At 42.9% G+C, this 136,024-nt stretch overlaps 2 protein-coding genes and 1 long non-coding RNA gene across 38 annotated transcripts in view; 2 read left to right on the top strand and 1 right to left on the bottom strand.

Annotated features, from left to right (window-relative positions):
• The first annotated feature begins 27,451 nt into the window (after positions 1-27,451).
• LRRFIP1 (LRR binding FLII interacting protein 1) lies at positions 27,452-132,936 on the top strand. 33 transcript variants are annotated; one of them, XM_083626750.1, is made up of 24 exons: positions 27,452-27,933; positions 63,856-63,942; positions 70,214-70,231; positions 74,809-74,856; positions 76,034-76,078; positions 77,733-77,783; positions 79,340-79,384; positions 82,373-82,429; positions 85,012-85,092; positions 93,595-93,660; positions 98,307-98,384; positions 104,218-104,250; positions 105,978-106,103; positions 106,329-106,400; positions 109,479-109,649; positions 110,542-110,634; positions 112,296-112,388; positions 113,481-113,573; positions 115,325-115,466; positions 125,237-125,286; positions 126,931-127,045; positions 127,959-128,038; positions 130,648-130,752; positions 131,999-132,936. In XM_083626750.1, the coding sequence occupies exons 1-24, from the start codon at positions 27,808-27,810 to the stop codon at positions 132,107-132,109; spliced, it is 1,986 nt and encodes a 661-aa protein (XP_083482876.1). In that variant the 5' UTR covers positions 27,452-27,807; the 3' UTR covers positions 132,110-132,936. The 33 variants fall into 33 exon arrangements, with proteins under 33 accessions (XP_083482876.1, XP_083482880.1, XP_083482855.1 ...); XM_083626752.1 differs by lacking the exon at positions 77,733-77,783 and having other exon boundaries at positions 27,667-27,933; XM_083626754.1 differs by lacking the exons at positions 112,296-112,388; positions 113,481-113,573.
• On the bottom strand, positions 128,761-130,641 carry LOC310743501. The gene is made up of 2 exons (XR_014539054.1): positions 129,376-130,641; positions 128,761-128,878 (listed from the first exon to the last, which is right to left on the bottom strand). It is a non-coding gene; the product is annotated as an uncharacterized lncRNA (long non-coding RNA).
• Positions 132,937-135,719: 2,783 nt separating the features above from the next.
• The window catches only part of RBM44 (RNA binding motif protein 44), a 23,580-nt gene continuing 23,275 nt past the window's right edge, over positions 135,720-136,024 (top strand). Inside the window, exon 1 of one of the 4 annotated variants that reach the window (XM_083627590.1) lies at positions 135,720-135,917. The gene's annotated coding sequence lies outside the window, so the exon portion shown is untranslated. The remainder of the gene's footprint in view (positions 135,918-136,024) is intronic. The other 3 variants (XM_083627589.1, XM_083627587.1, XM_083627588.1) reach the window with 3 other exon arrangements.

Genomic DNA, 136,024 nt, shown 5'->3' with positions numbered 1-136,024 from the left:
TGGAGAGTGGACCAGCTTTGGAAACAATTAAATTAATATTAAAACATTCTTAGCATGGCAGAACATTGCAACACAGGAAAGGCTGTGACTTTCAGTTTAGAAGAAAGGCAGACATGAATGAGGTTTATAACATAATTGGTTTGGAGAGAAAGAGTTTCACCCTTTCCTAAGACTAGAACTTTGGCCACCTCACGAGAAGAGAAGACTCCCTGGAAAAGACCCTGATGTTGGGAAAGATGGAGGGCACAAGGAGAAGGGGACGACAGAGGACGAGATGGTGGGACGGTGTTCTCGAAGCTACCAGCATGAGGGAGGCAGTGGAAGACAGAAGTGCCTGGCGTGCTCTGGTCCAGGGGGTCACGAAGAGTCGGACACGACTAAACAACAACAAGAAGACTAGAACTTAGGTTCACAATGAAGCTGATGGGCTGTAGCTTCAGGACTTACAAGCAGAATATGAAATAAACGTAGAACTCAATAGCCCAAGAGGTACAGCTACGAGGTGTTTGTTGTTGTTTGTTGTGTTGAATTAGACAACTTTAGGGAACATTCTGTGCTTAATCATCGAAGAGAAAGAACAGGTGTCTGAATAGAATCATAGGAAGCAGAAGATGCTGCCCTATACCAAGTCAGAGCAGTGGCCCATTTAGCTCCCTACGGTCCGCACTGGGAGTAGCCAACATGGCGCCCTCCATTGACTGGTGGGGCTACACTGTGTTGGAAGTGTTTAGAAATGGAAGGCTTTTTAATACATATGTGGTGGCTATGTAAACAAAAACAAAAAAAAGGAAGATGGTATATGAGGAATTTAAAATTTTTTTCCTCACATTCAAAAAAAAAACCCAGAAGGCTTTCTTCTAGCTATAATAGGAAAGGAGAAAAGAAAGGACACAATTTATTTTTACAATGCAACAGCAGCCACAATAGCAGTTTATGCAAGAAACTGGAAAGAAAAGGTTATCCTGACAAAAGACCAATGGTTGCATAAATTAATAGAATTTGCAGACGGCTAAAATAAGGAACTGGCTAGAGAGGAAGATAAGGAGCGAGTGGTGATGTCTTGGAGAATACTTAAAACGATATGGCATTACTGTAAATATAATCTTCAAGTAGGGACGAACCTTTGAAGAGCAGTTGACAAAACAAGGGAAGTGAAGGGACGAAATGGAGTGAAGAAACTGACAGAGATGCAGCCAGCTCAGGATGTCACTGAAGGATAGGATGGGAAGTCTGCTTGGGAAGATGGTAAGATTATAAATGTATGTAAAATAAAAACTGGAAATGCATAGATATAAATAAATAAGAATGTTTTTTGAGGGGCTACAACTCCCACCTTTCCTGTCCATTGGCCATGCTAGATCAATATTGTCTACAATGACTCACGGGAGTCTTTCCCAGTACATACCTGGAGATGCTGGAGATGGAGTATGAGACCTTACACATACAAATCAGTTGCTCTAAAAGCCTTCCCTTGTGCTGGAGTAGTACAAGAGTAACAAGAAACCCCAGTGAAAGATTCTGCCACTGAACATACCAGACTAGTAACAACGCACACCAATGAAAATTACCAAATAGATTTCCTATGGTATCTGCAAAGATCCTGATCATGCTCTATACTGTTTCCTGCCGCTGATTTATAGGTGAAGTGGGAATTGTAATCTGCATGGTTCGTTTAAATATGAAACCCAAAGAGTATGTTTAACATACAGTATGACTTGATCTTTTAATGTGGTTTACAGAAAATGTAGTGAGACAGTATCCCTGTTTTAACTACTGCTTTTGGAGGATAAGCAGCTAGAATGTTCAGGGAAATAGCAGACTCACTAGACTTGAATCAAAGTTGCTAAATGGTTGACTACAACAAAGGGAAAGGCATTTTCTAGCTTGGAACTAGAATGTCACTAAATAATATATGTATCAGACACAAATGCCAATTCATCCCCGCAACTGTGGGTGCCTGGGGCTGTGGGTGCCATGCATGGCCCTGGCACCAAAATTTGTGGGTGCCCAGCCCCTTCATGGGGAATGTTGGGCTTCCCGGGCCATAGGGAGTTGGCACCCATGGTGTCAGAACATTAGGATATAAAGTCAGCACAGGGAAATAATTTCTCTTTCAGAAATTAGAAGTTTCAAAGATGGAGCATTTGAGATCAGGTTCTATCCAGCAAGCAGGAAATAGCTGAGAATTATATAGTGGCAGAAGAAAGCTTAAATTAATGATCATGAACTGATTGAGATCAGCAAAGTGAAGTTAGCTGAACAGGGACAATGAACTTCAAAAGACTTAAACAAACTGAAAAAATGAAGTCTGTGACCATGACCAGAATTACAAAAGCATGGCCTTGACCAGAAAAATGTGTTAAAATCCTTGAGAACCTCTTGTTTCCTTTGTGACTCGCATTACGTTTGGTTTACCATTTGTTCTTAATTTGCGTTTGAAAGTCATCGTGATGAAGTCCAGTTTTAAGCATGGCTTTTTGAAAAAACTGAAACCAGTTGACATACAAAGAGAAAAACTTCAGAGTTAGAAAAACTGCCAAACAACTAGTAGCGTATGAAGGTTTGAGTTTGGGTTTGTAGAAGGTAGGACCACCCCCAATTTAGAGAAGAGTCAAGCATGTAAGACAAGGAATACCAGGCAGTAATTTCATAGAGATTAGCTGGCATCTTGCCATTTCCCCTTGGATTATTTATTTTATTCTTCTTTTGTACACCACCGTTTTACAGCTAACAGTGAGCATAGCTAACAAATAATAAAGCACAATAAAAATAATAAAAATAGCAAAATTCCAGCAACCAGACTAAAACATGTCACAGTATAAAAACAAAGCAATTAAAGCAGTAGTTCGGTCACACATACACAAATAGACAATCTAATTTTGCTCCAAAAACCTGGAGAAACAAGGAAGATTTTGCCCAGCACCAAAGAGTAAAAAAGAAGAAGACATTAAGTGATTAAGTAGATCTCCTTTAAGGTGGTTTTCCACACTCATGTTGCAACTACAGAAGAAGGCCTCCCTGATAGCTACAGGTGGGATATCCTCCAGAGAAGGGCTTTCGCAGAAGGTATAGAAGGTATAGTGGAATATAGCTCGGCTACATTCTGCTCAGAATGGTCACCCCCTGCTGACAACCCAGTAGCAACTGAGCAACTGTGTTATGAACCAGCTGACTGTTCCAAGCATGTGTAGCCCCAAGGATAGCAGGAGCTAATTTCCTGGACTCACTGAGCGGGCGGCTTGGTTCATGGGTGGCTCGTGGGCCGGTTAAACAACCCCCGTGGGCTGCTTGTGGCCCATGGGCCTTAGGCTGCCGACCTCTGTGTTATCAGAATCACAAAGCCCCAGGCAGGAAAAGCCATCTCCAGAGTGGAATGCAACCCAGCCTGAATAAGTACACTGTGCCAGCCATGTTTTAACGACAAAGGGGTATGTAAACACTTTCTTTAGCCTGTGTGAGACAGGTGTGGGGATGTGCGATTGACAAGGGTGTGTCTGGATTTTCCTCCTGACACCACTCCTCTTCTGTGACATATCTGTGAGGTTTTGATGACACCGTTGGAAATGTATTATGGGAAATTATGGGAACTTTTAAAACTTCATGTAACCTTTGTTCTGGGCTGCTGCTTCTTTGCTTGCCTTAGAGGTTGGGACCTTTGGTGCAACAAATAAAGATCAGGCCTATTGGCCACGGATTTGCTTCTTCATTACTTGGCTGAAGCCTCTTGTTTTCTGACTGATCGAAAATCCTCAGGGCTAGACTATAGCGAAGTTGGGAAACACTTTAAGTAGTGTACCCCAAGTTTTTTGTCCTTTTCACACTTTAACACTGAAATTAAGCAGGAAAGCTTTTCCTGGGCTATACCATTCCAATCTACAGATGGGATGGGGGGCGGCATCTTGGGATGCTTCTCTCAACCCTTCTGATACACAGAGTACTAGAATGTCAGGCTAGCCTCCCGTAGTTGGGGGGGAATCCCCCCAAGAGGAAGCAATCCTGCATTTCACATCTGAAGTGGATACAGTTAAGTGAAAGCCATGTCACTTGATTCTTCTGATGAACTGGATAAAGCATCCTGCCTGCTAGCTGGGGGTTGGAGTGGGACAGTAGCATTAATACAGTTATATACCAACAAATGCATTCAAAGGGGTCACAGACACTGTGAGAGAAATGAGACATTGCAAGCTGAGGAAGGAGGCAAAACATGAATACAAATTCTAGTCCAGAAAGAGGCTTCTCCTAAAAGTCAATTAGCCTCAGCAGCTTTATTAAAATAGCAATAAATATAAAATGCTAATAATATGGACAAGCCAAATCAAAGCCCCAGTGTGACAACCTTCCTAAATGCATTTAATTCCTTCCTTTTTTTAATCACCTTGAATCACCTTCTGAATGCGTGCAAGAGAAATGCATGACTTTACATTAAGTTAAAACTTTCCCTCGGGACATCTGAGTAATGAATGGGAAAGCTCTCTTCATTCGGCTCCTTTCCCCATAAATCAGCTGAGAGATTATTTCTCTCTCTTTTTCTTTACTCTGTCTCGCTGGCCAGAGGCACCTCTGTGATTGATAGCACTGACTGGCACTTGTGCTTTTTCTAGTTACAATGTGCAGCTCCTGTGACTCTGCACAATGTTCACTCTTGTCTATTTGACAGCAAGCGCTTAATGGGGAGAAAACAGGTAGCCTGCACTCACATTTTCATAATTGCAAATGGGTGGAAGTTAACTAAGTCTTACTCAGATTAGACCCACTGATTTTTATGAACATGACTAAGTTAGTGTAATGATCTCTGGCAGGCAAGCAAGCCCCGTTAAGAAGTAATGACTCTCCAGCTGTTTTGTGTACGTTTATTTTCAACAAAACACATCTGGAGCACAGCTTCTCACCTCCTCGCATTGATGATAGTTGGTCAGTCTGAATCTTCACCCCTCCCACAGCAGGAAGGACGCCAAACTCCCACCTTTCCCCTTTTGCCCTTCTGTTGCCCTCTGATCTTATCCAGTCTCCTAGAACGGGGACTGAGAGGCTGGCCTTCACCCTCCTCACTTTCACTTGACACATTCTCAGTCCTCTGCTTATCTGCTGATTGCCTAGCAACTCTCTGGTTGCCTTCTAACTCTCCTGCTTCTTGAGAGCTAACAGTGTCTTCTTTGGGAAGGGGGGTCAAACTGCCCTTTCTCAGCTCTGTCAGCCAGCTCTCATTTACAGAGTCAGTCCCTCTTTCACTTAGCTCAGTTTCTAAGTCTGACTCTTCCCCTGCGCTCTGGTGAGCCACATTCCTAACAGTTAGGGCCTTTAATTTCACTGTGTCTACTCTGAGTAAAATGTAGTTTCATACCACACAATGATTTGAAGGCTGCACTCCTATACTCACTTACCTGGAAAGTGTGTGTGTGTGTGTGTGTGTGTGTGTGTGTGTGTGTGTGACACATACTTTCCAGGTAAGTGGGTATACACACACACACACACACACACACACACACAAACACACAATTGTTCTGTTAGGCTCTATGTTAACTAACTTATTATCTATCCTGTCGCAGCTCAGGGCAATAAAGTATTTTAAAGCTTACAAACACAACCAAAAACTTTAATTGAATAGCTATTGTGACTCAGTAGTTTAGTTGTGTCAGTCCTTCGCTCTCAGATTACATCCAAGCAGACCAAGGGTTCAAATTCCACCATTCCTCTAATGTTGGAGGCCAGCAGAGGCATCTGCATCTCACAAAATGTTTAGTGGAGTCAGTAGTAGGCATCATGCATTCACTTTCTGCAGCCATTTGTGTTATGTACTGAAGTTCTCACCCTCGGCCAGCAGGGGGATACTGTAGATAGTTATGCAAATAAGGGATCGAAAGTGACGTTCAGTGATTGGATAGTTTTAGAAAGTTGTTACAGTTATGTAGTACTGGAGCTCTATATAAGCAGGCTGACTGAACCCTTCAGTTCAGTTCTGTCCTGGCCTGTGAATAAACAAGAGCTGTTTGAAGAATCGCTGTGTCGTCTGATATGTTCACCCACAACTTAACAGGCCCAACTTGGCACAATGGCCAGAACCCTCCCCCCCCCCAAGTTAACTAGGCTGGTGTACCACATTTTAAATTTCATTCTGAAAACTCAGTATGCTAAAGAATTTTATTTCATTTTTAAAGGGGATGAGGAAGGGATGTATGTAGGAAGACACTCTTGGGAAATTTCCCAATGCTCCAGATATTTTGGATGTGTTAGACTAGGACCTGCAAAAGCAGGGTTCAAATCCCAACTCAGCCATGAAGTCCACTGGGTGATCTTGGGCCAGTTCCTCTCTTTCTCTCAGCCCAACACAGAGTAGCACATGAAACCGGTCCATTCAGTTCCGTATTGTCTACACCACGGGTCTTCAGCTGGTGGGTTGGCACCCACTAACATGCTGCAGCCCCATCCAAGGTGGGTTGCAACAAGAGAGCTACCACCCTGCCAATATATGGGGAAAGATTAAGAAATGGGTCCCCAAATGCATGTATGATTCAAAGTAGGTCCTGGGTCTTCAAAGGCTGAAGGTACTTGGTTTGCGCTGATTGGCAGCAGCCCTCCAAGATTTCAGGCAGGATCTCTCCCAGTCCCACCAGGAGATGCTGGGGACTGAACCTGATGCCTTCTGCATGCTAAGCAGTTGTTCTACCACTGAGCTATGGCCCTAGCTCACAATACTGCTGTCAGGATAAAATGGAGAAAGTGGAGGCTGAAATGTGTATGCTCTGTGGAGGAAAGGTGGGATAGAAGTGTACGAAGGAAGAAAGTATGTCAACTAGCCTAGAAGTGAATAAACTACAGTATATTTTTAACTTACTCTCCTAATAATTTGTATATAAATTATAAAAGTGGTATATAAATTTTGTTAAATAAAAAAGGGGAAATGTTCAGACTTTCAAACAGTGTTATGCCTGAGCCTTCATCGCTGAAACTCCCAACAGCATTTTCATGCTCACAAACACCTGATGAAGGAACCATTGTGACATAACCCATTCAAGTAGATATAAGGGGCAACAGGCTGTCAACAGTGGCAGTAGTTGGGAGCTCCCAGCTATTAAAAAGCCACAGAAAGTCTTTTTGTACTGCCTGAGGAATTAATCCTTTATTTAACGTTCATAATTGCTGGATCAATTTAACAGGACTGGAGCTAACATTCCTTGGATTTGGCACCATTGATAGGGAACTGCCTGCTGCGTCCTCCGCTTTGAAGTCTCCCTGGTCTTTGGGCCTCCAGCACCTTCTTCAGAATGTCCAACCCATCTAAGAGGCGTATGATAATGGTGTTCTACTGGGTTACGAAGACGCCCCAGACAGAGAAGCCGTGCTCCAGCACCTCGGCCAGACCTTCTGCCTCTACACTGGCTTGCAACACTCCTCACATTTCACCCTACTTCACGAGGAGCAAGACACAACCCGCTCCGCTCAGGAGGTCCAGCAGGCGCAAGGTGCCGCGATTGCCAAATCTCACCGACCCCAAGTATTTAAGATCTGTCATTGGCAGCGTTGGCCGTAAGAGAGCCCGCAGGCGTGGCAAGCCAAAGAAGGCTCCAGCAGGAACAGGAAAAGGGGTGAGGGCTAGGCTAGAGGCAAGAAGGCTCCACTGACAACATCTGACAACAAATGCAGCTAAAGTATATAATGTGGGATTTCATTCCTGGTAATTCTGCCATGGTGAGAGATTGCTCTTTTCTGTATAGATTTCCAGTTGTCTCATGCAGTTTATCAGTCTTGTTCTGAAGCCTGTTCTGAAGCCTCACCCACACGGCACTCCAAGCTCACTGGTGGAGATGGATACACCAGCTCCTCAAACTGTGCATCAAAATATCCACAAAGCTAATTGTCATTTTACAAGGAAGGTGATGGTCTCTGTCTGCTTCCTTAATATTTCTAATTCTCTAAAAAAAAATATCAGCTGCATTTCATGAAGCAGATGAATATATTGTTTGTGGGAAAGGATATCCAATGGACTTTGCTCTGAGTTTTATCAAGATAATGAAGTCAATTTGTACAGAGGAAAAGAGGAAAAGAGGTGTGGAGGAAGAACAGATAGGGCCAAATATCTTTAAGATCAGCAAAATGGCATGTGTGCATTATACTGGGGCAGAAAGGGGGCGAAATCTGCCAATTCTGCATAAGGGGGCATTCAAATAGTAAAGAAAATAAAGGATATTTGTTAACCAAGCTGCTCTGATACTACATTCTGTTTTATAAAGCACCGCAGGGTGTCTGCTGAGGAAAAGGAATAAGAAAAAGGAGGAGGTAATTACTGGCTTCACAATATTGGAAGATTTGAAAGAGCCTTAGCAGGGTTGGGATTGCCAAGGAAACCTGTTCCTGGTTGCACAGACAGAGCTCCTGCAAAACTAAGCAGAGAGTAGCTGCATGTTTATTTCACTTGGAACAAAACCAGTAAAACACCAAGTATGTTTTATATCATGTGTGTTAAAAACACAAAGGCCCTGAAACACTTGCTAAGGCACCCTTGTAACTGTGACTCTTATTGTCCTAAGAGCAGTCGTTTACATATCTTAACTAGACAGTCTATAAAAGTCTGGTTCCATTTTATGGAAAGCTTGAATAAGTCAGAACCAGGTCCCAATAAGGCCAGGGAATGTTTGATATTCAACCCCATTTTTTACATGAACAACTGACTTCCCTGCTGTCTCAGAAATATACCTCAAGTTAACACAAAATGGATTCATAAACTGCAGTAATTTCTGACTCTCTTGCTCCAGTTAAAGCTTTATGATGAATAGTCACTGCATACATATTTTTAAATCTTCAGGTTAAGAGAAGAGTTAAGCTACTTACAAGTTCACTTACATTCTGCGGGGCATGGAAATTGAAATTTAAGGCAAATTACAAACATAATTTGGCCTTAGTACCTTAGCACCTTAACCATCTATCTTTAAAGCAACTTATGTGGGAGGAAATTTCATTTTCTCTACGACTGAAAACAAGTTGGCTATGACTTTATCATAGGAGAATTAGCTGTGAAGTCCTAGTTCAAATTTCTTCTCAGACATAAAATTCTCATTTCATATTTCCCCAATTATGGCTGCTACGTTGGTTACTGTGGGTTACATTTAACATTACATTAATTGTCACAGGCTGTATGATTGCATTTCAAGGCCATTTGGCTCCACTGTTTCCAATTCTTCCCCCCCATACCTGCCAGCTAAGAAAAGACATTTTATTTATCTGATAGAGTCTAGTCAGTATAACAAAAGTTGTGGTAAACCTGTTAGCCTTAAAGTGCCTCAAGACTCCTGCTTGTTGTTCTTCATAAACAGACAAATGAGATTACCACTCTGGAAGCTGAGTCAGTGTGGGCTGATAACTAGCGTGGCAAAAAAGGGAGAACATGGAGCCTGCGTTTCACTTAATTCTGTCCATGAAGCTGCAGTGCAAATATGGATAAATGTGTCACAGTACTTTCAATGTGGCCATTTTTTATTGCAACTGAAGTGGGTATTAATACTTAATACATTATATTAAGATCACACTATAAATACATGAATACAGGTCATAAACAAAAAGAAGGCAACTGTTTCCTTCATATGTGATGCTTTGGGGTAAACAAAAGCAGCCAACCCCCACCCCCAAACCTAAAAAAAGTATTTATTGTGTTCTCTTTTTATTGCACTCTAAGCCAAAAAGTTCAATTAATTAATTAATTAATTATTAATTCATAATGTGTGAATGTCAGGAGCGACCCAGCAGTAAATCACACTGTGCAAGTTGGAGTTAACTCTTAGCAAAGGGGTGGTGGACATGGGAATGTCAGGCCTAATGAGCACAACAATTCATCCCCAGTAGGTCTTGCCTCCATGAAGCAGTTGCTGAGAATGAAGGTCCCTGACGCCCCACAGCTGCCCAAGTCCCCTCCTCTCCAGGGTTTCCCCCCAAGCAATTGGAGACTGTGTCTGCTCATCATCAACCTCTCCTCTGCCCTTTTCACGCTTCTTCTGGTTCTAGGAGCCAAGCAGGGAGGGAAGCAGGCTGCAGCAGGAGAGGGAGACACCCGTGACTTCACCAGCCTGAATCATCTCGGCCTCTTGGTGTCCCCTGCTTCAGCTTCTGCCTCTGATTTTCAACTTCTCTCGGCCACGGACTCTCGCAGCTCACTAAGCTCTGTTTCCTCCTCAGCTTCTGAACCTTCCTCTTCCCAGTCTTCTCCCTTTGACCACTCATTGCTGTCCCATCACTATTCCCTGGGCTCTGAGCCTTCTTCCCTTGGAGGTTCCCCAGCTGGTTCCTCCCACCATTCTCTGTGTGCAACTGAAGCATTTTTTTTTCCAAATGGGGGAGGGGAGTTACTCCAAAGAGACAGGAAAGTGCTGCCTTCACTGCATCACTGAAACCTGGTGGGATGAGACTCATGACTGAAGGAAGAGTAAACCTGAGTAGCCAACAGTTCCCAGAAAAAGGTCAGGCCGGCCAAACCTCAGAACGAACTCAGAATTGCAAGGCTTAAAAATAATAATAAAGGTTTATTCAGCTATGTTCAAAGCAAGAAGAACAAGCAAATAGTAGGTCCTCTGCATGGAAAAGATAGAGAAATGCTACTGGGTGACATAGAGAAAGCAGAACTGCTCAACACCCACTTTGTCTCTGTCTGAATCATAGAATCATAGAATCATAGAATCATAGAGTTGGAAGAGACCACAAGGGCCATCGAGTCCAACCCCCTGCCAAGCAGGAAACACCATCAGAGCACTCCTGACATATGGTTGTCAAGCCTCTGCTTAAAGACCTCCAAAGAAGGAGACTCCACCACACTCCTTGGCAGCAAATTCCACTGTCAAACAGCTCTTACTGTCAGGAAGTTCTTCCTAATGTTTAGGTGGAATCTTCTTTCTTGTAGTTTGGATCCATTGCTCCGTGTCCGCTTCTCTGGAGCAGCAGAAAACAACCTTTCTCCCTCCTCTATGTGACATCCTTTTATATATTTGAACATGGCTATCATATCACCCCTTAACCTCCTCTTCTCCAGGCTAAACATGCCCACCTCCCTTAGCCGTTCCTCATAAGGCATCGTTTCCAGGCCTTTGACCATTTTGGTTGCCCTCCTCTGGACATGTTCCAGTTTGTCAGTGTCCGTCTTGAACTGTGGTGCCCAGAACTGGACACAGTACTCCAGGTGAGGTCTGACCAGAGCAGAATACAGTGGCACTATTACTTCCCTTGATCTAGATGCTATACTCCTATTGATGCAGCCCAGAATTGCATTGGCTTTTTTAGCTGCCGCGTCACACTGTTGGCTCATGTCAAGTTTGTGGTCAACCAAGACTCCTAGATCCTTTTCACATGTACTGCTCTCAAGCCAGTTGTCACCCATCTTGTATTTGTGCCTCTCATTTTTTTTGCCCAAGTGCAATACTTTACATTTCTCCCTGTTAAAATTCATCTTGTTTGTTTTGGCCCAGTTCTCTAATCTGTCAAGGTCATTTTGAAGTGTGATCCTGTCCTCTGGGGTGTTAGCCACCCCTCCCAGTTTGGTGTCATCTGCAAATTTGATCAGGATGCCCTTGAGTCCATCATCCAAGTCGTTGATAAAGATGTTGAATAAGACCGGGCCCAAGACAGAACCCTTTGGCACCCCACTAGTCACTCTTCTCCAGGATGAAGAGGAACCATTGATGAGCACCCTTTGGGTTCGGTCAGTCAGCCAGTTACAAATCCACTGAGTGGTAGTATAGTCAAGACCGCATTTTACCAGCTTCTTTACAAGAATATCATGGGGCACCTTGTCAAATGCCTTGCTGAGATCAAGGTAGGCTACATCCACTGCGTTCCCTTCATCTACCAGGCTTGTAATCCTGTCAAAAAACGAGATCAGGTTAGTCTGACATGACTTATTTTTCAGAAATCCATGCTGACTATTGGTGATCACAGCATTCCTTTCTAGGTGCTCACAGACTGTTTGCTTAATGATCTGCTCCAGAATCTTCCCTGGTATTGATGTCAGACTGACTGGGCGGTAATTATTTGGGTCCTCTCTTTTCCCCTTTTTGAAAATAGGGACAACATTTGCCCTCCTACAGTCTGCCGGGACTTCGCCTGTTCTCCAGGAATTCTCAAAGATGACTGCCAGTCATCTTTAACTGGCAGTTAAAAGACAAAACATAGTGCTATGGGTAAGATGAGGGAATATGGGCATTTTTTAGTGCAGCTATTTGGCTAAACCATGACAAATTAACTTTAGACCATTGCCACAATTCCTGCTTGAGCCATCTACCTAGTGGTTTGTAATTTAATCTTCTAACACAGTTTACGTTATTGGGGATAAGTACTCCAAGGTGTTTTATGGAGCCGGGGTGTATGGGAACTCCCGGGAGGCCCTTTAAATGATGTCAAGCTTCTGAACTCACACTGAGCTGCAACACTTCAAATTTTGCATAACTGTTTAATAGGCCCTACTCTGTTCTTATAGACATCACTCTGCATATGTACACATATGCACTCCGTGTTGCTAGAATTGCACATTCTGCTAGTACTTATTTCTCAAATGAGTTCTTACTTGAATGTAGGCAGAAATGAGCTAGGGAGCATCGGGCAGGAAAGCAGAAACTCCCAGTATATAGGAAGTAGAAGTAGTCACTCTGGAGCCCGGAGCAGACCCCTTCACAGGATGCAAATGCCACAAAGGGGGTGAAATGCCTTCCGTGGCATTTAGAGTGTATGGAGTTTGAAAGTGACATTTCCTGGACCAAAGTGGAGCAATGCTGCCATCAAGCGACACTGCAAAGGGAACTGTGTAGAATTAAAATTCGAAGTGGCCTCAGTGGAGTACTGCTCTGAAAAGAATTAGCAAAAAGAAATGAACCATTACATATTTTTGCAAATGCGGTGGAATGAGGCAGTAGAATACTGAGTTGGTACAGTACAGTGAACTACTCCACTTCAAACTACAAAGATAGAATTCTGAAATGCTTTTTCATTTTTACTCAATTACTTTTTAAAAAAAGTCAGCATACTGAGGAAAAAGGTTACAGCTGAGTCCATTCCCTGCTGCACTAGTTTTTTTAGTTCATGGGAGTTTTGTATTCAGGGGAGCATCCAGCCATGCAGTTTCCCCCCATCTGCGCCCCCTCACTGCAACACCTTAAATCTCCTACACAGGCAGTGGGAAGATGTGATCAGTCAGGAGGAGGACATGCAGTTCATCAAAGGTCAAGAACCCTAATGAAGATTTCTCCCGTGCCATAATCCCACAGAAAGAAAGCAGGCTGCAATATTTCAGTTGTGCAGTTCAGCTTCCTGTCAACACTTTGGGGTATCTTAGGGTTAGATTCAAGACTTACTTCTTAGGAACAGTGAGGCCACCCAGGTACCTTTATAGCCAAGCAAGGATTAGAACCTAGATGGATCTCCAAATAAAAGCCAAGCACTGTATATCCACAGTAGTGCAATGGGTTAGTTAAACTTTAGCCTCTAAAAGGGGTAGTCCTGGCATCCCAGAGGAGTGCATTTATTACATGCCCCACGCACCACCATCCTTCCCTTCTAGTTAGGGGCTGGCACAAATGGGATAAATAGAACCATGCAGGGACAGAGCTCTAGTTACAGAGAAGTGGAGCTAGAACCACCCTTACAACTACTAGTAAATATTAGAACAGTCTCAAATCCAGTTATGTCATTCCAGGGAGCAAAAGGTAAAAGGGAACATGAACTTTTAACAACTTTTGGAGCAATATGAAAGAATATCATAAGTTTAAATGATGCAGAACATCATCATTTGCTTTGGGTACAATATTTTCAGCAGGAGACCATTTTCTCCAAATGGTACAGGTTGGTTTGTTGTTTTCTGGAACTCCTGCATAGTATTATCAGCATGCCTAAAGTGCTGGGGAAATATCTCCCAAAAATTCTACTTCAATCTGTCCATTGTTTGAATGGTCCACTGCAGATTTGTTCAATCCACAACCCAAATGAAGTGCATTGCTTACCTTTGGATAGGAGCCATCAGCTTTACAGTATTTTATTCCATCACACTATGAAATACCATCTTCGTTTGCATCTAAGCTACAGTAACTGAGTATGTATAGCCACTGAGAGAGAGAAAAGAAATCTTAACAAACAAGGAGAATGGGCAGATGCTGGCACATTTAGAAAAATGCATTGGATGTGGACTAGATAAGTTTGCTCCTTCCAACTCTATGATTCTATGATGCTTTGCCATTATAATTATATTGCTACATTTCCATTTTATGCCATGGGGAGGAGCACTCTCTCAAGACATAGGCAGTTACCTTCTTGCTATGTCTGTGAAGCTGCAATGCTATAGCCTATGAAGAGAGCAATCGTTTTCACTGGCCACCATCCTCTACTTCCTGAAATCCAGCCATAACATTCCAGACTCTCTACTGTGGGCTGGAAGAGCATCAACTCAACCTAACTGATGCATCTGCCAAAGTCTGAGTGACCACCATGTGTCAGATCCTGAGTTGTACTTAACAGCAATGGCTGGGGAAGTGGGAGGAAGAGGAGAACCTTCAAAATGCTTTTGGCTAGTTAAGTGCACTGTCTTGACATGAAACATCATTTCTTCAAGGAGGAATAAGAAGGATTTTCCCCAAAAAATCATTTCTTCCACCTCAAGGAGGAATAAGCTACTTTGGTTTAATGAGCATTCTATTAGAAGATATGCACCTTTCCACATGTAGTTCTGACGGCAGTAGGGACTCAGGAAGTTTGTATCTTCAGACGCTAGAGCAGATGCCACTCTCTTCTAATGGTTGTTTTTGGCATCCATCTGTCCTGAGAGACCATGGAGTGGGCCTTCAGGAGTGAAGTCAGACTGCTGCATTAGCAACACTCGCGACCTCCCTGGGGGGTGAGCCTGGGCAGTTTATATGGAGGTCCTGGGCTGCCCAGCTGACAAGATCCACCTCTCACCCTTGCTGCTGTGTATGAGGTGTTAGGGGGTGGGTAGTACCTCTGGTGGGGGGCACGTTGAACTCCTTTTGGGGTAGTTTCTTCACCTTTGGTCCCCACCCTGCACTCAGCTCTCACCTGTGACTCCTAGAAGCTGTAAGCATGCAACAGTGGCCACACCCCAGGAAACGGCTTTGACTGGCCAGCAAGTGCACCAACTGGGGTTTGGTGCACTTGCTGGCACCAAATTTTCAAGAAGGGGGCCAGGCGTCCTCAAAATTCCCTGGTGTCTGTGCCCCCCCACTGCAGTGCATGCTCACATCACATTTACAAGCCACTGGGCATGCACATGACATGTCAGCACACCCTGTGATGTGCACGCATGGCGCAAGCATGCCATGGGACATGCTTATGTCATGCATGCACACTGTGAGATGTGCTGGCATTCTGTGGCTCAGCCCCCTCAATCACAGGGGCAAGGCAGAGTGCTTGGGGGCCAGCTAAAGCAGGTGAGGATAGCCAATGGGTCTCAAACCCTCAGTGACCTTTGGACTTCCCCTGCTTGCTAAGACAGGCCCCAGCGGGTGGAGTGGACAATGCCAGCAGTGAGTCCAACTTTCAAGAAAGCAGTTTCCACATGTGCTACAGAGGGAAGTGATGGGCAGGTGTGGCTCATCAACCTGGGAAGGTAACCTTGCAATATATCTTTAGGAGAATAAAGGGCTAAGGAGTAAACCCTGCACAAATCTGCAGTGGAGTCCCCAAGACAGGAAGATGGCTGCTTCTCCTCCTCCTCCTTCTGGCAACTCACCTTCTGCTGCCCCCACAGGCACATTATGCCTCATAGCTAGGCAAGATGTGATGCACCCCAGCTTGCTGTTACTGAGCCACATGACAGCACAATGACTATTTTAGCTGGGCAGATTACCCTCTGAATGTATGCCTAGCATATGTTTTCATGGGGTAGATTCTACTTCAGATGCATGGCATTTTATTTATATAATTTATATAATACACTATATATATATAAAATGTATATATAATATATACACTATGTATAATACACACACCGCCATTTTACGAATACTGTAAGTAGTGAGAGCAGAAGAAAATAACATACAAAAATACTGTGACAATTGCATGAAATAAAGCAGGGATCATTCAGACATTTCTCTAATATAAAACATCAGCAAGAGGCCACATAAAGGCACAAACCCAGATGGCAACCCAGAGACATATTGACTTAGGCAACACTACTACAGGACCTAATAATGCCAGCATCAAGAATTCATTTGTTTGTTCATCCTCCCAAATGGCACATGCTTTCATTTGCCAGTAATGCCTTTCTGCATTCTCTGTAGAACAAACAGATCAGTCTGGTCATAAAAGAGTAAATAGATACAAATGTGGCATCAGAAAGTGCAAGATTCAGAAACCAGTGGCAGTACATTTTGTTAGTAGCCATGAAAAAATAGGTAAAAAATGAGAATTCCCTGAATGCCAAGATCCAGATTTGGGGCATGGTTGCCGCATCCCCACACTGCCCTCTCCAAGCAGCCTTACAAGGGGAGGGCATTGCTGGCGCAAGAAGCACCCAGCAACCATGCAGCCAGCTGACGTGGTGCATGGCGGGTGAAAAGCAGGCCCCCCCATGCCGGCACCCCCAACGCAGCTTGGCCCGGTGCCCCTCTTCACGATCACACACCTAATCTTTACGGAAGGGTCATAGTGTGCAATGATGTCATTCACATGCTTGAGTGTACCAAAGAGTTCAGAAAAGCTCTCCAGGGTCCAGGTGGGTTGGTCATTCTGTTCCTCCTCTTTCCCACTTTTAGAGCTGGAGCTCAATCTCACCATTTTCTGCAGCGATTCCAGACTCAAGGCCTGTTGCCCCTAAATCATTTCTTCCACCTCCTCCAGGATGAGGTCACAAAGCCACTGCCACATAGGCACCAACTTCCGGCCAACATTGGGGCATCCCGTCATGCATGTATGACATCATATGCACAACATGCAATGTGTGCGCCCCCCCAACCCACCCAGGCTGACTCAGCACATCACACCCCACCCACCAACCGTCCACCGTCTTACCTTTTGTTCACCACCTCAGTGATGCATCCCCCCCCCCATGAGGCCCACTGAGACGCTTTGGTGTGTTTCTTTGAGATCGCCAGAGCACCTTTCCAGAAGCTGCCCTGCTGATCATCAAAGGGACGTGCCAGTGCAAGGGCTCCCTTAACACTGAGGGGGCCAGGCCCCCTGCCAACAGATATGGAGGGGGCCAAAGACACTCTGGTGTTGGTGCACCTGCATTGCCACCAACTTGCCTCACAATCTGGACAATGTTTTCCATCTCAGTGGCAATGCCTGGGAATCCACTGAAATCGTCAATGCATTCCTTTCATAGGTTGCACCAGCAGGAGCTCATGGTTTCAGCTTGATGGCATCCACTGTCTGCTTTAAGCGATGCAGTTGGCGATGCTAAAGAACTTCCAGAATGCCACGAGATCGAGATCTGGATCAGCATCCAGGACATCAAGTCAGCAAGGCAAGGGTGAGGCTGGTATAATGAGCCTTGAAGTAATAATAATAATAATAATAATAATAATAATAATAATAATAATAATTTATTTATACCCCGCCCTCCCCAGCCAAGGCTGGGCTCAGGGCGGCTAACAAGCAATAACAAAAACAAGTTGAATGAATACAACTTAAAAACAAGATTAAAATACATCATTAAAATATTGAAACATTAAAATATTAAAATGCAGCCTCATCACAGGAGGAGAAAGGTAAAAGAAAAAAGAAAGAGGGGGAGGGAATCAAATTGGCTCCAAGCCAAAGGCCAGGCGGAACAACTCTATCTTATAGGCCCTGCGGAAAGAAATCAGATCCTGCAGAGCCCTGGTCTCATGAGGCAGAGCGTTCCACCAGGCCGGAGCCAGAGTTGAAAAGGCCCTGGCTCTGGTTGAGGCCAATCTAACTCCCTTAGGGCCTGGGACCACTAGAGTGTTGTTATTTATGGACCTTGAGGCTCTCCGTTGGGCATACCAGGAGAGGCGGTCCCGTAGGTACGAGGGTCCTAGGCCGTGAAGGGCTTTAAAGGTCAAAAGCAGCACCTTAAATCTGACCCTGTACTCCACCGGGAGCCAGTGCAGCTTGAAAAGCACTGGGTGAATATGCTCCCATGGCAGAGACCCCGTGAGGAGCCTCGCCGCAGCATTCTGTACCCGCTGGAGTTTCTGGGACAGCTTCAAGGGCAGCCCCACGTAGAGCGAATTACAGTAGTCAAGCCTGGAGATGACCGTCGCATGGATCACTGTGGCCAGGTCGGGGCGGGAAAGGTAAGGGACCAACTGCTTGATGCGGCGAAGGTGGAAAAATGTCGCCTTGGCTGTTGCTGTAACTTGCGCCTCCATGGAAAGGGAGGCGTCAAGGATTACACCCAAACTCTTAATGGAAGGCAATGGCACTAATTGGGCCCCCGCAAGAGAAGGGAGTTGGTCCCTCATCCCCATGCCATCCCGACCTAGCCATAGGACCTCTGTCTTCGAAGGATTTAGTTTCAATCGGCTCCCACAAAACCATCCAGCCACAGCTTCCAAGCATCTGGTCAGTGTGTAAGGGGCCGAGTCGGTGTGGCCATCCATCAGCAGATAGAGCTGAGTGTCATCAGCATATTGGTGACAGCCCAGCCCAAAGCTCCGGATAATCTGGGCAAGGGGGCGCATAAAGATGTTAAAAAGCATCGGGGAGAGAATTGCGCCCTGCAGCACTCCACACACCAAGGAGTGGCGCGACTACATTTCCCTCCCTAGTGCCACCCTCTGTCCCCGACCAGAGATAAAAGAGCACAGCCAGTTACGGGCTATGCCCTGTATCCCCATGTCTGCGAGGCGGTGGTCCAGAAGATCATGATCGACCATGTCAAAGGCTGCTGACAAATCTAAAAGGATCAGCAGTCCTGACCCGCCTCGATCCAGTTGTCTACGGAGATCATCTGTTAGGGCAACCAGAGCTGTCTCCGTCCCAAAACCAGGACGAAAACCGGACTGAAATGGATTGAATGCCGATGTTTCTTCCAGAAACCTACCAAGCTGTTCAGCAACCGCTCTCTCAATTACCTTACCCAGGTATGGAAGATTTGAAACTGGGCGGTAATTGGATAGGTCTAAGGGATCTAATTAAGTTTTCTTTAAGAGTGGACACACCACTGCTTCCTTCAGTTTCCCTGGGAATGTCCCCGTGTCAAGGGACAAATTGATAATTTCAACCAGGGGGGTCCGCGCAACATCTGGACACTCCCTAATCAGCCAAGACGGGCACGGATCAAGGAGGCAGGTGGTGGGCCTACTAACTTGGAGGAATCTATCCACATCAGTAGGGAGTATCCAATCGAAATGGTTCAACACTGGACCTGAAGTCAGTCGAGGGGCCTCCAGTTCAGTCACTGTATCTAAATTGGCAGGGAGGTCACGGCGGAGCAACAGGGCTTTCTCCGCAAAAAAGCTCGCAAATGCCTCACAGCTGTGGGTCGAATTTGTGCTTAAATTTGGTTGTCCTCCTAAGGGCATTATTGACCTAATTATTCTAAAAAGTTGTGCCGGGCGAGAGCTAGCGGATGCAATGGAAGCTGCAAAGTAAAATTTATTAGCAGCTTTCATAGCCATCTCATAGGCTTTCATAAGCGTCCTATAAGATGTTCTTGAGGCTCCGTCACAAGTCCGTCGCCATACTCGCTCTAGCCGTCTGAGATCCCGCTTCATTTCCCAGAGCTCCTCAGTAAACCAAGGGGCCCGGTTTCGACGGGGTCGCAGATTGCGCTTAGGCGCGATCTCATCAATGGCTGCCAAGAGCCGGTTATTCCAGTCCTCAACAAGGTCATCTAATGAGTCGCCAGGAGGAGCAGGGTTCCGCAAGGCTTGTCGGAATCTATCAGGATCCATCAGTTTTCGCGGACGAGCCCAAATAGGTTCGCCACCCGAGCCGGGGAGGAGCGGGAAGTCAATCTTGGCTTTCAGAGCATAGTGATCAGACCATGGCACTTCCACAGCGGGGAGCATGATCACATCTATGCCAGCCCCAAAGATCAGATCCAGCGTGTGGCCTGCTTGATGAGTGGGGCCCAAAACAAACTGGGAGAGCCCTAGTGTTGCCATGGAAGTCACTAGGTCCAGAGCCTGTGAGGAGGGAGCGGCATCGGCATGGACGTTGAAGTCTCCCAAAACCAGTAGGTTTGGGAACTCCAAGGCCCAGCCCGCCACCACCTCCAGCAGGTCTGACAGGGTGGCTGCAGGTGTGCTGGGTGGTCGGTACACCAGCCAGACAGCCAAGCTCTCCTTGGTGCCCCACACGAGACCAACACATTCAATGCCGGAGATCGCCGGTGATGGCAGAGCTCTGAAAGAGCAATCCTCTCGGAATAACAACGCTACTCCTCCCCACCGACCCACAGTCCGCGATTGATGGAGGACAGAGAAACCTGTAGGGAGACTACTTCGCCTTCCCGTACCCAGGTCTCCGTCATGCAAGCCAGGTCAATCCCCTGCGAGACAAAAAAGTCACGCATGGTGGCGGTTTTGTTGCCTATGGAGCACAGCACCAATGACGGAGGTGTGTAATCCTTGCTCTCCCTACCCTCATCCCTTGGGATGGGGCGTAGATTGGAAGGGGTTCGAGGATCACTGCATCTCGAAACCCTTCACTGATAGAGATATCTAGCCCCACCGCCATTCCTCCCTAGCCCTTCAATTGTGGAAATCCCAGATCCCATACTAGCCTCCCCAATAGATGGGTAACATCCCCTCAATAACAAGTCATCCTTGGGCCAGGACTCCTGGGTCAAAATGGTATGGGAAAGAGGTGGAGGTCTGATAGGGTAAGTATCCCTAGAAGATAAAACCCAACCAACCGCACCCCAAGCGGGGGGGACAGTCCCATGGTGTTTCATTAACTGTCAATCCCCCTCTCCCTCCTGGGTTAATTGGAGGATTGTTGGTTCTATCTGTGGCTTTGGAAGTATTAATGAGGTATGTGTTATAAAATGTGGATCACTGGCCAACAAAGAGCCAGATTCAAATTCGAAAGATCTGTCCATCCTGTCTCGCCAGGAGTACAGTAGAGAAGGCTGATCATTCTGATAAGTTTTTGGAACATTAGGCAAAGGTCCAGATGTAGATTTGTTGCTGTATATCTCCAGATTGTCAGCAACATAGAGTTCTTTAGGTGTTGTTGCCAAAGAAATGTCGGAGGCGCCAAATTCCTCATCTAATTTGGTGTCGTTTGAAAAGGGAACAGGGAGTTGCACTGATGTCTTTCTATGGGTGAACTACCCCTTGATCCAAAGGCTGGATGAGTGAGGTCGTACAGCGAGTGGGGGGAGAAAAGCAACTCTGACATGCTCTTGTTCAAATTGCAGTCCCTCCGGGTGACCAGAAGCATTGTTCACTAGCAGAAGCACTTTGAGCTCCAGCCCCTTCTCCAGCAGGTGACGCCTCATCTCTAGAACAAAGCATTTGTGGAACCAGTCTAGAAAGTTTTCAGCAGTCACCCAAGCCTTCTTGTTGGACTGCCAGCAGACAGGCAACAGGTTCTTGTTCTTGCCTTGGAGGGCACAACAATGCCCAGCCGCATTGCCAAAGAGCAGCACAGTCAACCGATCCTTCACAGCTTTAAACTCAAGGGCACCTTTTCTGCTTTGGCAATGTAGGTCCGGCGGAAGTTGGATGTGACATAAGATGTGGAGGAAGGTACAGCAGATAAATGCATAAATCGACATGTGGGCTTGAGAAGTCAAAACCCATCTACAGCAAATCTGACATAATATATGTCTATCTCTGAAAGTAATTTTTATAAATTCAGGGTAAGGTGTAAAGAATTAAATGTTCCATGTGAGAAGGTAAGAGAAGCATTCAGTTCTGCTTTAAACATTTTAAATGTTGTGCCAGTTCAAGAACAGCAGCACAAAAGAACACTTATCTGCAGGTGGCCACTTGCAAAAGGCGTTTTTGTAAGCGTTATTTAGGTATTGGAGCCTGTTTCGTCATAGGAAGATTTCTGGCTGCTACTGTGTTTATAAATATGCAAAAAAAGGAGGGTGGGAGGAATAGCAATGTGGCAAAAACCCTCCAGTGATGGGTGCTGTATCTGATACAGTTTTATCCTTCATGTAATGGCCTTCAAGCCAATAACATGTCTACTCAGGAGTAAGCCCCATTCAATAAAATATAATTTACTCCCAAGTGGGTGTGCACAGAACTGCAAGCTTAGTCAAGAAACAAGTGGACTCTGGACCCTTGTCCCATCTCCACATGCCAGCCCCCTAGAGACTAATAAGCTTCTGAGCCCCTGGAATTTAGTCAGGAAAACAGAGTTTGGGATTAAAGTATCCGTTAAGCAGTCAAAACAATACATCCATAGTTAGTGTTTATGAATACCGAGAGAGAGAGTGGGGGAATTCAGTTTCTCTGACCAATCTCCAGCAGGCCCAATCCCAGCACCCACCTCCTGCGCCTGTTGATGGTGCAGCAGAACCCAGCAGAGCCCATTAAAGATGCCTGCCCCACCCACTTTTAGTTTAGCCTCCATTAAAATTTCCCAGGGTGCCCCTGACATAGCATTGTGAGAGAGCAACATGGCAGCTAGACACTGTTATCCTTCATAACCAGGTAAGCCCTCCCTGCCGTGATGGAGAAGGGCCTTCCCCCAGAGGCTATTTTACTGAGGGGCCCTTCCAATTTGGAGCCAGTCCTACTTCAGATCTCCAAATATTTGAACTTATTTACATCATCATCATTTACTGATAATGTTTTATTGAAGACTGGGCACTGAACTGCTTTCCCCACTGGACCACGCTGGTTTGTGCTTGTTTCAGCCTCCTCTGCAATTCTGTAAATGGTTTCAAAAGACTCTGATTTTATCATTATATGAAGAATAACTGTTAAATACTCTCTACTTCCTGAGAGGGGATATTTGAGGGGCTATGATAAGACATTTATGGGGTAGCACTGTTTGGGGTTGGGTTTCCTTTGGACAGTGGCGTAGCGTGGGGGGTGCAGGGGGGGCCGGCCGCACCGGGCGCAATATCTGGGGGTTAGGGTTAGGGGGCGCAAATCCACGGGTTAGGGGGTGCAAATCCACGGGTTAGGGGGTGCAAATTACTTGCCTTGCCCCGGGTGCTGACAACCCACGCTACGCCACTGCCTTTGGATGAGAGAGCACTGAGAACTTGTGGCTTTCTTGTAATGTTTGCTTTATTTACAAATATAGAAGCAGAACATGGGTGGGGGGGGGGACAGCTCTTACAAGGCAACAAATTTGCTACTTCCTTATCAGACCAGGGAGATCATGCCCTCTCCCATGTCTCCGACCAATTCACACACAAAAGTATCTCCCTCTGCTTTGCCTTTTCCAAAGTAAAAGGTGCTGTTTTGCCCACTTATGGCCCCACAAATCTGTTGTCTTGACTTAGCTGCCTTTCCCCAGAATTGAGGAATATACCATTCAAACAGAGACCTCAATTATTTCCTTTTCCCCATCTCCCATCTGCCAGCCATTCTGGGCCATGGACTGCCAGGCTGTCTAACAGATGAATGTTTGGCTAGCAGCTTTTAACAATACTTGGGCTTGCTGCCAACTCTAGGGCAGCTTTCCCTGTTTTCCCAGTTAAACTAGTGACTAGTTGGGCTTCCATGTTGCCTTCTGGGCCAGGCTGCCTACTAGAAAGCTGTCTAAAATACCAGCTGACCAGCTGCAGGGTGCTCATCACAGATGCAGCTCTGGTTTGGCCCTTGGAGAAGAGTGGAACGAAGAGGACAACACTGGTCCTTACAACTCCAGAACATTCCCCCTGTTGCTATTTGTACTGTATTTGTTAGAAAATGTCTTTTACAAAGAATAAATTGTACTGGGGAAAAGAAAACATATGTAATGTAGCGGCTGCAAAGCAGGTGAGTCCAATCAAGGTCACAGAAACTCTGAATCATTGCCCTTTTAACTTGTTAACTGCCTTTAAAAGTAAAAGAGAGAGTCTGTCTGTCTTAGAAGCGAGGGTGCAAGTTGGAGGTTGGCTGGTTGCATCGCCGTTATTTTGTTGACTGGGAACATGGGAGTGTGAAGAATTCAAGCGGACTCTTTCCGGAAGAGCTTATAAAGACAGGCAAGCTATGGACTAATGATTTACACATTGCTGTCATGGGCATAACTGGGGGGAGGGCAAAGGGGGCAGAGAGGGGTAGCTGCCCCCCATCAATAAAAATCAATAAAAATACATAGCTAAGTGAGGTTCTGCCCCGCCAATAAAAGGCCTGCACCTCTAACAAAAATCCTGGCTACGCCCATAATTGCTGTGAAAGAATGTGTTTTTAGAGACCCTCTCTTGGTCTCAAGGAAGAGAAATAAATTGTATTGAACTTGATATAAAAATAATACAGCTTGCTAAATTGTTGCCATCCTGGCAAGTAAAGATTCACCTTCAAGTCTTGTGTAAGGAGTCTTACTTTATCAGTAAGGTTTGAGGGTGAAACCCCTACGTCACTCTGAAATAGACAACAGTCCCTAATCCTGTTACAGACATGAGGCTCTCTAAACATGGACTGGAAATTGCTTGGGTTCTGATTTTCTATAAGAGGAAAGTGGAAATATTTCAAGTGTTCCTCTGCTGCACACCCTGTTGACTCATGCCACATAGCTGCTTCTGAAAAAAGCTTACCTTGACCTAATAGGGCAATAAAGGAGAACAAATAGTTCACATGCTGAATTATCCAGAGAGACTCAACAGAGCCAATTAAAAGCTCACAAGATATTGTGTTAATTTGTTTTTTTAATTAATAAAGCACAGGTTAAGTTTAAAATAGATTCTATAAAGGCTTATTTGAAGTCTCTCAATTCATTTATTATTAATATATTATTATGCATTAAGGGCAGCTAATCACCATTTCTTTTTATTTAATGCCTTTCTTTTTATTTAAAGTCATCACACTAACTTTTACAGAGGATTCTGATGTCAAAGCAGTGCTTAAAACCGCCAGAGACCTGCAGGTATAGGGCGGTATATAAATTCAATAAATAATAAAAATAATAAAAGTTATCCGAGATGTTCACATTTTTCAAAAATATGAAGATTTTACAGGCTGCTACTTTATAAATGGCATGTGCAGTACAATCCTATGTATGTTCATTCAAAAGGCCTCTCTTATTGAACAAGGCGTACCCCCATATAAATATAGATTAGATATAAACCCTAATATTTATATAATCACAATTATAGACAAAAGTTGTATGTTAGTGAGTAAGGATATGAGATCTTGTAAAGCTAGTGAACAGGGATTGGTTCTTGGAGTCTGCTGGTAGTAAACCTCTACCTGTAATCTGAACTAGGCCTTTCAGCATTACATCTTTAGTGCTTAGTTGATGTGCAAATTATGTAATTTTATTAAGGTAATATTTGAAACCATAAGCAGAGGCCAGGCTAGTGTGGAGGTGGGTGCTTTACACTAGTGTTCAGGTCTAGAATGAGGGTCTCCAGTAGATTACTCAGGATTTGAAGATTATTAGGATTTGAAGTAAAGGAGGGCAGACTCAGCCAGTATCAGCATCACTGTCAGACAGTCTATGTCAGTTGTTAGGAACAAGGCCCCTCCAGAACGCAGCGAAAGAGTCAGCCTCAGAAATTGAGCTGAGTGAGCAAGGGGCTGCTCTGCAGATAGGAGCTGTCTGTCTGAGTTTAGAGAGGACAGCCCGGATCCCTCCTTCCCAGGGAAGAAGCTGTTTGCTCTCAAGGAGAGGAAGAGTTGGAAGTTGGCCAAAGCATTGCCAGGCAACCATCAGATAAGCCAGAGTCTGAGGCTGTGTCTTCTGGGGAAGAGACGGGCCAGCCGTTCAGTCCCTGTATGAGGAGACAGGAAAAGCTCAGAGAGCAACGGAAGGGAAGGAGAAGAAAGGCGGGATTTTGGCGTTCTTCCTGTTGGGGGAGGGACAATGAATCAGACTGAGCAACTAATGTTAATTGGGGGGGGGGCAGATAGCTTATGACTAACTTTGATTCTGTTTGTTCAGACCTCAAACTATGCAATGGTTTCTTCTCCCTTTAAACATAGTAAGCAAGGTTAGGGCGATTGTATTATCACCACTTATTGTTGTTATGAACGGTTATTTGCATACACCTGAGTTTTGCAGAGAAATATCACAGTTTTTTTCTTTTTCTTGCTTTCATGGCCTTTTGGCCCCCCTGTTTACATTGTCCCCTCCATGTATTTTATATATTTCACACAGAGAGAATCATATAATCTTAGAGTTGGAAGCTACCCCGAGGGTTATCTAGTCCAACGTCCTGCAATGCAGGAATCTCGGCCAAAGCATTCATGACAGATGGCCATCCAACCTCTGTTTAAAAACCTCCAAGGAAGGAGAGTCCACCACCTCCCAAGGGAGACCATTCCACTGTTGATCAGCAATTACTGTCAGAAAGTTCTCTCTGGTGTTTAGTTGAAATCTTCTTTCTTGTAACTTGAATCCACTTGTTTGAGTCCTTTCCTGCAGAGCAGGAGAAAACAAGCTTGCTCCATCTTCCATGTGACAGCCCTTGAGATATTTGGAAGATGACTTGTTTACTAGCTGGGGATAATGCTCCATGAATCTGCTGAAGTGAGATTTATGTTTATTCAGTAGAGTCTACATTAAATCTGGGTCTTGTAGGTGCCGCAAAATATATGGTTGTTATTTTTTGGTATGTCTTCTTTTTGGATCACTCACAGTTAACAGAAATGGAACAACAGACAGCTGTTTTTGCAAGTACATACAAATAGTGTGATGAAACATGTTTATGTAAATGTAAGTTCCACTGAAATTAATCTGGCTTCCAAATAAATGGGTTTAAAACTGGACTGAGAAACAATTAATGGATGCAGCCAAGTGCATACAGCAATTGCCATAAATAGGCTTCTGGGCAAAGAAGTGTTGAGCTCAACTGTCAAGGGATATTGTGATTTCCGTGCATGTTGCCTTGGGGCTGAAAAAAGGCCAGAAGCATTCATTACTCTTATAATCTATTGTACACTATATTATTTATGAATGTAGGTTTCCAGCAGTAAAGTTTCCTGATCTTCTTTGTGGCTTCCCTTTCTAAAATGAATTGATTGATTTAACACCCCACTTGGGTCAACAAACTTTGTTCATGACCTGGCATGACTCTAGTATTCGGATCCTGGGCTGACTGTGCCAAACTATTTAGTGGTTCTGTGATAGAGGCAAGTATTTTCTTAGAACAAGGTTAAACATTTTGTCTGTGATCAGAGATATTTTTGGATTTCAGCTTCCAAACCTTTTATGGAGGCAAAACTAAGAAGTGTGTGTGTGTGTGTGGGGGGGATATTTTGAAGTATTCAATGGCCTGAAATAAATGTCTAAGAAGCATATTCTAAAGATTTCAGCATACTAGGCACTCTATCTGTTCATACTTCTAGTAATTTATTAGGAATTTTCGACAGCAGCCACTGTCGAGGGAGCTCTTTTTATTCTCTGTTTTACAGAGGGGAAGCGGCTGAGGCGGCGGCGGCGGCGGCCGAGGGGTCTTCCTTTCTGTTCTCTTGCCATTCCCGGGCGGGGCTTCCCTGGGCGCGGGGCTTTAGTGGGGGTCGGGGGGGGCACCCCCTGGGCGGAAGGCCCGCTGCCCCAAGGCGCGCCCTTTCTGAGGGGCCTTTGGGGCCGGGCTCCTCCCTCCCTCCCTCCCTCCCTCCCTCCCCGCAAGGTGAGCGCCGCTCTCGCGCTCTCGGCCCCGCCCCCTGCGGAGAGCCGTCGGCCCGGCCCCGCCCGCCTCCCGTGCGCGCATGCGCGGGCTGCCCCGGCCGCCTTCTTCTCCTCCTCACGCCGGAGGCGCCTGCGAGGAGCGGCGTCGAGAGGGAGGGAGGCAGCGCCATGGAGCTGGTTGGGGCGCAGCAGCAGCCGCAGCAGGCGGCGGGCCTGGCCGGGAGGAAGAGGCAGCCCAACCGCGAGAGGCCCGCCGCGGCCGAGGACGACGCCCTCAACCAGATCGCCCGCGAGGTGAGCGGCGGGGGGGGGGCGGGGGCGCCTCTGGCCTCTTTCCGCTCTCCTTCCTCCTCCCGGGGGGGCGGGGGCTGTCACCTCGGCCCCTCCCCCTTCACGTGGGAGCTGTCAGGTGTCGCCGCCCCCCCCATTTCTCTCCTCCCTCCCATCAACTTCCGGGAGGCCGTTGGGGGCGGGGCGGGGCGGGGGGGGTCCAGCCCATTTGCGACCACGGCAGAAGAAGGGTTAATAAGCTCATTCATATCCCCTTAATGTGTCCCCCCCCCCTAAAATGTTCAGTAAACTTTGCAAACACAGAGTATTGTCTTCCAAGACAAAACCGTTTATCTTAATGGCAGGGTTTAAATGAAAGGCAGCAGTCTCCCTTGTCTGGATCCATGACTGGTGTACACACAAACATTTGTATATTTTGTTTTCTTTTGAGTGCTGCATTTATACTGCACCTTTTCCCTTTCACGCAGCTCAAGAGGTCATGCCTGGCTCTTTGCTCCCCTCTGCTCAAGCAGTCCCCACAACAGCCCCGTGAGGCAGGTTGGGCCTGAGAGGCAGTGCCTTGCCCCACAGTCACCCAGGGAGCTCCAAGACCAAGGCGGGATTTGAACCCTGGTCTTTCTCCTGCACTCCAGCCACTACGGCACCCTGGCTCTTTGATTTGATTAGGATAGTCACCAACCATTGTTCTTGTAGTTTGTTTATCTATTTATTGCAATTATATCTCACATTTCTCCAAAAAGATGAAGCAAGGCTTAACTTTTTATGCACATGGGTTCTGTGTGTTGCTTCTAATGTTCCATGGCCTCTGGACCCTGCTACTTATTTACCTTTCCCTCTTTCTCTCTCTACCTTTTGGTATTATAATATATGATCTGCCAACTGGTTATAAGGCTTCATAGTTCTCATAAAGGAAGGTGTAGCCCAGAAACACCACAGCAAACACGTTGGTCTTTAAAACATGTTTCATATACCTATAAATTCTTTCTCTCATTGGTTCCTCTAACTTAAGGTGTTAAAGATCAGGAAAGAGGTGAGAGCTTCTGAAGTATAGTTTTGGCTGTTACTTCTTTAACAGAAGTTAGATCTTTAGGAGGTGTTCTTGTTCTGCACTGTGAGCTTTGCTCACTCTTTTCTATACTCTTCTGCGGCAACAACTTTTTTGGTGAGTTAAGTAACCTCAGGAGGGAAGTGGAAGATGAGGAAGTTGATATCTGTACTGACTCTGGTGAGATGCTTGTCCTTTTTAAACTCAAAAAATCGCAAGTACCAAGCCCTCCAGATGGTTTAGGTCAGGGGCTGGCAAAGTTTTTGTGGCTTGGGCCAGCTCACAGTCCTGTAGATGCCACGGTGGGCTGGAGTGCGCGCACACACACACGCATGTGCAAATGCTATTTCCGGCGCGGAGGAGGCGTGCACAGCTTTCCATTGGCTGCAGGAGCTTCCTGCAGCCAATGAGAAGCTGGCCAGTGTCGTGGAAGGCGGTCCCCGCTCTGCCCTTGCGCGCAGGAGCCGACCAAGTGGGCGTCAGGGGTCCATGGGCCGGTTAAACGACCCCCCTGGGCCGCTTGTGGCCCATGGGCCTTAGGTTGCTGATCCCTGGTGGTTTCCCTCCTCCCCAGCCCTTTGTACCTACTGTTGCTGTGTGAAAGAGAAAAGGAGAGAGAACTTCCTTTTCTGACATGTTCCCAAAGATGGTTAAACCCATATCCTCCTGACAGACTGCCCTACGGTACTGACTGGCCAGCTTGATTTTTGTGTGTCTCCATCTTTTGAGCAACATTGTAACATTACAAAATGCATTGTTACAACATGTAACAATACAGGCAGGAAAGCGATCCTTTGTAACTCTTCTCTGTTGCGTGCCATTGCCTGTAACTTTTATGTTCTTGTGAAACTCTTTAGACTTGAGTTTATGTTCAGACTGTAGTTTTAGGATATAGGAATTTTGTTAAGGAAGGGCAAGATATTTTCCATTTACAATGGATTTTGTTAGTAAGATGTGTTGAGGGTATGTTGGTGAAAACTATGGAAACAAAGCAGCTTTTGTGTATCTAGATAGTTTATTCATTATTTAATCTGACTTGTATATTTGAGAGTTTAAAGGTAAGGCATATGGCTATGTTACAGATTTAACCTTTGTATGCTCCTATTTTTATATTGTTGAATTGTGTGCTTTAGTTTGCCTGCAAATCTGGATCAAACATTGATTTTGCATATTGGTTTGTAGAAAATCTATATTTCATTCAATGCATAGCTTTCTAGATTTGGACAAAATAGCAGTCTATTGTTTGATAGAAGGCACAAATGAAAGCTCCATATATGTGGAGAAAAAGGGAGGGTAAAGGCTGCTTGTAATATAAAATAAACAACAATGGCTTCTCTAACTCCACCCAGTGAAGCCTTATTTCTATGATACAGAGCAGGTTTGGATAATGTACAAATGCTCCATAAAGGTGAAAATACGTGCTTTAAAAACCCTGGCATGTCATGTAACAGGTGATTGATTCAGGGCACACAGTTAGATCTCTCCCCACCACCACTTGTGGCTGTACTCCCTTGAGAGAGTTTCCAGTTTCCATCTATCTTGAGCAAGTGTAATAGTAGCTGTAGCAAAGCAGGGATGAGCTGAATGCATTGTTCCCAAGCTTAGTTGCTGTCTGTCGGAAAGTGAAAGTTCAGATAGTACTAACGCAGTGTAACATGTAGACATGATCTCAAATAATTAAAAATTCTCACCATTCAAAATGACCAAAATATTTATAACTCATCTTTTAACAAATAGTATCCAGAACAGCTAACAAAAAAGCTCAAAACAATAAAATGCAGTGGTACAGTACTTTTACTAAAATACAAAATATAACAACAATGAAATAGTAATCTAAATGATTTTCTATATTGCCTCCCTCTTGAAATGCTCATCCAAAAAAGCCTGATTTAACTTGCTACTGAAAGGAACTATTTCCTAGTAAGCATACCATATGAATCTTATCCTGAAAAACCTAAGTTAGGAACAGAGGATGCTGCCTTATGCTGAGTTAGACAACTGTCCCATCTGGCTCAGTATTGCCTACACAAACTGGCAGTAGTTTCCCAGGGTTTCTGGCAGGGTTCCAAAAGGGGCCATGAGTTGAATCTGACCTTGTGCATGCAAAGCAGCTGTTCTACCACTTCTACCACTGAGCGATGGCCCTTCCTCAAACTCGTAAGCTGTCTGTACAGTTCTCATAATGCTAAATCTTCCCCAACTTTCTGCTCATGAGATGTTTTAGAATACACCTCCCATCAGCCTCAGCTAGCATGGCCATTGGTTAAGGATGATGGGAATTGTAGTCCACAACATCTGGAGGGTACCGTGGGGGCTTAGTGCTATGTGAAATGGCCTTGCATTTGTGCATTGCCCCTGCTCTCATCTCTCCTCTGGCACAGCTGTGAGAAGGAAAGTGGAAACATGCATTTTCAAGTACCTATAGAGTTTGTTAAATCAAAACTGGAAAGAAATGAAGTTAGTTTTAACAATTGTTTGTCTGAACAAGCAGAGTTCAAACCATGTTCTATGATCCCGGCTTGTTAGGATAAACTATAATTAAAATTAATCAAATTGATTAAAAGTTAAAACAATGCTCTGCAGCTGGTTGGAAACAGAAGTAGATGCTTTCTGTACTCTTCTTTGTGGCTGGAGGGAGGGGGCAGGATTGTGGCTTGGTACTGCATCTGAACCAGGCCACAGCTGAGCTGTAGAGCAGCCAGTTTGTATAGACTGCAGACAAACGACTGCATTCGGATATAAAGCTAAACCATGGTATGTTTAGATCAACTCTTGTTTTGTTCATGTGCATGAACTGAATTATGGTTTGTTTTGTCAAGAAACCATAATCTAAAACCATTGTTTGAACTTGGCTTGTGAATCTGCTTGAGCTAGCTGTAGTTTATTTTTTACGGTTTGGCATCCTGACTTAATCTAGTGTGCTCCGTTGCTCAATTCTTACTTCCTGCCTGACTGCAGAGACAGGAGGGGAAATTACCTCAAAAGCAAAACAGCTCAACATGGCAAGGACTAGTCATGCTTCCACAGACCTCAAGCCTGCCCCACTTTGCCTTGCAAAAGACTCCTATCCCCACTCAGCTCCTCAGTGAGAAGGTTTCCTTACCCATCTTGGTTGGCATTTGGGAAAAGATTAAAGGGAGTGTCTGCCCTCTTATCCATATCTCACAATGGGTATATGTTAAATAACTACTTGCTCAGTCCTCACTGGGCTGTTTTTGGTGAATTTTTCTTTTACTCCTTCAGGGTTTTTGTGTGTGTTTCTTTGTATTTCTGCAAATCTTGAGGTTTTTCCAAGCCTTCTCTCTGGCTCTGTAAGGATAGGCAGCCATTAAATCAATCAGTTCACGTTAGGATATGTGATGCCAACAGATGCAGTTGCACAGTATGATCCAAAAATGTCTCCCAAACACAGCCCCTCTAGCCTGTGTCCCTACACCCCCCATTCAATTCTATACCCTAAATATGCAAGTTATTGCTTAACACCTATTCTTCTGGTTGGCCAGGACTGACAATTTAGTAGTGTACAGGGTGCCCCAAAAGTAGGTATACAATACATACATACCTATTCTTATTTACTGATATTGTGACTTCCTAATGAAACATGGAAGGTCATGAGCCTATTGATAGTATTTTCTTTGCTTTATAGAAATGCTTGATACCCCACGGCTCATACTTAAAGGCCAGAGTAGAAGCATAAGAAACCAAGGTTTTGTATGAATATGAAGAATAATTTCTAATAGACCTTGGTTAACCAAGATCTTTTGTGCATACATAATATACAGGGCCATAAGTATGATTACTGGAAGATCTTGATCCAGTGTCCTAGTTTTAATCTAATTTACTATTGTGTGATGTTTGTAGCAGTACATACTTTACCTTTATACTGAAATGTGCAATTGACTGTTTTCTTTAACTAAAGTGATATGGCTCCTGGGGTTGCAGAAGGGCCTTCCCCCTTTCTAGGTTTGTCTCCAGAACTAACTGCTTTGTAACATCTGAAGTGTTTATGTGAACAATTTCCCATTCTTCCAGTTGTTTATATACCACTTTTTAAATGCTTGACGGAGGCCAATAAATGTCAGGTAGTTTATTTGTTTCTGAGCTTGGTATGTCTTGCCTCTACAGGATGTGAGAGCAGTTTTTAAAAGGAAATCAGCGTGAACAAATAAAAGGAAACTGTACAAATTACTCATGTTGCATAAAGTCAAGTTCCTACACAATACTAAGAAATTGCACTTAGTGCGGGAATTATACTTTTAAAAAATATATTTTATTAAAGATTTATTGGTTTACAAAAGTATACGCAATGTTTCTTTTTTTGAGTTACATTTTCTACAGATCAGTTTCATTTGTTGAGACATTAGTGTTACATTAGGAAGAAAAGGGGGAAAGAGGTGGAGGGGGAATGGTGAGTGGGGTGGGGGGTCAGTGTGTGGGGTTTTGTGTCAGCATCACTTGTGTGGATTTTCTTTACTATTCGCTCGTATTCCTTTGGTGGTGAGAGAAGTTGGGGTTGGCCTAGGGTGTGGTTGGTTGACTTTGATTGGCTGTAGTGAAACTTGTTTTCGTGTGTGAGTGGGGAGTGTGTGTGTGCTTGGATCAGGTTAGCCAGATTGATTCAAATGCTATTGTTAATCAGGCTGCTGATAACAGGAAAAAATACCTCTCAACCTTTTGGCTAAGATCAAGTGTGGAAAAGAAGTATTAAAAAACCTACCAGCTGTTGTTTGGAACTAACAGCCAGTGAGTGTGTGAATGACTTGTGGGCAATAGTAATAAATAAGTTTCTTTTTCTTTTGGGCAGGGCTATTGTCTCTTCCTCCAAGGCTTTTATTAGTAATATACACAGTTATGCATTTATATTGTTGCCTAATCTCTTCATCCCCACCCTTGCCACAATATCATGCGCCATCACGGAAGGGATATGTTACACGTTTTGAGGCTTGGTTCATTCTCTTACTATGCACAAAACACATCTGTGCTGCATGGAAGTGTGGGTGCAGTGCAGTTAAGTAATATCATTTTCAGCATTCTCTTCTTTGCTTACTTAAGACCACATTCTGCCTATTGAATGGATACAACAAGCCGTAGGTGCTGGAGAAGTGAAAGTTGTTGTCTTCGTCTTCAAATATCGTTTCCTCCTGGGATGCTGGTAATGATGGTGGTGCTGCTGTTGCTGTTTATAAAATGCTCTTCCTCCTGAAGAAGCTCAGGGCAGCAAACACATCCAGAATAATAGGATTTAGGGCTGAATTATAGACCTGCTGGTATAGGGCTGTATGTAAATTTATAAAATAATAAAATAATAATGTTTCCAAAGCTCTCAGATAGGCCTGGTTTACCCAAGCATGAGTTGGTAGAATGGATTGCACAACCTCTGAGACTGCAGGTGGTGCTGAGCCTCTTGGGCTTGCCAGTCAGAAGGTCGGCAGTTCGAGTCTGTGCGGTGGGGTGAGCTCCCATTGCTTTGTCCCAGCTTCTGCCAACCTAGCAGTTCAAAAGCACAACAGTGCAAGTAGATAAATAGGTACTGCTGTGGCGGGAAGGTAAACAGCATATCTGTGCGCTCTGGCTTCTATCACAGTGTCCTGTTGCGCCAGAAGCGGTTTAGTCATGCTGGCCACATGACCCAGAAAGCTGTCTGTGGACAAATGCCAGCTCCCTCAGTCTGAAAGTGGAGATGAGCCCCATAGTCGCCTTTGACTGGACTCCATCCGGGGTCCTTCACCTTTTTACCTTCAGGTGGTGGGTCATATTTTGAATGCTTCCTCTAGTTAAATATTCTTTGCAAATTTTCTAGCTACAATGTAGGCAGAAACCCAGTTCTAGAAACTTTCTTCATGATGTGATTTTTCTTCCTTGGTGGTTCATATATTTTCACCTGTGGTATTCTACCTGTAGGCTGAAGTGGCATTGTCCATTCTGCCATCTCATCCCACTGCTGATAATAATAATAATAATAATAATAATTTATTACTTATACCCCACCTATCTGGCCGGGTCTCCCCAGCCACTCTGGGCGGCTCCCAACAGAATATTAGTAAAGGTAAAGGGACCCCTGACCATTAGGTCCAGTCCGACCTAGGTGGCCAACTCTGGGGTTGCAGCGCTCATCTCGCTTTATTGGCCGAGGGAGCCGGCGTACAGCTTCCGGGTCATGTGGCCAGCATGACTAAGTCGCTTCTGGTAAACCAGAGCAGCGCACGGAAATGCCGTTTACCTTCCCGCCGGAGCGGTACATATTTATCTACTTGCACTTAAACCACAGAGCCTAGGACTTGCTAATCAGAAGGTCGGTGGTTTGAATCCCCGCGACGGGGTGAGCTGCCGTTGCTCGGTCCCAGCTCCTGCCAACAGAATATTAAAAACACGATAAAACATGAAACATTCCCTAAATAGGGCTGCTTTCAGATGTCTTCTAAAAGTCAGATAGTTGTTTTATTTCCTTGACATTTGATTGGAGGGCATTCCACAGGGCGGGCGCTACTACCGAGAAGGCCCTCTGCTTGGTTCCCTGTAACCTCATTTCTTGTAGTGAGGGAACCGCCAGAAGGCCCTCGGAGCTGGACCTCAGTGTCTGGGCCGAACAATGGGGGTGGAGATGCTCCTTCAGGTATACTGGGCCGAGGACATTTAGGGCTTTAAAGGTCAGCACCAACACTTTGAATTATGCTTGGAAACGTACTGGGAGCCAATGTAGGTCTTTCAGGACCGGTGTTATGTGGTCTTGGTGGCCACTCCCCGTCACCAGTCTAGCTGCCGCATTCTGGATTAGTTGTAGTTTCCTGGTCACCTTCAAAGGTAGCCCCACGTAGAGCGCATTGCAGTAGTTCAAGCGGGAGATAACTAGAGCATGCACCACTCTGGCGAGACAGTCTGTGGGCAGGGAGGGTCTCAGCCTGCGTACCAGATGGAGCTGGTAGACAACTGCCCTGAGCACAGAATTGACCTGTGCCTCCATGGACAATTGTGAGTCCAAAATGACTCCCAGGCTATGCACCTGGTCCTTCAGAGGCACAGTTACCCCATTCAGGACCAGGGAGTCCTCCACACCTACCTGTCCCATCCCCCCAAAACAGTACTTCTGTCTTGTCAGGATTCAACCTCAATCTGTTAGCTACCATCCAATCTGTTAGCTGCGATATGTAGACTTGACCTTACTGTTTAAGCATTCTGTACTTAAAAGCTTGGGCTTTGCATCTTTCTGCAGTAAGGATTATGAGTCTCTTGTTCAACCACTCTGTGCCAGAGTGTGCCACTCTGAAAATGTATTCTTAGCTACTGTCCTCAGGTCCTGTCTGAACATCTTTGTTATACACAATTAACCTTGTCTTTCATGCTCTCTATGCTTTATGCAGACATCTGGCCATGTCTGGGGGCATGCAACAGCTCTTTTTTTATATGACTTGTATGATCTCCAATGTTATACTAAAGTGGCAGTTTTTTGTATTATACTTGGCTGATTAAAGCTGTGCTATACCCCAAGCGGCATGCAACAAATACATTACATTATAGGTGAATGCCATGTTTAGCAAGATTAGTTTTGGAGTGTAAGATGATGCATTCAACACCTGTCCAGAGGTTCAGTTTCAACAGGAACTGTTTTTGCTCCACAAATTTCATCTGTTTCGTAATGTGAATTGTCTAACTTAAACTTTTTGCCCTCAATTCCACAAAACTATTCCTAGAGTGTCAGAAAGAAAGAAAGACAGAAAGAAAGAAAGAAAGAAAGAAAGAGTGCTTGTCTCTGCCAGAGGTAGAGCAGCAGTCTGACAAGCACAGTATATAATCTGTGCTAGATGGACATGGTAACAGAACCTTAAAATAGCTCTCTGAAATAGCAGCTGCTGTCTGTTTTCTCTTAAAGTCTTAAACTTCTTTTATGAGAATGGTGGCTACCGGCAACAGGACATTAAAGAGAATTTACCTAAAAGATAATGCTTAAGTCTTCAGTCCTTTTTATCACAAATGCTAAAAACTGGGTCAGAGAGAGAATGAATACCGTTGGCATTCTAACTTGGGCCATTCATAGTTGTTGCTTCATGTGAAACCGAAATGGACTAAAGAAGTCCCTCTGGCATGAATATCTGGCTTTGGTAATGGCATAATCGGACATAGACAGCTACACACAGATTTGTTTCTGGGCCACTTGATTATTATGCTTTCATTCCTTCATTAATTTTCCTAAAACATATTGTGTGTGCAAAAGTAACCCTAATTCGGATACATTTCCCACTCAAATGTTCTCGCTTAGGATGCTAATTGAGATATTTTGACAGGCTAGCTCTCAATAACCTTTCTTGCTTCTCCTACTGAAATTCCGGCAACAGTTTCAATAAAGATACTGCTGTTGTACACTATAGCTATTGGGATGTAAACCAGAAAAGGATGTATTGGGTTTCTTCCTCTTGCTAAAGAGGAATTTAAGTGCTTTGTATACATATAAGGATAATTTTATTTTAAAACTTTTCTATTTTAAGTTCCCCACCATTTGAAGAGGACTTTCAAACATTGGGGGGAATAATAATAATAATAATTTTATTATTTATACCCCTCCCATCTGCTGGGTTTCCCCAGCCACTGTGGGCAGCTCCCAACCAAATATTAAAAACACAATACAGCATTAAACAGACTTTAGCACAGCTAGAAATATCAGACTCTGAAATTCCTGGGTACTTTAAAAATGTAGTTTCCTTATGATACCCTGACATAATGTTTGGAGTTCCAAATTAATTTTTGCATTCTTAGTATTTCATGTGGTTTACTGATAATCCAATGTTTGTGTGCATTGGGCCATAGTATAGCCTTTGAACCTTGCTGAGGTGAGGCATTCATTCACAGAAATACTGAACAAGTTACCAGAAGCTATTAGAAGTTACTGGAAGTTACCAGAAGCTGCTGAAGTACTGGTTTGTTTACTGCAGATACAAGGTCAACACTAGGGCTGGGCGATATCTGGCTTTCAACATCATGATATTATCACCAGCTAAACATCGCAATATACCAATATATCACAGTGTCTGAAAAACTGAACTATATATGGTGGGCATGAAGATTCTGCATGCGGGTGGTAAAAGGAGCAGCCATGAGCACCTGGGAGAAGGAGCAGGCAGTCCTGGATGGGTGGGGGGTGGAGGCAGGGGCTTGCGTCCCCAACTACTGCCCAGGGTGGGGCAGGTGCATGCCAGGCAACTGCAGCATCTCAGAGGGGTAGCGCCACCACCTCTCTGAAGGGGCGATCCAGCGGGGGGGGGGGTGCTCAGTGTGTCTTTGCATGCAGGGAAGTGTGCTCGCAAGTTCTTCTGCCGCTTGCCCTCCCCCCCACCCCCCAAAAAGGTGGGGGTTGCCGAGATAGAGACGCTGTCCTGACATCTTCTCACAGTCACACAGAGGCTCCAGTCACGCGGGACTCGCCTGTTCGCTTCTCACCTGCCTGCCCGTTAGGTGCCAGGTGCTTCCAGTGCCGCCACCAGCCATGAATGTGAGGAGAGTGGCCAGCATCTCTGCCCAGCTGGAGGAAGCCACGGGCACGAGGGCTGCCAGTGCAGCATGGGGGCTTTCCAGTCTGGTTTGGAGGCAGGTGAGGGTGGGGCACAGAGAGTGCTGTTCAACCTCTGCACTCGCCCAGCCCTTGCCGCAGGAGCCAGGCAGGGATCTCTGCAGGGGGGGGGGGGCTGGTTCACCCCCCCCATTGTGCGCCATGGGCAACAGCCCCTCTAGGGCATACGGGAGAAGGAGCAAGCAGTCTTGGATGTTTCTTGGGCTGAGATAAATCTCAGCTAAGCAGCCAGAGCAGGGAGAGGAACTGCACACAGGGACTGGACTTCTCAAATTGCTGGCAGTTATACTGCCCCCTGGTGTTTTGAACGATATATTGCAAGGTCAAATTTAATGAACCCATTATCGTGATGTAGACTTCATGCTGGGAATGAATGATATAGCGATAAATCCCACAGGCCTAGTCAACACTGTGAGAACTGTTCCCACACATGCACAGCTTCTAGACTGGACTGAGAGATTGTTTAGTCTGAACTCAACTCTTGAACTGTAAGGATGTGATCAGGAGAGCGGAGGCCTTGCAGCTATCTAGGGCAAGGCCTGCAACCTTTTAAGTGTACATCAGTCAGGGCACTGATAGAAGCTTGTTTTCCTGTATAGTTCTGTAACTGTTATGCTTAAACCAACAGTAAATGAATTTCTGTATGTACTGGATTGTTTCCTGTGATTGATTACTCCGTGCCTGACTTGGAACTCCTACACACTGATGACTGTGTGTGTTTACTCTGCTAATTAGGTGTCTGGTAGCTGGAAATGTGCTGGGCCCAAAGAAAGGAGTTTTTGGTTGAAAAAAGCTCTTAACAGGTGGTTTGGCTGCAAGCACAAACCCCAAGAAGCCTGGAGGTGATGTATAGCTGTATCTTCTAGTAACTTAAAAAACAGGCATTTAAAGTAAGTTTTTTGAGTGTATGGTTAGATTTAAATGATTTTATCTTAAGTGTATATTTTTAACCTTACTACATACCACTTAGAGTCTATGACATCAAGTGGGGCTGGATGATACTTCTATTTATTGTCCCAGTAAATAAACTGGTATGGCGTTCACATCAGACTACCGGTTTCAGACTTTTTGAGCTGCTGATAGAGTGCAGCTCCCAAGCCAACACAACGTATTGGCAACTCAAATTGCCTTTGCCCAAGTGGGTGGGCTGCACTTTCCTCTTGGGACAGTTGGTCGCTCCAGGAGGTAAGATGGAGCTGGCCCGTTCAGGCAAAGGCAGACAGATGCCCAGAGCTTTAGAACATGCTTCTCACACTCCATGTACTTGGCTGCCACCAGCCTGCCTTCACCGGGGGGGGGGGGCTGCGTCTTTCCTCCCAGAGTGACCAACCACCGCAAGAGCAAAAAGAGGCAGCCCATTTGTTTGGGCGAAGACAGGCAGACACCTGTGAGGGAGCCCTGATGCCTCTTCAGCTCACATGCGTCCAGGCCAGTGCATGTGTAAGCCCGAGGGACATCACAGGCTCCGCCCTCAGCTGAGCGGTTCAAGAAAGCCCTGATGCCCCTCTCATGGCTCAGTCACCATGTAAGGCTGAGCAATCAGCTGCTGCTTCTTCTCCTAAGATGTGGAGGAAGAAACAGCTGAAATACATACCAGACATCAGCATATATCAGCATATTGTGGTATTTAGCTGCTGATATACCATGATGTTGAAAACTAGATATTGCCCAGCCCTAGTGTAAAGCAGCATATAAATGGTTTAAATAAACAAATGAACATGTCTGGGCCCACCTTTAAAACTATTTGGATCAAGCATGTAATCATTGGACCTCATCCAGTCCATTATACTGTATTATTTATAAAACTATATCTGCACCACTTTTTCTTCTCAAAACTTCCACGACTTTTGTTTAGACTTTGTCATCTCAACTGCTTCATTGCCCGCTGCTCCCTAGTAAACCAAGAGGCTAGAAGGACTTTTTTCCATGGGAAAGGGAGCTTAGGTCTGATTGTGTTTACCACACAATACACCTGTGCATCCCACAGAGTGACCAGGACTTCACCAAGAGAGTCCGCATGCCAGCGGGAAATTTCCCAAGGGCTCTTGATTTGATATATACAAGGTGTGACGGGAAAGTAGAGTGAATCACCCCTATATGTGATAATGGGAACTGCTGGATTTGCGGAGATACGTGGGAGGCGTTCATCCATATATCAGCTAACATATGCGCATGTGTCTTGGCATTTGTTGACAGGCCTACATTCATGCGGTAGCGTTTAGTAGCTGTTAATAGTGCAGTGTGTTGTGATTGAAAATGGGGCAGAGAGTCAGTATGAAATTCTGTTTCAAATTGGGTAAATTGGCATCGGAAACCCACGAAATGCTCACAATTGTGTACGGAGATGAAGCTGTAACTCGAAAGACAGCGTATGAGTGGTTTAAGTGTTTCCGTGAAGGGCGGCAAACCATTGAAGATGACCCTCGGTCTGGCAAACCGCCGATGGCGGCAAATACCGAAAGAGTTCACGAGCTATTGATATGGGATCGGCGTTTGTCCGTCCGAATGATGGCGGAGGAAATGCATATTCTGTGTGAAATCGTTACTGAGTTGATCCACCCTCCATATTCTCCCAATCAGGCCCCACCGGATTTCTTTCTTTTTCCGAAACTGAAATCTGCACTGAAAAGGCACAGTTTTCCCAACATTTCACTCATCCAAGCTGCTGTGATGAGGGAACTTAAAGCAGTATGAAAAGAGGACTTATCCAGAAGTTTCCAACAGTTTTACAAATGTTGTCAATGGTGCATTAAATCAGAGGGGGGGCCTCCTTTGAAGGCCTGTAAGGTTGTATGTTCAAATATTTCTCGCTGTCCATTTTCTGTGACCATTCACTGAACTTTCTGGTCATACCTTGTATATTTGTTTCCCATCTCTCCAATAGTGTTGAGCTCAAAATGGCTTGCATGAACATTAAAAATTAGCAGCAACAACAACAACAACAACAACAACAACAACAACAACAACAACAATAATAATTTTTTATTTATGCCCCGCCCATCTGGCTGAGTTTCCCCAGCCACCCTGGGCGGCTCCCAATCAAATGTTAAAAACAGTACAGCATTAAATATTAAAAACTTCCCTAAACAGGGCTGCCTTCAGATGTTTTCTAAAAGTCAGATAGTTGTTTATTTCCTTGACATTTGATGGGAGGGCATTCCACAGGGCAGGCGCCACTACTGAGAAGGCCCTCTGTCTGGTTCCCTGTAACCTCACTTCTCGTAATGAGGGAACTACCAGAAGGCCCTCGGCTGAACGCTGGGGGTGGAGATGCTCCTTCAGGTATACTGGAGCGAGGCTGTTTAGGGCTTTAAAGGTCAGCACCAACACTTTGAATTGTGCTCGGAAACGTACTGGGAGCAAGCATTAGAATCACTATACAGTAATCATATCATAAACACAAGAGTATAGAAATTAGGCAAAAAACAAACACATATTCATCAAAACAATTACTGCAATTCAGTGCAAACTCCCAATGATTCAAAATATCAGAATTCCTGAGCACCAACCTTATGCCTCTATGGGATGAGCTTCTTTACCCAGTGCAGCAGTATACTGCTAGCAGCAATATATTTTATTGTGTTTAGTCTCAACTTCTTTTTCATCTTCAGAGAAGTCGATCACTTCTGTGTGCAGCCGGTTCTAGAGGATTGTCTATGATGAGTTTTCTCCATGTGGGCTATTTAAGGTAACTTCATTGCACGTGGGTTTATTCTTTCCTTGCAGGGACATGAGTCCCAGATAAAGAGCCACAATACAAGAGCCATTGAGCTCTTGCCCTTTGGCTCACACCAAAAGGCTCACGTAGCATTTAAAGTTGCCCGGAGGGAAGAAGAACCCACAGCTCCCTGACTAGGGACTTATTGGGAAACCATCTGAACCCATCTGCTTCTTGGAGCAGATCATTCCAACAAGTCTACAACTCCTGCAACCTCTTTAACTAGTTAAAATTAAAAAGAAACATTAAATGTCGCTGTGCTGATTGTCCCATATCATGAGCCGTGTTTGGGCATTCTGCTTGTGTGTAAGCCCTACATGCAAGCAGGGAGAGCAGTGATAAATGCATCAAGCTACACGCAGACCCATCAGCCTCCCAAGGCAAAGGTCTAAAATGGGGAGCCCCAGTTGTGTAGGCTTTTAAAACATATGGGAAGCCTCTGTGCATAGAAGGCTCCTCCGCTTCAAGCCATTTTTCACCCATGAGTTGGGTGGGTGATATAGGAGGTGGAGCACAACACATTCCCGTGCCCCCCCCGGCCCCGGCCCTGCTTGCATGTTGGGCTTGCACATAAGCAGAATACTGATCTAGTTTAAACGTCTAGTGAAGAAAGATACTGATGCTGTAGGACGTGTTGTCAAATGAAGAGCAGTTCTGCAGGGGATGTATTTCTTTACTCTTCTCTTACCTGCACTGCACAGTTGTTGCCGAGTTTGATTAAGGGAAGATGCCACTTTCAGCAATGTAGGGAATATCTCTTTCAATTCCCTCTCCTCTGGCTCTACTTACTGCATAGCTGAAGGTAGGCTTTTGGCTTGGCTGAAAGATTGCCTGAGATGGATCCATGAGTGAGTGCACATTCAGCTCTTGGGAGGCCGCTGCTTCGTACAGACATTCTTCCATGCTTGCCTCAGCCTGCATGCCGTGACTCTCAGGTGACCAACTGGAGAGGCCTTTTAGCTGCCAAGTGCAGAGCAGAAATGAGGTGTAGGAAAATATCTGAAGCTGGATTCTCTTAAAACACGCACACACTCTATATATAAATTGATCAAGAATCATGAGTGATCTAATATTGGAAGTAAAAGGGCTTTTTAAAAGGCTTCTTCTGCTGGTAGTCCACGAATGATAACCCAGCAGCTGGGTGAACAGCTGTTGATCCACAAGAAAATTCTGTCGGGGGCAGAGCTGAAGGTGAATGGGACCAGAGCCACCCCTCCTTTCTCTCTTTCTGAATGAGTGGAGGAAGGATAAAGAAATGAAAACTAGGGTCAACCAAGGGACGCGGGTGGCACTGTGGGTTAAACCACAGAGCTGGGCTTGCCGATCAGAAGGTCGGCGGTTCGAATCCCCGGGACGGGGTGAGTTCCCGTTGCTTGGTCCCTGCTCCTGCCAACCTAGCAGTTCGAAAGCACGTCAAAGTGCAAGTAGATAAATAGGTACTGCTCCGGCGGGAAGGTAGACGGCGTTTCCGTGCGCTGCTCTGGTTCGCCAGAAGCGGCTTAGTCATGCTGGCCACATGACCCGGAAGCTGCACGTTGGCTCCCTCGGCCGATAAAGCGAGATGAGCGCTGCAACCCCAGAGTTGGCCATGACTGGACCTAATGGTCAGGGGTCCCTTTACCTTTTACCAAAAAAACAAAAAAACTAGGGTCAGCCTTTGAGAAGGCAAGGATATGGTAGCAGAGGGTTGGTAGGAGCACAGCTGGGGAGGTACCCAAAACAGAGGGGGATGAATCAGTTTCCAGCCAGCCACAGGACTTTTGCCACTCAAGGGCATTGCTTCTGATGGGGATGGGGGGCAACAAGCACTCCTTCCACCCTCTTGGGTCCCTCCTGTTCTTCTTCACTCTCTCCTGCCCCATGGCTCAGCAAGGTTTGCCATCTTGATTTGCTTCTCTGTTTGCACCACTCCAGGCTCACCAAATAGCCTTATTTGGCCACAGCCCCCTGTGTCAATGCACAAACAGTAAGCGTGAGCCCACAGGATCCAGACAGATGAAATTAGATCAGAGCTTTTCAACCTTTTTGAGTCCTTGGCTCCCTTGACCAACTACATTCTTTCTGCGGCACCCCTGTGGGGCTCAGGAGCCCAGTTATGTCACCTCTTGCCTGCAGAGCTGGCAGCCCCTCACCCTTTTTCAAACACCCTCCCTTGTGGAGTGTTCCCTCAGCCTCCTCCTCTCCCCTCTCCTTGGGAGTCCTCCAGGCAGCTGCTGCAGCCACCCATGGAATCTGAGCCACCTCAGCTCCTGGCAAGCAGCACTCCCTGGCCAGCCCCAGAAGCACCATTCACCTGCGGAGCTTGTAGCCAGGGCTGGGGCAGCAAACAGCTGTGCAAGCCTTTGGGGAGCAGAGACACGAGAGCACTTCAGAGGAGGGAGGGAAGGCACCCTGGTTGAAACCACTAAATTAGATAGATGAAGAGTACTCCTGGCACATTCTCAACTGGCTACTCAAAAAGATGCTGCAGGAATACCGTGTAAAGTGGTTGCTTTGCCACGATGTATCTTGGTTCCATATGCCTAACAGCAAACTCAGTAGTTAAACAGCCTGTCTGCCTTCACCCTTGTATTATTGCCATACAGTCTTTTGCGGAGCAAACTTTAATGGGGTCAGTCTGCGTGGGGAATCAAATTGAGACAGGAGAATAAGAGATAATTTACTTCTATTTCTCAAGTGTAAAACAGGAGGCTGGGCATGAAGTTTCCCACTATTGCTGAGTTCTCTTTTGCATTGCTTATTAGGTGCCCATCTTATTTTCTGATTTAGGATATTTAATAGGGCTGTCCAAAATGAGATTATTATTTTTTAAGTGTAAAATCCTGCCAGGACTTTGATGAATGGGCTTTATGAACAGGCATACAAATAGGACTGTCTCCCTGAAGTAAAAAATAAATTAATTAAATTTATCATGGGATTCATTTTTAATGAGCTTTCTGGTGCATGGACCTCTGAATAACATAGTTAAAGAACATAAAGTCTTAAAAGAAATTACACCTATTAATCCATGGAAGCTCCTGCTCAGTTAGATGTTGTAATCCCATCCCACACGCACAAGCTGTCTAGTCTCTTCTGTTTCTTGAATTTGGCAACCTGATTGGCTGGATCATTCAGTATAGCTTGTGAGAGAGTTGCAATTTCTTGAATTTTGACTTCACTATAGTTTTCATGGATCTGGCTGCTGGGTGACAGAACAACAGAAGACTTCATTTAAATAAAATGCCAGGGAAGCAATAAGAGTGGGTTGTGGAGTTCTGCCCATCTCAGGTGGTGGTTAGGTGAAGCAGGTAGGCTTTTTCTTATCAGTAAATAGCTAAGAATATAGAGCTATAAGGGTCAGGCATTAAGCAATAGCTCTTCTATGTTGATTAAGCTGTAATTTAGAGGTTTTAGGAAGAAAAAGAGTCATGCCTGAAATTTTTAATGGGTAGCATTATTTATCTATAAATGTTCTGCACTATGTGTTAACATTTGGAATGAGGGGTTGGTTGATATTATGAAAACCATTTATTTCTTTTAGCTCTGTGGAAGACTGCACCATGATTATAACAAGATAGGCTGAGCTGAAATTGTACACAACTTCTGAAGGAGCTAGAAGATAGTGCTGGTTAACATAAGAGTCGAAAGCCAGCACAGCTAGTACTTCTAGTTGTGTTAGGTATAGTATGGTGCTTTGTAAGCTTCCTAGGGAATCTGGTTTGGGCATAAAGGCAAAGTTTAACATGATTAAATGGTAGACATTGGATGTGGCAATTGTGTTGGTATCTGTATAGATCCCAACTTGGTTTGGGGTCTGGTTGTCCCATTTTCCAAAAATAGTTACATTTGTCCCATTTTTCTAAAGCAGCCACATTTCTTTGTGTCTTTTCTTGTGTTGATAAACCGCAACCAGTATAAATCAGTACCTCTAAATTGCAGGCACTGTAAGTGCATACAGTGGTACCTTGGTTCTCGAACATCTCCGTTGATGAACATTTCGGAACCTGAACACCGAAAACCCGGAAGTAAATGCTTCAGTTTTCAAATGCTCCTCAGAAGTTGAGCGGCTTCCGCTGCATGTTTTTCAAATTTCTCAATTGAATTTGCAGACAGTCCTTTGCGCCTCGGTTTTTGAATGTTTTGGAACTCGAACGATCATCTGGAACGGATTACGTTCGAGAACCAAGGTACCTCTGTAGTTCCAATGATGGAATTCTCTTGATTTTTAACTAAAAGCTGAGGAAATTGGGCAAGGAATGAAATGTTTGCATTCCTGCTGTAACAAAAAAAATATTGACTGCTTTAATTAACCTAAGATCTTAATGTTTTTGTTATACATCTCAATTTCCCAGTGTTGGTTTACATGCTGTAGGGTTAATTGTGTTTTAAAACTAATGTTTCTTCAAGGACTCTAGGAAAATAAAACTAAAATTATTGATAGTTTTGCAACCCCCAGAGACAATGGGATGAATTGTCTTCTGTTGTAATGTAATGCCTGGTTTTCTAGGGGTTATGAATTGGGGGTATTCCATTTCTTATTGTTTATGTATTTATTTATTTATTTACTTATCTTGACTTTTTGGACTTTTTGCCCATCACCTTCTTGGGGAACCTGTGGCCCGCCACATGTTGTTGAACTAGAACTCCTCTCAGCCTCAGCCAGAACGACCAATGATGGGAGTTGTAGTCTAGCAACACCAGGAGGGCTACAGGTTTCCCATACCTGGATTAAATAATTATCTATCCCACTGACCTATTGGACTTTATATATTGCTTGGTTGTAGACACTTCTTCCGAAGTTGTTTGTATTGCCTAGTGCATGGGGAGCCAACATTGTGCCCTCCATATGTTGATCGGCTCAAAGTCCCATCAGCCATGGCCAGCAGGGATAGTCATCAGGGATAATAGAAGTTATAGCCTCCAAAGATCTGTAGGACACTGCATTGGTTACCCCTTTCAAAGAAAGAGTACATCTTTCAAAGAAAAAAGAAGAAGAAACTAGTTGCATCTAGATCTCTGTGTGCAGATTGAGTTACATTACTGGATTTATACTAAGTCAACTTAATTGCTACATTTCTCATAAGACTGGAAGACGAGCCCTGCTAGTTCAGACCAAAGACTTGTGCCGCACTCACAGTGACTAACCAAATGCAACAGCAATTTCCTCCCTTGTATTCCCAGAAGCTGGTATTTCAAGGCATAGTTCCTCCAAAAGTGAACAAAATGGCTTGCCTTTCTTCTTCATCTTTGGCAGTCACTTGTAGCTGAGTAAGATTGTCTTCCATGAATATGGTCTTAACAGTGAGTCCATAAGTGGCTGTGGAAGAAGAGTTTGGATTTGATATCCCGCCTTTCACTCCCCTTCAGGAGTCTCAAAGCGGCTAACAATCTCCTTTCCCTTCCTCCCCCACAACAAACACTCTGTGAGGTGAGTGGGGCTGAGAGACTTCAAAGAAGTGTGACTGGCCCAAGGTCACCCAGCACTGCATGTGGAGGAGTGGAGACGCGAACCCGGTTCCCCAGATTACGTGACTACCGCTCTTAACCACTACACCACACATGCCCTTCTACATGCCCTTCCACAGTGGGGACATAGTTTTCCAGGTGGGAGTTGATCATGGTGAGGGTTTGCCAAACATTTCTCCCTTTCGTCCTGAGTTTGTGCTTTTTCAAAGTCGAATATGCTTTTGGTAGAGGCTATTATCCAGTTGGAGCACTTGCAGGCCAGTGTTCCCCAATTATCCGTGCTTATACTGCATTTTTTAAAAATTGCCTTGAAGAGAGTCTTTAAACCTCTTTTGTTGATCACCAGCATTAGGCTTTCCATTTTTAAGTTCGGAATAGTTTTAAGTTGCTTTGGAAGACGATCATCAGGCATCTGTACAACATGACCAGTTCAACGAAGTTGATGTTGAAGAATCATTGGTTTGACACTGGTGATCTTTTTTCCTTCCAGTACACTGGCATTAGTTCACCTGTTTTCCCAAGTGATATGTAGAGCTTTTCGGAGATGCCGTTGATGGAATCTTTCGAGGAGTTGGAGGTGACATTTATAAATGTTCCATGTTTCACAAGCCTACAGTAAGGTTGGTAGTACAATAGCTTTGTAAGCAAGCATTTTGGTTTCTTTATGAATGTCCTCAAACACCCTGCTCTTCAATTGGGAGAAAGCTTCACTTGCTGAGCTCAGGCGATGCTGGATTTTGGCATCAATGTCGGCCCTTGTGGAAATATAACTGCCCAGGTAGGAAAAGTGATTGACACTTTCCAACTTTACACCATTGAGTTGGATTTGTGGTGCTGCAGAGGGATTGTTTTGTGCTTGTTGGTGCAGCACTTTGGTTTTATGAATGCTGAACGATAGACCAAGCTTTTCACAGGCTTCTGCGAAGATATTTAGGATGGTTTGGAGGTCATCCTCTGAGTGTGTACACACTACGTTGTCATCAGCATATTGTAGCTCTATAATGGAAGTTATGGTAACCTTATTCTTTGTTTTCAGCCTACTCAAGTTAAAGAGCTTTCCATCTGTTCGATATATAATTTCTACCCTGGTGGGGAGTTTCCCTTCAGCACTGTTGAAGGGAAAATGAAAATAATAAATTAAAACAATGAATGGCAATAAAATGGTAATAAATGGCAATGAAATGGTAATAAATGGCAATGAAAATAACAGAGTTGGGGCAATAACACAATCTTGTTTAACACTGATCCCACTGAATGGTTCACTTTGAGAGCCATTGTTATCTGCGATTGTTGCTGTCATATTATCATGGAGGAGCTAAAGGATATTCACAAATTTATCTGGGCAGACGATTTTCAGAAGGACAGTCCACGGGGCATTATGCGTCACAGTGTCGAAGACTGTAGTCAGGTCGATAAACGTCATATACAGGGGTTGGTTTTGTTGTCTGCACTTTTGTTGAAACTCTTGAGCAGTGAAAATCATGTCCACTGTACCCCTAGAAGGTTGAAAACCATTTTGTGATTCAGGAATGGTAGCCTCAGATAGTGAGGGGCCGTTTTCTAAAGATCCTTGCAATAATTTTGCTAGTAAAGAGATGCCCCGATAGAACAGATTGTGGAAACTATAACCTTTTTAAAAAAGGTTGATAATTTTGGCATCCCTAAAGTCTGCAGGGATCTCCTCTCTCTCTCCCAGATTTTTTTGATGAGCTTGTGAAGTTGTTGTGTAAGTTCAATTCTGCCCACTTTGAAGACTTCGGCAGGTATCACATCAGGTCCGCTGGCTTTGCTGTTTTTCATTTGGTTAATAGCTGTACACAACTCTCCCAGAGTTGGAGATATTGCAAGCTCATCTCTAACTTGTTTTTGCGGAACTTGTGAGAGGACCTCGGCAGCTACAGGGGAGATGCAGTTAAGGAGATGCTGGTAATGATCTTCCAGCGCAATGCAATAGCTTCTTTATATTTTAGAAGTGTGGTACCATCTGTTGAGGGTAGGGGGCATATGCCATGATTTATTGGCTCATAGATGGTCTTTGTGGCTTTAAAGAAACTCTGTGCATCATGAGTGTCAGCTAAGTGCCTTTTTCACAGATGCCTAGCACTACAGCAACATTTTAATTGAGAGCCACACTGACATCAATATACTTTTCTGATCAGTCACTGCCAGTCCAGACTCCATTAGTGTATATCTGAAGTTAAGATTTTTTTTTGTCCCAATGTGCATCACTTTAGTTTATATTGAAGCACGTTTGCCCATTCACCAACTTTATAAATTATAGCTGAATGAGTTGTACTTAAGGTTGGTCTGAAACATTTCATTTATCATTAGGTCAATAACAATTGGCAGGTGTGGTATGGACTTAGTGAGCCATTAACTTTAGCCCTAGTTGGTGCATGTTGCATGAGACATTCCTTCCTGTGGTACTTAAAAAGTTTTTAGAAGGAATGTTACATTTTACTATTGTACTTTTAATTTAGTAGTATATTATGTCCAGTTGTACTTAAGGAAACAGGCTTTGGACCTGTTCCAATGTTGTTAGTAAGGGTGAAACCTTGCTTGAGCACCACTTTCCCATCCCAAAACATGAGATGAAAGTAACGCCTGATCTGGGCTCCACTACATCTTATCTGAACCCTTTTATCTCAGTTATCTCAGAGAGAGTATACATGTGAGATTGCCTTGCCCTATATATGTGCACTCAACCTCTTTGATCTGTGGGGCTGGCACTGTTACAGGTGCCACTCAATATCCATTCTGCAAGTGTAAGAAATGGGTCTTTTAGTGTGGCTTTGGAGCTCCCTGCCTGTCTGGCAGGTGCCTTCACTGTACTCTTTTATGGACCTGCTTAAAGCACCATTTAGGCAAGCATACTCAGATATGTAGGATGTTGATTTGTGTCTTAATCTGTTTTCATAATCTGTTTTAAAATTTAATTACTCTCTGAATGTTTTAAATCATTGATTTAAATTGTTTTTACTGGTAATTTTATTGGTTTTTTTATAAACCACTTTGAGGTTTTTCTTACAATTAGTGGTATGTAAGCGAGATGAGCACCGCAACCCCAGAGTCATCCGCGACTGGACCTAATGGTCAGGGGTCCCTTTACCTTTATCTAAACATTATAAAATAAATAAATAGGATCTGTGGGCAACTTAGTGGGTATATTGGGACCTATAACTAGCTTTACAGGCTATTGTTAATTATGTGCAAAAATGTTGGAGGGGTTGCTGTAAATACCAGCTCTCTTTTGTATTGAATTCCCTGCACCTGATCTGAATGATGCTTCTGTATACATAAGATTGTTCCATGCTGTTCTGTACTCAAGTTCTTTGATCACCACTGTGCTTATAATCACTATTGCCTATTGAAATTGTCACCTCAGCAGGCTTTGAGAGAGTGGGATTAACCTTCTGCTTGCCATCCTAACTATAAATACAGAAGGGCATTTTAAAGGGCCTTAATCAAGTTTGATTTTTGTGTGTGTGTTGTTCAAATCACTTAATTTAAATTGCCATATAGCACAATGAGAAACTCCCATTCTGTTCTTGTTGATAACCTCCTCTAGGATAACAATGGCAACAGGACAAAATACATGAGAACTGCACACTTGTAGATGTGTTGGGAGTGTTTTGAAAAATGTCCACTGTTCAGAAGAAGAAGCCTCCAATTTTGCTGATTTTTATGCCCATTTAAAAAATGCTTTTTGTGCACTTGTGGAACAGCAACAGTAAACATTAACATCAGTGTTATTCTAAAAGCATTGCATTATACTGTGTCACGTGCGTGGGAAATCTTAATACGCGTTTCCTGACTGGCACAGCTTAGACTGAGAGCTCTGTGGTTGTCATATGAAAAAGTATGCATAAAGAGCTTAGACTGTATGGCTTATGCTTTGCAATGTTGAACTGCTTTCCTTCAAAGTTACTGACGCTTATCTGCTCCTAAAGTAGGTGCTGGTGACTGACTCCATTTAACACGTTGACATATTTTATATAGCTTGTAAATAAGTTTATCTCCCTCTCCTCCCATAACAGCCCAGGCATACATACCCTGACAAGTTTTAAATATTCTCTTATTCTCCTTGGTGAGCATGAGACAATAAGAACTATGTGCATCTGTGGCATGTGAGGAGGAAGGAGGCATTTTAAAACTGGGTTAAGCATATGCTGTCCTCCTGGGAAGGCCAGGCTGGAAAGGAATGAAAGGGGTTGAGAAGTTCACAGTACCAGCATTTCTGGTTTGTGGATTAGCAGAGGTGGCTAATCTCTTATTTGCTTCAGTATGAGCACACGAAATTCACCCCAAATTAAATAAAGCCAACACATTGAATTAATTTTGAATAGTTCCCTGGCAACAGCATTTCAGTGCATTTTACAGAATGTATACTGCTCTGTTTGGCATCCTTTTTATAGCTGAAAATTTTTATGATTAAATTTTAAGTAGGCATGATATCTAAAATAGCTAGAGGCCTGCAACCGATGAATTGGTTCCAATGAACGATTGATTCAGTATCCCACCCCAGTGCTGCAAGGCTGGTAGAAATTGTTAAGTTGTGGGTGAACATATCAGACGACACAGCGATTCTTCAAAGCAGCTCTTTATTTGTAAGCTGGGACACAACTGAACTGAACAGCAAACAGCTCAGCCGGCCTGTTTTTATAGGCAGCCGGCACAGCCAGATGCGGCCACCCTCTGAGCTGAGCTGAATCACGGAGCTGAAACACTGAGTGAAATCACAAAGCAAAACCAATTCAGAGCTGACCGTTCTGGCTAGAGCACTGTGTTCCATCCATCGCCCTCCATGTCAGCATCGGAACCATGGCTTCACTCGTGCCTCTACCGCCATTTGCCCCAGCCTCTGAATCATGGGACTCCCCCTCTGCCTGGTTCCGGTGGTAGAACGCATGGCGGGCAGCAATCTTGGACGGCTTTGGCACGTAGTGGTTGCGGAGCTTCTCTTGAATCGTGTCCCACGGCTCTGCCTGGACTGCTAGAGGTGCAACCAATGCTTGGGCCATCGTGAACACTTCGGGGCCACAAAGGCTGAGGAAGAGGCCCTGCTTCTGCTCAACAGACCCTCTTGTCAGCTCATTTGCTTGGAGGTAGCAGTCGAACCGAGCAAGGTAGGAGTCCCATGATTCAGAGGCTGGGGCAAACTGCGGTAGAGGCATGAGTGAAGCCATGATTCCGATGCCGACGTGGAGGGCGATGGATGGAACACAGTGCTCTAGCCAGAATGGTCAGCTCTGAATTGGTTCTGCTCTGTGATTTCGCTCAGTGTTTCAGCTCCGTGATTCAGCTCAGCTCAGAGGGTGGCCGCATCTGGCTATGCTCTGATGTCCATCGATCCCATCCTCGTCGTCAGTGTTAAATAGTGGTTAGACATAGCAGACGACACAGCAATTTCTCCAAAGCAGCTCTTTATTTGTAAGCTGGAACAGAACTGAACAGCAAACAGCTCAGCCGGCCTGCTTTTATAGGCAGTAGGCTGTCAACATTGTAGCAACAACAACCCAGGGTTTCCCGCCTAAATTAACTGACGTGGACCTGAGTGAAAACTATCTACACGATACTCCTGGTGGCCAGGGTGCGAACTTCAATACATAACAGAAATGATGGCTAGAAAATGTTCCCTTCTCTGCAGCTCTACATAAGGTTGCCAGCTCTGGACTCTGAAAGTGCTGCTCTGCGCCTCTGACTCGCTAGTCCATGTTCCCCTCAACCATTTTTTTTCAAATTCTGATCTCTCTAGCTGACTTTCCTTCACACTCCTGTATATCATTCCAGTCCTTGCTCTAGCTTTTTCCTTCAGCCACCCTTCAGCTTTTGCTTTAGCTGCCCCAGACAAACCAAGAGTCATAAACCATAGGAAAAACCTTCGTTACAGCTCATAGTTTGGAGAGAGCTAAATCCTAGGTACAGATGAAGCCTTAAGCAAAACCACAAGCCTGGGTTCAGACAATATGAGAAGCCCTGCAGTGTGCTTCTCCATAAATCTGTTCTAGAGGGTCCTTCTGTCCCCCAGACCAGATTTTTGGGACAGGTGAAGGGAAGAAGTGTGCATGCACACGAAAGCTTATACCCAGAACATACTTAGTTGGTCTCTAAGGTGCTACTGTATTTTAATAAATAAATTAAAATGACAGCTCTGTCACTGATTGGCTTTTTAGAATACAATCTGATTGAAGAAAGGGTTTGTCTCTCACTTAAATATGAAGCTTGCTATTTGCTGTAAGTGGACCTTAGCTCATTGTTCAGTAAGTGTGTGTACAAAAATCTCAGAGTAACTAACTAACTGAGTGAGAGTAGCTCCTAATGTCCTAGTGAAATGTTGTGGTTCGAGGACCCGACCCCCGCAATGTGGAATGAATACACAAGGACACGTGATATAAGGTTAATGGGCAAGAAAAGGCCACAACTTTATTGATTACAGCAGTGAAAAGGTATTGGCTTAGGCATTGGATGTCTAAAGCAAGGGGGTTTATTCACCAGTAGGTGGAGCCTGTTGATGCTAATCCAGCTATAGGGTCTCCCCTGATGTCACCGAGGGTCGTGCCATGGCCTCCCGCCAAGCAGGCATCGGACAGAATACATGACCGCCAGATTCCTTTAACGGAATACCCAAAAATTGAAGGCATAGGCGATGGCCACACCTAGCCCTTTGACACACCACAACACATTATTCCAATGCCTAACCTACCCACCAATACCATGAAAGTTGTGACGATTGCTACGAGGTAGGCGAAAAAACCAAAAAGCCTAATGCCAAATGGAAAAATTCCTACCAGGCCCCCCGGACAACCAGGGCAACCAACCTAAGGTCCATAGCAAGGCCCAGGAAAAACTAAGACCCTGAGCTCAAAGGGAGTGGAGGGTGGGTGACTCGCGATGGGATGACGGAGAGTGAGGCCGAGGAGGGGCTGGCGCCGCAGCATTTAGGCTGCTGTAAACGCCCCCGCGGAGGCACCTGGTTGGGTGCCTGCCGGTGGGCGTGGGCACCAGCCAGGTGAGTGGGGGAGGCAGGGGGCTAATGCCCCCTGCTAGGGGCGGAGCTCAGGCTCCCGCCCACAACCACTCCCCTCTCTTCCAGGGAGGAGAGTCTTTATTCAGCTGAGGTGAGGCTTCACATTAGTGTTGCCATATTTCAAACAGTGAAAATCCAGAACAGTTGTAGTTGTTGAGCTTTTTTTTTTGCTGAAAGTTGTTGAGCTGGTTGGCACATTAGCAGAGATTTTTTCAGACATTTCAGTGATTTTCTCAAGGACACTGCTTCCAACTGCAGATATGTCCGGGAAATTCCAGACGTATGGCAGCTTTACTTCACATGTTTAAAAGAATGTACTCCTGAGACTATGCACATGTCAGCTATTTTATTTATATATACCCGATTGTGAGAGCAATTAAAGTGCCTGGATTTTTCAGCACTCTAGAGTCTAAAAATACTATCAAGTTTATTTTTCCCATCTCTCATATTTAGCACAGAGATTCTATATTATTATTGTTGTTATTATATACTATTATATTATTATTTATTAAATTTCTATACCACCCTTCATCCAAGGATCACAAGGTGGTTTCCCAAATTAAAAAAAAATGCATAACAAAGGCAAAGGTTCTAATTTTTTAAAGGCTAAATTTCAGAAAAATATGATTTTTAAGATTTATTGAGTTATAGTAGTTTACAATATTTGCATCTAACAACTTCTATGCCTACCAAAAAAATAATAATCAAGGATATTCTTGTGGTTCCAGTTTGCTAGTGGGATGAAAATCTGTTGTGTATCCCCTGGATGTGGTTTTAGAAGTCCCATTTCAAATAGAAAGAAATCCAAGGTCTAGCTTTTAATATAGTTTGGCGGGGGGGGGGGGAGGTGCTTGAGAAGGTGGTAGCTGGATAGCTCCAGGCATTTTCAGATTAAAGTTTAAATTCAGATGCATACTTTTGCACCAAGGCATGGTTTTGCGTTCAGATGCTTGTAGGCATCTCTTTCAATATGAAGAACATACACTTGATGCATTTTGGTTTGCCTACAATATAGTAAAGCTTCTAAGTGGTCCTTGCTGTTCTGGGACATCTGCATTAAATACTTCTGCTTTCAGTGAGTAAAATCCAGCGGTGTCTGCCCAGCAGTGGAATGAGCAGCATTGGCACAACAGGTTCCCTTCACCTGTCCCAAAAATCTGGTCTGGGGGATGGAAGGACCCTCTAGAACAGATTTATGGAGAAGCACAGTGGCTATGGGGAGCAGCAGCAGCAGAAATACCATCTACTCTGAAAGTGGGTTATCACCCAGTTAGCTTAACATCTGCATTTGCATAACTTTGCACTTGGCATAGATTTTATTTCAGGATTAAATGGTGTTTATTTTGCTAAATGAAGATTACTGCTCCAGCAGCTTTCCTTTAACTAATTATAGGTAACCCCTATATTGAGATCCATCTATGTTTCTGTATATGAATTTTTGGAATACATCTTTTTTAGTAATCCAAATAGTTAAGTATTTGGCAGGCGTTGCTTTAAGTAGTTTAGTAATTGCGCAAACAGTCTCCTTAAAAGGGTGTGTTTGTGTGCAGGCTATAATTCATGTTGTGAAATCAGTGTCGGACTGAATGTTCAATATTAACTCTTTGTTTGAATTGTGAAATGAAGTTAACATCATGGTTTTGTTTCTTTTTATCCCTTCATTACCCAAGTAATTGCAAGTTATGGGAAACAATGCACACAACTCCTTAATAACTAATACATTTAATTTTTAAAATATTGATTCTCTTGAATAATAATGCTTCGCATTTGTTTAACACTTGCATTTGGAGCCCTTGGAATACTTGCATTATCTAGTTGCAATCACAACATAAACTCTGTATGGTAAGACAATGTTATTATCTCCCATAGCACAAATGGTGTGGCAGGGGCTGAGGTTGAGAGAGAACGCTTTCCATAAGACCACTACAGTAGTATGTTTATAGCAGAGATGAGATTTGAACAGGGGGCTTGCTTGTTTGTAGCTCAATCTCTTACTCACTGCGCTAATTATCGCTGTTTTGTTGGCTTTCTAGACAATATACCTGTGGAGCAATGTAAACTGAATTTTTAAGTCCACTTTTAGAAATAATTGGATAGGAAATGTGAGATTGATATAGATTTATCTATACTTTTCAGAATGGAATGTCACTGGGATGGGAGAGATGGGATCATCTACTATCATGGGGCTTTAAATGGAGGGGCTGACTGCCTTTCTCAATTTAAGTGGCCAGGCTACAAGTAGACTAGTCCTGTTTTGCCAGTGATTTGCCCAGTGAATCAGATGAGCACAGTGAGCAACTAAACTCCAAATGCCTAATGACTCATAGGCTGTTGTGGAGAACATTTGGGCACTATACGAAGTCTGTTTGCATTAGGTTCAAGTTGTTAAATATTTGGCCAATGTTTGTTGCAATTTTAGCACCCTGAGCATGTGACTGATGAGTTGAATAAGTCAGAGATTGTGTTAGATCATCATTTAAATATTTTACTTTGTTCTTAACACGGTTTTGATACTGTACTCTCCCCTGAGAGCCATTTTTTTTCTGGCTAAAATGCAACCAATCAGTAAATAAATCAACACTGACTTGCTGTGAGTTGGTATTTATCATTATGAAGTCTTACCATATTAAGTAATCCATAACTTGTTTTGTTTTTCTCCTAATCTGCTGAAGTCAATGAACTATTTTCATAGAGATACATAATGTGTATCTCGAGCAAAATCCAAAGCTGCTTAGAAATCCTAATGATTTCTTGCGCAGCCAGAAGGAGCAGGCCATGTCCCCCTTCTCTGTTAAATTTCTCATGACCAGAAGCACTTGGAAGAAAGTGCGTGAGATTTTATCGTTGCTGTTGTTGTTGTTAGCATTTATACCATGCTCTTCATCCATAAAGGCTTCCAGAGTGGCTTACATACAATCAGTTTAAAAAAGCAAACTCAGGCACAAATTCTTAAGTAGGAGCTCTTTTAATGACTCAACTAGGATAGAAACAGCTCAGGGGCACAAGGCATCTGATGGAGCTGGTATTTCAATAAAACTAGTGGAATGACCCTGCTTCTCAACTTTCCTACTGAGGCAGCTGATGGCATGGCTACTGCCATTACATTTTTGGTGGTAGTGTGCTGTGTGAAATCATTGTAACACTACAGAAACGGTGGGTGAAGAGGGAAGGCAGGAGATGGGGCAGCCAGTCTCTCCCTATCTGTCTGCAAAGGGGTGCTTATTGAATTACAGTGAGGAAATATAAATATTGCTATGAGCGTTAAGGGTGTGTGGCTTTTAAATATAAATTGTATGAAGTTAATTAAATCTGTTGGCAGTTCGTTTGAATGTGATTTTTAAAAAAGGTAAGAATGCACTGAATATTTCTGAAATCAACAGCAATTTGTGTGATTGTTTTCATTTTAGCTGGGACGCAGGTGGCGCTGTGGGTTGAACCTCAGAGCCTAGGGCTTGCCGATCAGAAGGTCGGTGGTTCGAATCCCCGCAACGGGGTGAGCTCCCGTTGCTCGGTCCCTGTTCCTGCCAACCTAGCAGTTCGAAAGCCGTCAAAGTGCAAGTAAATAAATAGGTACCGCTCCGGCGGGAAGGTAAACAGCGTTTCCGTGCGCTGCTCTGGTTCGCCAGAAGTGGCTTAGTCATGCTGGCCACATGACTCGGAAGCTGTACGCCAGCTCCCTCGGCCAATAAAACAGGATGAGCGCTGCAACCCAAGAGTCGGTCACGACTGGACCTAATGGTCAGGGGTCCCTTTACCTTTTATTTTAGCTAATAGAATAAGGACCCCCTTCTTCATGCCATCAACAAGCAAGTAGATCAAGTTAGGTTGTTTTGTTTGGATGTGTGCCGGAAAAGTGAATCAACCAGATGACAACGCACAATGAAGAATGGCTTGTGTAGTTTGCATGGAGTCACTTGAGAACCTAATCATAAGAGGCTGGTTTGATTTTGAGCCAAGCCTGTCACTAGCAACCCTTTCTCCATAAATTCCCACAGAGAGTTGCCAGGGCAGACATAGGGAAGAGCTCTTCTTCTCCTTAGGCTTTCACTTTTGTAGGGTCCCCTATATTCCAACTTCTGAACAATACTTAACTGAAATGGGAAGCTTGCTTGATTTTGGTGAAGCTGAGAAGTACTGCATGGCTTTCAGCAATCCTCTTGTTCTTGCCATCTGTCATACAATACATGAACAGTCAATACTAGCAATGATGACAATAGGATGTTTGTTTCCCATGCCATAATTAGGCCCGTGTATCTTAAGAGAGCACATTTTGTTTGTTTAAAAGCTCACAAGGAGCCATTGTAATTGCTGGCAGCATATCAGTATGGGCACCGAACTGGCCAGGCTAGAAAGTGAAGAGGAAGCAGAAACAAAGTAGGAATCTGCCAAATCTCTAAATGTGCGGGCTTTCTTAGGCGAGATAGATATTTTTGTTAGTGCTATAAGGCCTGAGCAAGGTTCTAATCTTTAGATGGGCTCAGTTGCTCAAGCAATAGGTGAGTTGCTGCAGGAACAAACTGCATTTACTGCTGATGATACCAATAGCTAAAGAAGAAACCATCAGGTTGAAAATGTACAGAACCTCCAAATCGTAGTTCAATATCTGTACATAAAAAGCCATTTTCCTGGGTTTCCACAGTTTTCATATGGTCAACCCAACGATGCTGGTATGTGTACATGAATAATATGAACATGTTTCCATTGTTTGGATCTCTGTAAGGTATTTGACATACTGTACTGTTGTTGGAAATGAAAGTGAGAAATACACTTGACACAGGCCCTACTCGGGTGGTTGTATTATTCACAAATGCATCCTTACAGAATGGGATTGCATCATATTTTGAGACTGTCAGGAGACCCTGCAGCTTGGTAGAATTAGATTGGAATAATCACTTACCATTTCAAAGGCTTTATTCATGTAAGAACTACTTACAGGATGAGTGGAGATGAGAGAGAAAAACAGCAAGCATCTGGTCTCAACAGGTTGGAGGAGAACAAAGAAAATGGCTCAGCTTTTAGATGTGGTGTTAACTTAGACATAAAAGGTAAAGGGTAAAGGGACCCCTGACCATTAGGTCCAGTCGTCGCTGACTCTGGGGTTGTGGTGCTCATTTCGCTTTATTGGGCGAGGGAGCCGGTGTACAGCTTCCGGGTCATGTGGCCAGCATGACTAAGCCGCTTCTGGCGAACCAGAGCAGCGCACGGAAACGCTGTTTACCTTCCCGCCGAAGCCGTACCTATTTATCTACTTGCACTTTGATGTGCTTTTGAACTGCTAGGTCGGCAGGAGCAGGGACCGAGCGACAGGAGCTCTCCCCATCGCAGGGATTCGAACCGCTGACCTTGTGATCGGCAAGTCCTAGGCTCTGTGGTTTAACCCACAGCGCCACCCACGTCCCACTAACTTAGACATAGAGGCTTACAAACAAGTGCTGGCTAGATTGCTAGATAAAACAGTGCTCCTTCAAACTCTAGATAAGGAAATACAATTGCTTTCTTCCAACAGGGAAAGCACAGGACAACACGTGAAAGGGGAATCAGATGTGGATTCTAGCATCTGGAATCCCTCATTGTAATCTAAAATTCTGCAATATGCTTAAAAATAAGTGCAGATCGTCAGTTATGGAAGATATGATGGTAACATAACAGTTTGTTTGCCAGGCTGTATTACTGTGTTGAAGCTGGCAGAAGTTTGGAAAATTCATGGGAAAGCTGAATACTGTTGCTAGGTGTTGTCATCCCAAAGCTCCTCAGGTTTTCGTTGTTTTTTCCGCTTCCCTACCAATTAAGAACTCCAGGCAGTTGGTTGCTTGGCAACATGTTGCTTGTCTGGGCAGCATAAGTCATAGTGCCAGGAAAGAATTTATTAATGCAAGCAAAATTTCAGTAACTAAAAAATTACCTATTTTGGTTTTCAGATTCAGGGACTACAAGTTACTGGTTTTGTTTCTACTCCTATCTGTATCACCGTGGTTCACATAAGTAGCCTATAGTATTATCTCTTAAAGGTGTGAAATCTTTATTAAGTGGCCATCTTGCTTCTCTGGACCTGAATTAGAATGGCACATATCAACCTGATTAACTAATTTGGTATATTGGATGTCTGAAATGCAAATGCCTCTCCCACATAGCTGGGAGGACTTGGTTCATGGTATGAAGTTTGAAGGCTTCACAGAGGCTTATGGATCCATAGTCCATTCAGGGCATCCTATTATGCCCATTGGGGGTTGGAGCAGGGAGGGTTTGATTTGTGGAAGATGCAAAAATGTCTGGTGACTCCAGATCATGCCATGTGTTGGTGGAGAGGTTGCAAGGAGAGTCTACTGCTGCCAGGATTCTTTCTCAACCGATCATGGTCTCATTTTGAACGTTGGTGACTTGCTTGCTTGGGTTCAATCCTCTCCGCTAAAATCTGAATGAATAGTTTGTTAATGGGATCCAGGAGCCTCCCTTCTTGTCACTAATTGGGAGGGAAATATGTTTGTTTGTTAGTTTGCTTGCTTGCTTGTTTATTAAATCTGTATACCGCCCTTCATCTGTAGATCTCAGGGTGGTTCACAAAATACATAATAAAAACAATTACAAAAACAATACGAAAACCTCTTCATCCCCTCCTGCAAACACATTTAAAAGAACATAGGATGTTAGTCAGCCCAGTTCCTGGTTGAAAAGGAATGTTTTCACCTAGTGCCTAAAGGTGTATAATGAAGGGGCCAGGCGAACCTCCCTATGGGAAGACATTTCACAGATGGGGAGCCACTTCAGAAAAGACCTGTTCTCATGTTGCCACCCTCCAGAGCTCTTGTGGAGGAGGCACATGAAGAAGGGCCTCAGAGGACGATCACAAGGTCCAGATCAGTTCATATGGGAATCGGAGGCCCTTGATGTATTGCGGTCCTGAGCCATTTAGGCCTTACAGGTCAAAACCAGCAACTGTAACTTGAGCATCTTGGTCATGCTCAAGTTACAGTTTTCTCCAGTACTGGCCAGGTTTTTGAGATAAATCACATATTGGAGTTGATTTGGACATCCTGTTTCAAGACAACGCAGGGGAAATACTGATGTGCAGCTTACCATAGGATAGTTTTCTACCATTCTGTTTCTTGGTAATCTGTAATTACTACATATGTTGTATAATCTCTCTCCCCCCACACAATGTTCTTATTTGATGTCTTCTCCAAGTAGAAGGCCTTTCCTATATGTCTCACATGGTTGGATTGCATTGTGTATGCATCCATGACTGTAATCCATCAGAATGTATTACCCTGAGCTGCATGGCAAGCGAGGGATTCGTGGCAAGCACAGTCTCTTTAGGAACAGCTTACTTTCCCTGCCTTTTTGCCATGGATTTCAGACGTCATTAATTCTAAGAGTTATTTATGTTCTGTAACAATTTAAAATACTTTGGATTTTTGAGGCATTTTCAGAACAACTTTTAAAAACCTAGATGCTTTTTCAAAGCTATATTTTAAGAAGACCCCACCCCTTCCCTGAACAGGAACATGTTTCACTAAAAACATTGTACATGTATTTGGAAACCAATGCAAACAACTATATAATCAGAATGATGGCATAGCAAGAACATAATAAGCCATCTATTCAATAAACCCAGAACTAGAAAATAGTGGCAAAGTGTAGCAATAGGTGGAACATTTTCCATGCCACAGTAATGGCAAACCTTGGGGAGGATGGGGGAAAACCTTTCTAAGGAAGTGGGACATAATCTGTCATAGTTGGATTTTTCCATAGCACTTTTAGCAGCATTTAAGAAATGAGTCAGCTTATCCTGGGTGTAGTCGTTGGCTATCAGTATTTGCCCTTAGAAACAAGGGCTTCTAATTTTCCAGAGCTGCTTCCCCTCACTTCAGCCTCTGATTAATCTCCTTTTTGTGCTAGGGATTGGTGCAAGTTAGTTTGACAATCAACCACCCTAATACAGCTCCCCCCATTGCTTGTACTACCTGAATTGTCAATGTATTTGCCACTTAATGTGACATTGAAGTTAACTTTTTAAATTAAAAGTTAAACTTTTAATATATTGAAGTTTAATTTTATCAAGCTGCTTGGGGGAAAGAGGTAGAAATAACTTCTGTGAATGATCAAGACTGGCTTAGCGTTCAAAACAAAATATCTGTTTTATGAACGCTTGATTTTGCATGTAAGCAGATAGTGCCCATTAAAATTGAAGCAGGCATTCCAAATAGTTAATAATTACAATGGTGTGCTAAAAGGCTTTCAGTGGAAACATGTAGCATATTTATATGTGGTCTATTTTTGACACATGGATGCTGAGTGAGTTGAATCAGTGCATTTATTTATAGATGTAGTTGCTGAAGGAAACCTGTTTTTCAAGTCAGCCTTTTCTTGCATATTACTTAGGCACTTTATGTAAGGGAAAGGTGAAACTAGCTTTGTAGTTGTGAATTCCCCAGTTATGTACAAAGGAATAATATCTTGTCAAATGCCTCATAGACAAAACTCATATATAACCATAATGTTTCATCAGAAAGAAAAACCCAACAGCAACAGTATTGTTTTATTAGGACCAACTAAATTGTCTCTACATGATAAGCAAGATTTTGAGTTCACAAAACAAAACATCTTTTGGCTATTTTTACAAGATGAAGGTAGGGGGTGGTTACTATTCTCATATCTGTAATTAAAGTGCAAAACCTATACCGGCTAGCTAGAGCATGTATTTGAGTTTCCAAATGGTTCTCCTTTGCTTTCTATTTTGTATTTGCATTTACAAGTGACTCGTGTCAGGCTAAAGGCCAATCATTGCATCTTTTAGAAATGCCCTTGCGTTACTGATGATATGGAGTACTTTTATGCAAACCTCGGAGCTGTAATAGTCAATGTGTGGTGTCCTCCAGATGATGCTGGACTCCAGCTCCCGTCATGCCTGATCTGGAGAGCACCACCTTGGCTATCCCTGCCTTGGAGCAGGCTAAAGGTATTCTGTTGGATGACAGAACAAGCAGGTATTGAATACTACCAGTGACTAATGGTGAGCATTTTGCGTGAAAGCTTGTTGTCTGCCTACATGTACTTCCCCTCCAGCTAAGGCATGTTCTGCAAGTTTAAACTATGTGGAAATATAGCTTTATTCTTTTTTTTCTTTATGGTAGGCTGAAGCGAGGCTTGCAGCAAAGCGTGCAGCTCGAGCTGAAGCACGAGAAATCCGAATGAAGGAACTGGAGAGGCAGCAAAAGGAGGTATGTTAAAGAGATTGAGTTGTTTTTCTCTGCAGCCCAAAAATTACTTCTTAATCTTTTGAATGAAATGCAGAAACGGTCCTTTGGGAGCCACAGTTGGTGGTGATTGTAATAAATTTGTTTAATGAATGGAAAATAGATTAAATGTGTGTTAATGGTTCTTCTTGAATATTATTTACTTATTTTGTGTAGCCAAAGCCCTTACACAAAAGATAAAATACATTACTCAGTTCTTCTTGTAATAATGTAAAATAGAAGAGCCACAATTTTTTCTTTTGAACTATACAGAATTCCCTGTTCCTTAAGATGTGGGGGAGGGACCTAGGAAAGTACCTTCTTTGGTCTGAGTATTGTTTCCTTCTCACACATCACTCAACTGAAATGAAATAAAAGTAGCATTTGCAACCTCAAAGTAGTATGGTTCTAGCTCTTTCTGCTTGACAGCTGGAGAGCTATTATTACTTTTGTGTGTTTGATGAATTCAGAATCAATTTGTGCATGCTTGCTTGGGAAATAAAAGCAAAAGGAGCATCTGTTGGGCTCGTGCACAGAATTGGCACACCCTTCTAGGTCAATGCTGGCAGTGGCCGCAATAGTCCTGTCCATAGTTTGTATTTAGTCAATGGGTAATATTTTGAAAGCATGCTCTTTTAAGACTACCGTCTCAGATAGTAATAGTAACTGGCCTAAATAGCCTTTCCTCTACAACAGTTGCTTCTATCTGAGTGGAATTCTCCTTTGTAAACTCCACCAGAAGGTTTACACATCTGTCAAGGGTATTTATAGCCACCTGCTGTGCTAGTCCTGAGTAACAGGATTTCCTAAACAGCAGTAGAACAAACTCATAGTCCCTGGCAGCAGTATTCATCCTACTTGTGCTTTCTAAGTGATCTGTGTCCTCCTTCCTAAGGGACCTAAGTGAGCAGTTACTGAAAGTGCGGCTGTCTCTAGGTCCATCTAGATTCCACACACCCTTTGGAGTCCTGTCCTGAAATCTGGTGTTTGCTTTTGTCAATTCCTAACTGCATCCTGACCAGTAAATGGGACTACTCTTGCCTCTCTATGGGTGTTGGTAAAACATCCAGTCATGTGTTGAGAACTTAGATGGATTAACACTAAAACTATATCTTCTTCCAAGTGGATGTAGTTCTTGCAACGAGTAACAATGTTCAGTTTCACATACAACAGTAAACGGTAGTTTAAAAAACATGTGCCGGTTCACATGTAATACTAAGCCAGGACTCTGGTTTGTTTCTTCCTTGTGCAGCATGAGTCTGCGCACCAGCATTATGCTTGTTCGTGTTAAATTATAATTTATTGATTTAGCATTGTGTATGAACCAGACCAACCTCTGAGCAGACAATTATCCAAGTGGCTATCTCACAACTGGCCCATTTAATCTTACATTTTTGGGTGAAACCAAGTATAGCAATTCTTAAGTTTCTGCCAGAGGCAACAATCAATCCGCAGTGCATGGTAGAAAGATATTCAAGGAAATATAGTTACTTGTGACTAAAACTGTGCATTCTGGAAATGCCTCTAAGCAGAGTTCGCAGTATTGCTTTTAATTAATGCCTGGTTAAAACGTGGCCTGGATAAAGAGTATTTGTCTATAAATCACCAAGTAGTTTCTAGCGTGTGTATGTTATATTAACTGCAAAAAGCAAAAATGCATCTCTGACTCTTGATACAAGGCGTACAGCTCTCATCTGATGTGACACAGAAAGGTGCCCAGGCCTTGCACAGCCCTGGTATCACATGGGGATGTTGGCCTTGGCCCCCTCCCTGTGGATTTTCAGTACATAACTGTCAGGGAACTGCCATCGGCAGAACTGGAGAGGAAGGGGCTCACAGAGGTTGGGAGAGACTTGCCAGCTGAGGAGGGAACCAGCAGGGGGAGAGAAGGAGCTCCAAGGGATAGTGAGTCGGAGGGATGGCTCAGAGACACCTCCAGCGATAACAGTGGGGAGGTTTCAGGACCTCCTATAGGGACGCCCACTCCTCGCCGGAAACTGTCGCGTCGAGAGTCCAGAAGGCGCGTTTCCGTTAAGGAGCTTTTATGCTGGAAGAAGTTCCGCAAACGCCCACTGTCGGATTCTGCCAGCGACTGACGGAGCCATGCTTATGGAGCTCCGTTACAGACAGTGGTTTGTGGACTTAGCCAAACACTGAGGGACTAGGAACTTCACGCACAAGCAGCTCATCATCCCATCACAGCAATCCGACAGTCTCTGAAAGCAGCTTGTGCAGAGAGGCATCATGAGCAACCCAGCCGGAACCGGAGAAGCAGGAGGAGCTGGAGCGGGTCCAAGCCTGGAAGAAAGGTACCGGGTGTTGGAGGTCCAGCTAGCGCTGCAAACGGCGAGGCTCGATGAGAGGAGGGCGCAGGATGCAGAAAAGGCAAAAGCCCCCCCACTAGCAAGAAAGATGCCAGGATTGGTGCAGAAGTTTGGGGGGGATCCCAGGAACTATCAAGCCTTTAGGACAGAGATGCAGTATGCTCTCAATCTGCAGTTTGATGACTTTCCCGACGAGGAATCGCGAGTGGCGTTTGTGGTTGGCCATCTCGAAGGGGGGGGCGAGAGACTGGGTTAGACCCCGATGGCAGGGAATAATGAAGTCTTGAAGGACGCACAGAAGTTTTTTTGCGCCATGGACCTGATGTTTTCCAGCGACATTGAGCAGGGAGTGGTGCGCAGACAGTTGATGGCTTGTAAACAGGGGAGCCGATTTGTCCGTGAGTACTGGACTGAGTTTACCATGTTGATACACAAATTGGGGTGGGATCTATCAGCGGAACCCATTCAAATGCTTTTCGAAGAGGGACTTTCTTCGGCTATGAAAGACGAACTTTCCCGGGCGCCCAGGGCGGAGTCTATGGACCAGCTGACTAAATCGGCGCTGACCATTGGAGCACGCCAGGAGGCGAGAGCCTTGGAGAAGCGGGAAGGGAAAGGGGAGCGTTGGAGGGATTTCCGCATTCCAGAGATTCCGGAGCCAACTTTCCCGCCGGGAGAACCGATGGAAGTTGGAACAGCGCGCGCGCGCGCAGTTTCAAATCCCAGTGAAGGGCGGAAGAAGGAGGGGAAGAGCCCCAAGAAATGTTATCTCTGCCAGCAGCCAGGTCACTTTGCCAGAGTCTGTCCACAAAGAAAGGAATGGCAAGGGATGGCGGGAGCTGTTGGGGGAAAGGAGGAGGAAGGGCAGGAGCAAGTAAAAGCCAACGCCTGGCTGCCACCATCAGGGCACAGCAGCCAGGCCAAGGAGCAGTAAAAGTGCCCACGCCGGAACCTCCAAGACCAGCCCTAGTGATAGAGGTGTTGCTAGAGCTGCCAAACGGACATCCCTTAAAGATAAAGGCGCTATTGGACTCAGGCAGCTCCTGTAATTTTATGAGTAAGGAGTTTGCAGCTGAACACCAGATACAGACAATCCCTTTAAGCAACCCCTTGCAGGTGACCACGATCGATGGGAGAGAGCTGTTGGGACGAGAAGTCAGCCTACAGACCGTCCCAATGGTAATGAGGGTGGCCAGGCACACCGAAAGAATAGCGTTCAATGTGGCCACCTTGGGAGGGGCTCCCATTATTTTGGGAATGAGCTGGCTAGCGTTGCATGATCCGCTAGTGGGCTGGCATCAGAGAGTGGTCTCCTTTGGGTCAGCACATTGCCTAGAACATTGCAAAGAGGGCAAGGCTCCGGAAGGGGCAAAGGCCTTTCTAGCAGGAACGGAAGTAACGGACAAAGGAAAGGTGCCCAAACAATACGCTGACCTGAGCAATGTCTTCAGCGAAAGGGAAGCAGACAAACTACCACCGCATAGACCCTTTGACTGCCAGATCAATCTAGTCCCTGGGGCCCAGCTCCCAGTGGGCAAGCTGTATGCCATGTCAGACAGGGAAATGCAGGAGTTAAGGGAGTTTATCGATAAAAACCTGAAGCCTGACACTTTCCCAACTTCAATATATATGACCATCAGTAGTTCGGGGGGCCGTTCTCAATGTCAGTTTTTGTGAAAGTCTGCACAGGTCCTAACACGGCATGCAGATACGATTGTTGATGGCAAAAATGGGCAGGAGTACAATTTTCTTTCTTCTGAGCATCTGGAAGCTCTTCCCTATAACATGCTGACTTGGCTATGGAAGTGTACAGAACAGTCATCTACAGTACAAGATTGGGGAGACATTGAAGAACATCCATCTAATTGGCTAGAGTTGCCAATTACCTTTGTGAAAAACCTTGGAGGATCTTTTTGTTCCCGCCCCTCCACCTGTGATAAGATTGCACAGCAGTTGAAGAAACAACAGCAACAAATATCCAATAGCTGGTTAGAACTGAAAAAGCTTTTCTGTGCTCATCAAGGAGCAGGGCTGGCCATTTCAGTTGAAACATTGCTGTCTCAGAGAACTCTGCCATTTTGCATGATGTGTTCATGCTGCTTTGGTCCTGACAGTTGCCACACAAAGAGTGACTTCCACTTTGTGAGGGCAGCAGCACTAGGCAGGACAAAAAGTAGCATTTGCGTGCAGAGCATGCTTCTGGCCCAGCTGGCTGCTAGGGCTGGACGATATCTGGTTTTCAACACTGTGATATATCACCAGATAAACATCACAATATGTTGTTATATCACAGTGTTTGAAATAGGGATGGAGCTATGTAGAGTCACTGGCTGGCTTCATGGTTTTTCCTGCCTCGTGATTTTTGCACAGCATGCGCCCATGTGCACACACATCATGATACACAATATATTGTCAGGTCAAAAATTATGATAATGATATCATGATATGGACTTCAAACTGGTTTTGGATGATATATCGCCCAGCCCTAACACACATCCTGGTTTGTGATAGATTGCCAGGTCAAAAATTATGAAAGCAATCTCTCAATTTGGAGCCTACTGGCTGCTGCACAGAATATGAGAATCCAGCCTTTACTCCTTGGCAATGGCACTGAGCACTTGGCTGGGCTCCCCCCAAATTCCCACTCCACCACCTATTGAGGAGGGAAGAACTGAGCAGCGATGGTCACTGGAGAGACCTGGGGGTGGGCATGTGGGCAACTGTCCAGATCATGCACAGCTTCTTTTGATTGAGGGTTACGGAGAATAGCGCTGTGTGCCATCAGCTCCTGCAGGACAGGACTGCCACCAAAAGTCCAAACTTCACTGCTGTAATTAATCTAGAGAGGACTTTTTAGAGAGGACTGAGTGATTATTGTATTCTGTTTTGAATGCTATGGAATAGCTTGCAAGCTCTGGGCTACAACACTTTGCTTAAAATGTTTGCTTGTAATTTTCCATAAAGATACTCTTGAAATGTCAGGATCCATTGTTTGCTATTTAAAGTAGAAAGGTCAGGCTGCTTAAAGTGTGATTATGCAACATATGTATGACATGGTATATAGTCAACAGTATGATTTACACAGAGGTAAGGTTGGTATGCTTTTGATATACTTTATGCTGAAACTAGGGGAGCTTGCTTGGACTGGCAAAATTCCTTTTGTGTAATTCTAATTGGATAAGCAGGAAGTGTGGGGTCCCCCCTTGTGCTAGAAACTTCTGCAGAAGTAAAACTTCTATTGTGTGTGTTAAAGAAAAATGCCCTATTATTGTCTAAAAGTCTTGATTATTATTTGTGTTGGGGATCAACAATGTGTATTCATTGTGAAGAACTTTTTACAGTATAAATATGTGGTTTATCTTCTGTTATGGGAGCTTATGCTGTGCCTCTGCTCCCCAGCACTGTATGTAAGGCTTTAAAAATCAACATTTTTGATTGCCTTTTCTGGTGAACTTGAAGTCTGAGTATAATGTGAAGCCAAGTAATAATACTTCTCATGATATGGCTACATTAATAAGTTGCAGTGGAAGTTGGGTAGGAAACTATGTGTTCATGTTATTACCGAAGCTTCTACTTGGTCTACCAGAACTGCACAGCCATGCAACTCTGGAGTCCTGTGCCTACCTAAATTACAAGGCCAGCGTCTAAAGAACTGGAAGAGTTATCACACTGCTGGGTTTTAACAATCCAAGAGTCATTATTTGTGTTTTATATGGATCTCTGTCCACAATATTGGATCCAGTGAAATTTTCCTCCACCGCTGAAGCACATTTTGCATTCTTGATAAATAAAAAAAGTTGGCCTTGAACTGTGGTTTATTTCTGCATTCTCATATATGGGTGTATGTGGAAGAAGAGTTCTTTGTGAACTGTACCTACTGAAAGCTATTGCCCTTATTTTTCTCCTTTCTTTCCTTTCCTTTGCCAATGTAGATCTATCAAATTCAAAAGGTAGGGTTTGCTTAGCCTCTTGTGTGATTGCATGCACTTTTCCTTTTGCATCAGGAAACCTGATGGCACTTGAGAATTAAACCCACTTAAATATGTCAGGTATGCAGCAGGATTTACTTGGAAATTTATCTTTAAGACTCTCTTGCTTCTACATGTAAAATTCTGCTACTATATTAACATCAACTAAAAGTAAACTTGATCTCGTTGTGAGTTGCTCAAATAACAGCTTCTCCCACAGCTAATTTACTGATATAGTACTAATCAGGTGAAATATCACAGGATTTGTTCACAATAATTTCTCTTTTTAACTGTGATTTTTTACTAGGCTCTAAAATGACGGCATGGCTGTGACTTCAAATGCTGAAATAGCACCTACCACACAACACCAGCACACCGGTCCATGTGGATTTGTTTTTAGAGCCATAATTACTTTGCATTCCCAAACAAGGCATGCTTTCAGCCAGTAATTGCGTATGGGAAGATGCCTCGTATAGTGGGTAATTCAAAGGTACCACATTGGAGTGGGTGTTTAACTATGGTGTATGGCTGGAGTTATAACTTAATCTTGGACTAGAGCAGCAGAATGTTAAACTGGAATAGCTGTTGCAGGCAACAAACAGCTTTCAGATTTTGATATACAGTAAAATTAAAATACTCTTTGTGGATCCTAACAGTTTTAGTAGTGTATATTTGTGTGACAGCCCATGTTGAAGTTTTCAGTAAAACTTCTAGATATGCATATGCAATTATTATCATAGAAGACTAAATCACAAACTGTCTTCATTGGTAAACCTGCTGCTATTTACTAATGAGTCTCCCAGGATTCTGACAATCAGGCTCCTTTTGCTTGGGCAACATTCTGTTCTTTCTTTGCATGTTTTCACTTCAGTGACTGTACGTACTAATGCTTCTTGAATGGCAGTGCAAATTAGGCAGCTTCTGAAAATGCTGAAGTTGCTTGACTGCTTGGACTAAAGGAGATTCCTCTTCAGAGGCTTGGAGCTGTTATTTCCTGCATTGTGTGTGCTAATTGCTCTGTCTCTTATCAAACCAGGTTTGTAGACTTCTCTAAGACTTCCGTCAGTTCCTGGGGCTGGGAGGACACTGAAGTCCCTTCCAGCAATATACAGTAGTGAGCACTGCTGCAAAAGAGGTGTCCATAGTTGTCATTGGGGCATATTGATGGTGCTCATGCCATGGTCACCAATCATATCCTTCCCCACTAACAACTCCCCTCTGTGCAGAGTTACTTTGAAAGTGTTTCCTTTAAAACTGATTGGGTTGTTGAAATATGTGTGGCACATTCTCTTATGAGTTCATGTAAATGTTTTAAAAAGAAGAAAACTAGTGCAAAACCACTTGCTCTGACATCACAGAAACACTTGCTTTTTAAATAAATTTGTTTCATTCACTGTTAGAAACTGAGATATGAAAGCTAGGAGCTAAATGGCACCTTAAACCTAGGTTATGGGCGCAATAACAAGAATACAAAGCTGAAAATGAATGAACTGCAGCTAAAATATTATGTCCATTTTTCACATGGTCTAGCCTTCATCTGAAGACTGCAAAAAATGAAGCCTTTCTTCCCCAGCCCACCCCCTTAAACTTCTTAGGGTTTTGAGGGTTGCTCAAAACACTGCTATTCTGTAAGGCCAGCTGAGAGGCAGAACCCATCAGCTTGCCTTACCCTGAAGTGATTTCTTGGAAGACGAACAGGCAGGAATTTCTCCTCCCACTCCACCAGTGGCAGTTTTAATCTGAAATCTTAGATGCAGTACTGTGCCCAGAGCTCAGAAATTGCTTGCACTAATGAAATTCGCAGTCGCAAAATGCGCCTAGAACAATGGGAGTCTCGAACATTGGTTTCATTGAACTCATATACCTCACATTCAAGAGAAACGTATGGCTTATTGCCTTCTGGGCTAACCAGATTCACTACGCTCTTGATGTGGATGGAACTATAGGAAATGTTTGCAATTGGGATTTAGCATATTGGCCCGAATATAAGCTGTACTTTCCCCCCAAATTCTGACTGAAAAGTTAAAGTGCGGCTTCTATTTGGAACCGAGTGCTGCACGCCCGCCTCCTGGCACTACCGCCCTGAATGGGGGACGGGGTGGCTGGCGCTATAAAAGGAATAGGATAAAAAGTTTTGCACATTGTTAGTATGGGTTGTTCAGTATTGGCTGCATTCTGTCGGCCCTGCTTACTGATTTTGTGCAACAGGCATACTGCTAGTGGGACCCATTTTGTGTAGTGTAACAGCCAAATCCAGTGGGTGTCTTCTATTTGTGAAAGTTGTTGCATAGCTCCTAGTGCAACTGCTATTCTTATACACTGTGACAGTTAAGCTTTGTGTACTACTGCCCCAAGTGCAACTGCTTGTGAAATAACGCTAAATCTCAATCTTCTTGTGCTAATGTTACATTGGCCCTCACTCAGTATTTTTACATAATTTGAACTTCAATTAATGGGTAAAATTTCACCCTTGTAAGAAGCATAAAATTAGTAACTGGGGTCAGTTGCTGAAAAAAACAAATACATTTTAAGGGTGTCTGCAACACTCTAATAGCTAAATAGAAAGCATATAATAACACATTTCAGTAAGCCGAGCTTCTTGTTAAATAGTGTGTCAGGAAGAAATAGGAGTGACTTATCCACTTAAGAGATAAGTAACTGTTTTAATATCTCTACTGGAGTTGGTGTGTCAGGAAGTGTCTCTTCTTTGCAGCTGTCTATTAAATATTAGAGCACCATTGTCGCTCTGCCTAGCATTGCTTGTCTTCCTCTTAACAATACAGGACAGTTGTTATTCATGGCACCCATCAACCTTCAAGAGAGAGGACTTTTTAGCAGAGGGTTCCCTCAATTTGTAAAAATCCCAATAGAATAAATTTACCTTTCATTCCTGCCCCTGAAACTTAAGTCAAACAAAGTGTGAAACCACTGTTTTTGCTCAAATGTTCCTTTATAATAAATCTTGACTGAACTGGGTCAGAAATTCAGGCCTGTTGCATCATTCTCCACTTCTTTCTCTATGGAATAATATGCCCTTCTAACAGTGCTCAGCAACCTATTATTGCTGGACTGACTTTAAACAGTGCTGCCATTCTGAACAGAGAAGCTGCCTTGTGGAAAGCAATTTATGCTTCAGTGCCTTCAGAAGAGACGCTCTGGCTTGCAGTCTTGCATGAGCACGTTTGCTTGATCCTTTGTCTGTGTGGTGCTGCAGAGATCCCTTGTCATGCAGGGGTGGGCAACGTGTTGTTTGCAGGGGAGGGGACATGCAACTTCTGAGCTCTCTTGTGCTGGGAGGGGTATCAAGGAGATTGGGCAGTCGCCTTCCCTTCATTTGCTTTCTCTCTTTCTTGAAATCGTCTTCCTCTGGACTGAGGTGATTCAGATGTGCAGAAAAAGAATGATGCATTATGTTTCTGACTTGTGCCTCTCCAGACTGCCATAATTTCCTTTTAAAGCCCCCCTTTAATGTGGAAAGCAAAGTACTCACAATACATGTTGTGACTTCACTGTTCCCATCCTCCTCCTGTAATCCTCCCCCTCCTCTCTTGCTTTACAGGTTCTGACCCAAACCCTGTTGTCTTCATTTTTTTCCTCATGCATCCATTTTTTAAACTGCACCACTCCACTGTTATCATTTTGCCCTCTTAGATATTTGGAATGTTCTTTTTGCCTCTCAAACTGCTCAAAACGTTTCCATCTCCCTCATCTGACTTTTTCTTCCTCCTTTCTTTAATTCCTCTGACTCCATTTTCTATTATCCTTGTATCTTACCTTATTTAGATTGTCAGTCTGTGGGTGTGGATTTTTCTGTATTGCAATTATATTTCTACAGTGCCTATTCTTTTATGTGCTTGATAAACTTACCGCACAGATATCGTTCTCACTTTATGGTATACTTTTTCTTGAATCAGAGAAGTAAATGAATACTTTGAGCTGATCCTACCTTGGTGGAAGAAACAGGTTCACTGCATGTTTCTCAGTTTCTGGGTCCCTGAAGCATTTTCATACTTTTAAAGGCTCTGGCTAAGATTGAGTACCACAGTGGCCTATGGGGGTGGAGAATGCAGTGTGCATATTAACTGTGGACCTTCTGCTCATGCTGCATTTCCTTTGAGACTCTTGATGCTGAATAAGTTGCTCACCCCTGTACAGATGTGTTTTAAAGGGCATGCCTATGCTACAGAGGAGGCTGTGGCTATTTGACCTCTAGGTTAGTTGCTAGATTTGTGTGATCGATGTTACTCTGAACTTCACTGATTATGTTTGAGGTTTTTTGATCCTTGAAATATGTCACCCTCTTGCCTTAATTGGAAGGCAGTGAGTATTAATGTCAGTGGCTATTTGCAGATTAAGCCCAATTTTCGAGACTTTCATAGTCTTGGTATAGCTACACTGTAGCCATGTCAAGCAAAGTTGAGCTCCAAGTCTATAGTAATGGTTTGGTCAAACCAAATCAATGTATTTTATTGACTAAAGCAAAATCTTTGGTGTAGGCATGCCTATAAACTTGTGTAGTTTACTTTTTCATCTAAGTTTCCACCTTCTTTCTTTCATAGAAATATTATGGTCTGGATACAAAGTTTGGCGACATCGAGCAGTGGATGGTAGGCTTTGTCTAAGAATCCAGATTTGTCTAAAACTGGCCATCATGTTGAATAAACTATGTAGCATAACTGTTTTCTCTATCTGAAGATGTGTTTTCATTCCTGAACTCTAGTTGTTAAAACATTTTTCAGAATTGGAAGACTGATATGGTGTACTAAGTCTCAGAAACCACCCTGCCATTTTTAAAATCCAAAGCATTTCTTTGGGATGTCATGTCATATTGCTGAAGAATGTTGCTGACACCTGTCAATTAGCCTCTAGTTTCCATGTACAGACTTATATGTGCTAACCATTTATCTGAAGTGGAATCACTGTTAGAGATGTGAGAAAGGGGAGAGGCATGAGGCATCCTTCAGGCGCACAGGAGCAGGAGGTGCTTTAATTTCAAGCACTTTAATCAGTCTCCCACACTGTTTCCCACTACTCTCCATTGACTAATGGGTACAATTGCATGGTGGTAGTTTGAGGAAACATCTTAATGAACATAAACATTAATAAGAGAGGTGTATGAGAAATGTTAACATATTGTTGATACTTTGCCCAAGCATCCTTGTACATTTCTTCCTGGGACATCTATGTGCTTAATGTGAGGAGGCTATATAGAAGCTCCCTTTGGTCCACGCTGCTCAGCGTTATTTGCACTGACTGGCAGCAAGTCTCCTGGGAATCTTTCTTTGTCCCACTTGGCGACTGAACCAGGACCAGGGATGCTCTGCCACTGAGCTTTAGCCCGGCCCCTAAACACTGCTGATCACTGCTGGCCATGTAGATAACTATAGCTCAGCACAGGGTAAAGTGTGCCCCACATGTGTAGACTATTGGAAACAGAAGTACCAAAACGAGCTTCTCAGTCTGTGAACTCAGAACAATTAGAATGTGTGCTTGTAGAATTCTTTAGCTCACAGTTGCATATTAAGGAATAGAAGTGGGTTTGCAAAAGGAATAATTATATCATGAAATTTCATATACACAATAGATTTCTAAGTCTGGAACAACAATGGATTTCAGATATGGTGAAATACCTATTGCTATTTTCTCTGAATTATCTTTGAGTACCATTTTTCATCATCAGGTGCAATCTTGCTGAGTTCTTGACCCTAACATTTTTCTTTCAAAGTTCTGTATGCATGCTTCTCCCTTACATTTTATCTTCTGTCTTTCCTTCTGCCTTGGTAGGAAGATAGTGAGCGTTACACCCGTAAATCCAGAAGAAATGCCTCGGTCAGTATTGTTTGCACTTTGTGCTAGAACTTTCATTTTAAAAGTAATGAATAAAAGTTAATGACTAAAATTAATCTTCTTTGTGGAGATTTATGGAGCACCTCTGCAAATTTAGCTGAAACAAAACCCCACATTGATTATTTTTTAATTGAATGAATTGGGAGCAGGATGGGATCATCCACAGGGATCATGGGATCACCATTTCTCTTTCATATACATGTTCCCTCTGTTCTTCATTTTAACCACTGTTATGTCTGCATGGATCTTAAATGTGCTTAATAATACCAGTAGCTTGGAGGTACTCCTGAATCCTTTGCTGTTGCTTGAGGATCAGGTGCAGGCACACTGGGTTCCACCCCACATTGTGGGTGCCCAGTGTGCACATGCACACACCATCACACACGTCACACGCATGACGTCGCATGGTGCAACAGGCCCCATTGGACCCTCCAGCAGCTGCAATGAGCTTTTGGAGGGTGCAACAGGCCACGTTGGGCCTCAGCACGCTGTGTGAGGTCATGCATGCGCACCACATTGGGTTGACCGGCTGGGCACTCACAGTAACAATTTTGTGGGTGCCCCAGAACCCAGGTCCCCTCAGAGTTGGCGCCTATGCTCAGGTGGCCTCAGTGGCGCAGAGTGCATTCCATCGGCTTCGGCTGGTGGTCTAGCTGCACCAGGGATAGCCTAACTTCTGTTGTCTGTTCTGGTAACCTCTAGGTTAGATTACTGCAACATGTTATACATAGGTCTGCCTCTGAAGATTCTTCAGTGAATATGGTTTAGAAACTTCACCTGATGCAGAATTCAGCAGCCAGGTTGCTCATCAGGGCAAGATGGTTTGAGCATATTACACTGATCCTGGCCAGACTGCACTGGCTGCCAATTAGTTTCTGGGTCCAATTAAAAGTGCTGGTTTTGAACTATAAAGCATTAAATGGCTTAGTACATTAAAGTACCGTCGCTCTTCATATGAACTGACCCAGATCCTAAAATCCTCATTTGAGGCCCTTCTTCATGTGCCTCCTCCATGAGAGGTCCGGAGGGGGGCAACATGAGAACAGGCCTTTTCTGCAGTGGCTCCCTAATTGTGGAATGCTCTCCCCAGGGAGGTTTGTCTGTGCCTTCATTATACATCTTTAGCTGGCAGGCAAAAACATTTCTCTATAACCAGCCTCTGGCTGATTAATATTCTATGGCATTTTAAATGTGTGGGTTTTTTGGGGGAGCGGTTGTTTTGTTTTGATTGGTTTTTGTTCTAACTTTATTTTCTTCTTTTATCCTGTATTTTTATCAAGCAAACTGCCCTGAGATCTTCAGATGAAGGGCAGTATATAAATTTAATGAATAAATAAATAAAGAAATAGATTAACTTCTATGTATCTCCTGCACATAAACGGAAATGTTTTCAGATAGCTACAAGGAACGTAGAAAGCTAATAATGCTTTAGACATTTCTCCTTTTTTGGATTTCATTTTGCTGGGGGTTTTTCCCTCCCTGCTAAATGTTTCATATATACGTTAGGCTGTGTAGTGTTTTGGTACCTTTTCTTGTATTTCATCATTAAAACTTCTCCCTGGATTTTTGACTCAGTGTTGCATTTCCATCTTTTTTAAATGGTTGTCTGGTATCCTCTTTACTTGCTTCCCTGTAGGCTTCAGATGAAGATGAGCGCATGTCTGTGGGCAGCCGCGGAAGCCTAAGGGTTAGTACTAAGTGACTAAACATTGCCAGAATTGTCTCCTGCATTTGCTTAAGATGGGTGGTTCTGTTCTTCCATTCCTAGATGTTTGATAATTGCCTTTTTCCCACTGTCTCCCAGCTTTCCTTATTCTAAGCTGTGAATTTTTTGTCTGCTTGAGCCTGTATTAAAGTAAGCATCAGTGAGAGTCACACAGGCCTGCTGGGCTCTCTTAAGTATGGCGGGGAATTATATTTCAATGTGATCTTATGCATGTGTAACAGCCTATATTTTGCACCATTTATATAGCAACTCTTATTGTACAATCAGCTTTTTCCCTGGTTGATTACAGTGGTACCTCGGGTTACTTCCGGGTTTCACCGCTTGCGCATGCGCAGAAGTGCTAAATCGCGTCACGCGCATGCACAAAGGCTGTGCTGAAGGTTACGAACACTGTGGGTTGCGGACGTGCCTCCATCATGGATTACGTCCGCAACCCAAGGTTCCACTGTATAACGTTATTAGGAAACCTGACACCTTTTCTATTATTATTTGTATCTGCCTGATGTTACAGTGAATAAAAAATGCATAGCTTTTAATTTAAATTTCAAACGTTTGTGTTTATAGGGGGTGATTCCCCACCCGTATTTTAGCCTGGAACTTTTACATAGCAAGAGAGACTGTCAGCATTAAGTTGTTGGACTTTTTCATTTTCCTTACAAAATTATCCAAATAGCATGGCTTGTAATTAAATTAGATGAATGATGTTTCAACTCCCAAGTCTTCTCTGAAATTATTAATCTCAAACAGATGTTTGAATTTGAATCAAAACCTGATTTTGAGAGTCATCAGATGTGATGAGATTCTAATGGCTGGGATAATGACAGATTTCAAATTTTGCATTCAGCTGAGATTGAAGTAGCACAGATCTTTGGAGCTTAAAGTTGCAATCATGCTGAAGTAGCGATTAGTAACTTGCAGTCAACTTGGCCACATACGTCACTCAGGGGTTCCTTTCCCCGTAACTCCTGTTGTCAACCCAGACTTGATTCATTGTGCTGCTGCAGCCAGTGGTGGAGCTTCATCCTCCAGCATTGGGGGGCGGGGGGCACGGAGAGTAGGCGGGGGCAGGGCTGGCGCGCGTCCCAGGGGTATGGTGTGCCATCCGCAGGGGCGTGGTACCCAGCGTGGGCGGGGGGGGGCAGCCACGATGGCACCCCACCAGGATCGTGCTGCTGGGGCCAGTGCGCTCCCTCTGCTCTCCTCTTCCTCTGCCAGTGGTTGCAGCGTGAGAACTGTGACATTGTGCTTACTTCCTAGCTGCAGTGGTTTGGTCAGATAGTTTGATTAACCTTGTAGGCAAGTATAATAGAACTCTTATCAGCTGGTTTTTAAGAGCATTCCTGTGTTTTGCAAAAGGGCAGATCTTCTCAGTGACATTGTTCCTGAATCCTTTGAGCATGTACATGCATTCATAAATGCTAAGATTTCACTAAGAGCCAAATTTCTATTTCATTTGTGGATATGAGAGAAGTGGGAATTGAAAGCCTTTTCATTCTGCATTCTTCCTCTTGCTTCAGACTGGATTAGAGACAGAGAGGACCAAAAGGATGAACTTCAAAACAGTATGTATTCAAAGGTTCTATCTTCCCCTGAGAACATATGGAAGGTGAAAAGAGAGATTGAAAAACGACTGCATTTTACAAGTGATATTAGCAGTATGTTTGTGCTATAGATATGTGAATAACATTGTGTTTCTGGGGAAATGCGTTATTTTCAAAACATGTATTTCCATAATAATCTGAGAGGAAAAATGTGGCGCCATATTGTTAGACGATGGGGAGAGAGAAGAGCAACTCACGTTATAATATATTATTGTCAGCTTGGAGGAAGAATAGGCTGTTGTCATACACCTGGGGGTAAGACCCCTTGAATTTAATAGGATGTATACCTGAGTAGAAGTGGTCATCTATTGGCATTTTGCTTTGAAAGGTCCCCATGTTTCGCAGAATGGTAACACGAGTAACATGGGTGACTACTTACCCCTTAGTGCAACTGCTAAGGAATGGAGAAGTGAGCATAGCTTTTCACCCACTCCGCTGAGTAGTTTCTTCCCTTCTTGCAGCACAGCAGGGCCCTAGCTAGGTAATGATTATACGATTAGAAGTACTGTCACTTACATTCTTCTCTGATTAGCCACTGCAATTGCTACTTCATTGGGTGGGGGAGGGCTTGTGTGTTGGTGGTGATGCTCATTTCATCTTCTGATAGAAGGAGCAAGATTTGTAAGGCATTGCTCAAATGCTGGGTTTCCTTTGTGACACAGAGAAGAGTTGATGTGACACATTTTTCCTCTTTGTTCCAGGCCTCTGTAGGTTTTCTGAGTACAGTACTCTGGGTGCAAAGGCAGGCTGCTGTGCAAGGGCAGAGAAATCATTTACAATATTTTAACCAGTGCAGGCTAACTGCAGAAAGTATTTTTCCATCTCTGTTCTAGTTCTGTTCCACCTCCCCCCCCCCCCACCCAGGAGCTCTGGGCAGTATACATAGATTTCCTCCCCACTGTATTTTATCATCACGACAGCACTGAGAAGAAGGCAAGGCGGACAGACTAACTGGCTCAAGGTCACCCCATGAATCTAATAGCTCTGTGGGGATTTGCATGTGGCCTTTCCTACTCCAGGAATGACACTTAATGCTTAACCACCCCGCCATGTTGGCTTTAGTTCTGCAAATAAAGCCTGGTCAATTCTCCATTTCATACACCAATTAAACTTATTTCTGTTTTATGCTTATAGCAGATTATCACTGTCTACTTAAAAGTGAATACATTTGCCAGAGTTCTGACATGGATAATCTCAGAAAATGGTCACGACTCTATATGAAGCTAGTGAAAATAAAACTATACTAATAATCTTTTTTTTAAAAAAAAATGTCATTGAATTCTGCTCAATATTGATCCAGAGCAGATTCCAACGTATAGTTAGCAGAGTAAAAACTTTAACACGTTGCAGGATTCCCAAAGAATAGACCAGAGGCAATTGAATTTCATCCACAGAGCTTTACTGCTGCTGAATGCAAATTAACATAATGGTCACAAATCCAATACATTCAGGACTGGCACTGTCCATAAGAAATCCAGTTGCAGCAGACTTAACTGAAACTTACAATAACTTATAATAAGTCTAAACCTTAACACTAAGCATACTGTGTACAGAACACCAGAAGGGAGATAGATAGCTAGAGAAAGTGAAGCCCAGGCTCCTTCTGGCCTTACTTTTATAGTCAGCATGACCTTGGCAGAAAGAGATAAGAGACCCAATTTAAACCAGCTGTACTCAGCTTCTCTGAAGGAAGAACCCAAACACCAGGAAGCTTCTGCTTGTTTCTGTTACGCAGAGAAGCTTCCAGAACCCTCTTGAATTAATGAGAATAGGAAAGATCTCTACATATCAGATCAATACTTTCTGTACTAAGAAATGCAAACTGACATTTTATACTGAAAATGGTGTAGCAGTATATCTGATCGAATCATTATTTAATATATATTAATATATTCCAAATGAATGATAAATGTACTTCCTTCAAAAACATCACTTTCTGTTAGAACAATATATATCTTGGGCCTCCATTGTAGTTTAAATTTGAAAAAGTCCCCTTCCAAAGACCTCATGCAGTCAGTGCTTGTCCTAAGATTAGGAAGACCTGTGTTCAAATGTCGACTCAGCTATAATGCTTACCAGGTGACTTTTTGTTACAGGTAGGTAGCCATGTTGTTCTCCCGTAGTCGAAGCAAAATAAAAAAAAATCCTTCCGGTAGCACCTTAGAGACCAACTAAATTTGTTATTGGTATGAGCTTTCGTGTATCTGAAGAAGTGTGCATGCACACGAAAGCTCATACCATTAACAATAACAAACTTAGTTGGTCTCTAAGGTGCTACTGGAAGGATTTTTTTGTGTGTGTGACTTTTATTCAGTCACTATCTCTTTGTATAATACCCTGAACTCCTTGGAGGAAGGGCAAGATAAAATGTAATTAGTGTATATGACCAAATCATTTTGTGCAATGTTCATAGTTTGTAACAAACTCATAGTTCATATAGAGGTTTATTACCAATGGTAATAACTATGATCAAATAAGAAGGGTTTACTACAATTGTGGTGGGCACATTGAATTATGGTCACACAATTGGTTTATTAGAGGGATACTGAATAGATGATGTCAAAGTCTGTAACAGTGAATAAAGATGCATGTGTTCTGCTTGCTTCACTCTTTCCAGGCAATCTATTCTCCCTAGTAAGCAACAACATGAAATTAATAATTTTCTGTATTCTTTTATATTATATTGCCTTTGTTAAAATAGATGCATAACTAAAGAATTATCCGATTTACAGGAATTATGAGAAACTGTTGTTGTTTTTAGCGTCTTCCTATGAGGTGTGACTCTGAATTTCTGGTAGCCTAGGCTGGATCTGTCTTCCTTCTCAAGTTTGGTTTAGTGTTCTTATAGACAAATTCTATCATGCTACTTCAAAATGAATTTCATATGGCTGTTTTAGTTCTTTTCACTCCTTTCTCTCTGTCTCTCCCTCCCCTTCCCTCTTATGACAGACAAATGGTTACGAAGAAGATATGTATGGTTCATCCCAGAGTAGAAAATCTAGTAGGGTTAGTAGATTTTTTAATTCTTACAATTTGTTTGTTATGAAAGCAATAATTAGGCAGGCTTCTTAATGTACCCAGCCTTATTCTTTGGTGATAACTTGTGCTAAGAATATGCAAAAACAATGAAGTCTTGTTAGCTTGTACAACAGATGTATGGTGGCAAAAGCTTCCATTTCTCAAACCCCACTTTGTCAGTTGCATGAAGCAGTCAACCAAGTTGGGTAGGTCTATATACCCCGAGGACAAAAAAGAATGAAAAAGTAAGATCAAACAAAGCAAAAAAATAGCTATGGGGGAATCATAATACTTCGAAGAGCGCAAATGAATTCAGAATCCAGCCAAACAAATGTAAGATGTGATTAGTAGTAAGTAATAATCTTTGATGCTGGTTCAAAGAGGAGACGATTATAAATCTGTTTTACACACAACCAACAATATTTAAGGAAGCACTGAAATTGTTAATGTGATGACTCTGACTGTAAGAAGGTGTATACTTCAACTGGAATGCGCAGTGTAGTTGGGCTGGTTTTGTAGAAGCAAAACAAGCTTTGACAATCTTGCGTCACTCATTGTTGGCCTGTTGGCGTCACTCATTATTTTATGCAATATTGCATAAAAATTATTCTAGCTTAGTAGGAGCAATTCTACAGTGTGGAAGAAAAGTACCATACAGAGAAGTCACACGTGAAGACAAGATGGTTCCGCCCCCCCCCCCCCGCCCGTCCTTCATGAGAGCCTTCTTGCCAACACAGTATATTAAAAATACTTTAAGTTAGCCACTCATTGGGTGGAGTATAAATAAATTATTATTATTATTATTATTATTATTATTATTATTATTATTATTATTATTATTACTACTACTACTACTACTACTACTACTGCTACTGCTACTTATGGGCGAGAAACCTGTTGGCATCAAGTGATCAGGTACACGCTCCTGGGGGAAAAGATAAAATTTGTTTCATCTTTAAAGTTGAGATAAACGATGGTGGAATGTTTAATACTGTTCTCTGCCATAAAATCACCAAGCCTTTTAAGATGTGTGATGGGTCACATCCAGTTTTGTCGACTAGCCCTACCAGAGTTACTGTAATATGATGTGGAAGAAGACTGTTTATTGAAGCATCTCCAACTAGGCCAAGTACACGTATACATGATACAGATAATAATAGCTGTAGCAATCTTAGAATTGCTGTATTTGATTCAAATATGGAATAATAATATAACCAAGAATCAGAAAAGGGAAACCAAGTTGCTATATGAATCACAGAACCAGAGAGTTGGAAGGGACCCTAAGGGCTTTCTAATTCAAGCCCCTGCAATGCAGGAATCTCAAAATGAAATAGACCTAATTTGGGGAAAAGTTTAGTTTAAATAAATGAATTTGTACCCTTTCCACTCTCGGAAGATTGTTCTGAAGGAATGTATAGGAAATAGTATTTCAGGAAATTAGTTCTGAACAATGACCCCTTAATTGACTTACACCTCTTGCACCAACCTTCCCCAACCTGGAGGTCTCCCCCTCCAGTCATCCTTGACCGTTGGTTATGTTGACTGGGGCTGATGGGAGCTTTAGTCCAAAACATCTGAAGGGTGCCAGTTTGGGGAAGACTGCCTTATATCAAGCAAGTATAAACTTTTCATATCAATGAATCCACCATTGGGTGTGATCAGGGTTTCCTTTCTATAAAACAGAAAGGGTTAATACCATTGTTTCTATGGAATAATGGGAGAAACAAGAATGCTTTATAGGCCAAAGTGAATATATTATATCTTTGGAGGTTTGCCAATTAATTCAGTGTTTATTCTGACTACTGAACCTTTTGAGATCCATTCTGCCATTGGCATATTGCTTCCCAAAATAAAACTAAGAAAAGATGGATGTGTACTCTTCAAACAAGGCTGGGATGACTTTTCTTCTCTCAGCTGCAATGGGTGTGTCACTCATCCTAATATTCTGGTTTGTCCTACCTACTTAAAGGAGTGTTCAGGTAGTGGAGGCAAGCCTCTTTTCTTACCAGTCTAGTTCTGTTTCATAGCTAGAAAGATAGGAACGACTCAATGCCTGGAAAAGGCAAGACTATTTTTTAGAGGAAAGTTGGTGAGTACCCATAATGCCTATATTACTGAACTTATGGTTGCATGCTTTTTGTCTAAATAGAAATAACTTGCTAATAAGCAATAGTTGAATATTGTTTATATATCTTCCTGCGTTCTTTGTTTCAGAATTGCATCTTGAAATGAACTAGGTGCTCAAAGAGCTCAAAGAGAGAGGATAATAAAGTAAATTATAGGTGTTCCCCGTACTGAAAACTAGAGTAGATAAAAACTTTTGTTATTCTTTTACATGGAACAGCATTTAAAATATAGGCATCTTTCTTTTCTGAAATAGACACCGCCTTATCCTTACAGAATGATAGTTATTTACTCCACAAGAATATTGTTATGGGCAACATGGTATTCAAAATGCTTTCTGATGCCATAGTCTGGGTACAGCAGATAGTATATTCACTGAGGACTCTGATTTGGAATAAATGACATCTTTTTCATTCTTGTTTTTAAAACTTGTTATATTTATTCAGGCTTCCTGCTACTCTGACCTTAGTCTTCCTTGCAGTGGTTTTCCTTCCAAATCCCAACCTTCTTCCCAAAATGGAAACCGGGTCTGTCAGTTTTTCTCCCTGCCATTTTTGTTGAACATTTGAGTTACCCCTGGGCATATAACCTCAGCTTGTTAATTTAAGAGGCTATAATAAATGAGTGATTCCATATACTTTTGTTTACCTCCATCTAATATTCTCAAGGTTAGTTGTATTATTATTATATTTATACCCTGCCCATCTGGCTGGGTTTCCCCAGTCATTCTGGGTTGCTTACAGCATATCTAAAACATAATAAAAAACATCAAGCATTAAAAAGCTCCTGATACAGGACTGCCTTCAGATGTCTTCTAAAAGTTGTGTAATTCTTTATCTCACTGACATCTGACAAGAGGGCATTTCACAGGGGAGGGTGCCCCTACCAAGAAGGCCCTCTGCCGTCTTGGTTTTCCTTTTAAACCTTTATTTCCACTTCTGCTTGAAAAAGGTAAAATATAATGCTGGTTTCCAGACAGCATAAGACTCTGTCCTACCTCTGTCCTGAACCATTTATTCATTTTTAATCATTTAGTCATCCTTTTGATCTCATCATATTTGCCTTAGCAATTCTGAAAGCCACTGAGGGAATTAAGAGATAAATGTTTTAATTGTACCTGCATTTTATCAGTAAAAAATAGATTGTACAGTGTATAGAATAGATTTAATAATTCCTGCAATTACCCCCCCCCAAAAAAAAGAAATCACTGATTTAAAAGCCTTACAGCCTTCACTGGGGTTGAATTTGCCTAATTTGCATGCAGAAACTAACATGTATTTTTCCTGGTCAGAGTTCTAGTTTTTTCCTTCCTGCATGTAGTGTGTTAGTGTGTGTGTGTGTGTGTGTGTGTGTGTGTCCCTGCACCTACAATTTTGTATGTGCTATGAGATACTTCTACATGTTTGCCTTCTACCAAAATGTCTCCTCCAGTTTTCGAATTTAGCTACTTTTGCATGGTGGTTTATAGCTAGTTTTGACCGTCTACTTTCTTAATAGTTCAGTGTGCTTTTTCTCCCTCCAGAAATATAGATTTGCATTACTTATAAATGTTCCATTATTTTTTAAAGCTGCGTCCCAATAAGTTGATGTGTTTACCTCTTATGTTTGTTGTCAAGGTAGCTTCCTTTGCCATTACAGTATTGTAGCTGAGACGGAAGCCGGAGTATCGTAGCTGTTTTTGTCTCTTGTACCTAGATGTTTTAATTCATGCTCTGTGATTAATGTCCGCATCCCAATTATTGTGTTTTGCTTTTGCAATAGTATCCTCCCTTCCTGTATGTAATATGCATATGTTTGCTCACCTTGCCATCTAACTCTTACTTGGCTTTGACTTTTTGACCATTTAAGCAGAAATGGCAACCTCTGCCATATTCTGATTTACCTTGCACTACAGCATATATATTGTAGTAACTGACAGCAGCACAAGGAATTCCACAGCGAACAAGCAGTAGATTTCCCTTCTCCCTTCATTTTCTAAGTGCATTAAAAACAGATTGTGTTCCTTGTCGTTCTCAGCCCTCCTTGTTGTACAGTGAAGCCAGAAGCTACAGGGTTGGTTCTTGCTCTCCCTTTGTGTAGAATCTGTTTCATATGTCACATATGTTGACCATGTTCTGTTACATCTTAGAAACATCTTCTTGTTGCAGTTCATGTCACTTGTGCTGTGCATTGAGCATGTGATCTCTATGAATGGAATGCACATTTGCCTTTGGTGTGTCTGTCAGCTCTGTTCTGCTCATCTTCCCTTTCCCTCCCACTAGAATCCTGCGGTTGCTGCTTGTGAAACTGCTAACAATACTTCTGTCTGCTAATTGTGCCTGTTTTCCAGCTGCTGGGTGGTACATTACACTGTAATGTTAAAAAAGATAAAAGAGACAACATCATAGCTTTTGCATTTAAAGAAAAAAAGGCTAAATTTGTTGCGATGTCCCAACAAAATAACAGGGGGAGGGTGGCGGGGGGGGGTCATTCCATAGGCAAGCTGCAAAACCTTGAAGCACACCCCAGATTAGACCCTCTTCCTCCTGCTATATTTGTCCCTTCCATGCAGTGTCTCTGTGGCAGTTCAAATCATGTTTGACTGTAATGTTTTATGACCAGACCTTCTTTTGCAGTACTACACTGGGTGGAATGTTAAATCCTAATGATAAGGAATCATGATGAGAGATTGGTGAGGCAAAAGTGGAAATAGTTTGGAGAATATTTAAAGAGGTACAACAGCCAGGAAAAAATATCCAAGTAGGGGTAGATACGTGAGCAGCAGTAAATAACACTTAGGATAGAATCAAATGGATATGAAGTGTAACAAGGACCAAGCAGAAAGCCATAGAGGGATGGATAGGGAAGTCTGGAGAAATGAGATGAAGAGAATTGAAAAATGTATGTATTAAATTTTGGAAAATGCATTGGGGAAAAATCCCCTAGTTCCTAACCAGGGGTGCCATGGGGGAGGACAGTGGGCTGAGGGCTTCCCCAAAAATTTTTCAAGGAGGGTGCGGATCCCCCTCAATATTCCACATAGTATGTTAGCTTCTACTTCCACCACCTCTCCGCAAAAATGGTACTTCCCTGCCACTTCTGCTGTTCCTTTGCGCTACAATTTTAGCTAGGGTTGCCATACGTCTGGGAAATCCCAGATATGTCCTCTTTAGTGGGCCAACGTGCCCATCCAAGGAGATTTTTACATTTTAAAGTAAATTTCCAGGGTTGTCTGGGTTTTTAAAATATATTTAATTGGCTTTTTGGCTTGGGTGGTGCAGGCTCGGAGTCAGGTGCAGGCTTGGGTGTGGGTGGCTCTGGTGTCGGCAGCTCAGGTTTGGGCGCGGGCTGCTCTGTATGCCGTGGCCACTGCCAGCCCGAGCTGGGGAAAGAGGCACACAGGTGCGGCGACAGCCCTGTGCGCCCATGTGCCTCTTTCCCCAGCTTGGACTGGCAACAGCAGGGGTTGTCCTTTTTTTCGCTCTTCAAGCTATGGCAGCCCTAATTTAAACACAAGTTAATTGTCAAACATATTTACGTATACAGTGATACCTTGGGTTACGTACGCTTCAGGTTACATACGCTTCAGGTTACAGACTCCGCTAACCCAGAAATAGTGCTTCAGGTTAAGAACTTTGCTTCAGGATGAGAACAGAAATCGTGCTCCGGCAGCACGGTAGCAGCAGGAGGCCCCATTAGCTAAAAGTGGTGCTTCAGGTTAAGAACAGTTTCAGGTTAAGAACGGAGCTCCGGAACGAATTAAGTACTTAACCCGAGGTACCACTGTGATAGGAAAGTTTTTAAGAGAGTTACATTAGAGTGTAATGTTTGGAATTTAAAGTGCCATCTACCACACAGTAATTTTCTGTGTGTTCATATTAACTATGAAGGCCATGGCCAGAAACATATTTTCATTTATTTATTTATTTATTTTATTTGAACATGCACAAACATTTTAATTTTCCTTGCTAAAGCTTAAGATAGGTTTTTATGTTGTCACTTTTATAGCTAATTTGAATGGGCAGACTTGATTATTTCCATAATGTATGAATGGGTGCAGACCAGATTTGGAGCAGCCCTCTGCCATCACTTATTTTCTCCTAGAAAAGTGCAGCCTTTTCTCTGGTGCAGGAAGGAGGGGGCTATGAACAAAAGCCCAGAAACTGGCTTCTCAGATCATGATCAAGAATTCATTTAAAACAAATATGGGGAAACATCTGTAATTCACAGTTTTGAACCTAGTATTTCTGAGCAATTAAATATTAGTCATTTCAATGGCATTATCCCCTTGCCTATCCTGATACTTCCAAATGCCTCAAGACAACTCCTATTGCATTTACGCGTCATAAAAGGGCACCAGTTTAGCTTCATTGTCCAGAAAGTGGGAGAAGCAACAAGAGGAACAGCCATTTTAGATCTGGTCCTAACCAATGTTGATGACCTGGTTAGTGGGGTAGAAGTGGAAGGATCATTAGGCGCGAGTGATCATGCTCTTCTGAAGTTTACTATACAGCGGAAAGGAGCAGCCAAGCATACTAGGACACAATTTCTCGACTTTAAGAAAGCCGACTTCATAAAACTTAGGGAAGTGCTTGGTGAGATCCCATGGACAGTAATACTAAAAGGAAAGGGAGTTCATGATGGCTGGGAGTTTGTTAAGAGGGAGATAGTAAAAGCACAACTTCAGGCAATACCAATGAGACGGAAACATGGAAGGTGCCTAAAGAAGCCAGGGTGGCTATCTAAAGAACTTTTAACTGAGTTAAGATTAAAAAAGGATGTGTACAAAAAATGGAAAAGGGGGGAAACCACCAAAGAGGAATTCAAACAAATAGCCAGCACGTGTAGACACAAAGTCAGAAAAGCTAAAGCACAGAATGAACTCAGGCTTGCTAGAGAGGTTAAAAGCAACAAAAAAGGCTTTTATGGGTATGTTCGTAGCAAAAGGAAGAACAAAGAAACAGTGGGGTCACTCAGAGGAGAAGATGGTGAAATGCAAACAGGGGACACAGAAAGGGCTGAACTCCTCAATGCCTTCTTTGCCTCAGTCTTCTCCGATAAAGAAAACAATGCCCGACCTGAAGAATTTGGAGCAAATGATTCAGCAGAGGAAACACAGCCCAGAATAACTAAGGAGATAGTACAAGAATACTTGGCTAGTCTAGATGTATTCAAGTCTCCAGGGCCAGATGAACTGCATCCAAGAGTATTAAAAGAACTGGCAGATGTGATTTCAGAACCACTGGCAGTCATCTTTGAGAATTCCTGGAGAACAGGCGAAGTCCCGGCAGACTGGAGGAGGGCAAATGTTGTCCCTATTTTCAAAAAGGGGAAAAGAGAGGACCCAAATAATTACCGCCCAGTCAGTCTGACATCAATACCAGGGAAGATTCTGGAGCAGATCATTAAGCAAACAGTCTGTGAGCACCTAGAAAGGAATGCTGTGATCACCAATAGTCAGCATGGATTTCTGAAAAATAAGTCATGTCAGACTAACCTGATCTCGTTTTTTGACAGAATTACAAGCCTGGTAGATGAAGGGAACGCAGTGGATGTAGCCTACCTTGATTTCAGCAAGGCATTTGACAAGGTGCCCCATGATATTCTTGTAAAGAAGCTAGTAAAATGCGGTCTTGACTATGCTACCACTCAGTGGATTTGTAACTGGCTGACTGACCGAACCCAAAGGGTGCTCATCAATGGTTCCTCTTCATCCTGGAGAAGAGTGACTAGTGGGGTGCCACAGGGTTCTGTCTTGGGCCCGGTCTTATTCAACATCTTTATCAACGACTTGGATGATGGACTCAAGGGCATCCTGATCAAATTTGCAGATGACACCAAACTGGGAGGGGTGGCTAACACCCCAGAGGACAGGATCACACTTCAAAACGACCTTGACAGATTAGAGAACTGGGCCAAAACAAACAAGATGAATTTTAACAGGGAGAAATGTAAAGTATTGCACTTGGGCAAAAAAAATGAGAGACACAAATACAAGATGGGTGACACCTGGCTTGAGAGCAGTACATGTGAAAAGGATCTAGGAGTCTTGGTTGACCACAAACTTGACATGAGCCAACAGTGTGACGCGGCAGCTAAAAAAGCCAATGCAATTCTGGGCTGCATCAATAGGAGTATAGCATCTAGATCAAGGGAAGTAATAGTGCCACTGTATTCTGCTCTGGTCAGACCTCACCTGGAGTACTGTGTCCAGTTCTGGGCACCACAGTTCAAGAAGGACATTGACAAACTGGAACGTGTCCAGAGGAGGGCAACCAAAATGGTCAAAGGCCTGGAAACGATGCCTTATGAGGAACGGCTAAGGGAGCTGGGCATGTTTAGCCTGGAGAAGAGGAGGTTAAGGGGTGATATGATAGCCATGTTCAAATATATAAAAGGATGTCACATAGAGGAGGGAGAAAGGTTGTTTTCTGCTGCTCCAGAGAGGCGGACACGGAGCAATGGATCCAAACTACAAGAAAGAAGATTCCACCTAAACATTAGGAAGAACTTCCTGACAGTAAGAGCTGTTCGACAGTGGAATTTGCTGCCAAGGAGTGTGGTGGAGTCTCCTTCTTTGGAGGTCTTTAAGCAGAGGCTTGACAACCATATGTCAGGAGTGCTCTGATGGTGTTTCCTGCTTGGCAGGGGGTTGGACTCGATGGCCCTTGTGGTCTCTTCCAACTCTATGATTCTATGATTCTATGATTCTATAATACCAAGGAATCTTGGCAATAAATCAGCAAACAGTGAAGGAATGATGACAGCAGTGAGCTTAGCTCACTCTTTGAATATGGTATGTAAATTTACCCTAAAGGCAAATCAAATACTAAAATTATGTAACCAAGCAGTCAAATTTAGCAAAATTTACTACAAACAGGCTGAAATATTCAAGCTATTTTAATAATTAAATGAAGTTGTTCTATTTAAATTACAAGTCACAAAAGAGAAATAATACTTAACTAGTACTATAACGTCTAATTGATTAGGTTAAGTGACTAACTCCTCTTATTTATTAACAATACCTGCAACTCATGGAGCAGAAGATTGTGGCAGGTGTCATTTTGGGGTCATTCCCACCGCACACACACGCGCACACACACACAGAGGACTCTTCTCAGGTAATGCCTGCTTGGACTCACACTTTTTTTAAAAAAGGCAGCATTCTTTGTTTGCTTCAGAACTATTGTTTTTATCCATATGGAATTGGCTGCCCTGGAACAACTCGCTACTTTCAATACTGCGGTGTCCAAAGTAGTTTAGGTCTTCTGCCCATTTGTGAAATAGAGCAGTAGTGGAAAAACTGTAGGCTGAAAATAGGATAATGGTTCTGAAAACTGGCATTGAAATAAAACGGCTGGTATCTATAAACTTTACAGATCTATGAGGCTTCTACAAAGTTTAATGTTTAAGCACTGGGGGGGGGTGTTTCAGCTGGAGCACATTTCTGGCACCTCTCAGGTGTGCACCATTGTGGGTCGGTACCCCCCGCCCGCCTGCTGCTTGCCTTTACATACTTCTGAGAAGCCCAAATAAACATTTCAAGTCAAGACAGAAACTGGCCAGCATATGCAAGTCTACACTTTATAAAAGACTATGACTCCACCTTGCTCCTAGCTGCTCCTAGCCGTGCTATGAGCTGGGGCCAATTTGTATTTCCTTTTCTTCAATATGTCTCCCATGGAGTGGCGGTGGGCTTTAAGCTTTCCAAGCAGGCCTCTGCCATTGCCCGCATGCACACCCGTTTGCACAAGGGCCCTTCCAAGCTGGTCTAGCGGATGCCTAAATCTAAGAGACTGAGGGAGGTGAGGGCACATTTCTTTGACCTGCACCAGAACCAGATGTGATCCTTGAACCAGCTAGGGAAACAGCTTGCCTTAGTTTTTAGCACCTCCCCGGGCAGTGAATGCAGCTGTTGCCAAACCAGCATCTGCCCCAAGTTACCCAGCAACTTACTGTGACAACTTCATGGTGAGTTCCAGCACTTATTTTTCTTTGGGGGGGAAGCACTGTGTTTAAGGTTAATTCAGCAGCCATAATGTTTCTAGTAACTTGCTCCTGATGTTATTAAATAAGTTTGATAGGCACAGAAACTGATCACTGGGTACCCTGCAAGGAAAGCCGAACTCTCTAAGTTGTAGTGCAGTGTTGCTGCTCGTAGTACTGTGTTCATTCATTCATTCATTCATTCATTCCTGCATTATGCTTACCTGTCACTGTTTTTTTTTAATGGATGGAGTTTGTAATTTCCACACTCTTAATTTATTCTCACCACAATTGGGAGCTGAGAAGGCAGTTACTTGAAGGAGGAGAGAGAGAGAGAGAGAGAGTATGTGTATCCTTAAGTCTTTCTGTACAGAAGCCTATTTAAACATGTTGCTGCCCACACAAAGCCCTTAGGCTTTGAATCAGTAAAAATAAATAATCAACACTGACAATGATCCTGTCTTGAATATATGAGTTGAAAGGAGCCAGTCTGCAAATATTGCGGTAAGGCAACCTTAATAGGCCTAGCTACCACTCAGCTTAGGCTCCTCAGTTCAGGTTGTGTTCAAGACCATATTCCTGCTTCCATCCCCTCATGGTACCTTTATTTGCTCTTCATGCTGCCTCCAACCTGACCTCTTCTGCCTTCTATTCAGTTTTATGCAGGAATCTACCAGTGAGCCAAGCAATCTTTGTTTCTTTCCCTCTGAAACTGTTTCAAACCTGAAATTGTGTAAAAGGATTTCCATTCATTTAGGAATTGTTGTGCAATACCTACAGGGTACTGAGTTTAAGAGAGACGCAGCTGGAGCACAAGGTGCCCAGCAACATTCCTGATGTGAAGAGTGGGATCCCTCACTTTAATTCTGCATGCATTTGGACTAGTTTGCAGGGGGTTTTCCGCATCCTTCCCTTGCATGCAGCTTGCACTACACTGTAGGAGATATTGACATTTATTTTGTTTCTTCCTTTCCATTTCCTTTGTCTCTTTTATTTTGCACCTTGCTGTATTTTGAACCTCCCAAATCTACCAATACTGTTCTGACTCTGTTTTTTAATTGTAGGCATCTCTGTATGATGAGAACTTTAACAGTGGGAATCGTCGGTATAGTGCCTCTAGTTCACGTCCTGTAAGATGGTTTCCACATTTTTGTGCTGGCCTCGTTTGTTTTGCACTAAAACATGTTCTATTGTAGTAGCTTGTGTAGCACTGGTTGCCTGCAATGTTTTCTAAAAAGACCACTTTCTGTAACTACCTGAAATAATAGGTACTTCCTGTTTAGATCTAAATGCTGTTCCTTAAGATACAATGAGCCCTTTCAGATATAACAGGCCTGGTTCAGTAAGCTGAGAATGAGTGTTTGACCCACATACTTCTCTCTTACCCCATACCTGACTTCCACACTTTGATAAGCATTAACAAATGTCATTGCAGTGTACAACAATAAAATTAAGACAGATAAACAGTTTTCCAAAAGACATTTGATGCTTCCCAAGTCTTTGTCTTTTAAAACTAGAGTCCCCCCCCTTTTTTTGTTCATAACAGAGAACTCTGGTTTAAACAAAACAGAACTAAAATGTTGAAACAGGCACACAAAGGAGATGAGTAGAGGGAGGAGGACTTGACCCTGGTGCTAATTTCTGTCAAGGATCCTTTTGTCTAAAGCAGTGGTTCTCAAACTTTTTTCTCTGGGCCACACTTTCAGAATAAAAAATTGCTTGTGCCACACCATTTATTATAATTATTAATAGGAAACACATTGGAAAACAAAAAGAAACAACTCCTAGTGGTTCTTGATTCATAACCTAGAACACAACAACTTTATAATATGATTATGGGACACCCAGAAAGCATCAAACAAGGCAGCTACCGTATTGGCCCGAATATAAGCCACACTTCTTTTCCAAATTCCAACCATGAAAAGTTAAAGTGCAGCTTAAATTCGCAACCTTACCAAAATGTGCTTTTGCGCACCAACCATTTCTGTTTTTAGGACAGGGTGGGGGCAGGGGGTAAGATGGGCTCTCCTCTCAATCTTTCTTCCACGCCCCCACAGGTTCTTTTTGGGCGTGAGTTTCCACAATCCCGGATCCCTGCCTCCCTCTGTCTCCTTAGGGGCAGAGCAGGAGCCCAAAAGCCTGGCCAGGAATTCAAGAGGGAGGCTCCCAGCTTTTGGAAGCAGAATCATGGCTCTGCCCCATCTCTTTCCATGGAGGTGCATGGAGGTGCGCCCTTCCTTCCCCTCCCTGCCTTCGATGACTCGTCCCCTTCATGAGGTGAGGTGGGATGAGCCTGGATCTCAGCCACTCCCCCCCCGCCCATGAGAGATTTGGGGGACCATCCCTCCTCGGCCTCCCCTCCTCTCTCCCTTTTCCCTTAGATCACATTTCTCTTTGACTGCCCCATTGAGCCTTGGTTGTTGAATGTTTCAGAAGCCGAATGGGCTTCCAAAATGCATTAAGACTGACAACTGAGGTCCCACTGTATTGATTTTTTATTTGCATTTACAGTGCTACGAACAGGTGTTTCACCCGCTTGCGGGTCCTCTCTAGTACCCATAGGATTTTCTTCTACATTTGCCATTTACGGGTGTGAGTGCCTGTGGAATTTTAAGGCTTCTATTCTGGTATTGTACTTTTTCCTTTCCCCCCTTGAATTTTAAAGGTGCGGCTTATTTGCAGGTGCCACTTATATTCGGGCCAATACGGTACATAAGAACACAAATCATTCCCAAAATATATTGATAGTCCTTAAATCAGTGGGATTACCTAGGGGGGTGCTTAGAGGCAAGTGGGTGGCAGGGAAGCACTTGAGGTGCAAATGAGTCTCAGATTTTGAAAAGCTGGCATCAGATCACATTCAACAGTTTTGTAGAATTAATTGAACTAAATGGTTTTAATTGAATTTTGATGCGTTGCCATATTTTGAAGAGCAAAAAAGAGGACACATTTGATGACTTCTACTTTTAACTGGATCACTATGACAACTCTACCCATGAAAAAGAGGATGTTTCCTGGGAAAAGAGGACATATTGCTCTTTAAAATATGGCAACCATAATTGAAGTGTGCAATTAATTGCTACTGTTTTGAATGCTGTTGTGTCATAACTTTCCTTGTGGATTATGCAAACCACTATTCTGAATAATACTTTTTATACGGTCAACTAGAGGGCACTGGGGTTGAGTTTATGGAACCAAGGGGGCAGTGCCCAAAACTGTTTGGCACCACTGCTCCAAACTATGGTTTGTAGCAAGGCTGTTAAGCCTGTTTATTTTTACAGAGGAAAAATAAGTCAGAGTGGTATCAGTCGGCAGTGTTCAACAGTGTTCAGTTCCCCTTGGTATTCAGTTAGAAGAGTGCAGGAGAATGTACTGCAGCCTGCAGGTTGTGTGAAAGTTGGCTGAACTGCTTTAGACACTCCTTGCTCCCCTCATATGTGGGGCTTTAATCATTGCTTCCTGTTTTACTCCATCTAGAGTGAATGAAGTTACGTTGCTGTTATTCCTAAACTAGAAACTGTGGCTTGAGCAAGTGCTCCAAACTAGAACCGCAAGGCAGGATCAAATTGTAGTTTGCAATATTGGTTTGAGGAACTCGCTTAAACCACAGTTCGCCAGCATGGATAGAACAAACTTTGGTTTAATGGAAGTAGGAATAGTTAACAATTGTGTGAGAGTACGTTCGGCAAATCACAGGAATACAGGCAATGTGAACTATTTTATTTAAATCTGAATTGCAATTTATCATCTTTAAATAAAAACAACAATATTTTAAATGTAGATCAAGGCCAGAGGTGGGATTCACCTAACAAACCCAGTCAGTGGAAACCCTGCACAAGGAATTCCATGTGTGCAGCCGGACTTTCTTCCTTCCCCCTTCCCCTGTACGCCCCTTGAAATTGGCTCTCTGTGGGCTCAGGAAAACAGTGGGAGAAGAAGGGGGATCATTCCATAGGCAAGATGCGAAACCTTGAATTACACCCCAGATGAGAGCCTCTTCCTCCTACTATACTGCCCTTCCATGCAGTGTCTCTGGAAGTACAAATCATTTTTTATTGTAATGCTTAAATGACCAGACGTATTTTGCAGTACTACACTTGGTGGAATGTTAAATCCTATTTTTCTCACACTTTCTACTAATGATTAGCAGAAGATGTGGATTTTCCATTGCTAATTTTCACTTACCAGTTTGGTTTTTGTTTTAAAAATAATACTAATTAAAAATGAAATACTGTTGAAATTATCTCTCTCATGTTCTGAGTTAATTTTCTCATGGTATGCATAATTGTGGAATATTGTTCAATGAATGTCAGTATGGTCAACCAGCTTCTAGCGGAACGATATTGGACTTGCACCAATCAATGCTTAGGCAGTTTCTGATTGGATTATCATTGGTTATCATTGGATCATGTTAAATGCTTCTTAAAGATGAGCAAGGTTCTGGATTGGTTTCATCAATATGTCTTCTGTGTGTGTGTCTCATTCTGTGAGATGAAATTCATAGTGGATTCCAGAAGGTGAGGGATATTTCACATTAAATGTCCTCTTAAATTACACAAGATACATAGGGAATGTAATGTATGTGCAGTGCATTAATGTTTTTGGCAACTGATCTTATGGGAAGTGATATTATGATCCCACAAAGTACCCCACTTTTAAAGTAACCTTGATTACCAATCTCTACTTAATGGAAAAATAGTGTTTTTATGGGAATATTATTTTAAAACTCCCATTTTTCAGTATAGTTTAATCAGCCATTAGAATAAATCTAGTCAGTGCTGCTAATGCTTATGCACTGGGTTCAGACTTTAAGTGAATCTGCAAAGACCCTCATTCTTATTCTACAGCTCATAAATTTTAATTGTTTTTGGGGTAGATTTACACAGTTCTGTTCTGCTGCCCACAGTGTGGATACCACTTCTGTTGCACTGGTATTCATTATTGTGAATTCAGCCTACCCTACCTCACAGGGTTGCTGAGAGGATAAAGTAGGAGAACACATATATTTTCCTGAATTCTTGCAAGCAAGGGCAGGATAAAAGTGTTAACAAATAAATATACCCCAGGTAACATTTCATTGACAATGTTAGCACAGATTCTGACTCCCCAGATGCCGGTTAGTAAATTATTTTTGAAAGTAGTTTCATGAGCCGTTTGTAATAAGGTATGGGGAGGGAGACTGTTTAGGTTGAGAAATCCCACTGGGCACATAGAAAGCCTTGAGTTTATGTGCAATAACTCTTGAATTTTGGAGCTAGCGGCAAAAGTGTTCATAAATTCACACCCTAATTTGTATCATTATTGTCCACCTGAGAGGTAACAAGAGCATAATTTGGTTATTTGAAGCAGATTTAATATGAGCACGCAATCTTAAAGGTAGTTTCTGAAGTTCATGCTTCTCTAGGTAAAATATGCAAAATGTTCCAACGATTATTGGACCAGACTGGAATCTAATCTTAACTCTGGTGTGAGTGCACCAACTGTCACATGTCTACAAACTTACCTGCCACTAGACTACATGGGCAATGACTCAGAGATTTTGCTGGTGGTATGTAATTCTACAGAAATATTTTGCTTCAGTTTTTTTAAATGAATCTATTTTAGGTTGGTTTATTAACTTCCAGCATGGGGACATCTACTCTGCCTTTCTGTAGCCATATGCTATCCTGCTCTTAACTTATGAGAAATGCTAGCAAATCTGTCTGATTTCTACTATCCTAATGCTTCTTTTTTCTCATCTCTGTTTGATGCAATCTTTTGGGGTGTTTGTGGGCAGCCTTCGGAGTACAGTTGCTACCTCGGCTCAGGATCTCGAGCTTCTTCTAGAGCTAGTTCTGCTCGTGCAAGTCCTGTGGTGAGCATGCTTTTCTGCTTCATCTTTACCTGATTGAATCGCTTTAATTCTGTCTCCCAAGGCTATTTCTACTGAAGCAAGATCACTGCAATATATGGGCGATTAATGAGTTCTGATTCATTTACTATTGAAAAACGACGGGCCATCTTTTGAACTAGTTGAATAACCACCAGGTCATTCGTACTGTAACTGGGGCTCTTATTTCTAATTTCTTCTCCAAATGTTATTAGATGTTATGAAAATTCCGCTAAGATAGGTGTTTGCTGCCCTGTGCTTGTAACTCAGGTTGAAGATGTTTCCTTGATGGCTTTCTGGTTATAAGTAGCTTTTCACTTTAAGCAAAAGAAAAGCACAATGTAGGGAAGGACTGGTTTTCAGGTTGCTTAAGACAATGGAGCCACAGTTATGCTTTTGTATATTTTAAAAATGTATGCCCCATTTCCCACTGCCTAGGTTCCTCCTCTTTCCCCCTTTTTTCTCCCCAACCTAATACTGCATGCAACACTAGTGTCTCACAACAAATGAAACTTATCTTTAGAAAACATCTGAAAAGGATCTAGGTTTAGCATTGCTTAAACTTAATTAGGTAAAGGTAAAGGGACCCCTGACTGTTAGGTCCAATCACGGACGACTCTGGGGTTGCGGTGCTCATCTCGCTTTACTGGCCGAGGGAGCCGGCGTACAGCTTCCAGGTCATGTGGCCAGCATGACTAAGCCACTTCTGGCGAGCCAGAGCAGCGCACGGAAACGCTGTTTACCTTCCCGCCGGAGCAGTACCTATTCATCTACTTGCAGTTTGACGTGCTTTCGAACTGCTAGGTTGGCAGGAGCAGGGACCGAGCAACGGGAGCTCACCCCGTCACGGGGATTCGAACTGCCGACCTTCTGATCGGCAAGCCCTAGGCTCTGTGGTTTAGACCACAGCCCTACCTTGTAGACTTCAGTTGTCTCAGAAAATATTTTCCATATTCTAATATTATCAACAACAAGCAAATTCATGATTAAAGATACGGTAATGAGCCTTAGGGACGCGGGTGGCACTGTTCGTGCCAGTGTTGAGTCTTGTCTGGTACATTAAGTCCATCAGACAATTTAGCCAAAGCCATAGACTGTCATTTGGTACAGTTTCATTTGAAACTATTCTGAGTGTCTTACATGTCACTTGATAAAATACTTCACAGTCCAAGCTTACATATCATAAAACAATGAAAGTTAAAATATACCTAGACAATTGAAATAGCAACAGTGTAGTAGTAAAGGCTTTTTAAAATCACAACTACATATTTGTTATAAATTGAATATAATGCTGTCTTTATTTTTTGTGTCTGTAATGATGTTGGAATGTGTCTTGAAAACATTTTGCAATTTGCAATTAATGTTTTCTGAAAGATCCTGAAATACTGGAATTGTAAAGATGGCCTCAGAGCTGTCTCTTACAGAATCAAGCAGATCCAGATGTTTTAAAAACGACGCTGCTGCTCCATCCTAGCCTTATATATAACCTTCAGTCGGTGTAGTCACTGTTTTAGCAGTAAAAGTGATCAATACCCAGTGGCGCTCTATACTAGGGCTGGGCAATATCTGGTTTTCAGCATTGTGACGTATCAGCAGCTAAACATGGTGATATACCGATTTATCACAATGTCTGAAATCAGAACTATGAAGAGGCAAAGCTACCTAGAGAGAGGGACATGGAGAGGAGCATGAAAGGCTGATGTTCTTCCCAGAATGGTATTGCCACTATGGTGAAAACAGTATCTGTTCATTTATACCCACTGTAAACTGTTTAGAAAAAGAAACAAATAAATAATTAAAAGTTAAAATTTCAAAGAACTTTTTTTTTAAAAAACCCCACTATTTTTCTCCCAAGAAGCTCAAGCTGATATACACGGTCCTTTCCCCAATTTTATCATCACAGCAACCCTGTAAGGAAGGTGAAGCTGAGAGGAGTTCAAAGTGATGCATGCCACTGCCCCTGTTTTATCCTCACAGCAACCTTGAGATGTAGGTTAGGCTGAGAGTGTCCAGGTCTCTTCTGATCTCTGCTGTTATTTCCCCATTGCATTGCACTCTAAATAATAATGATGATGATGATCATTATAAAAGCTTAAGCGGCCCAGATTCTCCTTGCATAGTTATGCAAGTAGTTCATGTTTATTCTTTGAAGTTTATGATACCCCTGCTATTCTTACTAATTGTACTCTTAAAGGTTAATATAAAACGTCACCTTGCAGTGTAGCAAAGTGGATCATATTCTTTACTACAATGAAATCTAATTTAAAATGAACTTTTCCTTTTATTTGTCACTTTTATATCTCCTTTCCTCCAAGGAGCTCAAGGTGTGCTCCCCATTTTATCCTAACAACCCTGCATAGGCTGGGTGAGAGACAGTGACTGGCCTGCGCTCAGCAGGGGAGCTCCATGGCTAAGGGGGGGTGTTGATTCCTGGACCTAGTCCAGCACTCTAATCATCATACTGGCTTTTACTCATAAATAACTTCCACTGAGCTCAGTGAGATTTCTTTCAAAGTAACGGCACAGGATAGCAGCCTGATTTGACTTAAATGTACCATATAATTCTACTGTTGAGCTGAATTAAATTACAAAGAGCTCCATCTGCTGGAAAGTGCTGTGTAAAACAGCTTCTCAAAAGTAGTATTTGGGTTTTGGGGGGCTCTGGAAAGAAAGAAAGAAAGAAAGAAAGAAAGAAAGAAAGAAAGAAAGAATAGGAAGCCTGAGGACAACCCATGAGGCAAAGGCAAGGAAGAGCAGAGATTGTCGTTTGTCTTCTTGCAATGCTAAAAATCACACCAAATGTTATTTGGCTGGGAAAAGCATCGACAGCATAGCAATACAGTAACGGAACAAGAAGAGAGAAGCCTTCCCACAAGCACTCAGTTTACTCCATTTCAGTTTTATACGTTCAAGAAAATAACATTTCTGAAAGAAAATTTCATTTCTACATCAATTTATTTATTAAGAGTGGTATTCAGCTAAGTTCTCCTCAGAGTAGACTCACTGAAATTATTGAGGCTAAGTTAGTCATGTCCATTAACTTCAGCAGGTGTGCTCTGTATAGGACTAGCAGCAAATACAATTCTAAATTTGCATGCTAACACTCTCAGGTCAGTTCATATATTCTGGTGGTGATAATAGGTTGGATGCAGTTATGTTTTGAAAAGACCAAAGGATATCAGTGGGACTTGTTAGTCATGATAGCTAACTTAAATCCTGTTATTTCAATTAGTCTAATCCAAGTAGCTTTGAATATGCTTTTATGGAAGACGACAGATATTCAAATGTCTGAGTCACAAACTGCCCAGTAATTTAAAGGTTATCACCAACACTTTGAAGTGTGGCCAGAAGTGGAGAGTCAGCCAGTGCTGCTGTTTGAGATCTGGAGCCATGTGCTTTATTCAACTGGTCCCAATTAGCAGCTGGCACCTATACTGTCAAGTACAGTACAGTTTCTAATGACTCATCAGAGTGAGCCCCAGGTACAGGGGTGCCAACCTGAATAAAATATTGAGGGGGCCCAGGTAAACCCTGCCCCCCCATAATCAGTCACATGATGCGGTGCACACATACCATTTTAATAGCAATGCCCATCAACTTTGCAGGCATCCAGTCCCCTCAAATATTCATTGGAGGTGGCGAAGACCCCTCAGCCCCTAGGAGTTGGCTCCTATGCCCAGGTGTAACACATTGTGTTAGTCCCATCTAAACAGCAAACGAAACAACAACTAACAAATAAGCTGAATATCACAATTACAGTAAAAGTCGTATAACATGGTTAACAAATCAATACAACATTTAGACTCTATAAAACAAAATTATCAAAATAGCAAGTAACTAAAGTAAGATAAGTACTGTTAAGTTCACAACACACACCCATGATTCAAAATCTTTTGGTCTGTTCAGTTCATTAAAATACACATAAAAGACTCATCATGCCTGTTGTTAAGCCAGCTCAACCAGGTGCTGAGCCAGCTGGGGTCCTCAGGCCATGGTGGGGTCATGGACTGGCTGGATGCAGAGGCGTGGGGGGGGGGAGGCACCAGCTGGGGAACCCCCAGGGAAAGAAGGCTCAGGGCCAGGGGAGTGGTGGTGGGCGATGAGGAGTGGTCAAAGGGAAAAGAAGGATCAGACCAAGAGGAGGATGTGTCAGAAGCAAAAGAGGTAACAGGGTTTCATGAACAGGAAGAGGCTGTGGCAGAGAGCAGTCCAGCACCAGAGGCAGAATCAGAGGCTGGAGAGGAGGTTGGCCAAGAGGCAGAGTTCAGGTGGGCTGCTGAAGAATCCAGGGAGTTTTCCCCTCCTACTGTGACCAGCTCCTCTCCGCCCTGGCCTTGTAGAATATGCAGAGAAGTGAACAGAGCAGAGCAGAGATTGGTTGCACAGACACAGTTTGCAGGGGAGGGGCCTGGGGGGAGGCAGGGGCCTTCAGTCTTTCCAGCTGCCTCATTGGAGCAAGACCTATCGGGAAGAGCTGCTGGGATCACTAGGCCTGTACTGTTTTGGTTTCTTTGAATAAAGAACTAACTTCACTGACACCCATGTTTTTTGTTGCTGACCTATGCCTGACCCAACTCCGGCTCCTGACAGGTGGAGGGGATGGAGCTCTTGGGCCTACCACCAGTAATAAAGTGAATGTTTACTCCAGGTAGTCCTCCAAGGCACAACTGATAAGGAGCCGGCCCACATCACTCTCAATAGTCAGACGGTCCATTCCCATGTGAGGAATTCAGAGGCAAACCTGTCCCTCTAGAGTAGCGAGTCGCAGTGGCCCTCTGTGTTGAGGTTGACCAGGAGGTCCAGCAGTGCCTCCATGCTCAGGACATTCTTGATGCACTGCGGTCTGTCCACCAGCAGCTGCTCCAGCTTCTTAAGTCACACCTTGGCCGACATGGGGGCAGCAGCGGTGGCAGCCGCTTCCACATTGTTTGCAGAAGGAACAATGACTTGCTTAGGAATTCCTTCAGTTATGTCCACAAACCTGCTACACACATGTTGGCTGGATTTGGTGGGTTTGCAATGCCACACTGGCAACACAGGATATTCCCCGGCTGATGGTTGCAGGCTCTTTCATGTATTTCACCTCTGACTTCGTGTGTCTCCCGAGAGTGAGATGCACACTATCAGTTTCTTTCCCTTTAAAGTCACGTCTCAATCTCGGAGTCGGATGTCTGGGGTGCGTGCAGATTAGACCACACAGATGGAATCACTGAAAAGACGCAAAGAGAGCTTTGCAAAGTTTAATATATGCTAAAGAAAAAGAAACACTTTAATCACCTTATTCAGCTAATTAAAGTGACTTATCAGCACCTGCTACACAGCTGCAAAAACTATGTCAGGATATGCACCCTGGCTTTTAAAATGGTACACATCCTGTGGAACAATAATGAACCCTAACATTTAAACAAGATATTCAACAGGTGGGTGTGGAGGGGAACTGGCACTTTCATGAAAGCTAAAGGAGAACATTGTGGTGTAAACAGTCTTTTCCGTTCACATGTTAAGCTTTCAATACTTTCGTCACTTAAAGCATTTGAACACTATTCAAGTGCCTGACAGATGCAATGGGGCCTGTTTAAAACCAAATCAAACTTTTAAAAGAGGATGAATTTTAAGGGATACCTTTTAGTCTCTGAAGTAAACAAAAAAAAAAAACAAAAAAAGTTCCATGCTTAGTTGCTTAGGAGTAAATAACCACCTTTACTCCAAGATTGTATACAGCCAGTGATGTCATGCTGAAAAGGTTTGAAGACACTCTCATGATGGGAAAATGGGTCCTTGTGGTTCAATTATGGTTTCTTTCTTCTCTCTCCTGTAGGTTGAAGAAAGGCCTGAAAAAGACTTTGAGAAGGTAAGAGTGAATGGGTAGCATGGTTGTGTGTGGGAGGAAAGGTATCTGTGCACAATATTAAATGACAGGCATAAATTGAGAAATGTCTCCTAATCATGAAGAACAAAAATAAGATTCACTGGATTTTGGAGTTTCTATTGAAAATGTTTTGATGGTTTTCAGCTCTTAAATTTTCTGCCATTGACTCTTTATTGACTTCATGTATGTGCAATGATATATTCATAGTTAGTTATTCTTGCTGTATTCAGAAATCCAGGTGTTATTATATTTCAGGATATATACCCACTTTTTGCTGTAAGAATAAGTTTGAATAGTATAGTTTGGAGGTTGTGCTTTCAGAGTTAATCTCATTACATGTACTTGTTGCTTAGAGTGGCAGGTGTGATACATGGCCAGGAATAAAGAAGGAAGATGCGCATGTGTTTGAAGTCGAACAGAATGGCAAACCAGGAACAGCTTGATTCTGATTTGTAGGAAATGTGTAAACCACAGATTCTCAGTTAGGACATCCTAGGAAACAAAAAACCAGGAAGTTTTCTCTCCAGCCAGGTGCTTGAAGGGAGGAAGGGGAGTGTTGCGCCTCATTGCTTTTCCCCACTCTGATGAACCATGGTTTGCTGAAATGTCAGTGTTACTTCTAAACCAGGTCACAGGTGCAATTTAAATGAACTTATCAAAGCTTTTCTGTTTGCCTTTAAACATGAAGAACAGTTTTGTGATTAGTAAAATATTACTGAACAGAAGGCGATCAATGACTACAGTTCTTGCCAAAAGGTTATGTTCAGCTTCCTCTGTCAGAGGCACTATTCACCTGAATACCAGAGAATTGTAGATTTGGAAAGGGGTCCCAAAGCATCCATGGCAGATGACCACCCAACCTCTGCTTAAAAACCTCCAATGAAGGAGAGTTCACCATGTTCCAAGGAAGTCTGTTCCTCTGTCTAACAGCTCTTAATGTCAGAAAGTTCTTCCTGATACTTAGTTGGAATCTCCTTTCTTGTAACTTGCAGCCATTGGTTCAGGTCCTCCCCTCCAGAGCAGGAGAAAACAAGCTTGCTTCATCCTCCATGGGACAGCCCTTTAGAATCATGAGTGGGTGGAATGTTGTTTTGCTCAGGTCCTGCTGTGGGGCTTCCTAGAGGCATCAGGTCGCCCACTGTGAGAACAGGATGCTCGGCTAGATGGGCCACTGGCCTGGTCCAGCAGGCTCTTCTTCTGTTGTTAACAAATCTTCCATAATGAAAGGTGGGAAACATTCAAGAATATCCTGAAATTAAGCAACAGTTTTTAAAATTTACAACTAAGACAATATTTCCCGTCTTCTCCCTTTCATACTCTTCACTTTTTGATGGGATATTGGGTAATGAAAAAGACTCTAAATACAAATCATAGCCAGCGTGTTCTGAAATTAAAGTTGGAAACTAAAGCAGTTTGGATTATTTTTAATGTGCTGTTGAGTCTGTCTACCTTTTTGAACCAGGAGCGCAACTAGTTCAAGTTGTAAGAAAGGGATTTGAATATTAGGAGGAACACCCTGACCATATGAGCAAGTGGAACACGACTACTTCAGAAGTGGTGGGTTCTCCTTTGTGAGCAGAGCTTGAAGGGGTGATAGTGGAGGTCAGGGGGTTGGACTGAATCACGTTTTGAGGTCTTTTCCGAATCTTAGATTCTATGACAAAGACTTACACTGCTTTTATTGTAAACACTCCTTGATTGTATTCCAGGGGGTTCGTACTGTGTCAAGCTTGTCAGCAGCTACGCTGGCCTCTCTAGGCGGAACTTCTTCCCGGCGAGGCAGTGGAGATACCTCCATCTCGGTTGATACTGAAGCATCTATTAGAGAAATTAAGGTAAGCTGCTTGTTGGAGGTGAAAGCTGGTAAAGGGACTTGCTTCTGTCCCTCATGTCTTACCGTGCAAAAGTAATTGGTATAGGGATATATATTTCATCACAATGAATGACTTGTAAAAAGAATGACTAGGAAATTCTATTTTTGTAATGTCATTGGTTACCCAGTGGTTTTCAGTGATTACTCAGTGGGGTTTTTTGACACCATGCTTTGCGATTTTCTTCAGGATATCAATGAGTTAAAGGACCAGATTCAGGATGTAGAAGGAAAATACATGCAGGGACTGAAGGAAATGAAGGTACAAGTTTATGTTGGAGTGAGCTTGTGGGATTAACCTTGGATAAATATCCAGAGAGGGAACAAGAATGGAGTGTAATTTAACAAGCATGTTTTCTTTCAGAGTTGTAAAATTGCATCCTGAACTTACAAAGTTCTAGTTCTAATTATTCAGCTCATAGCAGCGTAGGTACTTAAAGCACATTAACAGACTGAGCAAACAGCACACTCACTTAAAATAGCTTTTGCATGCTTTATACTACTACTTCAAGAGTATACACTTTCACATAAAATCATGCATTTCTGAAGAGCTGTACAGTTTGAATTTGGCCAGTTTCAGTGAAAAGGGGGTCAATATGAACTAGAGAATCATTTTAAAATCAGACCCAAGCATGTATGCTGATTCTGAAATTCTGTACTACAGAAGGGAGCGGTTATAAAAAAATAGTTTTTATTAAATATTTTCTTGGGTTAAAAAAGTACGATCATTGTCTCGGTTTTCAGGTTGTAGAGTCTTTTCTACAAATCAGTTACATTCGATGTGATCCATTAATGTTGTATACAGTTTAAGGTTGGGGGAGAAGTGGGGGGGAGGGGTGGGTAATAAACTTACATTCTTTTACATTCTTAGTAAGGCTGAGTTCTTTTAAGGTTCAGCATAGTCTTTCTGTGGCACAGGCATTCTTTATGAAATGCTGTTCAACTTTCCACTTTTATTTCCCCCACAGTCATTAAAGGACACCATAAAAATTTGCAACAAGACCCAGAAATCTGAATAATGATACAGTGTAGCGGCTAAGGCAGTGCTTTCCAAACTTTTCATGTTGGTGATGTGCTTTTTAGACATGCATCGTTTCATGACACAGTAATTCAGGTTTACTAGCAAACCGGAGACACTCTCCAGCAGCAGAGAGTGTCTGCCAGCTGTCTGGGATGTGCGTGTGTGTGGCCAGGCCCTAGCGCCAGGACACCAGCCCTGAGCAGCATTGCTGATGCACTCTCCTCGCGCCAGCATCCCAGCATCCCATCCCTTACAAGGCTGCTCAGGGAGGACAGTGTGGGGACGCGACAGCCGTGCATCTCGATTGAAGGGCGCATGGCTGCTGCGTCCCCATGACACCCTCCCCAAGCAGTCTTGCAAGGCTCGGATCGGGGAGGGTGGCGCGAGAAGGGCGTAACCATGTGCCACTCAATTGCAGCCTGGGATTACATGGCTGCCACATCCCCATACGGCTGCCCCTTGCAACTTGGATTGCAGCCTCAGTGCTTGCTTTTGTGCTGGAAGGATAAAGCACAGGGTTGTGTGTTTTGTTTGGTTTTACTTGCTGCAAACCTAGAAATAGGTTGTCCTCTCCCCCCCCCCCCCCGCCCCCGGTGAGGCGCTCCAAGGGTTAAACTCTATTGCCTAGAGAGGCCCAGGACTCATTGAGAGAGGTGGGGGGATTTAAATACTACACACACCTTCCTATTCTGTTCTAGCAACCCTGGGGAGAAAGAAAAAATTAGCTTTGGGAGTTTCCAGTACTGTAGTATTGTTAGGGGAGGTTGGTGCATTTGGAGGAAAGGTGAGCAAAAAATTGGGAGGATTTGTTGCTGCTTTTCAGAGAGTACGGGGATGGACTTTCCCAGCTGTTGTAAGGATTCTCAAGCTTCAAAAAAAAAAAAAAATACCTTCAAAGAGCCAAGCACAATCCTTTCTGCGGCTGACTGATTGCAGCCCATTAGCATATGTTGGTCCAGGAGCGCCTCTTGATTAATGCCAATTAACCAAATTGTGGAGGAACCAACCACAAATCATGCCGGAGATGGAGGCTCCTCCATGGCAGGGACACACTCCCAGGTCGCACCCTCTCTGCCTTTCAAGTTGGCAGACATGGGCTTGAGCAGCACAGCAGGGAGCTCCCTAGACTCCACTGGGGAGCATTGCCGGGATTTTTGCCTCATAAATCCTGACTTTCCCCTGCCTGAACTTCCTCACTGCCCACGGCTGCCATTGACTCGTGACGCAAGCCAGAAACCACAACCAACTAAATCCTCTCCCCTCCATTCTGCCCCCCCCAGGACCCCCACAAAAGCCCTCATCCCACCAATCTCTCCCTTTTTATCAAAGGGAGGTAGGGCAGGCAGGAAGGCAAGCAAGCAAAAATAGTCTTCTTTAAAAAAATTTCAAAACCCTTCCTTTTAGATATGGAGGAAAGCTATTTAGGGGCAACTAACAATGTAAACCCCACCAGAAAATAAAAATAAGAACTCTTCTCTCTCTTTTTTCCACTGGTGGGGTGAGTGTGAGGGAAGAAAGAAGGGCTTTCCAGTTCTTTCTGGTTAGCAGACTCTGCATAATTAGCTGAGCTCTAAGTGGAAAGATACCTGGGCAGCCCAGGAGGAGAAAGGAGGGAGGAGGGAGAGAGCAAACAAAGGTGCCTGCAAATTATCCGCCAAGTATCTGCCAAGTATCTGTTCAGCTGAGCTACCCTTGGGAAGCTTCATGTCTCCACCTTTTGTTCACTGGCATATTGCCTTGTTAAAACACTCATCATGGGTTATTGTGGCGATTTATCGCACAGCCCTATTTGGGGTGCATGGGAATTCCTGAAACAATAACTCAAGAGTTCTTCAATGTGACCTTTCCCAACTGCCACCCTATTCCTTTAGAATGCTTTTTAAACCTCCTGGTATCTCTTTATAGTAGGCTTAGGCATGAGACTGTGACACCAAGGGAAATGAGTGCTAAACTTAGAATCATTTGAAGAGTTGGAAGGGATCCTGAGGGTCATCTAGTCCAACCCTCTGCAATGTAGGAATCTCAACTAGATCATACATCACAGTTGGCCATCCAACCTCTGCTTAGAAACCTCCAAGGAATGAGAGTCCACCACCATCTGAGGGAATTTACAATAGATGCCCTTAGATTTCCAGAAGTAGTTTTTAAGTTGCATGAAATATCACATAAAATGCAAAAATTAACAGGTAAGAAAATGTTGGGGAAATAGAATAAAGTGCTTGTCAATGCAGTCATTGACAAGGTTGTCTTCCTAGCATTTTGACTTGGTTGGTAAACTAAAAGTATTTATTAATCACTGTGCTTTTTTCTTTTCTTTAGGACTCTCTAGCTGAAGTTGAAGAGAAATATAAGAAGGCTATGGTATCAAATGCTCAGTTAGATAATGAGAAAACCAATTTCATGTATCAAGTAGACACCTTGAAGGATGCATTGTTGGAATTGGAAGAACAGCTTGCAGAATCTAAGAGACAATATGAAGAGAAAAACAAAGTAAGTAGTGATACATCAGAAGTCTTAAGAAGGAGTCTTAGGCTATAAACCTAACCCTACTTACCTGGAAGAAAGCCCCATTGGCTTCACTAGAACTTACTTAACTGTTATTGGCCTCCGTCTGTCTCAAGAGACAATGGAGTTCAGTTCTGGGGCAAGTAAAAGCACTAGAGAATCACAGCACCTGCTGTGACCGCAGAGACCGGTAACTCATGGCTGCTGCCTCCCGTGTTGTATTTGCTGCATTGTCAGCATCAAAGTGACCTCTCCAAGGCCCTTACTTCTGAGTCAGCATATTTAGGATTGTGCTGTTTGCATTGTCCCTATGATGGCTCTAGTTTTTCTGAGGCACCTTTTAAAGGTCCCTTTTTCTGAGCAGATTAACTAAATTAATGATGGGTTTACACATGGCATGTATATTAAATATGTGTCATGCTGCGGAAGTGAGCCGTAGCTTTGTATGCAATCCCCCAATTGGCAGGAACTCTTGCGCATATATCAGAGCCAGTGTGAGTAAATGACTGAATTAGTAGATCCCTCTTTTCCCCTCAATAGTGGGTGAGTCACATGGGTGGAGCCTTCTCACATAAGCATTTATGCACGTAGGTCTAGGTTAGAATTTAAGGATTTTATGCATGGTGAAAGACAGGCCTTAAGCCCAAAGCTTTCTCCATGACTTACCACTTGCCTAATGTACAGGCTGGGCTAATAGAACTGGTATCTAATTTAGAATTTATATATAATAACTACCAAAGACAGGAAGATGCCCATCAGCAAGCAGGAACATCTGGAATGTTGAGACAGGTATAATGCTGCAATATCCTTTGCAAAAAATAGCTTTCTTTTCCTAAACAGGTTCACATAATAAATATATAATGTGTTTTCATTGTAGGATTTTGAGAGGGAAAAACACGCCCATACTGTATTGCAGTTTCAGTTCATGGAAGTCAAAGAGACTTTGAAACAAAGAGAAGAACTACTTGCAGTAAGTGAATTCTTCAGTTAAACAATACTTTCATTAATATCTTGTATGCTAGCAAATGGACCACAAAATATTCCTTTCTCTAGCTTCAGATTTTCAACAAAAAGTGATTCTTTAGTAATTATCAAGAACATCTCATCATACTGTTCTAGGTTAAATTATCATTAGATGCTGTCTGGACAAAACACCAACTATGTACAGGTTATCTAAGCAAGTGATCTTGCTTTATATCCCTTTTTAAAACATTGTAAATTACTGTTGGATGTGTAAAGCATCTGAAGGGAAACTTGTAATTATATTCAAATGTGAATGGTTTTGAATTAAAGAGCTACTTGCTTACCAAATCACAGGAAACAAGGTGCCTACTGTCTGATATGGCTCACTTCTTCTTGGAGTGCTGGTGTTGACTTCTGGGATGTGGGACAGAAGTCAGGGAGGGCACTGTTTCCCTTCTACTGGGATGAAAAATGTGGCTTGAGGAGATGCCATCTGGAGATACCAGATTCTTTTGTGGGTGAACTGGGAGTGTTTGAAGAGAATTGTGGCAACAGCTATGCAAAGAAAGCATTTGCTCCTGTAATCAAATGGTTGCACACTGGTACCTTCAGTTTGAGAAACTGTATCTGATCTGATCGTATCTTCTGTGCTGGCTTTTCTGGCTCCACGTGGGATTAGCACTGCCTAGTGCTTGGAGGCAGGAACTTTAATTGCTTCACGGGAGCTTTTAGCCTGTATGGTGTTCCCAGAAGCTGCATCAGTTTAAGTTCCTGCCTTGAACCTCGAAGCATTAGCATCATATATATAGCACTTTTCTGTCCTAAGACCTGTATTTGTAACATTATTTATATTTGCCTTTTACTCAGCTCCTTCTTTATAATGCTCCCAGGACCTCTCACACTCCCTTATCTTACTCATTTATGGCTTGCTGTGAATGAGATTAATCAAAGAATGACAGAACTGTAGTGTTGGAGGGGACCTCACAGGTCATCTAGCCCAGCGCCCTGCAGTGAAGTGCGTTGCTTCAAGCCTTGCCCTTGCTCCTCTGCTCCTCCCCTTCCTCGTGGAGGAGGTGGTGTCCAGGGGTCCGAGTTGCATCCATCCGCTTAGATCACTGACCAGGCTGAATCTACCACTTATTGCCTTTTCCTTCCTTCCTTCCGCCCTACTTTTATGTTCAAAGTGGGATGGTGGTGACTAACTTCTTAAGCGACTGTGTCACATACTAAGTCCTAAGAACAATGTGGCCCCTCTCATCAAGTGTTGACGTATTTGATGAATGCCAACTAGAATGTTTATACTAATCTCTTCCTCTGCCCACCTGCATGCACACAGCTTGGCTGGGGTGGTTTAGCTTATATGGAGTAAGCAGCTGCACCGTCCTGGTAAGACAGGGAGGAGTGTAGGCCTGACTCCAGCTCCTGTCCATACTGTGAGGTGGCCACTATGTTCTCTGTTAGAACGTAGCATAAAGAGGTATTTTATCTTAAGGAGAAAAGGTCCTGGGATTTCAAGGCAGAGCCATAAAATTTGAGTAAATGGTAGGTTTCTTGGATTTAGTTGATTTAACTTTTTCATGGTACTTTTAAAATGCTGTAGCCTTGGGTTTTTCTTCTGATTAACTCTCTTGTCTGCCTTCTGTCTTCTTGTTTGCTCCTGTACTTTAGGAAATCCGAAAACTACAGCAGAAACAGGAGGGCTATGTCAGGGAAATGTCTGATCTTCAGGAGACAATAGAATGGAAAGAAAAAAAGATAGGGGTACGAGTCACAACTTTGGCCAGATTGTCAGTGCTGTCTTTTAAGCAAGAGTATTAAACTCCACACAGTGTTATAAAATGCTCCTTTCTGCGAAAAAGACTTGTGTCCTTTATAAACAGAGTAGTAGCTACCAAAGCAGTTTTGGAGCTGGGGGTTATGTGTGCACCAAGGATAGAATTTGGACAGAACAGAATTCAGAGCCCATGACCATTTGAATACTGCAGAAATGGAGCAAATTTATATTAATTAATTTAATTTTAATTCTTACCCGCATAACATGAAATTCAAAGCCTTATATTTCCGTATAAGTTTAGTGATGATTGTTGAATGTGGCCAATATTTAGACACAGTAACGGTTTTCATAACTACTACAGTACATTGCTCTGCTTGCTGATCAGCAATTTTGCCTGCATGACACTGTTAATCAAAGAGAAACCTGCCATAAAGTCATTAGCATAAAAAAGAGAAGACCAGGAAACTTGGATAAAACCATAATGTGTGGTGATCAGCTAATGACTTAGAGCAAAGCTTTCCAAACTGTGTCTCAACACATTAGTGTGTCAGCTACAGTGTGTAGGTGTTGTGCAAATGCTCCCACACTCCTCCCATGGCTGGAAAGGGGTTAGCTTACCCTCCAGTTTGCTAGTAAAACTGAATTACTGTGTCGTGAAATGATACATGTCTAAAAATTGTGTCACCAACATGAAAAGTTTGGAAAGCTCTGACTTAAAGCATTTATGAAACCAACGTTTGTTTTACAAAGCAATTTTACAAAGCAAACATGTTTGCATTAGATATCTTACATCCGTCTGCAGTAGTGACATTTTAAAGTACAACTCAGGGTTGTTGAAGCATGGCACATTCTTTCAAGTAGGAGCTACTGATATCTATCAAGGAAGTTTTCATAACTCCCACAAATACTAAAATAAAATTCCTTTTTCTGCTTGCATGGAAATTTAATAATTCTCTGCATATCTGAAACTTGCTTATTCTTATTGCTAATTTTCCTTACCTTTTTATTTCTACATTTTTCCTCCTTCCTGTTCTCCTCTTGTCATTTCCTTATCCTCTGCTTGTTCTTTGGCAACTCAGGCATTAGAGAGGCAGAAAGAGTTCTTTGATTCCATAAGAAGTGAGCGAGATGATCTTAGAGAGGAGGTGATTGTGCTGAAGGAACAATTGAAGGTATGCAGAAACAACAAAAGAAGTGTAAAAAGATTAAGTAATCATTTCTGTGTGCCAAGAAAATAAATGGATTGGGCTTTGAAGCAGTGGTGAGCTAACTGTTTAAATAAGGGTTGGCTAAGTGTGTGAATCTTTCTTACTCTGTTTTATACTCAGGGCTGTCTTAAGTATATGTGGCGCTGGGGTGCAAAGATCCACCTGGTGCACCCCCCCCCCAGGTTGCCCAGTGTTTTTGGGGGGCAGAACATCAAAGTGGTCACAGAGTTGTCAACCTTTTTTTAGGGAGCTGGCACCACACTTATCTCTGCTCAGGAAAAGAAAACAGGGAACATAAGGAGCCTAGTGCAACAAACCAGCCCGAGGCATTGGCATCTGCAACTGAGCAAATCCGGGCGCCTCATGCTGTAAGCAGCGTGCGCTGGGCGGGCCTCTCCATGCCCTTATGCCAATCCCAGGCACGCAGGAGGGCGGAGCCGGATGGCTGCTTCAGCACCTCGCTGGCTCGCTTGCCCCTGAACTCACGGCGCAGAACTGCCCGCAGTAGACGAGCCCGCCACGGCGCTGCAACTGACGGGCAGGCTCTTCCCCAGACTCCAACACTTGGGCCCTGGACTCACTGCCTGGCACCCCTGGGAGCCCTACACTCGGGTGCCCCGCACCTCTGGCGCCTATGGTTAAGATGGCCCTGTTTATATAATTCAGAGCAGTCCAACTTTTCATACAAAGTGGGCTGCAAGAGTACTTTGACACAGAACCCGTGAACCAAACACTGCCTAGTCACGTGGGGAGCGAGGCTAAAATTTGACACACGCACACAGCCCTCACACTGCCTTCTCAAAGCCAGCTAAGTGAGGCATGAGGTTCTGGCAGTGCCCTAGAGCCATCTCAACCCATTCACAGGGCTGGGAGAGTGCCAACCAGGTTTTGAGAAGGAGGCAGGAAGGCTCTCGGATCCTGTCAAAAGTTCAGCGCCTTGCTTAACCCACTTTGGAAAGACAGTGCAGGGGCTGGGGGGTGCCAAATGTTGCTGAGGGCCACCTAAAAAGGCATTGAGGGCCTGTGCACTGTACTGTTCTGTCCAATGCTTGCTGCTACATTTTGGCACTTAGTAAACATTAACATTGGATAAAAGCATGTACTTAGTGCTGTTTTGACAGAAGCCAGAGACCATGCTGCCTCTATAAAGCAAAACAGTATTGTAAACTTATATTGGTAGCACAATTTGTTAGGAACATCTCCCACTCAAACCATATTAAACCAGATTAAAGTCGTGAAGAAATAGACATAGTGGGCTGAGTTGCAGTTGCCTTTTAAGCTAGTGTGATAGAATTGTTGATGTACTGGGTTTGGAAACAATCTTGACTATTTAGGAAATCCGACAACTACAGCAGAAACAGGAGGGCTATGTCAGGGAAATGTCTAGTTTGAACACAAAAGTACAGTTTGTAGATAGCTTTGGTCAGCTCTGGCAAATTGTTTTCATGGGATTACTAGAATGTTAAAATGCTGCTCTGAACTTCTTGGTGAAGGATTTATTTTTACTTTTTTATACAAATCAAGACATCGGTTAATCTAAATACCATATAGCTTTGTTTATCAAGACATTTCTTATATGTTCCAGATGTTCATTATACCCTCATACAGTGTACACACATGCTTTGTACCATGTATGAATTGTGACTTTGTAAGCAAATTTCATGTGCATGGTATTGTAATGTTGTTCTAATGTTTGTTTATTATTTCACTCACAGCGACATGGAATAATACCCAACTCAGAAGTAGCTACCAATGGAGAAACCTCTGGTGATCTAGATAATGATGGACTACAAAGTTCTTCCAATATTGCTCCAGGGTCAACTCATGCCCCGAAGGTAGCTGGGGATGATACATTAGGTAATTTCCTTTTATCAAGATTTTTGATCACCACCTTTGCTAGAATCTGAACAACTAACTAATCACCAGCATGCTGCTTATAAAATCACTTCTATACATTTTATTTTCTGCTTAATGCCAACAATCACTTCAAGCATATTATATTTCTTTTACTTATCTTAAACAGGAGATGTTAAAATAATTCCTTTTCATTCCCCAAGTCCAGGGAAACAAATGCTTTAAAAACATCTAAGCTCTATATGTATGTCTACAAGGTGTGCAGCCACTTTTATTAAGACAGATGTTGAACATGCAACCCTAAGTGTCCTGAGTGACTCAGAAGGTGCTTTGGTTTCCTGCAGTACATGGGGGAAACTTGAAGACTAAAATAGGATTAGGAGCACGTGAAGAGACTGGGGAAGCTACATAGAGTTACTCTTTTTTGCATTGACTTGTGAATGAGAGAGCAAAAAATATATATTTTTAGTACTGTAGTGATAATTTTTAAAAGATGATATTTATGAGGGGTGTGTTTTGGTCCCTAATATTTCTCAGGGTAATAATTTTAGGTCAGAAATAATGGATAGCTGTCAGAAAAATCAAAAGGTATTTTCCTTTGTAAACCTTCAGACTTCAATGGCATTTCCCAATGCAGTGCAGTTGATACCAGGGAAGAAGACACTTTCTGCTGATCAGGCCACTAACTAATTCAATTGCTGCTTTGCCTTCACATAATTGGCAAAAGCTGATCTTTCTTAACCAGTTCTTCTGATTCATTCTCTCTTCTGGGTTTTAAGTGGGGAGGTAAGTGTTTAACGTAACACAGTTAAGTAGTCTCCCTATTTTGGTCCCTTCAACTTTCTTAATGATCTTTTAGGCAGAGCCAAGGAAGTGGAGATGAAAAATGAGATTTTGGAGAATGTGGGGAAAAAAGAAATCTTGCAGAATACTGAGCATGAGGAACACACAGAGGAGACTAAGGAACAGGAAATTGTACAGGAATGTTCAGAGATAAAGACGTTGCATGCTGATGAAAATGCGGAGGCAGAGAAAATCACTGAAGGCAAAGTGGCTTCAACATTGTTATTAAATAGTGGACCTGAGGAACCAGCTAAGAGGCATTCAGAGCATGTTCCAGGAATTGTTTGTTCCCTTGAAAACAGTGGTATAGTTGAATTAAGGGGTGAGGGGGGGTTCCCTGATGATACCATAGAAGTGAAAGAGTCTGATGGAAATGTTGTAAATAAAAGTGATACTGAAGTAGCATGTTCAGGTATGGAGGGTAATGAGCAGATACAGACAGATATAGAAATACTTCCCCAACAGCAAGATAAAGATAAGCAAACACATATTGTAGGTGATGAGGCAGAAGGCGATAATAATGAAGTATTTCAGGAAGCATTGGATTTTGTGAATAACAGCCATGTGGCAACTTCCAGTCAATCAGAATCACCAGAATTGGCAGAAGATTTGCTTCTCAAAGTGCCAAGTGTTGATCCTTATATTGAACAGCCGGAAAGCAAAATTGTTGAGGGACACCTTCTTGAAGGTAGACGCATCAAACTAATTGATAAAGCAGACGGGGATAAAAATGAAACTGGTGGAATTAATGAAGAGAATGAGACGGAACATGCCGTGCAGCAGCAGGCGTGTGAAGTAGCAGCAGAACAAACTGAAATATCTTCTGCATCAGATGAGTCTGAAGAACAAAAACAAGTTGGAATGGAAAAATCTCAGCCCTTATCTTCAAAAGATGAGACATTTGTTGAAGAGGAACAAACTATGCAAGTGATTGGAGCCAGTGAAAAGAATGAAGAAAATCCTGCTATGGAGACTGATCAGAGAGCAGCTTTAGCAGAAGCACTGGATGTACATTTAGATTTTACCATGAAAGAGGTTCATACAGAAGAAACTGCTGCAGATGGTGTGAGTCACAGTGAATGCCAGATCCCCGAGGAAAGGAACTTAGACCATGAGGATGATTCTAAGAAATGTGGGGACATTCAATCAGAATTCATAGATGATGGCAAAACTGTGGCAGACATCCAGATAGCACCTGAAGAAGTTGCTGGTGACAATAATGAAGAAGACTATAAGCCAGCAGAAGGGCAAAGTGTAAATATACAAGGTGAAACTTTTCAGGAATCTGCTGGAACTGCATGTGTAAATATTCAGGGCACTGAAGTAAACAAAGGAAACGAAGAGGACAAGAATCACGAAAAAACAGAAGAAAAGATTCTTGACATTGTGCCAGATACTGAGAAGGCTCCTTGTGTCACCTCACAGAAGACTGAATTGAGTGATCAAGAGAGAAAGCTTGACAATGATGAAGAAGAAGGAGAAGCTGTGGAAGAATATCATGAAGCATTTGATTTTGCAGAGTCTCCATTTGGACAACAGGAAACTACTGAAAGGAATGATAATCTTAATAATGAGCTTGAGACAAATAATCACCAAACGCAAGAGAAAGTTGAGATTACAGAACATGCAGCACAGAATATAATCAAAAAGGACACTGAAATGGAATATAGAGATGCTGAAGAAAATAAAAAAGGTAAAACCTACCAAGCCTTAGCAGATGAGGTCATAAATGAATCCACCATGATTGAAAGTGAAAATACCCAGCAGCAGAAAGGGAAAGAATTGGAAGAAGCTGCATTCTTTCAGACAGATCCTTCTGCTTCCGTGGCCTCAAAGGCACAGTGTGAAATTTTGGAAGACCCAAGCAAAAAGATGTCAGATGAAATCAATATAGATCACATTGCTGAATATACTACAGAGCAGTTGGAAAAACTAAAAAATGATGCGGATGAAAGTGAAGAGGAAGTCCAGGTGGGTAGAAAGGGTAAAGGTAAATCTCGGGAAGATTGTGTCATATCATAACCTCAGAAGTTAGGTCATTATTGCATGTTACAAACCTGCCATCTGGTGATTTCAGAGTAAATATGCTGTTTTAAACAAAAGACGAAAGGAAAAGTTTAAAAGTGAAACTAGATCCATGCTCTAAATACATTTTATACAACTTGTTATCTATATCAATAATGAATGACTATGAACATTTTCTTACCTCTCAGGTTTTAATTACTGTTTATCATAGTAAAACAAAGCTGTTAATCATACTAAATCTGAATTAAGTGCTTTTAATATTTTCACCTACAGTATAATATAGCACTTGATTCCCCCCCCCCCCCGTATTTTAATGAAAGCTAAGATTTGAAGGTTCTTAGAAACTGTCCACCTTTTGTATATACTGTATGCTAACAATTATCATCACCTTTATTTTAGAAGCAAGTTGTTACAAAGCACATCAGCTTCAACATGCTTTCAAATGCTGGTATTTTGCCAGAGGGTGATAAAATGGCACTTTATACAGGCTGCATATCGACACATTCCAAATTAAGGTCACTTCTATTGCCAAAATATAGTTAGGTCAATAACATAGAATTAATGAACAGAAGTTGCAAGTGAAGAATCATTGGTTTGCTGATAGGAATAAGTGTACACTTTAGTCATTTCATATCAAATCAAGCCTTCACTAGACTGGATTCAGAGCAAGTTAGTCACACTTAGATTCCATTAAAATCATTGGTGTTTGAGTTACATTTATTTCAGTAGAACCAAATAAAGTTGACTGATTCTGAATTCAAACCACTTTGTTTAACATGATCTATATATATTATTTTAAAGAAAGTTTTGTTTCTTTTGTGCTTCATTTATATTGTGCTTAGCTTTTTTATCAAGTAACATTTTCTTCAAGTTATATCATATGTTCTATCCTCCCTCCCACCCCAAATTAACATTTTCTTAAATCTAAATCTTAAAGTCTTTCCCCTTCTTCTTTGCTGAAATGTAGGCAAATTTGGATGACTTTGTGAATGCCTTAATAAATGTTATTTAAAACCACAGAACCAAAGGCAACTGTTGTTTTATGCATAAAACTCTATCACACTGCTTTAGAAAAAAATAAATATTTTTTAAAATAATGGCTAAAATGAAAAAGGAAAATTTCTAATTTTTCAGTATGTATCTTATTTCCAAGTTGGACTATTTTTAATGCAGAAATAAACAAATATTTTTGTATTAGACTGTTACAAATAAGATAGGATCAAAGTCTGAATGTTTGTAGCACTGCAACACTCAAAATAGATAATAAATGTATTCAGCTACTAAAGTACAAAAGGAAAAACAAAACATATATCACACACTGAGTTGTATATAGATTGAAATAAACTTTTTATACTCTAAGGTGTTTCTTGTCTCCTGTTTATAAAGTGCTTACAATTCAACTGATACTGCTCATAATTTTTGTTATATAAATTTATTTTTTAAATTATCTAGATGGTACCTAGCTGCTTTTATCTATTTTGTTGCTTTTATTTTAGATGTGGCAGTTCTTAGCAAAAGCAGTGAGTTGTATCTAACAGTGTTGTGCAGCTGATGGTAAAGTGGATCAGGATAATAAGCAATTTTTAGCAGTTCCCCCATTCCCTGTGCAGCCCTCACGCCTGTGCACACCCTGAATCTACTTTGGAAGGTTGGAGACCCTCAAGACCAGTTTTAGGAAGGGGAATACGGGACATTGTTTCTCTCCCCCTTCTTCTGGCAACACCATTGGCTACAACCATGTAACTTCAAACTTTCAAAATTAGTTATGTTCCTCTGAAATAAGGCTTCCAATGAAACACTACAGTGGTCCCTCTGGTTATGAACTTAATTCGTTCCGGAGGCCCGTTCTTAACCCGAAACCGTTCTTAACCTGAGGTGCGCTTTTGCTAATGGGGTTGCCCGCAGGTGATTTCTGTTCTCATCCTGGGGAAAAGTTCTCAACCCGAGGTACTACTTCTGGGTTAGCGGAGTTTGTAACCTGAAGTGTTTGTAACCCGAAGCGTTTGTAACCCGAGGTACTACTGTATTAGAAAACATATTGGACCACAGATTTGGGTACCTAGGACGAGTTCAAAATCAATATGCAAAATGGACACCATTGTGCATTGGTAGCCTCATTTCCAGATCATATCCTTTCCTGCTATGTTTAGCAATGAAGCCTCTCTGTTCTTTCCATTGCTCCCCAGGGCATGCGCTGAGAAGATGCCTGAATTCCGGGGTAAAGAGTGATGACTACTTGGGCACCAGGCAAAGCCAGAGCTACTAATCAGAGGTGCAGAACTGGTATCTGCCAGTGAGCCAGATCCCTCAGCCCAGTCTAACATTGCCAGGTGGATGGGATCCAAACCACTGCCTCTCCAGAGAGACGAATGTCTGTTTGGAGGAAGGGAGTTGAGTCCACTTCCTCCAAACAGAGAAAACCCACAGTTTTCAACAAGGAAGTCCCTAGTTAGCTGATCCCGGTGGGGCTCCCTGTCAGTGCCAGTCAGCTAACTGGTGCTGACAGCGAGCCCCACTCACAAACTAAAGCTCACTTTAGTTTCCCAGTGGTTCCTTTGTAGCTTCATCCATCCCTGACATCACCTATGGGCCTGGTTTGTGAGGTGCTTCCTCACTGGACAAATTGGAGATCTGGACTGGGTTTGAATAGGCCTTCCGGCTGAAGGTCCCCCACCGCTCCTGTTCAAGTGTCATATGGACAAATGGCTCTAAAGTTGCAATCATTTATTACATAATTAGAGTTGAGGCATATTGACAATTGAATTGCAACTGTTAATATGAGAATTTGCTTTGGAGTGCCAGTTGGTAAGCTCAGTGCTGTTTTATCCCCCAATATACCTCATTCTATACCTCACAGAATCGTAGAGTTGGAAGGGAACCCAAGGGTCATCTAGGCCAACCCCCCGCAATGCAGGAATCTCAGCTAAAGCATCCATGGCTGGATCTAGACACATCAAAGAAGCGTTTCAGTTAAATGCAATGTAAATTTAAACAGAGAAAACAGGTAGATAAAAGTGGGACTTCACAGCGCCATCTGGTGGCACAATGTTATATCGCATATACAACGCATATAAATTGCTTTTTCTTTACCAATTTAGCTGAGTCCCATGACAGATGGCTTTCCAGCCTCTGCTTACAAACCTCCGAGGAAGGAGAGTCCACCACTTCCAAAGGGAGTCCATTCCACTGTTGAACAGCTCTTACTATCATGTTTAATTGGAATCTCCTTTCTTGTAGCTTGAAGCCACTGGCACAAGTCCTCCCCTCCAGAGCAGGAGAAAACAAGCTGTTCCCTCTTCCATGTGACAGTCCTTGATATATTTGACGGTGGCTATCATATCTCCTATCATTCTCCTCTTTTCCAAGCTAAACATACCGAGCTCCTTCAATTGTTCCTCATAAGGCTTGGTTTCCAGACCCTTGATCATCTTGGTTGCCCTCCTCTGCACATGTTCCAGCTTGTCAACATCCTCCTTAAACTGTGGTGTCCAGAATTGGACACCATATTCCAGGTGTGGTCTAACCAAGGCAGAATAGATTGGGACTATTACTTCCCTTGATCTGGACACTAGACTTCTGTTGATGCAGCCTAGAATAGCATTAGCATTTTTGTTGCTGCATCACACTGTTGACTTATGTTACTGCTAGTAAGCCAGGTGCCCCCCATCTTATATTTGTGCATCTGGTTCCTCCTGCCTAAGTGCAGAACCTTACATTTGTCCGTATTGAAATTCATTTTGTGATCTTGCGCCCAGTTTACCAATCTGTTAAGGTCACCTTGAATCCCGATTCTGTCTTCTGTGGCTTTTGCTTCCCCTCCCAGTTTGATGTCATGTGCAAATTTGATACAAATTTCAACCAGTCATATATGAACTAAAAATGTGTTTATTAACAATATTCAAGAAATTGTTTTGTGAAATATTATTTATTGCTTTGGTGCTCTGAGATCGTTTTCTGTAAAATAGCCCCCTTATGTCTTGATTTGTCTTCTCTACACAATTGTAAATGGGTCTATATGGGCAGGAGTAGAGGGAGGTGAAAGGTGGTAGTATCCCTACTGTTTTCTTAAGATGTGCCATACAGTAGCATAATGTAGGGTTGCCATATGTCCGGTTTTCCCCAGACATGTATTTAATTCAAAGGGTGAAATCACCATCTGGGGGAATTTTTTAAAAATCAGCAAAATGTCTGAGGTTTTGCAAACAGAACCAGGAAGTGTATGTGTGTGTGTGTGTGTGTGTGTGTGTGTGTGTGTGTGTCACTCTTTTCTTTTCCCCATATCTGTGGACACACCTACTCTGTACAAAGACTTGCTTTGCGAGCAGAGCCAGGAAGTGTGCATGCAAGGATCCCTCAAAGATCCCTTTCCTGTCTCTATGGGGTGCCCCCATGGTGCCTGCTGGGATGGGGCAAATCAGCTGATGAATGGCTCTCCTGCCAGGTCGGGGAAAGCCCCCCCCCTTCTGGTTTCATTTCACTACTTTTGGCCATTGGATGATTTTAAGGTAGAGGAAAGGCAGGAGGTCTCCCTGGTGAGTTGCATCTGGGGCAGGAAAAGATTCTGCAGCTGTTTTGGAGGCGGTGCTTCAGGATGAGTGGTGGGAAATCCTTCCCCCGCCTGTTTAGAACAACTCTCTCTCCCTCCCCCCTTAATGAACCTGCCCTACAGTGGGGCCGGCGTGGCTTCTACACCCTGTTGCTTCTGCGGGGAGGGCTCATGCCTCGCTCAGCGGCTGGATTTGACAGGTCCGACAGTTTGCAAAAACTCCTCCTGCTGTGATCAGCTCCCCTCCCCCAGCCTCTCAGAACCAAGAAGGTCATGAAAAGGGCGGAGGAGAGACTGGCTGCACACAGGCTCAGTCTCCAGATGCTTGGGGAAAGCCCTGGAGAGGAGGAAACACAGACAGCTGCAGGGAGGCAGTGACCTTTAGTCTTGGCAACTGAGTTCATGGAGTAAGACCCACAGGGAATGAGCTCCCGTGCTCATTAGGCCCGACACTCAGCCAAGTCTGTGGAAATCATGTTTTTGCTAATAAAGAGTTAGCTCCAACTTTGAACTGTGTGATTTACTGACCGGCATGCTCTGTGGCAACCAAGTGGGTGGGACTCGGAACATGCTAGGTACTTAAAAGAGCATCAGCCCATGACACAAATTTCCCCATGCTGATTTGAAGGCAATTTAAGTTATCTGAGCAAACTACGATCGGTGCCTGGAAACTCACCAGCACTATACTCGGCAGCAAACCCAGCAACCTTATAAGCAAAGTTTTAAAAAATCTAAAACAAAATAAGAAAGATGGGGAGAAAGGGCAGGAAACCAGGGGCCTAGTACAAAAGACTCAGGGCTCAGACCTATTGAGGCACCCAAAGCTGCAACAGATTTCATGGGAAAATGCCACATCACTGACCTTGTCCAGGTAGTTCAGACAAAGTGTCCAGCTGCAATGGATCACATCACAGAAAAGTGACTCCCACGTGGTTCTAGCTGTATTGTATTCAATAAATATCTAACTGAAATGATGCTATTGGTTGTGCCTAATCGCTTTTCAGTCCATATAGATGTTCCACCATTATATGCCTGGGTCAGCAAAGCAGCCTGAAGCCAACAGCAATGCTTTAGTACTGAAATTACCTTCTTTGCAATGTTTCCCATTTATAAAATTGACATTTACCTGAAGCTACAGTCATTCAAGCTGTAGTTTTCTGTGCTACAAATTTTATTCTGTATTCCACACCTACTAATGAAATTTGTCCTGAATGAAAATGATAGGGGCTCAGGCCTTCAGTCTTCAAAGCTTGTATACGTAACATAATAGGAATGCTCTGTATTTGTTCAGATGTACAGAGTGAAAGACATAAATATGCAGACTGAGTTGCTCTGCTAAAGTGAAATTCCTTGTACTATGGAGCTTTCAACCACATCCCTTTGGTGCTGAGTGTAATCACTGATTTCTAGGAAAATGTGTTGGAAGATCCATGCACCCAGCACCTCTTATTTTATGAAGAACAACCTTCCCATGCAATGCCCAATAAATTGAAAGTTCTCAAAAGTAACTTGAAGTGTGGTGCAAAGTGGCATGGGAAAGGTAATCTTACATTTTATCTTATTGTATATATTCAGGTTTCAAATACAGAAAGTATAAAGATTCTTGGAGCACTTCAATTATTTTTGAGAATGTTACAGTTTTATATGGAGAATAAAACACATGCTTGTGTCAGCATCTTCGACTGTTAATCATTTTTGCAAGAATACACTACATAGCCTTCCCCAACCTGGTGCTCTTTAGATATTCCCCATTAGCCCCAGCCAGCAGGGCACCAAAAGGGTGAAGGTGGCAGAAGCAAAATGTTTGGGGTGAGTGGCTCTTCTCCTGGATTTGAGAGATGCACACGGAAATAGTTCTTAATCTGGAAACATCCAAAGCCACCCCATTCAACACACACACACACACACACACACACACACACACACACACACCACCAATGACAAATTATAAAGAGGAGTGCTTTAAAAAAAGAAAAGATGTGTACCTCATTGTGATAGTGTGTTGCTGTCTTCCTAATGCTGCTGCACTGTAAAGATTTGTGAGATTTTTGTATTCCAGGGTTTGACCCTAGAATCCTTGCATGCTAACCTACAGTAGAAGATTAGCTGCTTTGCATGCACCTGGCTGCTTCTACTGAAGTGACAAGCATGCTTTGTGAGACTGGCATAACCTCCCTTGGCTGAAACCCCTTCCCAGTCCTGTTTGTGACCTCATTTACCGTGGTACGTGCATAACTATCTTTTATCATTAGTTCCACTAACCTTCATCACCATTCTTTCTTTTTCAAATTTAATACATACTTTCATCTTTCACTTAACAATATCAACAGAGTGCTTCACTTCTCTTTTTTTCTTGTAGACATTAGATTGAAAAAACTTGTTGATGAGCGAGAATATTTACTTGAACAGGTAATCAAAAGTTTAATACTTCCTCTGTATTAGTCTCTTCGGCTGTTGCCAGTTGTTTCCCTACAGGTCAGAGCTGATTGACAAGGTCAAAGTTTTCATGTGATAATTTGCATTGCCTGAGCCAAATTAGAACAAGACTTTGGGCCACTTCACAGAAAAGAATTTTGCACTTGAGTGTGATCAAGTGCAAATGCATATACATTAAGTGTGCACGTGTGTGCGTGCGTGCGCGCGTGTGCATTGAGAGAGAGGGGGTGCTTGTTGATTTTTAAAAGAAATGCAATCGGATATTGAGGAGAGGTTGGGCTCCCTATAAGGGGAAAAACCCTTCAAAACGTGTGTGTGCTTCACATCTCATATAGTGCTTGGGTATTCCGTGTACTCACACCTGAGCACAAAAATATCTAAATGAACCCGCCCTATCTTACCACTTGGTATTTTCACTTTTCATTGCGTTCTTTAGCTCCAGGGCAGAACAGTACAGTGGTACCTTGGTTTAAGAACAGTCCTGTTTAAGAATGATTCGTTTTATGTACTCCGCAAAACTGGAAGTAGTGTCCTGGTTTGCAAACTTTACCTTGGTCTACGAACAGAATCCGAACGGTGGAAGGGCACCAGTGGTGGGAGGCCTCATTGGGGAAAGCGCACCTTGGTTCAAGAACGGTTTTGGTTTAAGAATGGACTTCCGGAACGTATTAAGTTCGTAAACCGAGGTACCACTGTAATGTTAAATTAAAAAAGGTAAAGGCAAAGGACCCCTGACAGTTAAGTCCAGTCCCGGACAACTCTGGGGTTGCACGCTCATCTCACTTTACTGGTCGAGGGAGCCAACATTTGTCCACAGACAGTTTTTCCGGGTCATGTGGCCAGCATGACTAAGCCGCTTCTGGCAAAACCAGAGCAGCGTACGGAAACGCTGTTTACCTTTCTGCCAGAGCGGTACCTATTTATCTACTTGCACTTTGACGTGCTTTCGAACTGCAAGGTAGGCAGGAGCAGGGACCAAACAATGGGAGCTCACCCCGTCACGGGGATTCAAACCGCTGACCTTCTGATTGGCAAGCCCTAGGCTCTGTGGTTTAACCCACAGCACCACCCGCGTCCCTCGTAATGTTAAGTACATTAGTAGAAAGCTGTGTCCTCACTGGCACGCTGTTTGGAAGAAGCGGGGCGGGGGGTGATTTGCAGCTACGCACCCTCCCCTATCTGGCCCCTTGTACAAAGCCGTCTGCCATATCGACTTGTACATTTTTTAAAAAAGTGTTCTGTGTAATCATAATAATACAATCCAGGTAGCTAATGTGATAATATTTTGGCTTCTCCAAAATGTTCACTTTAATTTTTAAAAAGAGCAAGATTTTTAGCTGTTATGGTTGTTTGAGAAAACGCTGGCAGTGTCTGCAGCTTCTGTTTCCTGCATGACTTATAGCCTCTTCTGTCCCTGACTTTGTCTGTAACGTCTCCTCTTACTGTCACATCACTCCTTACAAAAATAACTTCAGATGCTACGGAACACGAATATCAGTTCAAATAATGCAATCTGAGTACGTTTGTTGGGAAATGCAGGATATTTGTAATTCTAATTATTCTGTTCACGTATTGTTCGTGTGCCAGTAAGTTGATTAAATTATTTGTGGTTTTCAGGTTAAAAAATTAAAAGTACAACTGGAAGAAAAGCAGAACAGTAACGTGGAGAATTTACATTTAGAAGATGGAGTCATAGAAAATGGCACAGAGATGCATGCGATTGAGCTCCAAAGTAAGATGTATTCCCGCATTGTAGATTCTGTATTCAGCTCTTCAGTGACAAAACTAATTTTATCCATTTACATAATCATACCAAATATAATTGAATAGGTTTCATTATTAAGGTTAGTGGCAGCTTGCCCACCTGCTTTCCCTGCATGTTTACCCACTTTGCTTCATGCAGAGGTGTAGCTGCTTCTCCCCTGAATACTTATTTCCTGAGAAAACCAGTTGGAAGCTGTGCCAAGTGATGGGGCCCCGACTGTAGCGTGGAACTGAATGCATTCAACAGATGTGGGCAAGAGTAGGTTCTGTAGACTAATAGGTTTACACATGGTCTGGTCAAAGGTGGTCAATATGTGCTTTCCAACTTGGAAGGATTGTAGAAATTAAGGAGGAGTTTTTGTTTAGTTGCCAGCAATGAGTAGTCACTGTACTGCACTGAACTGCAACCCCCCCCCAAACTTTTGGGGTGGCTTACAACCCCCCCCAAACTTTTGGGGTGGCTTACAAATGTCATTAGAAAGTGGCGAGGAACAAAACTCAGCCACTGTTTCTTAGTTAAAGAGTCCTTCTAATGGCCAGCTGAGATATAAAGGAATAAAAAAATGTATTGTCTGCTAACAGAGCTGGCAGAGATGCCCTACAGTCCATTTCTCTCCCCTATTGCTTGATCAAATGGTTGCTGTAGATGACAGTTGAGAGGTTTTTGCTTCTAGGATAATGAGTGGACATTACCAGAGATCCCATGGGCATAAAGGTAGTTTGGTGCATTTTTCATGAGGTTATCATTGTAAAAATGGCATCTGAACAGCCCTATACAACACTCTAAATAAATTGCAGTATATTTTAATGCCCCTAGATACTGTGGGAATATTTTTCAGAGTTGTTTTAATGGGTGACACATTTTTTAAAAATGTCTTTAGGAGATGCAAATAGACAAATCAGTGACCTCAAATTTAAGCTTGCAAAGTCTGAACAAGAGATTACAGCACTGGAACAAAATGTAAGTTTGTGATATGTTTATATCTCTCTTGAGGTGTACTTTCTTATCTAAAAATGTTGGGAAGGGATACCCAGGCAGTGATACCGAGTGCATGTGCTTCAATGCAAATTCCTGTGAAATAAGTGGAAGTTGTTTATATTTCAGTTCTAAACATATTGGAATGTAAATGAGTAATTGTTTGTGGTGGGTTGCCATGTTGCTGGCGATGACTATGTGGAGCATAAAGAACTAAGAGGGCAAGAAGGCATTTGAGTCAGAAGGCTTTTTGATAGCATAATGGTCTTGAGTTGCTTACAAAAATAACACTGTAGAAATAATTGGTTCAGAGTATCAGTCATGCAGATACATAGCTGGTATTGAACAGTTTGTTTTAAGTAGTACTGTCATGTAATTTTCTTTTTAGAAATTTCCATCCCCAGCCAGTTTATAAGCTAATGCATACATATCCAGTTCTGTAAAGAATTAGCAATCTGTGAGCCTTCTTAGTCAATTCCTCTAAACACCTGCCTCTGTGCCTGTGTGTACTTTGAGATAATCATTTGATGCTCTTCCCTGGGTTCCCACACCATCTGAAATACAGCAGATGGTGACTGGGGAATGGGCCTTTTCCGTGGCAGTGCTCCCCTTCCCCCCAAAGTACTTGGGGCATACTCTGATTTGTCTTTCTGGCCACAGGCAAATGCTATCTTATTTTAGTTATTATTTATATTCGTTTATCAAAATATTTATATACCACTGTATCAGAAAAATGCATCACAGTTGTTTTCAGCAGTATAAGACATAAAGCCAAACAGTAAAATCATAAAAAATTAAAAGCAAGTAGAAATTAAAAACAAACACCTGGCAGAATTGACTGGCAGAATCCGTGACCAGGGAGAAGAATCGGCAGAAGAAGAATGGAAGAAATTCAAAGACTATTTGCAAAAATATTGTAATATTAAGGAACACTGAGTGATGTTGGATTGAAATTAAGGGGTTATTAGCTGTAATGATACAAAAGAATATGAAAAAATAGTTTTGTTTTGTTTTGTTTTTTGTACATAAGTAAAAGTATAAGTTACAATAATTTAAGAAGATGGATTGAAAATAAGGTTTATAGCTGTAATGCTATGAGATAAGGATTTGCTGGATGAATAATTTGAACTGGAATACAAGAAGGGGAGGTATGAGGAGGTCAAGGAAATATGTTATTGGAAAATATGACATGAAATTTATGTGTTTTTAATATTTTTTCTTTTTAATCTTTTTTTCCTCTTTTTTCTCTTTCTTTTTGATTTGTATAAAATGGAAAATCTCGATAAATATCTTAAAAAAAAAAAAAAATTAAAAACAAACACCAATACAGTGGTACCTCGGGTTACATACGCTTCAGGTTACAGACTCCGCTAACCCAGAAATATTACCTCGGGTTAAGAACTTTGCTTCAGGATGAGAACAGAAATCGCATGGTGGCAGCGGGAGCCCCATTAGCTAAAGTGGTGCTTCAGGTTAAGAACAGTTTCAGGTTAAGAACAGACCTCCCGACCGAATTAAGTTCTTAACCCGAGGTACCACTGTAGACCGTTGTGGGGGTGTCCTGTTAATTACCTGCGTCAGCCTGGTGGAATAAAAAAGTTTTCAGTAGGCCTTTAAAAGTTAGCACTGAAGGCACCCACTGAATTGGTAGGGTGTGTCAAGGACACTAAAGGCTCGGTTTCCCATTTTTGCCAAATGCGCCTCACCTAGCTCCCTTTTAACTTTTAAACTTAAAAAGAAACCCAACATGGCTTGAATACAGGGGCGCTGACTTGCCCCCCATTTTAGGGCGGCACAGGCATCGGGGGGAGGCGGCAAAGTGTGGCCCTGGCCTCCTCCCCGCAGCCTATGCCGGACGCATGGAGGGCCATCTTTGCTCTTGCTCGTCCCAACCCCCTCCCGGCTCCTGGGTGGGGTCTGGGGTATGTGGAGGGCACCCGGCGATGCCAGCCCCCTCCATAGTGGGAGGGCTGGGCCCCCTGATTCAATATATTCAGAGGACTGGAGCCCCTTGCGCCCCCCATTCCCACCACTGGTGCTGAAATATATTTATGCTTTTCCTATACATTTGCTGCTTTCAGCTTATTTTTATTTACTTTATTGTGGTTCTTAATATTATAGTGCCAGAAAACCCTGCATTTTGGAAGAGTGGGATATAAATCTTAACAGTGAATAAAAATGAAGACATTATAAACAAGCTGTGGAGCCAATATTTAATCTAATTGCTATAAATAAAAAAATATTTCCAGGCAAGCTAGACGGAACAACTGTAGTCGTTATGGCTGAGGAGCAGGTGGAATCTGTTTTTACCCATTCAGTCCCTGCTGTTTAGGGCTTTCATTTTCATCACGGCTGTAATCTTGGTTACCATCTTGCTGCACTTTCACTTGCACTAAAAAAGGGAAAGCCAGGGTCATCTGGCGAAGGGTTTGGACAAGTCAGGTGAGGAGAAGATTGATCGGACATCTGTTACTTATTTCGTCTTCTGGCGATTCCTCAACTGGGTGTTAGCTATTGAACTGCCAAAGGGAAAATATGATTGACAGAAATATTTTGTTTGACATAATCTTAATAGTGGGATTCTATCATATTAGGTAATACGGCTGGAAGGTCAAGTTGTTCGCTATAAAACAGCTGCGGAAAATGCTGAAAAAACAGAGGACGAATTGAAAGCGGAGAAACGTAAACTCCAAAGAGAGGTAATTCTTGCTACTAAATCACTTCAAATAAGATATTCGGCACCAAAAGTTTGTACTGGGAATTTTTATTGAAGTGTCCCTGACTAGAATGAAAGCAAATTTATAAATTTTTAAGGTAGGGATAAAATCTCCAAACTTCATGTATTCTAAGCTAAAAAATAAATGCAAATAATGTTCCGTAATCAAATGCTTAAGACTGATTTGAGTTGTGCAGCACTATGCTATGGTACTGCTCAACTCAAATCATTCTTAACCATTTGATTACTGAAGATTATTTGCACCTGCAGGGGGGATTTTAAAGCAGTGATAAACTTATAAAAGACCTCTCCCTTACATCAGGTGCTTCTAATCTAAGCTCATTACATACAGTGAAGATACCAGGTAGCCTGACATCTGGCTTTGATAGGGGATCAAATACTTATTTCACTCATTATAATCCACATCCATCTCTGACTTTTGTCTTCTGGGTTTCTGGGGGTTTTCCTGTTGTTATTCTGTCTCTCACAGCTACAATAAACATACCATTAAAATTATGGACTGGTCATTTTTTCGTCAGAGGGCAAATGGGCAAATTTAGCAGGGGATCAAATACTTTTTCCCCTTACTGTACATGGGGGGAATCATAGGTCAGTGTCAGAGCACCTGTTTTGCATGAAGGTAGTCCCAAATGCAATCCCTGGCATCTCCAGTTTAAAAGGGTCAAGTTGCAGGTGATGGGAAAGCTGCTGGCTGTCAGAGTAGGGAATGCTGAGCAGGTTGCCTCCATGGTCTCCAAAGAAGGGAGCTTCATGTGTTCATATATGTTCAGTTATTGTTTACTTCCTGTTTCTTTTTATTGACAAGATTAGCGTAGGTCACTTGACAACCCATTGAACTAGGATCTAGAATACATTGGCTTCACCATGCGTTTACCAAAGAGGCTGAGTAAATCCACCGTGTCTTCAGCCTTAGTGGTTGTTTCTGGTCTCTGTGGTCACACATACAGGATCTGTGCCTGTGCAAAGCAAGCTGTCAAAAAGTAAGAGGTTTACAAGACATCTCCAGAAGTTTCCAAGATGTTCCTCTTGCAGGCATAGATCCCATGTGTGTGACGGCAGAGAAGACCCCACGAAGAACATCAGTTTACAGGTAAGCAATCTGTCTTTACTGATCTTTAAAATCTGAATAAATAATGGTTAGTGAATGACTGAGAGAATGATACTACTTCTTGTTCCTGGCTTTCAGTCTGGTTTCTTTTTTATTTCAGCTTCGTTCAGCATTAGACAAAATGGAAGAACTTGAAGTAAGCAATGGTCATCTAGTTAAACGGTTAGAGAAGATGAAAGCCAATCGAAGTGCTTTACTTTCCCAGCAATAGATGCCAGCTTTTGTGGGAGACTTCTTGACTGACGACAGTGCTGCAAAGGCTTGTGTCTATAACTGTTTGGGATGCTTTGTTTCATGCCTTCTGAAAGCAACAAAAATCCAAACACATGAACCCATTTGCCATGTGCCACCATACTGAGGTTCCGCCTACGCAGATTCAAACCTGATGCATTATATGCATAAAATTAGCTGCTCCAAATGCCTGTCTTTGTAGGTGCCCTCCTACACTATATTCTTGAAGTGCATGCAGTACAGTACCTGTATGCCGTCTAACAAGCACACTGGGCATCCTGCCAGCAGTTCAGCCTGAAAGGCATAGCAGCTGGCTGTTGACATCTTGAAAATGACATGGAACGTAAGAAAGATTAAGTGGCAACTTGAATTTTCTTTATTTCTGAAAATCAATGGGGAAGATGACAGACTTTCGCACAGACGATCACACTTCCCTTTGTGGCAGTGTCTGCAACTACAGCAACAGCGATAGTGTTTTCATAGCAGTCTTCATTTACAAAACACTGTGGAACCACAAGCCATTACAAAGCAAAACTCCTTCAATGGAAATCATGAAAGAAGATGGTCTTGGAAGCAAAAGTGACCTTAAATGACTTTGCCAATAAAAATAGAGGTTATGGAGGGATTTTTGCACCTGTTCAATCATAAGACTATTTTATTTCAGGGTCAATAGGCAATAGCTTCACTTTAAAAAAGCTACAGCTTTTATTTGTATTTAATCTCAGTATTTGGAATCTAAGTAAATTACTTCTTTTAAAGGATGTAATCTTGCAAAAAAAATAAAACTGCAAACCCGTGTTTTAAAAAGCAGCATCTCCTTTTGTTATATGCATTAGTCACTCAATACTAAATATAAATCAAATGTGTGTGATGTATTGTCAGCCTGTCTGCAAAGGCCTGAACTGTTGGCCATTTTCTGAACAGAATTTCATTCTCCTTGGAAGTAGAATAGCAAAAACTGTGTATTTCAGGGTCTAATAATCAGCAGCTAATGAGGCAAGGAAATAGCTCCAGTAACAGGCTGAGACTCCAAAAAAGGTAACATCCATAAGTGGTACCAGAAACTTCCTCTCACACTGATGTTTTTTTCTTAACTTCTTAACTTAACTAGAACCTGTCTAAATTCAGAGATAGGTTGTGGAATCTTTCTTTTCAATATTATTGATTGACTACTGCTGGTTAGGGGGCAGGAGGAAGTGTTAAAGGAGAGGTTAATGTATTCAATTAGGTAATAAATACAGTACAGGTTCTGTATACAAGAATTTGATTCCACATCAGTGAAGAAAGTGTAAGAAATCTAGGCCTTTTGAAGGAAATTACTCCCCTGGTATAAAAGAATTTTGTGAATTGCATTTTTGTCCATCACCAAATAGGGAGCCTGTGGGTTTTTTCTTTTAATGATTCTGAGACTTTAAAACCTTGTTTTTAATTTAAATGTTAAATGACTTTTGTGTTAAAATATATAAGCCTGAATTGTATAGATGTGTTTCCTGAAATATTATTTTTATATACACACTTGAAATGGACTGAATTGGTAGAACTGGCTACAGAATTCTCCTTGCAGAACATTCAGCTGTATGGCGAGTGAGCTGATCTGCATGTATGTGGGTGTATTAATCACACTCTTTATTTGGCCTTGACATTCCATTCTCTGGCTACAGTAGACAATACAAGCTATAAATGGACCAACTATCTGGAGTGAGGTAATTTTCTATGTTGGAGCCAGAATCAACGTTAGACAATGTATTCCCCAGAACAGGTAATATGGGAGGAGACCGATTTTCTATTTATAAACAACAGACCAAATTCAGTAACATTTCCCCCCAATTTTATTGAAATAAACTTTAAACAGTTTTCAGCACTACGTATGTTTAATACACTTTGTAGTGTATTAAATTTTAGGGAGCAAATGACATGATAAGTGCAAATGAGTGTAAGGTAGCATGAAACCGCTTCTGGTGAGACCAGTAGAGATGAAGGAGCACCATGGGATAGCAATTAACTTCTTCACTGCACACCCATTTCCCTGCTCCCAATTCCCACAGTGCCTTCCCTTTCCTTCTGGTATTTCAAATGCATTCCCAACCTGATGCCTTCTAGATTTTTTGGACAACAACTAACTCCCATCAGTCCTAACCAGCATAAAAGAAAACCAAGTTGGGGAAGGTAGGAATCACAGAATTGTAGAATTGTAGAGCTGGAAGGGAACCCAAGAGTCATTCAGTCCAACCGCTTGCAATGCAGGAATCTCAACTGAAGCATCCCTGACAGATGGCCATCCAACTTCTGCTTAAAAACTTCCAAGGAAGCAAAGTCCAGCACCTCTTGTGGGAATCTGTTCCACTGTCAAACAGCTCTTCCCATCAGAAAGTTATTCTTAATGTTTAGCTGGAATCTCCTTTCTTGCAACTTGAAGCCATTGGCACAAGTCCTACCCTCTGGAGCAGGAGAAAGCAAGCTTGCTCCCTCTTCCGTGTGACAGCCCTTTAGATATGTGAAGATGGCTATGAAATGCACCTTCAATAAAAATGCAGGAAATGAGCAAAATTCTTGTAATAGTGGAATCAACAACAGAAAACTTGTAAGTATATTGCTTTGTTTTAAATATGAAGTAAATAGATGGTATAAGTTTGTGGAATCTATAATCTCCAGGGGGGAAATCCAGTATCATGAACCTATGTATGGCTTCTCCCATAATTATGCTTATTTCTTAAATCTGAACTTAAATGCAGTATCCTGATTCCTCACCATATTATGCCCCAAACTAAAGTTGATACAAAAGAGACTCACCAGTATTTTTATTGCAGAACCATCGTTATAGAGCTGGAATAATATATAATAGCAATAGATTCAGTTTTTGCTACTGTTCATTCAGCATCTGTTGGAGTCCCCTTTGAGCTGGAGACTCTGAGGCCCAGTATTTATTGCATTTTAAGATCACAGCTGGGTATCTGGTTATCTGCCTGCTGTCCACTAGATTAACATTTTTGTGTCTTCAAAGTTTACTTTAATTTCACTTTTAATTTTGTATATCACCTTTCTATTGCTATACACAAGGTTTACAAGCTGAAAATATGCAACAAAGATCCGGCACCTCTTACAACAATCTGTGCCAATAAATTACGTTAAATTAGGCTTCTCTAAACGGGAATATTTTTAGTAGGCAAACAAAAGGGTGCCTTAAACGTGTTTTATTATTTCATAAAAATAGAATTAGTTTCCCCCCTCATTCTTTATTGTGAACTATTTGTACAGATTAGATAGGCAGACAAATGTGTGCGTGTTTCAATTCTACTGTTCCTTTTTAAACCATCCCTTCTATTTTCCTTTCTATCTCGTGCGTGTTTTTAGCCGTTTTTCCGTTGTAAACCGCCTGAAGTCCTGTCAGGAGGAAAAGGCAGGGCAAGGAGAAATGTCATAATACCGCTTCGCTTATAGGGAGAAGCGGAGTCGGGGTGGGACAGAGCTCTCGGGAAAGCGCTCTATTCCGCGGACCGCGCAGCGCCTGGGCAGCCAGAAGCGCAACTGAGGCGAAGAGGAGGAGGAGGAGGAGGACCGGGGCCGAGGGGGCGGGGCCAGGGGGCGCGAGGCCCCGACCCGCGCACGAGCCCCGCCTCTGCGCCAATCCGCTGGCCACGAGCGTCCCGCGATCAGCCAATGGCGGTTTGCGGTTTGCGGAGGGGCGGGCGCGCGGGAGGAACGGGCGCTTCAGTTGGCCGAGGCTTCGGCACCGGGCGGGCGGCGGCGGCTTCTGCTGCTGCTGCTGCTTCAGCTTCTTCCTCCTCCCGGTTCGTGAGTCCCGCGCCTTCTCCCCTCCGCCTCACCCAACCCCGCCGGCAGCACGTGCGCGGGCCGGACCGGGGCGCGAAGGGCGGCGGGTCTTCCCGGGGTTTGC

This window comes from Podarcis filfolensis (assembly GCF_964270895.1).
Source record: "Podarcis filfolensis genome assembly, chromosome: 1".
NCBI lineage: Eukaryota > Metazoa > Chordata > Lepidosauria > Squamata > Lacertidae > Podarcis > Podarcis filfolensis.
Note: the sequence above shows the minus strand (reverse complement) of the source record. Positions and strands in the feature narration are given on the sequence as shown.

What these genes read in the sequence shown, in the direction of transcription:
- LRRFIP1 (XM_083626729.1), top strand. Translation starts at nt 27,808, where the DNA reads ATGGAGCTGGTTGGGGCGCAGCAGCAGCCGCAGCAGGCGGCGGGCCTG. An exon ending in GCGACATCGAGCAGTGGATG is followed by an intron (nt 74,857 to 76,033) that starts GTAGGCTTTGTC and finishes CTGCCTTGGTAG; the next exon opens with GAAGATAGTGAGCGTTACAC. An exon ending in AATCCAGAAGAAATGCCTCG is followed by an intron (nt 76,079 to 77,732) that starts GTCAGTATTGTT and finishes GCTTCCCTGTAG; the next exon opens with GCTTCAGATGAAGATGAGCG.